Source organism: Theropithecus gelada, chromosome 1 (genome assembly GCF_003255815.1).
Source record: "Theropithecus gelada isolate Dixy chromosome 1, Tgel_1.0, whole genome shotgun sequence".
Taxonomy (NCBI): domain Eukaryota; kingdom Metazoa; phylum Chordata; class Mammalia; order Primates; family Cercopithecidae; genus Theropithecus; species Theropithecus gelada.
Genome location: NC_037668.1, coordinates 128412380 through 128534275, shown reverse-complemented (window position 1 = coordinate 128534275; position 121896 = coordinate 128412380). Strand labels below are relative to the sequence as shown.

At 38.9% G+C, this 121896-nt stretch overlaps 3 protein-coding genes across 8 annotated transcripts in view; 2 read left to right on the top strand and 1 right to left on the bottom strand.

The window, feature by feature from the left end:
• Positions 1-2568: 2568 nt before the first annotated feature.
• RTCA (RNA 3'-terminal phosphate cyclase) lies at positions 2569-27823 on the bottom strand. 3 transcript variants are annotated; one of them, XM_025358278.1, is made up of 12 exons: positions 27560-27823; positions 27356-27456; positions 26431-26469; positions 25666-25809; positions 23203-23326; positions 20401-20459; positions 18892-19033; positions 18143-18267; positions 16547-16605; positions 9696-9790; positions 8135-8239; positions 2569-3920 (listed from the first exon to the last, which is right to left on the bottom strand). In XM_025358278.1, the coding sequence occupies exons 1-12, from the start codon at positions 27602-27604 to the stop codon at positions 3819-3821; spliced, it is 1140 nt and encodes a 379-aa protein (XP_025214063.1). In that variant the 5' UTR covers positions 27605-27823; the 3' UTR covers positions 2569-3818. The 3 variants fall into 3 exon arrangements, with proteins under 3 accessions (XP_025214063.1, XP_025214071.1, XP_025214074.1); XM_025358286.1 differs by lacking the exon at positions 26431-26469; XM_025358289.1 differs by lacking the exon at positions 26431-26469 and having other exon boundaries at positions 3543-3920; positions 25666-25824; positions 27560-27794.
• Positions 27824-44022: 16199 nt separating this feature from the next.
• On the top strand, positions 44023-98917 carry DBT (dihydrolipoamide branched chain transacylase E2). The gene is made up of 11 exons (XM_025369663.1): positions 44023-44099; positions 52698-52821; positions 58459-58534; positions 63086-63267; positions 75314-75435; positions 77876-78092; positions 79101-79267; positions 82054-82131; positions 86184-86375; positions 86525-86596; positions 96438-98917. Exons 1-11 carry the CDS (start codon positions 44049-44051, stop codon positions 96603-96605), a joined length of 1449 nt encoding a protein of 482 aa, XP_025225448.1. The 5' UTR covers positions 44023-44048; the 3' UTR covers positions 96606-98917.
• A 14457-nt stretch (positions 98918-113374) lies between these two features.
• Positions 113375-121896, top strand: part of LRRC39 (leucine rich repeat containing 39) — a 31557-nt gene continuing 23035 nt past the window's right edge. For 2 of the 4 annotated variants that reach the window (XM_025385294.1, XM_025385281.1), the window contains exons 1-2: positions 113375-113549; positions 120311-120354. The gene's annotated coding sequence lies outside the window, so the exon portion shown is untranslated. Of the gene's footprint in view, positions 113550-117681; positions 117687-120310; positions 120355-121896 lie in introns of all 4 variants that reach the window. The other 2 variants (XM_025385287.1, XM_025385303.1) reach the window with 2 other exon arrangements.

Sequence of the window (121896 nt, the reverse complement as noted above, 5' to 3'; positions counted from 1 at the left end):
AGCCTCCTAAGTAGCTGGGATTATAGGCACCAGCCACCATGCCCAGCTATTTTTTGCATTTTTAGTAGAGACAGTAGAGACGGGGTTTCCCCACGTTAGCCAGGCTGGTCTCAAATTCCTGACTTCAGGTTATCCACCCGCCTCAGCCTTCCAAAGTGCTGGGATTACAGGCGTAAACCACCCTGCCTGGACTTTTTTTTTTTTTCCTCCAAGTCTTGCTCTGTCACCCAGGCTGGAGTGCAGTGGCATGATCTCGGCTCACTGCAATCTCTGCATCCCTGATTAAAGCAATTCTCCCTGCTTCAGTCTCCCAAGTAGCTGGGATTACAGGCACGTGTCACCATGCCCGGCTAATTTTTGTATTTTTAGTAGAGATGGGGTTTCACCATGTTGGCCAGGCTGGTCTCGAACTCCTGCCCTCAGGTGATCTGCCTGACTCAACCTCCCAAAGTGCTGGGATTACAGGCTTGAGCCACCATGCCCAGTCGAAGATTCTTAAAAATTAAAGGATTTCTTCTGACAGTTACAATATTATACAATTGAGTATAACAAATACACATCTTGAAATATTAAACACTAAAAATAAAAATTTATTGAAAATATTTTGAGATTAATGCTTTTAAAAATTAATTATATATCATGTACAAATATTGTTAATTGCGGGGATGACACAGAGTTCAATGGAAAAATACAGCAAAAAGTTTATCAAGCCAAGTGTAGGACTTAAAAAGTATGTATTAAGGCCAGGCACGGTGGCTCACACCTGTAATCCCAGCACTTTGGGAGGCAGAGGCAGGCAGATCATGAAGTCAAGAGATAGAGACTATCCTGGCCAACAAGGTGAAACCCTGTCTCTACTAAAAATACAAAAAAATTAGCTGGGCGTGGTTGTGCGCACCTGTAATCCCAGCTACTCGGGAGGCTGAGGCAGGAGAATCGCTTGAACCTGGGAGGCGGAGTTGCAGTGAGCCGAGATTGCACCACTGCACTCCACCCTGGCAACAGAGCAAGACTCTGTGTCAAAAAACAAAACAAAACAAAACAAAAAACACCATCTATGTATGTATTAATAATTGTGTAAACTATACAATAATATAAGATAGATCATAGAAGCTACAGCACATTGCACATGGTAGGGATGAATAGAGAGCAATGAAGTAACAACTTTTACTAAGCAGTAAACTCCCAAAGTTTAGAAGAAAAAGATTTAAACATTCTAATAGCCTTTTGGCAATTAAAAAAAATGGTTCTCCTAGTAATCAGAAAAAATTTTATTTAGAGATGTAATGTTTATCTATTGAAACACTGAATAAATAAATATTCATATCAATGAAGCTTTCTCCTCCTTATTTAAACTCATACAAAATACACAAATAAGATGCAGGTTCATATCTTAGTTTGAGTGGGCTTTTCAGAGACTAATATTTCAAAATGCCCCTTTATGTGGTACCCTGGAGATTTTCTTATAACTCTGGGAAAATGCACTAAGACTGGTAAAAAATAAACTTCTTATGTAAAAAGGAAGAATGGCAATTGTGAAAAAGATGCTAAAAAGAAACTTCAAAGACCTACCTTGACTTTAAGCAACTCAATTTTAGGAGAAAGTACATATTTAAGTAGCAAAATTTGGAAACCAATTCTCTAAAATCTACTGATATCTGCAAAATCTGAATCTCATGGAAAAGCTTTGTAAAACTCAAGTGGTAGGAATACCCCTGTTTGAAGGCCACTGGTTTAAAGAATATTCTTAAAAGACTGTTCTACAGAGTGTCAAATCAACAGAACTACTTGCATTTGGTAGTTTAAAACAAACAAACATACTGAAATGGAATTTTAGATAAAGAACAGACGTAGAATAGAAGTTTTTGGGAAAATAGAAATTCAAGTCACTTGTAGGACTTATTGCTGAGACTCAATAAGGACACATCCAAGCCAAGATTAATCATAAACTCACCATGTACCCTGTTGAACTTAAATCTCTCACTCCCAGAGGCAAAATCTCTGCACTCCACCCTACCTCCTTAACACTGCTGGCACACCTCATTAGAAGCACAGAAATCATTTCAGTCTGAAGACCCCCAAATTTATCACAATCCCTCGAACAAGTGTAGTATTTCTCTAAATAAACCTTTACTCTAACATAGAAAGATATCTCATAGCTCAACTATTACAGAAATGAATAACTTAGAAAACTTACCCACTGTGTGAAAACATAAACAGCAAGTAACACTATCATCATCATGAAAGCAAATTGAACCCAACTGTCCAAGGTCAGAGCTATCACAGACAACGGTAAGAATAATGACTATGTACGTGGAGTAACTTGTTTCATTTTACTGTTCTGTACAGACTAATTCAGGACTTTCTGAATGTATTATAGAGCTTCCTCTGATCTACATCTTGGATTGTGTTTTAATCACCATGAGAAAAGGTCCAAGATAGACCCAAGTTTTAATGAATTATGCACTATATTGTAGTACAACACATTGAGCTGACATACCAAACTGGTTTCGAGTCACAACCTCAACTGCTGCCGGGAACAGGAAAACATCTAAATGTGGAAGCATGTTGAAAGACACTCAGTTATTTGTTAATACCACAAGCCAAACAAAAACATATCTGGGAATGAATCTGTGAAACCTACTAAGGTTAAAATTTTACTTGTTTGGCTTCCAAAACATATTCAACAGATTCGAATTCAATAAATATTTACAGCCAGGCTCTGTGGCTTACGCCTGTAATCCCAGCACTTTGGGAGGCCGAGGTGGGTGGATCACAAGGTCAAGACATCGAGACCATCCTGCCCAACATGGTGAAACCCTGTCTCTACTAAAAATACAAAAATTATCTGGGCATGGTGGTGCGTGCCTGTAGTCCCAGCTACTCAGGAGGCTGAGGCAGGAGAATCGTTCGAACCCAGAAGGCAGAGGTTGCAGTAAGCCGAGATCGCGCCACTGCATTCCAGCCTGGCGACAGAGTGAGACTTTGTCTCAAAATAAATAAATAAATAAATAAAAGATAAATATGTACAAAGTGCCCGCTAGGTAGAAGGTATATATCATTAGAATGAAACAATGCCTATTAAATGTTATTGTTGCTGGGTGCGCCGGCTCATGCCTGTAATCCCACCACTTTGGGAGGCCAAGGCGGGCAGATCACAAGGTCAGGAGTTCAAAACCAGCCTGACCAACATGGTGAAACCCTGTCTCTACTAAAAATACAAAAATTAGCCAGGCATGGTGGTGTGCGCCTGTAATCCTAGCTACACAGGAGGCTGAGGCAGTAGAATCGCTTGAACCTGGGAGGCGGAGGTTGCAGTGAGTGGAGATCGCGCCACAGGACCCCAGCCTGGGCGACAGAGCGAGACTCCGTCTCAAAACAAAAAAAGGAAAAAATGTTATTGTTGTCACAGCAAGTACATTTGCATAAAGTTGCCTCATTATACTTTAGATGTGATTTCAGCGGAGATTAGAATTTATACCCAAATTACAGATCAAATATATATCCCTGATTTAATTTATTACATAAAAAAGAAAAACGTATTTACTTCAGGTGTAAAGAATATTTTATTTCAATACTTCAATATTGAAATCAGCTATCACACATATCCACCACCTGATTGATACTTCATTGTCCATCTCTTAGGAGATATTCAAAGTGAGATTAGTTTGATGAAGCATTCTCAGCAAACCAGAACACTGTACTTCATCTTCAAATTTAAGTCAGATCCTTTAATAAGTTACTTCCTAGTCATTATTTTATAGTATTTATGAAATAGTGCAATACATCAGTGAGGTATCATTTAAGAGGCAAATACTCTATAGATTTGGATTTGTCATCCCAATTCCTTGGCATTCAATAATATAAGTATCTTTAGAGGCATCTTCTTCATCTTCTGATTTCTTCACAATAAATTTAGCCTGAAATCAAAAGAGGAGTATATAAGTAATACAAAGAGAGATGGAGAAAGAGCCCACAACTCCAACTTACGTAGGCAGAGAGTTAATGTCAAGCCCCTTTTATTGAAAAAACCTACAGAGACACAAAGATCAAATGATTCATGAGAAATTCAATAGCCTAAAGATAACACATTTCATTGTACAACCAGGGTTCTTATTCAGAGGTATACATACCCGTGAGTTTTGTCCAAATATATATGCCTGGGCCCCTTCCATACACACTGCATCAGAAAGCTCAGATGTGCAGCTTAGGTAAATATCAACTTTGAAACCTCAACTGGTAATTACAATGCATCTGTATTCCCTACACCCTAAAATTTTTCTAAAACATTTCTACTTTTATCTTGTCAAGTAACAAATTACCCTTTAATTTCTTTACATCTTTTCTTGCTAATTTACTTCCCTAATATATCATTCAAAAGATCCAATTCAGAGAAGGTATGTGGGGAGGAGGGGCGGTGGTGGTGATTAACATCTTCCTTCATCTCTAATGTAAGGGGCTTAACATCACATTTTTCACTTGGTAACTAAAGTTGGCTTTGAAATATTTTATCTGTATCATTGTATTTTTTGTATGTTTGTTTTTTGTTTATGAGACAGAGTCTTGCTTTGTCACCTAGGCTGCAGTGCAGTGGCATGAACACGGCTCACTGCAGCCTCAACTTCCTGGATTCAAAGGATCCTCCTGCCTCAGCCTCCAGTGTAGCTGGCACCACAGGCACATGCCACCATGCCTGGCTAATTTTTAATTTTGTTGTAGAGACAGGGTCTCACTTTGTTGCCAGGCTGGTCTCAAATTCCTAGGCTGAAGTAATCCACCTGCGTCAGCTTCCTCAAGTGCTGGGATTACAGGCATGACCCATTGTGCCTGGCCCATATCACTGCATTTTGAAAACATCATTATTTTTAAAGCAAATATGATTCATTTTAACAAAACTAAATTCAGAACCAAAATAACTAGCCAGGTGCAGTGGTGCACACCTATAATCCCAGCTATTCTGAGGTGGAAGGACACTTGAGCTCAGTTCAGGAGGCCAGCCTGGGCAACACAGTAAGACTCCCCACAACTCCCATCAACGTCTTAAAAAAAAAAAAAATCAAAACAATTAAATAGGTTAAGTTTGTGGCAAAAGGATTTCAAATATGCCTAAAATCTTAGGATTCTTGGAAGTACAATTTGGAAACCATCACTCTGGGGCCTTACTGAATGAACAGTAATGTTCAAAAATTCTTTCACTTTCAGCATTTTGTGGTAATGTACTGACACAGAGTGGACATTTGAAGTTACTGTTGAATGAATAAATGCTGAATTCTGAGCTAGAGAACCAAATTATTTAATTAGTAATATACATGTATGCATTTATATATTTTTCTAATTACAAACATTATGTAAATATGAAACACAAGTAGCAGCTATGAAAATCATTTCTAGCCTATACACAAACCTACTTAAAACTACAAATATGTAGACCTGAAAGGAGCATAGCGGGCCTATCTAGCTTAAGTCTGATTTTACAGATAACTATTTGCATTGAGTCAAAGAAAGATAAGAAACTTGCCCCAAGTCACCCAGTTATACACAAAAAAGCTGAGCAAGATACGAGCTATACACAGGTTCATAGCACTTTCCGTTATGTATACATTTCAAATAACAACTAAGTGTCTACTACATGTAAAGTATTGTAAAAAGTAAAGAATATAATGAATAAAACCTGATCTCTGCTATTAAGGAGATCAATCTATAAGGAGAGACAGACAAGTAACAGTTATAAATACAGCATAAGTAGAATAAAAATAGAGTTCACACTCTTGACATCAAATACAATTTGCCTTTAATTCCCATTAGTCTTTCCTACAATTCAGCAAACACTTACCTATGTAATAACAATTAAAAGTATATATAATTAAGAATCAAACTGGGCGCAGCAGCTCACAGCAGTAATCACGGCACTTTGGGAAGCTGAGGTGGAAGGATCACTTGAGCCCAGGAGTTCAGGACCAGCCTGGGCAACACAGGGAGATCTGTCTCCAAAAAAAAAAAAAAAAAAAGCAGGGTGTGGTGGTGCACATCTGCAGTCCTAGCTACTTGATAGGCTGAGATGAAAGGATCACTTGAGCCCAGGAGTTCAGGGCTGCAGTGAGCTATGATACTGCCACTGCAATCCAGCCTGGGCAACAGAGTAAGACCCTGTCTCTCAAAAGAAAAAAAAAGAGTCCAGGCGCAGTGGCTCACACTTGTAATCCCTGCACTTAGAGAGGCTGAGGCAGGCAGATCGCTTGAGGCCACGAGTTGGAGACCAGCTTAGCCAACATAGTGAAACCCTGTCTCTGCTAAAAAGTACAAAAATTAGCTGGACGTGGTGGCACATGCCTGTAATCCCAGCTAGTCTGGAGGCTGAGGCATGAGAACCACTTGAACCTGGGAGGCAGAGGTTGCCGTGAGCCAAAATCGTGCCACTGCACTCCAACCTGGGCTAACAGAGCAAGACTCTATCTTAAGAAAAAAAAGAAAGAGAAAAGAAAAAGGATCATCATACTAATAGGAGTAGGGCAGCAACAGTGGTTTTGTGTTTGGGACACTTCTGTAATGACTAATTTTTAAAATTAGTATGTTACTTTTGTCATTTTAAAAAATGCTTAAGTCTAGGGCTGGGCATGCTGGCTCACACCTGTAATCCTAGTACTTTGGGAGATCAAGGTTGGAGGATTTCTTGAGCCCAGGAGTTCAAGACCAGCCTGGGCAATGTGGCAAGACCCCATCTCTACAAAACATCGAAAAATTAGCCAGGTATGGTGGCATGCTCCTGTAGCCCCAGCTACATGGGAGGCTGAGGTGGGAGGATCGTTTGAGAGCCCAGGAGGTTTGTGCCACTGCAATCCAGCCTGGGGAACAGTGTGAGACTCTATCTCAAAAATAATAATAAAAATGCTTAAGATTAGCACCTTCCCTCATAAAATTGTTATAAATTTTATATTTCATTATAAAATTACATTATAAAGAATAAGCAAAATGGGAAATATGCTACATGTTACTGAAAGAAGCAAGAAATGAAGCTGTATGCATTAACTGCAAAAAATACAAAGGGAAACAATTTCGGAGAAGAAGAAAACACCCAAATGTCAACAGTGGTTTTACCGGCAAGGGGAAATGATGAGAAGGCTTTTCCCCTCTGTTTCCTATAAAGAAATTACATTAGTTTCATGATGAAATATACCTATTGTTTCTTTCAATTAACAATCCAGGCCAAGTACGGTGGCTCACACCTGTAATCCCAGCACTTTGGGAGGCCAAGGCAGGCGGATCACCTGGAGCTACGAAGTTTGAGACCAGCCTGAGCAACACGGTGAAACCTTGTCTCTACAAAAAATACAAAAATTAGCTGGATATGGTGGCATGTGCCTGTAATCCCAGCTACTTGGAAGGCTGAGACAGGAGAATCACTTGAGCCTGGGAGGCAGAGGTTGCAGTGAGCCGAGATCATGCCATTGCACTCCAGCCTGGGCAACAGAGCGAGACCCTGTCTCAAAAAACAAAAAAAAAAAAAAAAGAAAAAAGAAAAAGAAAAAAAAAGAATCCTCTAAGAAAGGTATGAATATGAGCTCATACAATGATAAATCCTTCTTCATTAAAAACTGTATGTCAACTCTACTAAATTTCAGAGGACAGTGAATATTAGAGTTTCCACAAATATTCTAGTCTACCAATAGAATCAAGAAAATAAAATGTCTAAAATTTTATATAAATTTTTTATAGCCAACTATGAATCCCTTGTGATTTGATATCATAGTTCACAACAAAACATCTTTACTTACCCTGTACGGCAGTACCACACCGTGATTATAACATGGGCTTTGAAGTACGCTTTCCCAGGTTTGCTCAAAGCTCAGCTCTGCCATTAAAAATCCATGTGGCCTTGAACAGTGTAATGAATCTCTCTGCCTCACTTTACTCATATTTATAATGGGAATAATAATAATAAATAGCCACCTAAAATAAATAGGTATGCTGAGGAAGACAGGTGAGATAAACTGCTAAATTAGCTCAGTGCCTGTCAAACAGGAAACAGGGATAGCAATTATGATTACTATTAAGTTTCCTATTTATTAAAATTTAACCCAAAATTGGCTAGAATAAAAATCAAAATATCAATTTCCCTTTGTGATAGAATACTCACCTTTGCTATTTGTTCAGCAAAATGTATAGCGGTTTGTGTATGGAGTGTAACTGGTCCTGTTTTTATTCTGGAAACTCCATTGGCTAATGCCATGAAAACAATCAGCTATTTAAAAAAGAACAAACAAAAATCTCACATATTTATTAATATTTGGAGTTATAATTCCACCGCTGCCCATAATAAAAATACTACTAGAAATAAAAATTGCTAGAAAATAATTTCTATTTCTTTAGGTTTCCAGAAGTACTCAGAAGATGACAGAAAACCTATGTTACCCTAAGTCTGTGAGTGGTACAAAAAGGCTTGGTAGCAGCTCTCAACATTGAATTTTTAAAATTAATATTTACAAGTAAAATATAGAACATTAATATATATACTTAGACCAACTATTTCTGCAAGTTGGTATATATAATACTATGTTTATTCTACTCTCTAAAATTACATTTTAACAGCTGAATAGACAGACTAATACTGGGAGTTTATTGGGAGTTTAAAGTAGACCTGAGCAAGAAGGAAGAGATTAGAAATAACAGAAACTGTCTTAAGAAACAGGTCAAGAAATCTCGAGGAATATATTTCTAAACGTGGACACTACTGATTTGGGATTAAGGAGACAAGAGTATGGTAGAAAGGAAAATCTATAAAGATAAAAGACCATAAAAAAGATATTTGGAAATATTCAATATTTTCTCACTGTGAGTGAACGTGCTACGTTTGAGAGGTCTGCGACACGTCCAAGTGGAGGTGTTGACAGGCATAAGGGATATTATGAGTAAGGAGTTAAGAAGAAAGGCCTGGGCTTCAGATATAAAATTGAGAGTTGTCAGCATAAAGACGGTACTTAAACCATGAGACCGGACAAACTAAGAGAGGGAACAACTACAGAAAAAGAAAACAAGTATAAGCCGAAGTCCAGGGGCTCATCAAAATTTAGAAGTTGGCCGGGCACAGTGGCTCATGGCCCTTAATCTCAAAACTCTGGGAGGCTAAAGTGGGAGGATCACTTGGGCGCCAGAGTTTAAGATTAGCCTGGTCAACATACTGAGACCTCGTTTCTATAAAAATTAAAACAAAAAAAAGTTTTAAATTAGCTAGGCATAACAGCATGTGCCTGTAGACCTAGCTACTCAGGAGGCTGAGGCAGGAGGATCACTTGAGACCAGGAGTTTGAGACCAGCCTGGGCAACATAGCAAGACTCTGTCTTCACCAAAAAAAAAAAAAAAAGTGTTGAGAAGATGAAAACAACAATAAACTAGCAAAGGAAACTAGAATGTATGGCCAGTGAGGGAGGAAGATAACAACATTTCAGAAACCAAGGGAAGAAAATACTTCAAGAAGGAAGGAGTGATCAATTGTGCAAAACACTGTAGATAGGCAAAGGTAAAGTAAAATGAGGGCTGAAATTTGAGGGCTACAAATCCCAGAATATTTTTTAAAATTACTAAAGTAGGACTTGCTAATTAGTGTCTGAAAGTCAATTATTTAAACTGATATTCAATCTAATTACCACATATTCAAATCTAGCAGGTTAGAGGGTTTTTAACCTAAATGTGTCATTACCTGGTCTTGCAGATACTCGTCCACAGTACCACCATGTCTAAGATTTGCTAATAGCATTTCAGCAGCTTCAATTCCAACTTTGTCTGCATTTACACCTAAAGGTAAGCACAACATTAAAAAAAAAAAAAAAAAAAAAAAAAACCCAAAAAATTAACTACTAAGAGACAAAAAGTTTGACATATCCCAGTTAGCACTGGTATACAATTTTTAGGCCTCAAAAACCCACTCAGTGCACCTTTTAGAATAAGATCTTTAGTTATTTAATATTCTCAGTGTTTGGGATACGCAAACACTGAAAATATTTATACCTTTAAATGTACTAGTGGAGGAAAATATTGGCTGCATTGGTCCTATTTAAAATGTACTACTTTATAAAGCCAGTTTACAAATAAGTTATGACCCTATAATGCTATGCCTCAATTTCAAAGTTTAAAACTTGCAGCCAGGCATGGTGGCTCATGCCTGTAATCCCAGGACTTTAGAAGCTAAGGTGGGAGGATCACTTGAGGCCAGGAGTTCAAGGCTGGCCTGGGCAACGTAGCAAGATGCCATCTACCAAACAAACAAACAGACAAACTCTCCTCCCAAATCCCAGAAAAGCGTGCGCGTTACAATTAGTCTACAGGTTAATTCCATCAGAATTAAATAATTTGGCCCAGTGTGGTGGCTCATGCCTGTAATCCCAGTGCTTTGGGAAGCCGAGATGGGTGGACCACTTGAGGTCAGGAGTTTGAGACCAGCCTGGCCAAAATGGCAAAATCCTGTCTCTACTAAAAATGCAAGATTTAGCCAGGTGTGGTGGTGCATGCCTGTAATCCCAGCTGCTTGGGAGGCTAAGGCAAGGGAATCACTTGAACCTGGGAGGTGGAGGTTGCAGTAAGCCGAGATTACGCCACTGCACTTCAGACTGGGTGACACAGCGAGGCTCCATCTCAAACAAAAAAAGAATCAAAGAATTTTTTAAAAGTCAGGAAATTATACTTTATGTAAAAAAGAGCATATAACATTATCAGATCAAATATTTTAGAGTTTTATTTCCTCTAAGATTTGAACAGGTATTAGCTTATTTTAAATATAAGTCAGAATATTTACCCTCTTGCCCTACTTCCTATCTCTCCATACATATCCCAAATCTTTGGTACAACACTGAATACAAAATAAGTCTGTCAGAAGTAGTAGAATTCCACATTATTATTTTAAGGTATTTACTCTAAATGAAAAAATTCTTGGCTGCAAATGAAAACGTCTTATAAAAAATGAAAATGTGGTTAGTTTTGTTTCTATTTTATATTTGCAAATTTACTGGATTATATATAACATTTTCCCCAAAGTGGAAATTGTAGAATTTTAACTTTATTTTTCTTTGTTTTTCTTGTTTTCTTTATCTTTTTTATTGTTTAGAGACTAGGTTCCACGACATTGCCCAGACTGGTCTCGAACTCCTGAACTCAAGTGATCCTCCCGCTTCAGCCTCCCAAAGTGCTAGAATTCCAGGAATGCGCCGCCATGCCCAGCAACTCTATTTTTCTTTATAGTAGTCATATTAATAAATTACCTTCTTTATATTATCAATTGGGCAAGTATTTACATGACTGAATGAAATAGTTTGAAATATGTGCTATGAATCTTGACTTATTAGCCACTGCCATTTCCTCTTCTAGAAGATGGAGATGATAATAACTATGTTGCAAAGTTGTTATAGAAATTAGAGATAATATTTATAAAGCATCTTTTACCCAGATTAGTACATAAAAAGCTATTAATAACAACACAGGTTGAGTAACCCTTTTCCAAAATGCTTGGGACTAGAAGGTTTCAGATTTTGGATTTGGTTTTCTTTTTGTTTTTTTTTTTTTGTTTTTGAGATGGAGTCTCGCTCTGTCGCCCAGGCTGGAGTGCAGTGGCCGACAGCTCATTGCAAGCTCCGCCTCACGCGTTCACGCCATTCTCCTGCCTCAGCCTCCCGAATAGCTGGGACTACAGGCTCCCGCCACTTCACCCAGCTAGTTTTTTGTATTTTTCAGTAGAGACGGGGTTTCACCGTGTTAGCCAGGATGGTCTCGATCTCCTGACCTCGTGATCCGCCCGTCTTGGCCTCCCAAAGTGCTGGGATTACAGGCTTGAGCCACCGCGCCCAATCGCCAGATTTTGGATTTTTAAAAAATTTTAGAATATTTGGGCCAGGCGCGGTGGCTCACGCCTATAATCCCAGCACTTTGGGAGGTCGAGGCGGGCAGATCACTTGAGACCAGGAATTTGAGACCAGCCTGGCCAACAAGCTGAAACCCCATCTCTAGTAAAAATACAAAAATTAGCCAGGCATGGTTGCATGCGATTATAGTTTTAGCTACTTGGGAGTCTGAGGGATGAGAATCACTTGAACCTGGGAGGCGGAGGTTGTGGTGAGCCAAGATCATGCCACTGCACTCCAGCCTGGGCGACAAAGCAAGATTCCATCTCAAAAAAACAAAAAACAAAAAAACAAACAGAGAGATGCCCTGAATTACCACATACAATGAGGGAAGGAAGGAAGGTGCTTGCTGTAAGTGAGGCAATTTCTATACAAAGGAAATAGAGATTGATTAACCAGAGGCACAATTCATTTTAGCAGATTATTTTACTCCCATAGTAAAGAATATAACTGTGTAAGACAAGAGTAATGAAAGATCACACAGATACTCAGCAATGGAAAGACAAAACACATTCTGTCTATAATGCAATCACTTAAAGTTGGAAGGGATCCTTAAACATAGATCATGATCATGGTTCAGTATCATTTTTCAGATAAGGAAAGCCCAGAGTCACTATGCATGATAATGACAGGACATGGGACTAAAATTTAGGTCTTCTCACTCTCAGTTTAGTGCTATCATAACACACTGCCTCAGTCTAAAACAGTGAGATTTTCTCAGACAAAACAAAACCTCATCTTTTTCAAATAAAATTGAACAATGTTATCGTTAGAAGGACTCTGGAGATTCTCCAGGTTAATCTTCTTGCTCAACAAATAAGCAAACTAAGATCAAAATGGTTTTAGTAACTGAGACAATGATAAAGGCATCACTAGTTACAACTTCCTACCTCTAACACCTATGGTGGTATTGACAAGCATCCAATGTTCCTTCTGGTAATAACCCTAAGAAATTAGGATTCAAGGTCTGGTAGTTTTGTTTTGTTTTTTGAGACAGGATCTTGCTCTGTCACCCAGGCTGGAGTGCTGTGGCGTGATCGCGGCTCACTGCAACCTACACCTCCTGGGCTCGAGTGATCCTCCCGCCTCCTGCCTCAGCCTTTGGAGTAGCTGGGACTACAAGCACATGCCACCATGCTCAGGTAATTTTTGTACTCTTTGTAGAGAGAGAGTTTTGCCATGTTGCCCAGATTGGTCTTGAGTGCTCGGGCTCAAGTGATCTGCTCACCTTGGCCTCCCAAAATGCTGGGATTACAGGCATGAGCTACCACGCCCAGCCCCTAAATCCAGTAGTTTTCTAGTTAATTTAAATCAGAAACGAAATGGGATCTGGATAAAGGAGGTCATGATATTCTCTCTGAGATCCTTAATATACAGACAAGCTAGATTGAGAGGACCACAAGTTACTTTTGTATTCGCTAACAACATCTCATTTGACTGATGTCCATGACAGGAAACAAGGAAGGATACCAGGAGGAGTCAGTCAATCTCAGCAGGCATGTTGCTCTCTCCTTTATTCTCTCCTAACACCCTAAGTCTAAAAATAAGTACTGTGAACTCTACAAGTGTTTTATCCAAAGACAACTTCAAAGTACAAGTTGTTTCATGTGACAAAGTAAGAAAAAAATGCTGACAGAATATTAGAAAATTCTTTTCAGGCCTGGTAAAAAATCCCATGTATTACTGATAAAGTAATGATCCCTTCATGATCAATCTCAGTGCAGCACATTTAAAATTATCATCCACCCTGGCAAACTAACTCTACCCCCTATATTCCTATATTCACAAGAGGTAAAGATATCCAGTTACCTCAGCCAGACATCTGGAAGATCATACTTTACACTGCCTTCCTCACTTCCCATATCCAACTGGCCACCAAATACTGTCCATTCATTTTTGCAAATACTCACCTCCCTAGCCCAGCACTCCTTCGCGCAGGCCCTTACCATTCTGACCTGAATTGTAATAAACTCTTATCTTCCCACCTCCAGTATGGCTTTCTTCTACTTCTCTGAATTATCTTTCAAAAACTCTCATATCACATCCCTCCTTAAACGCTTTATATTTCAGGATTAAATGTAAACTCCTAGATATAACGTATAGCCTTTCAGAATCTGGCCTGTCGACCTTTCTGTTGTCATCTCTCTCCATTCCCCTACCCAGGCCTATTATCCACTTGCAGTTGCTCACTCAAACACAGAACACTATTTTTTTTGGTGACAGGGTCTCACTCTGTTACCCAGGCTGGAATGCAGTGGTGCAATCATAGCTCATTGCAACCTTGAACTTCTTAGGATCAAGCAATCCTCCCGCTTCAGCCTCCTGAGCAGCTGGGACTATAGGTGTGAGCCACCATGTGGGGCTAATTTAAAAAAAAAAAAAAGTTTTTAAGAGATGGGATCTTGCCATGTTGGCCAGGCTGTTGTCAAACTCCTGGCTCAAGCAATCATCCTGCTTCAGCCTCCCGAGCAGCCTGGACTACAGCTGCATGCCACCTCACCCAGAATACTTTTGTATGTCAAATTTCTTTGTCCTTCCTCCTTAGCTCTCACTTTTCTATCCAGCCAACTTCTATTTACCCACAGAACCCACTGGAGGACCATTAAATGGCAGAAGCCAGATTTGGGGTCAAGCAGTCCCCAGAAGGATTCACTTTTCTCATCCTGTGTTCCTAGGGTACCCTGGGGATACCACTATCATAGAACTGGTCTGTTTCCTCTGTCAGAATAAGCCAGGAGGCAGGAATCATAGCTATCACTTCTGAATCCCTAGTACACAGTACCTGGCACATTTGGTAACCAGTGATACAAACAAACTCACACTTCTCCCAATGCCTGCTAAGTACTTATTGCTTGTAATATGTCTGCTCCTAGTCTCCGTTTTATATTTGTATTCTCTTTGCTTCTAAAGACTGTTGTAGATAGTGCATGGAGTGGCTCAATATCCACACTGATTCCTCACTGCACCTAATACGTAATTAGTATATGCCAAATACATATTTTAGATCACTATTTCTCAAACTTCAGTACACATTAAAAGTACCTGGAAAGTTCGTTAAAATGGATTCCTTGGCCCCACTCCCACAGATTCCAATTCAATACATCAGGTAGGCCCCAAAATCTGTATTTCTAACAAACTGCCAGTTGATGCTGACAAGTTTGCCTGTCTGCCAACCACAATTTGAATAGTACAGTTTTAGACAGAATTCATTTATGTATGAGTTCAACTGGAAATGGTGATTTGATGTCCAACTAGTTCTAGATTTACCAACTGAGCAAACTGAGGAATTCCTAATTTTTTTTGCATATAGTACTAATAATGTGGCTAAACAGCATAGCTAGGGTAAACATTTTTATTTGTTTATTTATTTTGCAAAGACAAGGTCTCACTATGTTGCCCAGGATCCTCTTGAACTTCTGGTCTCAGTGATCCTCCCACCTCAGTCTCCCAAAGTGCTAGGATTACAGGTGTGTGTAATCCACTGTGCCCAGCTTGGTAAGCATTTTTAAAGATGCTACAAAGTAGGAATAAAGCAATCAATGACCACGCAATCAACTAGAAGTTCACCTAAAAGTTGCCTGGTTGGTAAAAGTTTAAATATTAACAAACACATGCATGTATGTATCTTCTCTCTCTAATATGCCAAACCTTAAACAAATTTCCCTTTCACAAAAATATTTGAAATTTTGAAATCACCAATGTAATAACTGATGCAGAGAAGAATCATCAATAGATGTTAAAACCACTGGATGAAAGCTGTTGTGGAAGCAAGGTAATCAGATGGCCTCAAAGTATTGTCTTGGATCACTAGTTAATTATAAAGGTAAAAGGAACCTTCATAGCAGACAGATCTGCAGGACACACCTCCTTAACCAAGTGATCACACTCAACCTCACCAATAAAGGAGAAACTAACATCATGTGCCCCCTGCCGTGATACAGTGGAATGTACACAAAATCACCTATGTAGTATTCTTAATAAAAATGTTTAATCTGAATATATCGTGAGACAATCAGACAAATTTAAATTGTGGGAAACTCTGTGAGAAAGTGGCCTGGACTCTTAAAAATGTCAGCATCATGAAATGAGAAAAAAAAAAAAGGTAATGGGAGGATTCTATATTAAAAGAGGGACTAAAGAGACTTGAGAAACAAATGCTGTGTTCAAAAAAAAAAAAAAATCCCACATCGCTCTAAATAATATTTTGGAAACAATTCATTATGTATGAAGCTATCAGGTGTGTCAGAATAAAACAGACAAATTCTTCAGGTGTAAAAATGGTATTATAATTGTGTACTTATTGTTCTTTGGACACATATGCTGCAGTATTCAGGGGTGAGACATGGCACCTGCAACTTACATTGAAATGGCTCAGAAATATACACAACAAACTAAATGTTCATAACTAGTGAATCTAAGAGAAGGCTGTATGGATGACTAGTTGAATGAGTCATTCAACTTTTCCATAAGTTTGAAATTTTTCAAAGTATAAAGGTGGGAGAAAGACTGAAAGTCTGAAAGTGTAATTGACTCTAAAAGAGAATCAATTAACTACATCCTTTTAAACTTGTCATTCATCATTCTATAACATTCCAACCCTGAGAGATTAAAGAATTTTCCAGTAGCATTGGGAACTATGGACCCCCTTCATTTATCTTACCTCGTTTACCAAGCGATGATCCAGCAAACAAACAGCCAGTGGAGGTCTCAGCAATAATTCTGTGCAAGAAAAGAAGTTATTACTACCTTTACTATAAATATTCTAAATTTATGCAAATACAACACAGGAGAACAATGGCTATTAAATAGGCAGAACAAAATCTGGGCAGCAAATTGCAAAAGTAAAAATTCTTCATATAGGGTGGCATGATTAGCATTGTCTATCTTAATCAGACCACTAGTATCCTTTACCACTTGACCAGAAGTCACACCAGATTCTAATTCACAGGTTAAGAAATGTCTACCATGCCCCCCAACAGGTTACCATGTCATTAGCGCTAAGCAGTACCATTTCACAGGCACACAGTATTATAAAGTGTTTCAGAATTATCTTAAATAAAAAGGTCATTATGCAGAGACTTTGGTATTGTTCTATGGTTTTTAGATAGTATTATCATAGGTAGAGCAAGCATTTACTTTAAACCTTTTAATGGAAATTCTGAATGAGAGGATTTGAAACTTAAATATCCAAAAATGGTACTTTTATACTTCAAAAAATCAGTTAAAGAATTTGTACTAATACTTAAATCTACAACTCCTAACTGAATTAACATAATAGTTCTAGTCTGTTTTTGTTTTTTCTGAGACAGAGTCTTGCTTTGTCGCCAGGCTGGAGTGCAGGGGCGTGATCTCAGCTCGCTGCAACATCCGCCTCCCAGGTCTAAGCGATTCTCCTGCCTCAGCCTCCCAAGTAGCTAGGACTACAGGTGTGCACCACCACGCCCAGCTAATTTTTGTATTTTTAGTAGAGACAGGGTTTCACCATGTTGGCCAGGTTGGTCTTGATATCTTGACCTTGTGATCTGCCCGCCTCAGCCTCCCAAAGTGCTGGGACTATAGGCATAAGCCATGGTGCCTGGCCTCTAGTCTGTTTTTAAAAAGCTCTTTGCTATATTTATTTGTGAATTGATTTCACATTTAAAGTATTTCATGCAACTGGAAATATTCTCACAGGACTAGCTTTAAAGCCTAACTTCTGATTAAACATTTAAGTTTAATGTAACAACGTAACAAAAGGCAAGTCATCCTCAGAACAAATTCAGAATAATTGTCTTAATTTATGATACTGGTGTTTTAGGTAGGAATGTCCTTAAAAATACAAATTGAGGCCGGGCGCAGTGGCTCATGCCTGTAATCCCAGCACTTTGGGAGGCGGAGACAGGCGGATCATGAGGTTAGGAGATCAAGACCATCCTGACTAACACGGTGAAACCCCGTCTCTACCAAAAATACAAAAACAGCCAGGCGTGTTGGTGGGCGCCTGTAGTCCCAGCTACTTGGGAGGTTGAAGCAGAAGAATGGCGTGAACCCAGAAGGCAGAGCTAGAAGTGAGCCGAGATCGTGCCACTGCACTCCGGCCTGGGCGACAGAGCGAGATTCTGCCTCGAAAATAAATAAATAAATACATACATACATACATACATAAATTGAAACTTCTTAAAACTATAAACTTAAGCAGGAAACCCTACAAATCTTTAATTTAATTAGAATTATTTTGGGGCTCTCAACTAATGTGTAGGAAAAAGTATTGTCTCACATTATTCCATTTCCATTGCCAAATGCTTGGTCTTTAGGTTCTTGAACAGGCTGGATGTTAACATACAAATCCCGGATCTCCTTTCTGATGCATCTAACTGCTGCCGCCGCCATATCTTTTGCTACCTATTTTAGCAAGACAGAAAAATACAATAAAACAATTACTGATTATTTGGAAAATTGTTTTCAAGACTTCAAAGACATATAAAATAATTGGTTGCTTTTACATGCATTATTTAATAACTTGATTTTCAAGAGAGCACTGAATTTTTAAAAACGCTTAAGCAAATTAACTTTATTTTTGTTAATGTATCCATTAATATATATGTTTCATCTTTTAGGTTCAGGAGGTACATGTGCAGGTTTGTTACATGGGTAAATTACATGTCGCTGAGATCTGGTATGTTAATGATCCCATCACCTAGGTAGTGAACACAGTACCTGACAGTGTTTCAACCCTCACTCCCCTTCTACCCTCCTCCCATTAGCAGTCTCCAGTGTTCCCATCTTTACGTCCATGTGTATTCAATGCATAGCTTCCACTTATGAGAACATGTGGTATTTGGTTTTCTGTTCCTACATTAATTTGCTTAGGATAATGGCCTCCAGCTGCAGTCATATTGCCACAAAGGACATGATTTCTTTCTTTAAAAAAATGTTAAGTTCTCTCAATAATTTCAAAATTTAATTGACATAATACTTATCAAGACACACATACATTTTATTTCTGAGAACATCTAGACAACTTACTTTAAATGGCAAAACACCAGCAACGAAAGCTCTTCCATATATCTTAGTCACACAGCCACGGTCAGTTAAATTTATAGGGTTCAACTGTTTAACTGGTGACATTCGAACGATCACTTCACCACCCCCTTTTGGGTAATATCCCCTATGAAAAGTATAACAAATGCCCACATAAACTGATTGTATGACAAAAACAAAACTCAGTATTACAATAAAATGACATGTCAATGATATCCAAACATGTAATCCATGGAAAGGTCTAAATATTTTAGGTCTGTATTTTGTAAAATTTTACACATTAAAAAACAAAATTTTGTCTGTACAATATGGTAGCCTTGAGATATGTGAAACTATTAAAATTAAATAAAATTTAAAAATCAGCTCCCCAGCAGCATTAGCCACATTTTAAGTGCTCAATAGTCACATTTGGCTAGTGACTACCATGTTGGACAGCACAGATATGGGACATTTCCCTCAAAGCAGAAAGTTCTATTTGGCAGTGCTGTTGTAGAATATAAGCTCCTTGAGGGCTAGACTTACCTATATCATTCCCGCTGTTTTCCTGTGCCTTAAACAATGTCTGGCACATGGTAGGTACTCAAATAAATATATGATGAATATTTAGGTAGCAAAACACTTTAAAAGCTTTAATTCAATTAATTGGTGTCATCTGTTCTACAGCAGATGGTGAGAAGACAGTACTCCTCCCGTCAAAGAGCTCAACATCTGGTAGGGAGATGGCTCCATATACTATCTACTAGAATACAAGTCAGGCTATAAGAAAGGTTACAACATAGGTACAAATATGAATTCCGATTGAGGTACAATCAGAGGTCATAAAGAAGTATAAGTTTCACGTTGAAAAAAAACACAGGATTTCTAACTTTTGGGAGAGCAGGGGAAGAATAACATGAACAAAGACACAGAAGTCCAAAGGCACAAAGCATATTTAAGGAATAACAAGCAAACATATTGTTAGAATATATAACACGTTGAAAGGAGGAGAGGGATGAAGAAGTTAGAAAAGTTAGGGCAAGACTTCAAAGCACTTAAATGTCACACCAAGAAATACGGCCTAGTGATTATGTGGCAGAAGGGAAGCCTTAAAGAGAAATAACCTGAATGCCCAATGTGTTTCTTAGGAAAACAATTCGGATCACATTGTGGAAGAGAATTCCTTTTATGACCCCTTAGTGTTTAGTCCAGTTGTCTACACACAGTGAGCACTTCAGCTGTGCTGGGGCATGAAATAACACTAGATATGAGGGTACCTCGGTGTGAAAATTCCCTTGAAAATATTTTCCCTAGAAATAAATAACCATCATGTGTAGCTGTTCTCAAGTCCCCATGCCCCTGCTGTTCATTATTTTTAAGCCTCAAAGTACAATTATTTCTTACAAGAGATGCAATGTATTAAGTGGGTACCAGAAAGACAGTTCTCTAAGGGTCTAACTTTTCCACTATTTTTAGCATAAGTAATAGATCCTAACATTTAAGAAATAAGCAACTTACCTTGTTTTAATGTCACAATTAAATCTGAAACCAAATTTTTCAACAATTGGCTTGAAGACCTGAAAAAAATCAGTTTTTATCATTAGGTTAATCAGCAATATTCACTAATTTAACAAGTGTATTTATTAAACAAAAGTGCTTTGCTGGCTAGTAATTGGATGCTATAGGTAAACGGTGTTATAAGAATATGTAGGCTGGTTCCATTTTTTCAAATGAAAAAAACTGGTATGTAGCTAAATATAAAAGTTTGACATTTATTTAATCAGAGCTGTGCAAGTCTATCTAATGAAAAAAACTAGAACTTAGGATACTTGATATCAGTGGTTATTCTACTCCAAAGGCCAATACTTCCTAACGCGTCTCAAAATAGTACATTTAAGAAATGAGGGGGTATTGGTGAAGAGCATTCCATTCTGCCATCTCAATTTTTTATACAGTTGAAATCTCATTCCACAGACAATGCTTTAACATTATAAACATATGCATTTTCCTGACATCATGAAATTATTCCTAAACAAAATCTGAATGCCTCCATAGCATCCTAGCCTAATTTACTTAACGGTTCTCCAATTTTTCATTATTAGGTAATGATCTATCTTATATAATGATAATTACAGTGTATAATGCTCTGTTCAAATACCTTTAACATTTATCTTTAGCTGCATTTTGCAATATTGAATTAGAGCAGTTTCCTTGAAGTCAAATTACTAGGTGGGGAGAGATTAATTTTTATTATACATCCCATCAAACTGACTTTAAAAAGATTATAGCATCTATTAGAATGGCAAGATTTCAGAGAAAGATGGTGTTTAAGCCTGATGTCTAAGGCAACTCTTTGAGATTTACTCTAGAGATTTACTTATTTCTCTGGGTTGTCTCTTACGTATCCAAGAGGTATGCACGTTATTAACCTTGTTTTGTGGGGTTTTTTTAAAGGCAGAAAAAGCTTAACAAATAAAAACCTGAAAATATCAAGCGCTAGGATGGATACAGAACAGCTGGAACCCTCTATTTGATATCTATTTTTATTTTAGAGATGGGGTCTCGCTATGTTACCCAGGCTAGACTCCAGCTTAAACTCAAGAGACCCTCCCACCTCAGCCTACGAAGTATTAAAGAGCTGTGACTATAGGCACACACCATTGTGCCCACTTCAGCTGGAACTCTCGTATAGTACTGGTAATAATGCAAAAAGTGGCCACTTTGGAAGCTAAAATAACCTGGCTATGTATTATAAAGTTAGACATTTGCTTATTGTAACAACCTTACCCAAGAGAAATGAAAATGTACAATCACACAAAAACTTGCATATGAACGTTAACAGTAACTTAATTTATAATTGCCAAAATCTGGAAACACCCAAATGCCTTTCAACAGATGAATGGATACACAAACTGGTACATCCATATACGAGAACACAACTCAAGTTTTCATTGCAGATATAAGCAACATGGATGAATTTCAAATGTATTATGGATAGCAAAAAACCCAGACTCAAAGCCTACATACAGTATTATTTCTTACATGACATTCTGAACAAAAGGCAAAACGATGACAGAAAACAGATCAGCAGTTGCCAGGGGCTGAGACTCAGGACTGATTACAAAAACGTACAAGGGAATTTTTTAGAGTAATGGAACTATTCTACATTTTGATTGTGGTAGATGGTTCATAACTGTGAATTATATCACTGTCAAAAATCACAGAACTGCATGTTAAAAAGGATGGATTCAACTGAAAATTACACTTTAAAAAATCTGGAAGAAAAAAAAAGATTATACCACTTTTCTCTCCCACTAGTTATATGAGCACACCAGTATTTTTAAAATCATTTTTTAAACGTTTGATCCTAGAATGGAAGGGGCTTAATGGAAAAAAAAGTTTGAGTTTTCCTCCAAATCATAATTCTTGTATTTATAAAATAACACATCACAATTGATATAATTTCTATCACACTCAAGGTGTTTTTTGTTTTGTTTTGTTTTTTTAAAGACAGCATCTTGCTTTATCACCCAGGATGAAGTGCCAACATGGCTCACTGCAAACTCGACCTCCCAGCCTCAAGTGATCCTCCCACCTCAGCCTCCTGAGTAGCTTGGACAGGTGTGCACCACCATGCCTGGCTAATTTTTCTGTGTGTGGTGTTTTTTGTTTTTTATTTATATATTTTTTTTTTGTAGAGATGGGATTTCACCATGTTGCCCAGGCTGGTCTTGAACTCCTGAGCTCAAGGGATCTGCCTACCTCAGCTTCTCAGAGTGCTAGGATAACAGGTGTGAGCCACCACACCTGAGTTTTTTTTTTTAAAATTCACTATAAACACTATTCTAAGATATAACAACAAACTTAAAGTAAACATAATTCCCCACACCCTACTGCAACAGAACTAGACATATTTGGGAGGCTGAGGTGGGAGGATCCTTTGAGCTCAGGAGTTTAAGACCAGCCTGGGCAACACAGTGAGACATCGACTCTACAAAAAAAAATTTTAAAAATTGGCTGGGTATGTGCCTGTAGTCCCAGCTACTTAGGAGGTCACGATAGGAGGACTGTTTAAGCTCAGGAGGTTGAGTCTGCAGTGAGCTGTGATCATGTAACCGTACTCCAGCCTTGGCGACAGCACTGTCTCAAAAACAAAAAGAAAGAAAGAAAAGACGCCATGAAGAGATAAACAAGAAAAAAGACACCATGAAGAGATAAACAAGAAACTCACAAAAAAAACACTCAAGATATATTTAAATAGAGAATGGAGACTCAGAAGCATGTATGAGATCTTAGTTTGTCAACAACAAAAGCCCTTACCATCACTGTATAATCAATCTGTGGTGCCATTTCGGCATTAGTTCCACCTTTCAAATGAAGTTCTGATGGAGAAGCAGCAAAGAGAACACACGGCATTGAGACCTGCATCAAGAGGCACACACTCCTAAGAAGAAGGCAGAAGGGGCTTATTTTCATTTTCTTTTCTGCATTTTCTTTTCAAACTCTTACATAAGCTATATTATTGTTCATCACTACTAACTGAAGCACAGACAACTGTGAAGGCAGGTATATGCCACTGAGTTTCTAGTTAAAAACCATTTTAGTGTCTGAATAGTAAAATCCTGAATTTTAAAGAAAGACCGTATTTCACCATAGAAAAAAACAGCGTTAAATGATAACCAAACTTGGGTCTGAATCTTCAACTAAACACATTAGCTGTGTGACCTTGGGTAAGTTCTGATACTTTTCTTTATATTACAAAAAAGTAAAAAAGAAAAAAAATTTAAAATAAAACCTTCTTCAAAAGTTTTACAAAAGAATTCTTGAAACTAGCAGTTTATGAAAATGCTTTCAAAATAGTCAAGGTCTGAATTGATTATATATGAGTTGTTACTATATAACAAGGTACTGTTCCAGGTGTAAAGTTAAGATATAGTTCCTATCATTGTGGAGTTCATGATATGATAGAATAATATTTTACGCAGCCATAAAAGAGAATGAGTTCATGTCCTATGCAGGGACATGGATGAAGCTGGAAACCATCATTCTCAGTAAGCTAATACAGGAACAGAAAACCAAACGCTGCATATTTTCACTCATAAGTGGGAGCTGAACAATGAGAACACGTGGACGCAGGGAAGGGAAAATCACACACCGGGGCTTGTTGCAGGGTGGGGGGCAAGGGGAGGGAGAGCACTAGGACAAATACCTAATGCATGCAGGGCTTAAAACCTAGATGACCGGTTGATGGGTGCAGCAAACCACTATGGTACATGCGTACATATGTGATAAACCTGCACATTCAGGACATGTATCCAGAACTTAAAGTATAATAAATAAGATAAAAATAAAAGAATAATACTTTATAAAGAGTGACAGCTTGGCTGGGTGTGGTGGCTCATGCCTGTATCCCAGCACTTTGGGAGATGCAGGTGGGATGATCACTTGAGCCCAGGAGTTCAAAACCAGTCTGGGCAACATAGTGAGAATTCGTCTCTACAAAAAATTTAAAAATTAACCAGGCATTGTGGTGCACACCTGTAGTCTCAGCACTTTGGGAGGATCGCCTGAGCCCGAGAGGTCAAGGCTACAGTGAGCCATGATCATGCCATTGCACTCCAGCCTGGGAGACAAAAAAAAAAAAAAAAAAAAAAAAAGACTAACAGCTAAATATTTCACATGGAAAAGTTTTAGTGAAGTAATGCTTGCTTTGCTTGTTTGGTCCTTATAGTCAAATAATGTGAGAAATCACAAGAAATAGTTATGTAACATGATGAATGTTATAAAGTGAAACATTTGGTCATTAGCTTTTCTTTGAGACAGGGTTTCCTTCCATTACTCAGGCTGGAGTGCAGTGGCACAATCTCGGCTTACTGCACCTTCCACCTCCGAGGCTCAAGCCTCAGCTTCCCAAGTAGATGGGACTACTGACATGTACCACCATGCCCAGCTAATTTATATATATATATTTTTATATATATATATGTGTGTGTGTGTATATATGTGTATATACATGTGTATATACGTGTGTGTGTGTGTATATATATATTTTTTGTAGAGAACGGGATTTTGCCATGTTGCCCAGGCTGGTTTCAAATTCATGAGCTCAAGTGATCCACCTACCTCGGCCTCCCAAAGTGCTGGGACTACAGGCATGAGCCACCCCACCTGGCCTGGTTGTTTCTAAATGAGCCATTATCTCCCTTCTCTAAAGTTAAGTGAAAGCAATCATATTCATAAGTAGTTTGAAAGGGAATTCGACATAGGCTCCTACCTACTAAAAGACAGATCTTTATTTAACTTACTTACACAATGATGCTTAAGTATTCAACTGGGACGTCTCTATCAGTAATAATGAATTTCATTAATTCAATAAATATTTATTGGACAGGTGTGGTGGCTCACATTTGTAATCCCCAAACTTTGGGAAGCCAATGTGGGTGGATTGCTTGAGCTCAGGAATTCAAGAGCAGCTGAAAAACATGGCGAAACCTTGTCTCTTCAAACAATACAAAAATTAGCTGGGCGTGGCAGTGTGTGCCTATGGTCCCAGCTACTCAGAGGCTGAGGTGGGATGACCTGTTGGGCCCAGGATTTACAGCTTACAGTGAGCAGTGATTGTACCACTGCACCCCAGCCTGGGCAAGAGGGATACCTTGTCTCAAAAAAATAAAACATAAAAGTAGGGAAACAAGCTCATAGACGTTAAGCAACTTGCCCAGAAAGTGGCAAAACCTGGACTTAAATCCAGGTTACTTAAATGGAATGTTAAGTGATACATACCCTGCTGTCTTGGTATCTGCTGTGTGGATTCCACCTTTGATCTTCTCTGGTGTAAAGGTTATTTCTGTTGAGCCAATTTCTGTCCCCTCCAGTCGCCCATCACACAAATCTCGAATCATTTCCAGTCCAGATAAATGTTGAGGCCTTCAGGTCATAATACTGCATCAAAACGTGTGCATTCAGACTGCCTATATCCCCACATTTTATGACAAATTTATAAAACTGCAATGGCAAGAAAACAGCAAGGTCTAACCACAGTAAGTGCCACATCTTCAGTGTCAGCTTCCTTCTGGGTTTTTACGCACCTAGACTACCTGCTAGTAGGTATCATTTTAACACTTCCTTAAAGATCAGTTATTTCTAACTATAAATACATACCCTGATATATTGTTGCAAATTAGAAGTGTGCAAAAGAAGAAAACTAATAGTTATTTCAGCGCCACCAGTCTCGCTTGCACTTGACTGAATAATCTATGGTGCCTGTATGGGCTGAACTATGTCCCCCCTAAATTCATATGCTGAGACTCTAACCCTCCACATCTCAGAATGTGACTATATTTGGAGACAGAGCCTTTAAAGAGATAATTAAGTTAAAATAAGGCTATCATACAATCTTACTGGTGACCTTATTTAAAAAAAAAAAAAAGAAAAACTAGGACATACAGAGACGCTAGGGGTAAGGTGCACAGAGGAACCACCATGTGAACAGGCAAAAACACAGGCCTGGAGCAGATCCTTTTCTCATGGCTCTCAGAGGAAACCAACCTTGTCAGGACCTTGATCTTGGATTTCCAGCCTCCAGAACTGTGTGGAAATAAATTTCTTTTGTTTAAGCCCCACTCCGTGTGTGGCATTTTGTTATGGCAGCCCTAGCAAACTAATACAACACCTACAGCCTAATGAATTGGATTCCCTTGTTGGTGAACTGGAGGGCTGCAAACAACTATGACAAAGGCAATTAACATTAACATATATCAGTAATTGCCTTTTGGTAATTTCAAAACTGTAGACAAAAGACTGAGCTCGCCGATGTATTAAAATGTAATAAATACAGAATACATACAAAGCAATCAGTGCGGCTTCAAACCTGGGTCCTCTTCTAACAGCTGCATGTACCTGAAACTCAACTAGTGGCATGCCCAGCTACCCAGACAGAAGAAATAAGGTCAAGTGTCAAGGTGTTTCCCTCTCCACAACAGATAATTCTGGTCGTAACAGCTCTCTGGAGGTATGAATGAAAGCTGGAATAACACATCTCAGGATCCATTACTGTTTTATGATTCTAAAACTGGCAGCAGCACAGAATGCACTAGTTAAAAAAACAGGGTTTCCTCTGGCCTCACAAGTATTTCTGCCCTATCTGTCTTGCCTGCTCATACGTGCTATTCAGATATTTGGAATGCCTGGTGAGGTGGGAAAACATTTTAAAAGCTAGCTCTTTAGCAAATGAGACTATTTTAGCCAAACAGAGAAAACTCGAAACCATTTATAAACTCACCCCTCGAGGCTTTCAAGATCTTACAACCCAGGCCACCGCCCAGGCAGAGCGTCCCCGCCCTGGATCGCCCATACCTGCGTCCGGGACCTTCTGGGTTCCACCACTCGGACTCCCGATGCCCCAGCCCGTCAGCCCGACGCCCCCCCGCATCCCCCAACTTCACAGCCCAAGTCTCCCTCCAGCCAGATTTACCTCAGGCCTGGCGTGCTCCGGCCGGCTCGGATCTTCTGCACCCGCAAGGGGAGGCCCAGGAGACAGCTCAAGGCCGTAGAGACTCTCAGGATCTGGCCGCCCTACAAAGGGTGGGGTACAGGGAGAAGAGACGTAAGCACACCGGTGGAGAGAGCTGCCCTCCTTAGTCTGGCGGCAGCTCCGGCCGCTTCGCTCTGCACTCACCCCTTCCATGATGCTGCCATCGACCTCTACCCGCGGCCCCGCCATGGGGGGCACCCTGGGGCCCAGCCCGCGGCGACAAAGCCTCCGCCGGAGCGGGAGAAAGAAGAGACGTTGGCTCCCGCCCAGTAGTTCAGAAATCTCGGTTCACGCCTGGTGCTGCAGGATCCTGGCGAAAAAGCGGAAGAAGCGGCGCCTCTCGGGACACCGGAGTCAGCTGAAACGAACACCCGGGTTCGCCCAGGTCTGCAGTGGGTGCGCATGCGCATAGCTCGGCTTCAAGGCGCCGCGCTGGGAACGCCGCGGTCAGGGCGAGGAAGCTGCCGGAGAGGTGAGGTGACTGTCGCTGAGGTGCGCAGGAGCCCTGAAAGACTTGTGCCTTGGACACAGCAAAATCTGCAGGTTGCAGAAAGTCTCAACTGTAAGATAATTCCGCCAGTTATCCCGCAGGCTTGTGCTTTATCTCTGTTTTGTGGGTAAATATGTGTTTATATCTGTTTTCTCGAGGACCCTGGCATACCCCGAGATGCCGACTTTTAGAGCTGAAGATGCAAGAAAGATCGGGACCCTGCGATGCACCGACCACCTTCTCTCTGGTTGGCTTTCACTGTACCTGTCTCTCGAAGTGTGTGCGCCCTGTTCCGTTGATAGTCTTAACCTTTCGTTCCTCGCTGAGTGCGTGTTTGTGTATGCAGAGTGTGTTATCTTTGTTTCTAGGGTGACACACCATTTATTTGAGGGGCAGGCAAGGCAGAATCACTAGTTCAATACTCTGAAAAGCCAAAGTTATGCCATTTTGCTTGAGAGTGAGTGTGAGCCCTTGACTCCGAGGAACAGTGCAGCTGACAATTCACCTCAGGCGAGGGCAGAAGCAACAGCCAGCTTCTCGGTTCTGCCTGTGGCTCATTTCCTACATAATTGAGTACCAAATAACATGTAAACCTCTAGGGAAGCAAAAAGAGTAAGTCAGCGTCTACCCCCAAAGTTATTGGAGGTATAATGGAGAGACTGAGACGTAATCAATTACAATGTCATCCTCAATAATAATAATTGGCCGGGCGCGGTGGCTCAAGCCTGTAATCCCAGCACTTTGGGAGGCCGAGACGGGTGGATCACGAGGTCAGGAGATCGAGACCATCCTGGCTAACACGGTGAAACCCCGTCTCTACTAAAAATACAAAAAAATAAGCCGGGCGAGGTGGCGGGCGCCTGTAGTCCCAGCTGCTCGGGAGGCTGAGGCAGGAGAATTGCGTGAACCCGGGAGGCGGAGCTTGCAGTGAGCGGAGATCTGGCCACTGCACTCCAGCCTGGGCGACAGAGCGAGACTCCGTCTCAAAAACAAACAAACAAAAAATAATAATAATAATAATTAACATGTACTGTATCTATCTACAGTTTATTATGGGGACAATTACAATATATTAATAATATTCTCTAACAATAACAGGCAACATTTATTGAGCACTTAGGTGTTGTGCACTGCATGCGTTCACACCGTGATAAAGTACTTACTGTTTTTACTGTTTTACAGCTTCCTGTGTTAAACTATTGCTACAAGGTCACACAATTTTAACTAGAAGACTAAGATGTGAACCTGGGTGGTCTGATGTGAACACCAACACTGTGCTGCTTTGCGACAGAGAATGTTTTAGGGAACACACAGACTATGTACTTAACCAAATCTGGAATTTGCCATAAGGTATTAATCAGAGAAGTAATAATATTTGCATTTTAGAATGAAGGCTTTGGCAGTATGAGGAGGGTAAATAAGAGGCTTAAGAGCCTGAAGGGAGAAACACCAATGATGCAATTATCCAGCAAGAGATAATGAGAAGTTGAAGTAAGGGAATGATGGTAGGGATGGAATATAAAAAAGCTGTACCCCATCTGACATCTTCATTGGGGAAACCCACCCCCAATATTTCAACGTAGGTTCTTTCTATTTTCCATAAGTGTCGGCCAACTGAGAAATAAAGAGAGACAGTATAAAGAGATGAATTTTACAGCTGGGCTGCTGAGGGTGACATCACATATTGGTAGGACCGTGATGCCCACCTGAGTCTCAGACCAGCAAGTTTTTATTAAGGGTTTCAAAAGAGGAAGGAGTGTAAGAACAGGGAGTAGGTACAAAGATCACATGCTTCAAAAGGCAAAAAGCAGAACTACTAGTAAGGGCCTAACGAAGATCACATCCTTTTGAGGGAACAGGACAAAAGGCAAAAGCAGAACTACTGTTAAGGGTCCAACAAAGATCACAAGGCAAAGGGCAAAAGCAGAACTGCTGATAAGGGTCTATGTTCAGTGGTGCATGTATTGTCTTGATAAATATCTTAAATAACAGAAAACAGGGTTCAAGAGCAGAGAACTGGTCTGACCACAAATTTACCAGGGCAGAGTTTTTCCCCACCCTAGTAAGCCTGAAGGTACTGCAGGAGACCAGGGCATATCACAGTCCTTATCTCAACTGCATAAGACAGACATTCCTAGAGCGGCCATTTATAGACCTCCCCCCAGGAATGCATTCCTTTCCCAGGGTACTGATATTAATATTCCTTGCTAGGAAAAGAATTTAGCAATATCTCTCCTACTTGCACATCCATTTATGGCTCTCTGCAAGAAGAAAAATATGGTTCTTTTTGCCTGACCCCTCAGGCAGGCAGACCTTATGGATGTCTTCCCTTGTTCCCTAAAAATCGCTGTTATTCTGTTCTTTTTCAAGGTGCACTGATTTCATATTGTTCAAACACATATGTTTTACAATCAATTTGTACAGTTAACACAATTATCACAGTGGTCCTGAGGTGATGTACCTCCTTAGCTTACGAAGATAACAGGATTAAGAGATTAAAGACAGGCATAAGAAATTATAAAAGTACTATTTGGGAACTTATAAAGGTCCATGAAATCTTCACAATTTTTGTTCCTCTGCCGTGGCTCCAGCCGGTCCCTCTTTTCAGGGTCCCTGACTTCCCACAACACATCTTTGATTCCTATTACAGAAACAAACTTCCCAGAAGAAGCCTTGCCTTTTTATTTCTAATTTTGGCTATGAATTCCTTGCTATGACCCATTTGCCCCATTCTAACTACTTCCAGTGGTAGAGGGAAAAGAACAAGACAGTAATATAATGTAGAGATGAGCTCACTGTGGTAATAATAAGCACTTATGTAGTACCTTCATATACATGATCTGTCTTAATGTTCATAACAAAGCTGTGAGTTTGGTGTTCTTATCTCTCTTTGGTCAACGAAAGACTGAGGCCTAGGGAATTGGAAGTGACATGCCAAGATGACAGAACAATAAAGTGGCAGAGTTGGGTTAAATCCTGGGTTATTTTAATGACAAATGACAGACCAATAACTGATTCCTCAATAAAACAATGGAAGTCAGAAAGAGTAGAATTGTATATTCAGAATGCTGACAGAAAATAACCATCAACCTAGAATTGGATACTCAGGAAAATCATCTTTCAAGAATTAAAATATAGAAATAAAATAATTTCCAGATACATGGAAAATGAATTTAACATCTATCTACACTTTCTAAAGGAAGTTCTAAAGGATGTACTTCAGAAAGAAAAATTACTTCAGAAGGAGAGTCTAAGAAGAAGTGATGGGCAAAGAAAATGTAAACACATAGTTGAATCTAAGCAAACATCACATGAAATAACACCAGACAACAAAAGTATGTAAGATGAAAGGTGGATGACAAAGAATTCTAAGGTCTCTCTTTGCAGTTAGGATATCAATTAATAGAGTTGACATAATTCAAGACTTTAATATAAGTACGCAAGGTAAAGTTTCAAGGATAAGTGTATAACTTCTAATCCAGCCGAAGGAAAAAATGGGCTAACGGGAAAATACAGATTAAATGAACAAAAACCTAATACCATAATGAGCATTAAAAAAAAAAAAAAAAAGAAAAGAAAACACTAAAGTAACAAAATATAAATAAATTAATATATATCAATAGTAGCAATGAAAGTAAATATACTTTCTGATGAAAAGCCAGAGATTGTTGGAAGACACATACCCACAAATTTAAAAAATGAAAAAGCCAGAGATTGGTTGGAAAAAAAGTGCCATTTACATGAGATGCACCAAAAACATTAAGGATGGTGAGGGGTTGCAAATAAAAAGATGGAAAAGATACACCATATAAATGCCAACAAAAAGAAAGGTGGTATACCTATATTAGTGGTATACCTACATTTTGTATTAAATTAGACTTTAATACAAAAAGCATTATCATTGACCAAAAACAGTCACTACAAAATAATAAAAATTGTGTTCCCCAGGAAAATAGTTATTCAAACCTTTATGTGTAATAAATAGCTTCAAAGTATGTAAGTCAGAAATTGAAGAAACTGGTAAATCCACTACCATATTGTGAAATTTTAGCTCAATTATTTGTAGATCAAGCAAATGAAAATTTAGGAAAGACAAGGCAACTAATAAACAAAACAACTAATAAACTTGATCTAAGGGCAATTATATACATACATAATTGGTCATTTACACATATATATAAAACCTTCAATTATTTTGTATTACATGTTTTCCTCCAGAACTCATGAAATTTTTATAAAGAATGACAAGGTTAAGTGGGCCTGTAATCCTAGCACTTTGGGAGGCCAAGGCAGGAGAATCACTTGAGCCCAGGAGTTCAAGACCAGCCTGAGCAACGTAGTGGACCCTGTCTCTACAAAAATCACAAAAAAATTAGCCAGGTGTGATGGCATGCACCTGTGGTTGCAGCTGCTTGGGAGGCTGAGGTGGGAGGATCACAAGCCCAGGAGGTTGAGGTTGAGGCTGCAGTGAACCATGACCATGACACTGCAGTACAGCCTGGGTGACAGAGTGACACCCTGTCTCAAAAAAAAAAAAAAAAAGCTATAAAGCAAGTTTAAAAAAAAAAAAATCCAAAGATTTTGTATCATACAGTTTATTCCCTGACCAAAATGGCAATTATGTTAGAAATTAATTCTAAAAAAGACAACTAAAACAACAACTAAAAAAATGTATAACACTTCTATATAATACGTGGATAAAAGAATAAATAATAGAAAATTATAAAAATACTTAAACAAGAGTGAAAGTTCTATGAATCAAAATCTATGAATGTAATGAAACTAGTACATAATTAACAGAAGTTTATGTCACTAAATATTACTATTAGAAAAAGAGAAAGGGCCAAGTACAGTGGCTCATGCCTGTAATCCTAGCACTTTGGGAGGCTGAGGTGGGCAGATCACTTGAGGTCAGGAGTTTGAGACCAGCCTGGCCAATGTGGGAAAACCCCGTGTCTACTAAAAATACAAAAATTAGCTGGGTGTGGTGGTGCACACCTGTAGTCCCAGCTACTCGGGAGGCTGAGGTGGGAGGATTTATTGAATCTGGGCGGTAGAGGTTGCAGTGAGCCAAGGTTGTACCAGTGCACTCCAGCCTGGGCAAAAAAGCAAGACTCCATCACAAAAACAAAACAAAACAAACAAACAAAAAAACAGAAACAAAAACGAAAAAAAGGAAAAGAGAAAGGCTGAAAATTAATGAGTAAAATGACTTTTAAGAAGTTAAAAGAACTGGAGCCGGGTGCAGTGGCTCATGCCTGTAATCCCAGCACTTTGGGAGGCCAAGGCAGGCAGATCACGAGGTCATGAGTTCAAGACCAGCCTGGCCAATATGGGGAAACCCCATCTCTACTAAAAATACAAAAATTAGCCAGGTGTGGTGGCAGGTGCCTGTAATCCCAGCTACTCAGGAGGCTGAGGCAGGAGAATTGCTTGAACCTGGGAGGCAGAGGTTGTGATGAGCCGAGACCACACCACTCTATTCCAGCCTGGGCAACAGAATGAGACTCCGTCTCAAAAAAAATAAATAAATAAATAAATAAATTTGGAATATAAATCCAAAGAAAGAGACATTATATATTAAAGCAGAAATTTTAAAATTACAAAACAAAGTTGACTATTTTAAAAACTGATAAAATGACAAGACTGATCAAGAAAAAAAGGTGCAAATAAACAATATTAGAGAACAGCACATAAGTATAGACGCAACAGAGATTTGTTTTAAAGCAGGGGAATACTCTGTACAACTTTCTGCCAATTAACTTGAAAATTTAGATGACATATACAAATTTATTGAAAAATACCACTTAGCAAAACTGACTCTAGAAGAAATAAACCCATTTTCTTCAACAAATAGATTGCATGAAAAAAAAAAAAAAGATGGTAGTAATCTGGATCTTGGTTGAAACAAACTGTGAAAACTTTAAGACTTTAGGACATAAATGAGACAATTAAAAACGTGATTAAAAGAACTGGAAGGAGGAGTATCATAATATTAATAGAAAGCCCTATTTGTACTATCACTATTAAATTTAACTGAACTAATAGTTAGGAGGAGAGTGAGGCAGGAAGGTGGTCCAGAGGGTGTTACTGGCCGAACGTACCAAGTTTTCTAGGAGCAGACCATTCTGAATTCATATAAACTCTCCCAGGTAATATGAAAAAGACATGTACCTCTCCAGTTCATTTTATAAGGCTAGTATGATCTTGATGCTAAAACCAAAGACAACTTGGGGAAGAAAAATTATAGGTAGACTTTATTTATAATTTAGATGCACCAGTCTCAGTCAAAATATTTACAACCAAATTCAACAATGTTTGTAAAATACAACACATTGTAACCAAGTTGGGATTGAAGATCAATTTAAAATTGGAAAAATATGCTGATGTATCAAAAACCTAAGATCACACCAATAGATGCAGAAAAAGGTTTTTTGGGGAAAAAAAGTCCATTTATGATGAAACAAAATCAAGCAAACCTAGGGATAAAACTGCCTTAGTGTTACTAATGGTATATTAGTCCATTTTCACACTGCTATAAAGAACTACCTGAAACTAGGTAATTTATAAAGAAAAGAGATTTAATTGACTCACAGTTCTGCATGACTGGGGAGGCCTCAGAAAACTTATAATCATAGCAGAAGGCAAAGGAGAAGCAAGGCATGTACTTACATGGTGGTAGGAGAGAGAGAGAGGAGGTGGGGGCAAGGTAGGGGGATTGCCACACACTTTTAAACAATCAGATCTGGTGAGAACACACTACCACAAGAACAGCAAGGGATTTCCCCATGATCCAATCACCTCCTACCTGGTCCCTCCCCTGACACTTGGGAATTACAACTTGACATGAGATTTGGGTAAGGACACAGAGCCAAACCATAACAAATGGCATCTCAAAAATTCAACAGCAAACTTCATTTCTTTTTTCGGCCCTACTGGGAGTCAAGCAAACATCATGTTTAGTAGTAAAATATTAGGCTCCTTCCTTTTAAGATTATTAACCAGATAAGAATGCCCACTATTATGGCTTTTTTAAAAGAGATGGTAGAAGTCCTACCAGAGTCTACAAGAAAGAAAAAAGACATAAGATAGGACAGGCAAAAACAACACCTTAGTTATGATGTCACCTTAATGATGTGACTGCCTACATAGAAAACCCAAAAGGAACCTTTAGACATATTATTGAAAATACCGTTTCAATGAAATTCCAATCAAATGCATACCACGACTTTTTAAAGGATCCTGACATACTGATTCTCAAATTTATATGAAAGACCAAAAGGGCAGGAATAACTTACAAATGAATGAGGTGGAGCCTACTTGTCCTATATAAATCCAGAATTACTATAAAGCTCAAGTAAGATCATGTGAAACTGAGATGGTGACAGACAAATAGACTACTCAGAACCCAGAGACAGATTTTCTATGGCAGATTCGTGGGAAAAGAGGAACTCCCATTTATGGCCCTGGAATGATGGGTTAACTATGAGGAAAAAATGAAATTAAATTTCTATCTTACACCATACACAAAAAAACATTTCAAGATGATTTAAAGACTTAAGTGTTTCACACCATATACAAAAATTAACTCAAAATGGATCAGAGACCTAAATGTAAGACCTGAAAGTGTGTATAAAACTCTTAGAATAAAACTTAGATGTAATTTGTCATGACTTTGGATTAGCCCATTTTTTTTCTGTGTTATGATACCAAAAGCCCAAGCAGCTAAAGAAAAAATTAGATAAATCGAACTTCAATTTAATTAAAATTAAAAACTTTTGTGCTTCAGAGACTATTTTATCTTTATTTTTGTTTATACCAAATTTATTAGCAAGAAGATACCATGAAGAAAGTGGGAGGACAAACCACAGAATGGGAGAAAATATTTTAAAATCATATATGTGGGCCAGGTGTGGTAGCTCATCCCTGTATTCCTGGCATTTTGGGAGGCCAGGGCAGGAGAATCCCTTGGGGCTAGGAGTTTGAGACCAGCCTGAGCACCATAGAGAGACCCCTGTCTCTACAAAAAATTTTAAACAATAAAAAAAAAAATAGATAGATAAATCTTTTATATGGTAAGAGTCTAGGATCCAGAATATACAAAGAACTCTTAAAAGTTAAGCAAAAGCCTGGGCACATGGGTCATTTGGGCCCAGAAGTTCAAGACTAGCCTGGGCAACATAGTAAGACCCTGCCTCTACAAAAAATAATAAATTGGCCAGGCATGTTAGCATGTGCCTATCTTCCCAGCTACTTGGGAGGCTGCGGCAGGAAGACGGCTTGAGCATGAGCCCACAAGCTGGAAGCTGCAGTGAGCTATGATTGCGACACTGCACTCCAGCCTGGACGACAGAGCAAGACCACCCTGTCTCAAAAAAAAAAAAAAAGTTATAAACAAAAAGACACAAGCGAAGGATTTAAATAGACATTTCTGCAAAGAAGATAAATGGCCAATAAGCACATGAAAAGTTGCTCAGTGTCATTAATTATTAAGGGAATGCAAATCAAAATCACCACGAAATACTACTTCTCATCCACCAGGATGGCTGTAATAAAAAAGACAGGCAATAACCACTGTTGGTAAGGATATGAAGAAACCAGAACCTTCATACACTGTGCTAGTGCAAATGTAATGTTGCAGCCCCTTTTGAAAATATTCTGGCAGTTCCTCAAAAAGTTAAGCATAGTATTACCATGTAACCTAAATAGCAGTTCTACTCCTAGATATTCACCGAAGAGAAATGAAAACATGTCCCCACACAAGCTTGTACATGAATGTTCATGGTAGCATTATTCATGATCCAAAAAGTGGAAACAACACAAATGTCAAAATTAGATCAAGTTATAACTTTAAGAGTTCATTGTGCGTACAAGACAGTTTGCAAACTGGAGAGACCTCAAACTGGAAAATGGCATGAAGTCTCAATTTTAAAAAAAATTTAAATTTGTATAAATAGAAACAGGGTCTTGCTATGTTAACAGCCCAGGCTGGTCTTGAACTCCTGGCCTCAAGCAATATTCTTGTTTTGGCCTCCAAAATTGCTGAGATTACAGGCATGAGCCACCTAGCCCAGCCAGGTCTCATTTTATAGCAATTACAGCACAGTTTATAGAGCATACAGGAAGCAACATTGTAACTTTTTTCATGACTGGCTGTCATTTTTTTAAAGACATGTTGAGCTGTTTAAGCTGATTTATCATAGCTGGTTAGTTTAATTTCATAAAATCATACTGATACAGACAAAAAGCTTACCTTTATGTTTTGTTTATCTTTAGGGTTAGGGGAAATCAGGATGGATTAAGTTTTAGTTACATTGGGTGGTTTGGCCTTGAGAGATCTAAACTGTGGCTCTATTTTTATTTGTTTATTGAGACAGGAGACGGGGTCTCACTCTGTTACCCAGGCTGGAGTGCAGTGATGTGATCACGGCTCACGGCAACCTTGACCTCCTGGGGCTCACACAATCCTCCCACCTCTGCCTCCCGAGTAGCTGAGACTATAGGCACATGCCACCATGCCTTGCTGATTTTCATATTTTTGGTAGAGACAGGGTTTCGCCATGTTGCTCAGGCTGGTCTCCAACTCCTGGGCTCAAGTGATTCTCCCGCCTCAGCCTCCCAAACTGCTGAGATTACAGGTGTGAGCCACCATGCCTGGCCTACTTTTATTTTTATTTTTAACAATGTCTATCAACTGATATGTATATAAACAAAAAATAAAGTATATCCATACAATGAAGTATTGTTCAGCCATGAAAAACAATGAAGTACTGATACGATACATGCTGTAATATAGATGAACCTTGAGAACGTAAGTGAAAGAAGCTAACTGAAGAAGCCAGTCACAAGAGACCACATATTGTATCATTCCAGGTATATGAAATGTCTAGAATAGGCAGATTTATGGAGACAGTGTAGATTAGTGGTTGTCAAGGGCTGGGGGGGTACATTCAGAATGGGAAGTGATTGCTAATGGGTGTGAGGTTTATTCTGGCGAGGGGTGATGTAAATGTTCTGGAATTAGATAGTGGTAATAGTTGCAGAACTTTGAATATACCAAAAATCACTAAATTTTACACTTTTAAAGGGTGAATTTAAGGTATGTGATTGCTATCTCAATTTTTAAAATTGCAAAAGAAAAGACATGTGAAGGAAATATAACAGACTACCTTTAGGACCTTTGGATTGTAAAGTATTTCTTTTTCCTTTTTTTATTTTTGGAGACAGGGTCTTGCTCTGTCACATAGGCTGGAGTGCAGTGGCACAATTATGGCTCACTGTAGCTTCAATCACCCAAGCTCAAGCAATCCTCCCACCTCAGCCTCCAGAGTAGCTGAGACTACAGGCATGTGCCACCACGCCTAGCTAATTATTGTACTTTTTGTAGAGATGGCATCTTGCCATGCTGCCCAGGCTGGTCTTGAACTCCTGGACTCAAGCAATCCACTTGCTTCGGCCTCCCAGAGTGTTGGGATTACAGGCATCAGCTACTGCATCAGGTGGGATGTATTTCTCAAGACATAAAAAGCACTAATTATAAATAAAAGATAAATACTTTTGGCCTGTGAACGGTGGCTCAAGCCTGAAATTCCAGCATTTTGGGAGGCCAAGGTGGGAGGATCGCTTGATCCCACAAGTTTGAGACCAGCCTGGGCAGCATCGTGAGACCCCGTCTCTACAAAACAATTTTTAAAAAAACTTAGTTGCATGTGGTGGTGTGCACCTGTAGTCTCAGCTACTAGGAAGGCAGAGGCAAGAGGACTGCTGGAGTCCACGAGTTCAAGGCTGTAGTGAGCTGTAATTATGACTCTGCATTCCAGTCTGGGTGACAGAGTGAAGCCTTGCCTTAAAAAAAGACAAGATGAATATATTTTAACTACATTAAAATTAAGAACTCTGTGCATCAAAGGACGCTTTCAAAAAAGCAGGCAAAGACATGTCACAAACTGGAAGAAAGTATTAGCAACACCTGTAAATTTAAAGGATTAGAAAAATCCAGAATATATAAGGAACTCCTAAACTAATCGACAAGAAAAAGATACATTATAGAGGGAAAATGGGCAAAAGCATGGACAAGCATTTTATTTTATTTTAAATTTTTTTCTTTTTTACATAAACCACACTTCCTTTGTTGATGCATTCATCAATAGACACTTAGGTTGTTCGCATATCCTAGCTATTGTGAATAATGCTACAGATACCTTTACAAGTTATTGATTTCATTTCCCTTGGGTTTATGCTCACAGAGGAATTGCTGAATCATATGGTAGTTCTATTTTTAATTTCTTGAGGAACTTCTATTTTCACAAGCAAAAAATAAAGAATACACACAATGAAGTATTGTTCAGCCATGAAACTGTACCAGTTTACAAGTATTGCCACCAACAGTGTACATACAAGGGTTTCATTTTCCCTATACCCTTGCCAACATTTGTTATTTGTCTTCTTGATGAGTCATCCAATATATTAATACTATATTTATATAGACTCTTTCATCATGCAAAGTAGTATCAAGATATTTGAATTCCTTTGATCCTCAAAATATCCCTGAAAGTATATTGAAGATGGTAGGGAAGGTATTATCAATGTCAGTCTCATCTTGTACATAAGAAAACTGAAACTTGCCCATGATAGGCAAAAAAGAGGCAGATCTATATATAATTCAAACTCTTAATGAATCACTACAAATACAAACTATCCATATTAAACAAAATATATATCGATATTATATACAATACATACAAGTCTATATTAACATTGTTGACTAAGCATATATTGAAACAGTTTCTAAATAAGTAATGACATTTAAATACTTAAGCTATGAAAAGTCCTCAAAATTCATAAATAGTTGAACTACAGTAGCTCAGGCAAGCACATGTTGGTACATTTTGGGGTAATGGTCAATGCAGGGGCTGACTCTAGGCTACATTTATCTCCTGACCACTTAGAATTCAGAAGGTCATCCTCAGATTTTTCTACACCAGTCAAGTCACACTCAGGAGCCAAACAAGTACTTTAAGACCTTCATTAATTAGCATGTTGTGTTTTGGTAAACTTCACTCTTTCTGGAGAATTCCATTGAATAGAGCAGGGTGTCAATTTAATGAAGCCACAGTCATGTTCTTTTTTTTTTTTTTTTTTGAGACAGGGTCTTGCCCTGTTGTCTAGGCTGGAGTGCAGTGATGCAATCATAACTCACTGCAGCCTCGAGCTCCAGAGCTCAAGTGATCCTCTTGCCTCAGTCTCTTAGGACTACAGGCACGCGCCACCACCCCCAGCTAATTTTTTGTAGAGATGGGGTTTTGCCATGTTGCCTAAACTGGTCACAAACTCCTGAGCTCACGCGATCCTCCCACCTTGGCCTTCCAAAGTGCTGGGATTACAGAGCCACCGTACCAGTCCCACAGTCATTTTCTTAAGGATAAATTGTTTTATCTTATTCCGTCCCACATTTATAGAAAGTAACATAGACAACCCATCTTTGAAATATCAACAATTGAGCAAGCACTCTAAGAATGGCTAATAAACATGTAGAAACATGCTCAACTTTATTAATAATCAGAGAAATTCAAATTAAGATGACAACACCATTTTATAATTACTAAATTGGGGGAAGATTTTAAATCTGACAATATCACATGAGGAACAATAAACATACAGCAGCTAGGCATGTAGTTTGTACAATCACACTGGAAAGCAATTTCATATTATCTAGAGTAAACTTGAAGATAAACATAATCCCCGTTTCAACAATTCAATTTTTAGGTATTTATCCTGAGCTTACTAATCAAAGTGTAGTTGGCTAACCAATAGCATTTGTATCACCTGGAGCTTGTTAGAAATGCAGAATGTCAGGTCTACCCACATTTACTGAATTAGAATCTGCATGTTAACAAGATACCCAGTTGCTATGAATGCTCATTTATGTCTGAGAAGCACTGTGCTAAAGAAACTCTAGAACATGCACCAGGAGAAATGATCAAGAATGTTCATAACAGCACTGATGGTAATAGCAAAGAACTAGAAACAGCACAAATATCCACTCAGCAGAGAATGGATAAATAAATCATGTCGGAAACACTAGTTACAGAAAGATATATATAGTTTGATACCATTTTTATGAGACTCAAAAACAAGCAAAAGTAAATAATATGTTGCTAGGCATCCATCCATATATGTATATGTGATCAATTCTAGAAGAAACGAGGGAATGATAAACACAATTCAAGGTAACGCTTATGGAGGGGAGAGGTAAAGGAAGGAGCAGACAGTGATCTTCACTAACAGGAAAGATTCTATTTCTTTTTTTGTAGTTTAGAATGTATTTTATTTTTAGACAACCTACATGATGTGTTTTTCCGTAGGTTCTATTTCTTAAAGTTGAGTGGTAGGTTCAAGAGTTTTTGTTATATTATTATGTGATGTATGTATTTGTTTTGTTTTGTTTTGAGATGGAGTCTTGCTCTGTTGCCCAGGCTGGAGTGCAGTGGCACAATCTCAGCTCACCGCAACCTCCTCTGCCTCCCACATTCAAGAAATTCTCCTGCGTCAGCCTCCCAATTAGCTAGGACGACAGGCATGTGCCACCATTCCTGGCTAATTTTTGTATTTTTAGTAGAGACGGGGTTTCACTATGTTGGCCAGGCTGGCCTTGAACGCCTGACCTCGTCACCCACCTCCGCCTCCCAACGTGCTGGGATTACAGGCATGAGCCACCGTGCCCAGCCTTATGTATTTTTTTTTATTCATATGTTCATTATTCTTCCATGTAACACAGTTTTAACAGCTTTATTATGGTATACTTTACATACCATAAAATTCACTAGTCTTAAGTGTATACTTCAAAGATTTTTGAATTATGCAATCATTGCCACAAACTGGCAAGAGGAAACTTTCATCACCACACACACAAAAAATCTCTCTTGCCTCTGCAATCACTACCCCTTCCACCTCTAGCCCCAGGCTAATTTGTTTTCTAATTCTAACCTTATTAATTAATAATACTAATATAATCTTATGTAATTAATATAAACTAAAACTATCTGTTTTTCATCTCTATAAATCAACATTTTCTGGACATTTAATTGAAATGGAATCATGTAATACGTGACTTTTTGTGCTTGCATTCTTTTACTTAGCATAATATTTTTTTCACATTCATCCATGTCATAGCAATTATTGCTAATTCAGTCATTTTTAAGGATGAATAATATTTCAGTATATGGATGTACCACATTTTGTTTATTCACCTGTTACTGGACATCTGGGCTATTTCTAGAATAGCTATTATGCTGTTATGATTATTCCTATACAAGTCTTTGTGTGAACACTGTTGTCATTTCTCTTACATAGCTATCCAGGAGTGGAATTGGTGGGTCATAACTGGTCATTTTTAAATTTAAAAAAAGAGAAGAAATGGGGTCTTTGTTGCTTTCAAACTCGAATAAAAGAATTAACTAGGGAATAGATGGTGTATTTCTTTCCAGATGCTGGAATGAAAGATAAGGACACATACTGAATATAGAAGCAAGAATCCATTGAGATAAAAAGACGGTAAAGGAAAATAAACTAGTTATCTTCTGAGGAGCAGGTATAGTTAAAAAGGAAATCAGGAGGAAGAAAGTTGTACAGCAGCACCTTGGAAGGGAGATGATTCACTTCAAAGGTACAACTGCCACTGCTTTTTATACAAACACATGCTTGTGGGATTATCAAATACATTGATAATATCTATAAACATTTTCAAGGAAATGTAAAAACTTGAAATTCTTTTGACTAGTCTAGATTTTCTGATAAAGATAACTATTTAGGCCGGGCCCAGTGACTCATGCCTGTAATCCTAGGACTTTGGGAGGCTGAGATGGGAAGATCGCTGCTTGAGACCAGGACTTTGAGACCAGCCTGGCAACATCTTGAACTTCTGAGATCCCATCTTGAACTTCTGAGCTGAAGCCATTTGCCTGCCTCAGCCTCCCAAAGTGCTGGAATTATGGGCATGAGCCACTACGCCTGGCCCAAGAGACCCTATCTCTGCCAAACAAACAAACAGAAAAGATAATAAGATTTATTGTTTGTAGTGATTTTGTGTGTGTATGTGTGTAGGTGTGTAATACATAAAATGGCAAATGAGAAGAAAAAGTGTTTGGGTCATATTAAACAATGAAGTTGTGAAATACCTGAGATTTTGTTTCATAACCACTAATCTTCAATGTTGAGGATTTAAAATGTATTTGTTCTAGTTTTTTTCTCTGTAATTCCTTAGACATCTGTGCAGATTTTCATTCCCATGTAAGAAGCAGTAACAGTCTAATGTCATCCTGGACATTTCCAGAAATTGGTTTCCTAGTTGCTCTGAGGAAGATTGCCTTTTAAAAGAAAGTTCTGATCTTTTCTTTACCAGTTCTACTTGACCCGAATTTGACATTTCTTCAAGAGACAAGTAAATCAAGATCATATATCTGTGACATGTATTGCGTATGTTAGTTAGCTGCATCTGACAGCATCTGTAAAAAGAAAGATGGTAACATGTTTATTTTAGACATTAGGTAATGTTCATCTTTCATGAAAAAAATTGATTAGCCAATTTTGGTAATCAAAAACACTAAATGGGAGTAAAAAAAAAAAAAGGCAGTCATTGGAAAGTACTGCTGTATGGACTTGTGAAACAACTAGTTGTCCAGAGCCTTGCTACAACATATAGATATATTCTATTTTCTGTACTTCAGGCGGTTGCATTACAAATGAAGAAGAGGAATGTTTTCTACCTCATCCCTCAGGTCCTACTGCAACATAACTTTCTTGAGGTAAGTACCTTTCCTTTGTGTTTCCTTAACACTCTCTATTTCCCCCATCACATACACTAAAAAGATTATCTTTGGTGCATCCGTATTTACACAGCAGTGTTAAATTTGGGCTGCCCTCTGCCCCGCCTCCATCCCCCAGGCTCTTTTCCCTCCTCGCGGGGTCCCCAACTTTAGGCTTTAGCTCAGGCCCCGCCCTACTCCCTGGTTGGCTGTTGGGTGGGAGGCTCGTTTCTGCCCTCCCTATTGGTCGCCCAGGGGGAGGCGCGTCTCCCATCTTCTGATAGGTCGCGCCGCGGAGAGTCTCTCGGGTTTGCGGCGCAGCTGTCATTTCCGGGGTAAGATGGCTGCAGTCCGTATGCTGAGAACTTGGAGCAGGAATGCGGGGAAGCTGGTAAGCGGGTTTGGGCAGATCTGAGGCCGGGAAGGAGTGATTTGTCCGGAGTCATCCAGGAGTGGTGTGTTTCTTTCTCCTCCGGTGCCAGGCGTCCAGGGCACGCGTGATGGAGAGGTGAAGGGATGCATGCACAATAAAGGGCAGAGAACGGAGCGAGTCGACTAGTCTGGAGTGGAGACCCACTCCCTCCCCTTACCTGGAAGCGCTTCTGCAGCGACTCACCCGTCCTCCTGCTTCATCTGTACACCGAGGCCCAGCTGGCGTTTCATTGAGCCCCTTCCAGATGCCAGGCATTGGTGATAGGCGCTGTGGATCCAGAGATATATTCGTTTAGCATTTATTGCGTACCCACAGTATGCCAAACACTGGTAACACGACCCCTGCCCTCAAGGAATTTACAATGTGTAGAGGAAGAGGCCGTTCAAGTTATAGAATATCACCAGGGGGCCCTGCTTCCGAATAACTGAGCGGCTTGTGTTTCACTCTTTTGGCTTGTACTTCTACGTCCGCACCACATACCATTCCTACCCTTTTGTCACCAAGGCTGTGACCCACCACCGTCTCCCCTGCACTTCCCTCTCTTTCTCCCAGTCTTAGCACCAAGCACCGACACATCCCGGTAATGATATTATTTCACCCTATTTGCTTAGTGTTTCTTCTTCCTGCCCCCTCTCCCTTTCCCTAGATGTTCCTGCCTTGGTGACCCCGATCTTACAAAAACTTTCAAGAGCCTGCTATGTACCAGGTACTGTGTTAGGCACTGGAGATACAAATATGAAATAGACATCATATCTTCCTTCTCAAGAGATTACAACCTTGTGGTGGAGGACAAAGGAGAGGGAGACAGATATTAAGAAATTACAAGCCAGCATGAGAAGTACTGTGATGGAACAAGTGCCTAGAACTACAGGAACACACAGGAGTAGACACCTATGGCAGACTTGGGGGTCAGAGGAGTTCCCAGAGGATACTGTATGACTTGAGATTTAAGAAGGATAAGTAAGAGATAACCAGGAGAAGAGAGCTCTTCTCAGCAACACTTACATATATTGGTCTCTCTTCTTTCTAGAGCTTTCCATTCTTGTTTTCTGTGACACCAGTCTCCCAATATTATTCTTTCTTCATATTTGGCCACTTCATCCTAATATCCTCTTTCCCTACCCACCTTTTAAATATTGCTCTTTCTAAAGGGCTCTGACTTTGGCCCTCTGCACTTTTCCCACTTTCTGGGTTATCCCATCCACTCTTTGGATATAGTTACCATCTATGCTGATGAGTTCAAAAGTTCCCCAGTCTTCCAACCAGGTCTACTCCAAACCCATATATCCTACTGTCCTGGAAATCTCCAGTTTCATATGTATGTGATGTTTTCCAGCTGCAATTAAAAACCCAACCAATAAACAGGAAATTATCCGTGCATACAGAGCATCCCCAATTAGATGTCAGCTCGCGTTCAGTGGCTTACGATTATCAATGTCGTCATTTCCCTAGTAGTTCATTTGTCCTTTTCCTACTGTTTACAAGAGGGCTGCTACAACTTCTTATTTTATGTTCAAGGCAGGAAGGAGGAAGAGGATGAGGTTCCAGTCTCATTGACCAGAACAGTGTTACATGGCCACTGCTAGCACAAGGGAGCTTAGAAACACTTGTGTGTTTTGTTTGTTTGTTTTGTTCTTTTTTTTTTTTTTTTGAGATGGAGTCTCTCTCTGTCACCCAGGCTGGAGTGTAGTGGTGCGATCTTGGCTCACTGCAACCTCCGCCTCCCAGGTTCAAGTGATTCTTCTGCCTCAGCCTCGCAAATAGCTGAGACTACAGGCACATGCCATCATGCCCAGCTAATTTTTGTATTTTTGGTAGAGATGGGGTTTCACTATGTTGGCCAGGCTGGTCTCGAACTCCTGACCTCAAGTGATCCGCCTGCCTTGGCCTCCCAAAGTGCTGGGATTACAGCGTAAGCCATCATGCCCAGCAGAAAAGCTTGTCTTTAGTCTTCTCACAGTGTCTGCCATAAAGCTTCAAAGCAGGTCATACTCCCCAGGCTCTAGAACTGAACCCTCAAACCAGTGTCTCTTAATTTTTGTTTTTGTTTTTGTTTTTTGGGGGAGGAGTCTTGATCTGTTGCCCAGGCTGGAGTGCAGTGGTACAATCTCGGCTTAATGCAACCTCCACCTCCTGGGTTCAAGCGATTCTCCTGCCTCAGCCACCCAAGTAGCTGGGATTACAGGCACGCACCGCCATGCCTGGTTAATTTTTGTAATTTTAGTAGAGACAGGGTTTTGCCATGTTGGCCAGGCTGGTCTTGAATTCCTGACCTCAGGTCATCCTCCCACCTTGGCCTCCCAAAGTGCTGGGATTACAGGCATGAGCCACTGCCCTGGCCCAGTTTCTCTTGATTTGAGCCTGTAATTCTCTCTGAAGAAATGTAGTCATGATTTTTTCACCCTGCCCTCAACTGGAGGTGTCTTGGCCCTTCTTAACTGGATTATATGCCTCCAGTGGTCTTGTCATTTTTCCAACCTATTCTCCATAGTGTAGCCAGAGTGATCTTATAAAGTAAGAGACATTTGATAATGTCATTTTCTTGCTTAAAACTGCCTTCAGCAAAATGTCCAAAATTCAAATGACTATGAGGCAATTTATGATCTGGACTTTTCTAGTCTCTTAGACCTCCTTCCTTACCAAAACCTACCCATCCCACCCCCAACTCTGACACTTCTCCACCCTTATTACACACTAAACTACACTAGAACTCTGTTGAACAACTTGAGTTAATTGCACACACACTGTGCTTTCTCTCTCAACTCCAGACCTTTACTCCAGACCTTTGCACTTATATTTCCTCTGCTTTAAAGACTCTTGCCTTACTCCCCTGTGGCCGCATCGCAACATCCCTCATCCCCTGGGTTACTCCTACTCATCCCTCAGGTCTTACTTCAACATAACTTTCTCCAGCTAGGTTCCCTTAACACACTCTATTTCCTTCATTATAGCACGTGTTATAATCACCTGTTTACCTTTACCTTTCACTGGACTGTGCATTCTATAAGGGAAGAAATTGCATCTGTTTTGTTGTCTGTATAATCCCAAGTGCCTGGCACATTGTAGGTGCTCATAAATATTTTTTAAATGACTCAGTAGAAAAAAGTCAGGCTTTTAAACTTTTGTAAAAAGTTGTAAGCAAAAACAGCTCTTACCCCTGTAGTAAATTATTAAAATAGCTTTATAATGTTGTGTTTTACATTTCCGTAGGACATCATGCATTTGACTCTTGATTACATCATGCCATTTGGAATTTTTCTGTTGTGTCTGTCTTCCTGTAGTAAAGTGTAAGCAATTTGAATTCAGGAACTATATATTGCATCTTATTTAGCTTTGCATTTCCAAGTCCAGTACAATGTCTGACTTTAGGAGTGCTCAACAGCTGCCTATTGAATTATTATTAAATATTTCCTTAATATGCTACTTTGGTGAATGGTTTTATTTCCCTTTATGTTTTTCTGTCCTGATTGTGATATTGAATTATTGATTTTTTATTTTTATGTTTTTTGAGACGGAGTCTCACTCTGTTGCCAGGCTGGAATGCAGTGGCGCAGTATCAGCTCACTGCAACCTCCGCCTCCCGGGTTCAAGCGATTCTCCTGCCTCAGCCTCCTGAGTAGCTGGGTCTACAGGCACATGCCACCACACCCAGCTAATTTTTGTATTTTTAATAGAGATGGGGTTTCACCATGTTGGCCAGGATGGTCTTGATCTCTTGATCTCGTGATCTGCCTGCCTCAGTCTCCCAAAGTGTTGGGATTATGGGTGTGAGCCACTGTGCCTGGCCTAATTTTTTATTTTATTCATTATTATTTTTGAGACAGGTTCTTGCTCTGTTGCCCAGGCTGGAGTGTGGTGGCATGATCTTGGCTCACTGTAGCCTTTACCACCTGGGCTTAAGTGGTCCTCCTTCCTCAGCCTCCCACGTAGCTGGGACTACAGGCATTCACCACCACACCCGGCTAATTATTTTGATTTTTAGTAAACAAGGTCTCACTACGTTGCCCAGAATGGTCTTGAACTCCTGGGCTCAAGTGATCCTTCCACTTTGACCTCCCAAAATGTTGGGATTACGGGCATGAGCCACTACACCTGGCTGAATTATTTTTTAAAATCAAGGAAAGACCTATTTTAGTCAAACAATTGCATTAAGAGTTAGACTACATGTGTAGTTGTTCAACCAGGATATATTTGAGAATGAAAATGGTGTTATTAATAATTGCCTTGAATTACTAGGGGTGAATTGGGTGTCACCTCAGGCAAATTGGTACAGATGGTCCCCATAGAATTAGGTGTCTTTAGTATAGTTTGTACATGAATTTAGAATTGCTTCAAATATAAAATATATAAAACTGGTAATTCTATAAGCATGCCTTTTTAAAATTGGAGGTTTAAATCCTTATGCTTAATTTACTAGTCTAGCTGGGTGTGGTGGCTCACACCTGTAATCCTAGCATTCTGGGAGACTGAGACAGGAGGATTGCTTGAGCCCAGGAGTTTAAGACCATCCTGGGCAAAAAAGTGAGACGCTGTCTTTATTTTATTATTATTTTTTGAGATGGTATTACAGGTGTGAGCCACTGCGCCCAGCCAACCCTGTCTCTGAAGAAAATTTAAAAATATAATTTACTAGTCTAATAGTCTGCTTCTAGAAAAAAAATTTAGAATTCTAGCTTGAAAAATTGTTTTTTCTCCTCTTTCCTGTTGTCTGTTAATCCATCTATTCAGCAACTTCACAGTGCTTTTAGCCTTCTCCTCATAGCCATTCAATTACTATTATATTAATCATATACTGCCTATGGTACTTTTGTTGCTTTTTTTCTTTTTCTACTGTTAATTACCTCAGTCAGGAGCCTGTTGCTTTGCGTCTCAGATACTACACAGTACTCTCCCCTTCAGATGCTATACAGTACTCTCTTCTTCTTACCTGCGGTCTCAGTTACCCATAGTCGACTGCAGTCTGAAAATAGGTGAGCACAGTACAGTAAGATATTTTGAGAGAGAGACCACATTCATAAAACCTTTATTAAAGTATATTATCATAATTTTTCTATTTTATGATGTTAGTTATTACTCTCTTACTGTGTCTGATTTATAAATTAAACTTTATCATAGGTATGTATGTATAGGAAAAACATGGTATATGTAGAATATGTAGGATTCAGTATTCGGGGGGGTCTTGAACGTGTCCACTGCCCATAAGGAGATAAGAGAGGAATATGGTAATAGTTTCTTTTTTAAAAAAAGATCCTTTTTTGATAATTTTGGTATGTAATAGTTTCTTGACTTCTCCCTTTCTCTCCAGATTTTATCTGTTGTAATCTATTCAGTAAACCACTACTAATATCCTAATCCTTTTTCTTCAATAACCCATAATGTATGAGTTCAAACTCCTTATACTGACATTATAGTCATCAACCATTTCCTCCTTGAGCTATTTCCACTGCTCTCTTTTATACCTTTGGTCAAACCAAATCAAGCTGCTCAGTGTCCCAGCAGATATGCTAAGTAAATTTCTGCTGTAGTTTATTTATGCTGTCTCCTCTGCCTTAAAAGTACCCTTCTGCTCTTTTATTATGGAGGCTTATTATGCACAGTGCAGCTTAAATCTTCCCCCAAGAAGCCTTCCCAGGTCACACTAATGTGGAAAAAAACCCACCAGACCCCTTTACTTAAACTCTTTTTTTTTTTTTTGAGACAGAGTTTTGCTCTTGTTGCCTAGGCTGGAGTGCAATGAGATTACAGGTGTGAGCCACCATGCCCGGCCTACTTAAACTCCTTTATCACTTACTGCCTGTGCCTCTTTTTTGTGTGTGTGAACCTATGGATTATATTGAAGAAGGCTATGTCTCTTATTACAAAAAGTTAGAGCATGCATGTCCATGCTTGAGTATGTTTTTGTGTGTGTGTGTGTGTGTGTTTATTTTCTCACATAGGTTGTAAACTCTTTGAAATTAGGGATTATTTCCCCTACTTCTAGGTTCTTTGACATCAAATTTACTTAGCTTCAGAGCTTGATTGTTCCACTTATTTGCTGTGTGACCTTGGACAAATTACTTCACCTTTCCCATCAGTTTCCTGTGTGTTGAAGAGGGCTAACGTGTATGTTCCACAGGGAAATTGTAAGATATAAAAATGATGTCTAGGTCGGGCATCATGACTCATGCCTGTAATCCTAGTACTTTGAGAGGCCAAGGTGGGCAGATTGCCTGAGCTGAGGAGTTCGAGATCACCCTGGGAAACATAATGAAACCCCGTCTCTACTAAAATACAAAAAAAAAGTTTAGCTGGACATGGTGGCACATGCCTGTAGTCCCAGCTACTTGGGAGGCTGAGGCACAAGAATCGCTTGAACCTGGGAGGCAGAGGTTGCAGTAAGCTGAGATTGTGCCACTGCACTCCAGCCTGGGTGACAGAGCAAAACTCCATCTCAAAATAAAAAACAACAACAAAAAAGATGATGTCTGAAAAGACTATTTTTCTTTTGGAGACAAGGTCTCTCTCTGTCACCTAGGCTGAAGTGCAGTGGTGTGATCTTGGCTCATTGCAACCTCCACCTCCCAGGTTCAAGCGATTCTTGTGCCTCAGCCTCACGAGTAGCTGGGACTACAGGTGTGTGCCACCATGTCCAGCTAATTTTTGTATTTTTAGTAAAGAGGGGGTCTCGTCATGTTGGCCAGGCTGGTCTTGAACTCTTGACCTCAAGCGATCCACTCACCTCAGCCTCCCAAAGTGCTGGGATTACAGGCAAGAGCCACCGTTCCTGGTCTGTCTGAAAAGGCTTTGAAACTACTCAGCACTTGGGAGGCACTCGATAAATGTTAAGCTTGGTGGTTTGTGCTGCCCCTGACCCATGAATAGCTCAACAGGAGTTGTGTTGTTGTTGAAGGTAAGACCTTCTAATAGTTTAATTTTCTTTCAAACGTTTTAAAAATATCAACAATTTTATTTAAATTAAGGTGGATCTATATACTTCAAAACTTTCCTTTATTGTCCCTAAGTTTTATGTCTGATGAAACAGGTTGATTCACTCCTTTGATTTGATTATTGACCAAGAGTCAGGATTATGGGAGCTGAAGGAGAAAGCAAGGACAAACAAAATGGAAATGTTTGGGAAAGAGAATTCTTTCATTGTCTTCTAGTTTTAAGCTATCAATTTTAATTATTTTAGTTAGGCTTTGTATTTCCTGAATATTAATGTTAATAAGAATAAAATGTAGATATTATAAGGATTAGTTGATTTAGGGTGATCTCTAAAGTTAAGATGAATGATTTAAGATTATTTATGTTTTAGGAAAGGGATCTTCAGTTTTTCTTTGCCTTCAGAAATCAGTAATAGCTTGAAATTTAAAGTAAAACATATGAATTTAAATGTATTGTTCTTGTCAGGAAACCAAACTTTTAATTTTATGTTATTTACTATCAGAATAAAACAAAAATTCTAGTTTATAAATACGTATTAAAACATAACTGTACTATATAATGTTTATTATAACATAGCCTTTAAGAGCGAATCACCACTAATGTACATGATTTTTTTTTAAAGTAAAAGTGACTCTGTTACATACATGAATAAGTTTCACTTATCAGTATTCTTATGCTAAGAAGGTTAGAAATTTCTGCAGAGAAGTAAGCTCAGGGTTTTAACATTAAATAAGTAAATACATTTCTGTAGTTTATGTTTACAGTGTGATGTAGCTAAGTATTAATAGCATTAAAATATTAACTTTCAAAATAAGATATTATGGCCTGGCGTGGTGGCTTGCACCTGTAATTCTAGCACTTTGGGAGGCTGAGATGGGAAGATTGCTTGAGCTCAGAACTTCAAGTCCAGCCTGGGCAACATAGTGAGACCTTATCTCTACAAATAATAAACAAAATTAATTGGGTGGGGTGGCATGCACCTGTGGTCCCAGATACTTGGAAGACTGAGGCGGGAGGAGCCCTTGAGCCTAGAAGGTCGAGGCTTCAGTGAGCTGTGATCGCACCACTGCACTCCAGACCAGGCAACAGAGTGAGACCCTGTCTCAAATACAAACACACACGTACACACACACACACACACACACACACAATACCTTTCAGACACTTAGGTTTTAATATGTAGAGTTGAATACTTTTGGGCCTACTGATTTCTATAAGAGGTTTTTAAATAATAGTATACTAAGGTACTATGTAAAATAGTGAATGCTAAACAGTCATCTGTAAGTTACTATAAGTAAACTTGAGGGTATCATACTATACAAGTGTTTCATTGTTTTTAGATGCTAACTGTTACTTTAGAATTCTTTAGTAGTTTTAGTTCAGGAAGTCCAATGATTAAAGCATACCTATAAGCTGATGTATTTATACAGAATACACTGTTAAAATGTCTTTACTTTCAGAAGGAATTTTGAGCAAGGATCATAAATGTAACAAATCTAAATCTAAGGATATCATATTTCTATTGTGATAATGGTTCTACTTTTAGAATAGAATTGAAATTCAGTTTATACTTAGAGATAAGCCAGTGTAATCGTTTATAAATGGTTTTACTTTTTGTTTTCTCATCTGTAGATTTGTGTTCGCTATTTTCAAACATGTGGTAATGTTCATGTTTTGAAGCCAAATTATGTGTGTTTCTTTGGTTATCCTTCATTCAAGTATAGTCATCCACATCACTTCCTGAAAACAACTGCTGGTAAGTATGATTTCAAAATAACACGTATAAAATAATGTTTTGTACCTCATTCAGTAATATTTTTTAGTAGTTGATTGAGACTTTTTAAACTAAAAAAAAGTTGACTCTGTATTTCTAGCCGGGCCCTTCCCATCTCCCCACATTTTCCCAATTCTCACTTTCTTTTTTCTCATCCCTCTTTTTTACATACTTTCCTTAACACCGGTACCCCTTTTTAAAAGAAAAATTTTTTTAGAGACAGGATCTCACTCTGTTGCCCAGGTTGGAGTGCAGTGGTGCAATCACAGCTCACTATAACCTGAAATCCTGGGCTCAAGTGATCCTCCTGCCTCAGCTTCTTAAAGAGCTGGGATTGCAGGCATTAACTTATCTCACCCAGCACTTGTGTCTTTATAATGTTGGGAATGGGTTGTGTTGGGCCATCTATTTATCATCTGGCTCATCTAAGTGCAATAGTCAGCATTGATATGACTTTCTCAGTCAAGGTATATTGTTGACAATAGAAGTATCTTTGTGTTGTTGTACATATTGTGGTATTGTTTGTTGAAGGAAGCACTTAATCTATCATGTGAACATGGTGTGATGAAACCAGCCTGATTTAGTCCTAAACAGAAAGTTCCCTGACTTTTACCATTTATTTACCTTTTCCCCAGCTTTTTCTACCCTCTGTAAAGAACTTGAAGGATTAAGTATTAGATTTGGCAAGGGCATAAGAGCTGTTTTTTTCCTGATGTTCTATTTAGAACCCTGGTAAAGAACCCTAGACTTTTGTTACACCATTAAGTTTTTGACAGATACATGGGAGCTTAGTTCGTGCTGGCAATGAAAAATGGGGGAATTCCAGGCAGACTCCAAGTCAGGCTTTCCATGCTGGTTTTTTTTTGTTGTTTTTTTGTTTGTTTGTTTTGAGGCAGGATCTCACTCTGTCTGCACTCAGGCTGGAGTGCAGTGGCACAATCATAGCTCACTGTAACCTCAAACTCATGGGCTCAAATGATCCTCCTGCCTCAACCTCCTGAGTAGCTGGGACTACAGGAGTGCATCACTACACCTGGCTACTTTGTTTATTTATCAGGGTGTTGTCACAGTGTCCAGGCTGGTCTAAAACTCCTGGATTCAAGAGATCCTCCCGCCTCTGCCTCTCGAAGTGCCATGATTACAGGCATGAGCCCTGTACCCAGCCTTCCATGCCTTTTCTTTCTTTCTTTTCTTTTTTTTTTTTTTGAGACAGGGTCTCGCCTCTCAAAGTGATGGGATTACAGGTGTGAGCCACTGTTCCCAGTCATCTTCCATGCTTTTTCTATGTCATCCTGCACTGTAGCCTAAGATATGTAAACTTTACCTTCACTACTTTTACAAACATTTCCATTTTTTAAAGTTGATCTTTTTTTGTTACTTCCCGGAGAAAATAGAGGTCATTCAAGTAAATACTTCAACTTCCTGGTCCAGTCTGTAAACACTTACGAGCTTTGGGTTCCTGGATACACCAGTTCCAGGCTACTTGGATTCCAGGTCTACAAATTACTAGCGGTGCAACTTCGAGCAAGTTTCACCATCTGGGAAATGGGAGTAATCATGGTATTTAGCTAATTGTATTCTTGTGAGAATTCATTCGTTCAACAATTAATATTTATTGATCACCTGTGTTCCAAGGCACTGCTCTAGGTGCTTGGTATATATCAGTACACAAAACAAAGATCCTTATACTTGGGTGGATTAAATAAATTAGAATATGTAAAATATTTACATATTCTAATACTGCTTAGGTATACTAATACTGCTTACGTATGCTAATACTGCTTACATATACTAATACTGCTTTCTCTGGACACTTACTAAGGTTCCTCTTCTTCTGCTTCTGTTTTAAACTTCAGTTTCTCATAGAATCCCATCCTTTGCCCTCTCTTCTTGTACTACATCTACACACATGCCTTCAACTCTTACCTCATTGAACACTTCCGAATCTGTAGCTGTAACTCAGATCTCTCACCAACTGCTAACAAAACATCTCCATTCCAATGTCCCCAAAACTCAGTCTTCTACAAATCTCTTTTCCTTCTGATATTTCCTAACTCAGTAAATCATTAAGCTAGACTAGCCTAGCTTAACCATTGATGTGAGACCCTGTCTATACAAAAAAATTTAGAAAGTCAGCTGAGCATGTTGGTCCACACCTGTAGTCCCAGCTACTCAGGAGTCTGAGGTAGGAGGATCACCTGAGCCCCAGAGGTTGAGGCCGCAGTGAGCTGTGATCATGCCACTGCCGTCCAGCCTGGGCAACAGAGTTAGACCATGTCAAAGAGAAGAGAAGGGAAGGGAAGAGAAGAGAAGAGGAGGGGAGAGGAGGGGAGGGGAGGGAAAGGGAGGGGAGGGGAGAGGGAGGGAGGCAGGGAGGGAGGGAGGAAGGAAGGAAGGAAGGAGAGGGGAGGGGAGGGGAAACAAAAGAAAAAAGAAGAGAAGGAGGAGGAGGAAGGGAAGGGAAGGGATGGGATCAGGAGGGAAGGGGAGGGGAGGGAAGCTAGAAACCTAGAGTCATCAGGAGGGAGGGACGAAGGGAGGAAAGGAAGGAAGGAAGGAAAAGGGAGGGAGGGAGGGAAGGAAGGAAAAGGGAGGGAGGGAGGGAAGGGAGGAAGGAAGGAAGGAAGGGAAGAAGCAAGGAAGGAAGGAAAGAAGGAAACCTAGAGTCATCCTGAGGGAGGGAGGGAGGGAAGAAGGAAGGAAGGAAGGAAGGAAAAAGGAGGGAGGGAGGGAAGGAAGGAAGGAAAAGGGAGGGAGGGAGGGAAGGAAGGAAGGAAGGAAAAGGGAGGGAGGGAAGGAAGGAAGGAAGGAAAGAAGGAAACCTAGAGTCATCCTGAGGGAGGGAGGGAGGGAGGAAGGAAGGAAGGGAGGAAGGGAGGAAAGAAGGAAAGAAAGAAGGAACGTAGAGTCATCCTGAGGGAGGGAGGGAGGGAGGGAGGAAGGAAGGAAGGAAAGAAAGAAAGAAAGAAACCTAGAGTCATCCTGAGGGAGGGAGGGAGGGAGGGAGGGAGGAAGGAAGGAAGGAAGGGAGGAAGGAAAGCTAGAAACCTAGAGTCATCCTGACTCTAGTCTCACATCAGATTGATTATCAAAACCTATTAATTTTACATCTTACATATTTCTTAAATCTGCCTTCGTTTCAAACAGCTTTGAAAAGTATATAAATATATAAATCACATACTTCTGTGCTGGGCAGAGTGGCTCACACCTGTAATCCCAGCACTTTGGGAAGCTGAGGCAGGAGGCTTGCTTGAGGCCAGGAGTTCGAGACCAGCCTGGGCCACAAAAAAGTGAGATCTCATCTCTACAAAAAATTTTTAAAAATTACTTGGGTGTGGTGGTATGCACTTGTAGTCAACTGCTAGTCCTAGCTGAGGTGGGAGGATCACTTGAGCCCAGGAACTTGAAGTTATCATGGGCTGATTGTGCCACTGCACTCCAGCCTGGGCAACAGAGTGAGACCCTGTCTCTAAAAAAATAATAAATTAATAAATTCTATACTTCTGCTTCTTACCTGAAGTAGCCTCCTGCTTCCCCTGCCTTGTTTTGCCTCTGCCACCCACTCCCTGACCCCTTCTACCACACTCCTGCCAGAGATTTTTTTTTCTAAAATTATAGACCTCCTAAAGTTGCCGATCTGATATTATAAATAGGATTCCATATCAGTTAATTATTGCTGAATAACAAACAATCCCACAACTTAGTGGCTTAAAGCAACAAGGACTGATCATTTCTCAGGATTCCATGGGTTGGCTGGGTGATTTCCTTGCTGGTTATGCCCGGGCTCCCTCATATGGCTGTATTTGACTAGAGGATCATTTGGGCTGGAAGATCCAAGATGGTCTCTGTCATGTGTCTGACAATTCATGCTGGGTTTCAGAAGGGGCACCTCATGTCTCCTTTTCCTGATGTCTCATCCTCCAGTAGACTAGATCAACTTCCTTCCATGAGGATTTTAGGGCAGCATTCCAAAAGGGAGAAGGGAGAAGCTGTGTGGACTTTTGAGGCCTAGCCTCACGAACCTGCACACTTCACTTCTGTTATATTCTATTTGTCAAAGCAAGTCACAGCCCAGCACAGATTTAAGAACTGGTAAAATAGACTCCACCTCCTGATGGGAACAGCTGTAAAGAATTTATGACCACGTTAACTTACCACTGGGTCCTGATCACCTTTAGGATGAAGTTCAAATATTTTAGCATGGTGCACAAAGTCTTTCAAATCTGGGCTGATTTCTTGCCAAATACTGTATCTTTGGCTATAGAGAACTGTTTGTTCTTTAACCTTGCCATAAACCATCACATTTTCATGCTCTTGCTGTTCCTTGCATATTGCTTTGTATAGAGGTGCCATAGTGTATTTTCTTGTTTTTGTGTTACTTAGATTGATTTCCAGTTCGTCATTATGACCCTATAGTAACCATTTTTTAGCAAGTGGAATTACTTATGGAATCAAGAATGTTGATTAAAAAAATTTTTTTTTAAATGCTTTTGATTCTTAATGCTAAACCATTCAGAAAGTTGCCAGGTTATACTCCAATTAGCAAGCTGTGAGAGGACCCAACTTGCTAGAGAGGAAGTAAGAGGTACCTAATACCTCCATAACCAAAATGTATTTTTTAGTTTTTATTACCAATTTAACTCCCCATATTTAAGAAAATTTTACAACCCTAATTAATTTGTTATATGTTTTATAAGCAAATATGGTTAACAGCAGTCTAAAGATACAGGAGCATTCCTGAATAGGTTCAGAGCCATTTGTTAACCTGGAAAAGTGGGAGGGTCCATACATGCTTTCAAATGACCAGAAATACTTTTCTCTTTTGAGAATAATTACTATACAGTATCACTGGCATCTAAGTATTACAAAGAGGGTATAGAAGCTGGGTGTGGTGGGTGGTCCCAGCTTCCTCAGGAGATGGAGGGAGGAGGATTGCTTGAGCCCAGGAGTTTGAGGCTGTAGTATGCATTTATGCACCTGTGAATGTCCTCTGTACTCCAGCCTGGGGAACATAGTGAGACTCTGTCTCTAAAAAAGGAGGGATGGGTAGAAATTTGAAAAGGGGTAAAAAATGGGAAGAGGAAAGAGACGACTTAGGGATAAGTTGGCAGAACATAAGTTTGGACAAACAAGTTTCCATCAAGTTTGCTAGATATAGAACTGCCTGATTTTTAGCCATTAAGAATGAGAAAGAATAGTTATATAAATTCAAAAGAAATCTGTTCATGTTACTATAGTTTTATAACTTAAAACAAGGATATCTAGCTGGGTTTCTCTTTGTATATCTTTGTTCTATTTTCTATTCATTATATTGTTTCAAAATTTAATTAATTTGTTAGTGGGGCCTTTTATAGCCCTATAACAGACCATTTTGGAAGTTGGAAAATGTAAGTTCTGTGGCAGTGCCAGGAGGTCTGTGTTGTAAAATAATTTATTTAAATCTCTGATGGTTATGAATAATAGTTATGCTCTTAAAAATTATAAAATGCTGTTTTTTCTGTCTGTAAGATGGAAGAATTTCTGCCTCTGCCTGAGAACATTCTCTGATTTTAGATGTGAAAGTATATATTAGTAATATGTTACATACTTAATGAGATCGTTTCTCATTTGTCTTTGAAGCTCTCCGTGGACAGGTTGTTCAGTTCAAGCTCTCAGACATTGGAGAAGGGATTAGAGAAGTAACTGTTAAAGAATGGTAAGTGAATCTGAAAAAATCTCTTAAGTAAATTTAAAAATAAGTTGAGTAAAAATAACTATTTTTATTTTTATTTATTTAATGGATAGTTGGAATCTAAATTGAGAAACGTCTTTATAAACACATAATGCATTTTTAAAAGCAATAAGGTAGAATTACCTTGTGTTGATGATATAGTGGTGAAGGAATTTGTCATGCATCAAGGTACTTCATTCAATGTGATTTAAAACTGTCAGGTAGTCTGAGCTCTCTTCACTGTACTGAAAATGACTTTAGTAAGAATGTATGTTTGACTTACCATTACCTGATACAGTTTACTTGCATGTTTAGAAGAGATGAAAATATTTTACCAAAAATCACGAATTGAAAAATAAATTTTGAAACATTGAAAAATTATCCAAAAAAGGGCCTGAAAGAAACAAAACCCTTTCATCCTCTACCCCATTTCTTTATTTCACCTTCTGGAAAAATAGAAACACCTCTGGGTACCGAACTCAGTTTTAGAGGTTGTTAGAAGTGGCAGTTAAGATGAGAAATAGATTACTTCCCACCTTAGATTTACACCATTAAAGATCCTTTTAAGAATCTGGTTCAACCACCTGAACATTCTTTTCTTGTTATTTACTTATTTTTTACTTCTTTACTTTAAACATTCTTTACTTTAAACATTCTTTACTTATTGTTATTGCTTTGTAAGTTAGAAGAGAACTGTAATAACATAAACATACCTTACGGTTATGTCTCTGTTGGCATTGTGGGATTATGGAAATAGCAATGGACTTCAAATCATAAGAGTCTGATCTTGAAACTTATTAGCTGTCCTACCTGTGACTCACTTGGTCTCTTAATGTGTCATATGTGGATAACAGTACTTGCTCTGCCAACCTCTGGAGCATTGAAAGGATCAAAATAATGTCATGTATAAGAAATGCATTTGATAATACCTTCTTTTCAAGACCAAGACAGTAGTAAAAAATCTTTATAGAATTTTTTTTTTTTGGTAGAGATGGGGTCTTACTATGTTGACCATGCTGGTCTTGAACTCTTGGCCTCAAGTGATCTTCCCACCTGGGCCTTCCAAAGTGTTGGGATTACAGGCATGAGCCACTGCACCCAGCTTTTTTTGATTGTTTTAAAAAACCATTTCTTAATTTCTACCTCTTATTCTGTACACCCATATGCTTAGTATAGGGCTTACGGCTCTTAGAAGGGGAAATTATTTTATTCCTAATAAAATTCTTAAAACTCTTTTAATGAGAAACTAATCATTTGATTAGTTTTTCAGAAGTTCTTTAAGAAATATTAATAGCTTTCTTGAATTCTGTTTTTTTTTTTCCCTAACTTAATATTGTAAAAAGTAAAGTAGAGGTTCCTCTTCAAAGACGTTCTTCCTCATTTAATTAGGAATAAATAGTAACTTCTCTAAGAAGCAAAATTTATTCAAAGACCTGTGCTAACATTCTTAAATATCTGCTAGCCGTGATAAGGAAATCGATGTACTTTCTGTTCTTAGCTCCTACAATTTAGCCTAAATATTTGCCCTGGCATGCTTATACTGGGCCAAGCAAGCATTAGGTCATAGCCTGTTCCTCTTCCTTATTTGAAGGTGTTTTTACCTTTCTCAGCATTCCACAAGTTACTTCCTCCTTCCTTTGTTCTCCTCTACCTTTGCCTCTTTTAAAAAGTTCTAAGTTGCTAGCCAATCAGGACAAATACAGAATGTGAGGTCCCGTTCCAGCCAGTGGAAACCCCGGACACAGCAGTAGGTTGGATGTATCAGGTTATAAATGACCCTGTCTTCTTTGTTCGGTGTACTCTTGTAGCAAAACTGCTGTTGAATGTACTCTTTCTGCCGGAAGTAAAAATGGCCTTGCTGAGTAAATTAAATTTATGTTCAAGTGCTATTTCTTTACAGCACTGAGGAACAAGCATTTCAAACAATATCCATAAATAATTTAAGGAAAAAATACATATTGTGTTGCACTTGAAATGCTAAAGGGCAGAATTCTAGTCTATAAAATGGAGCCTGAGAATAGAAATTTGAATATGTAAGGAAGCATAATTTAGCAGGAAGAGTGTGGTTTTGGGTAAGGTAAAATAAAACCTCATTTATTCTTAGAATTTGTGAGAGCAAATGTATGGAAAAAGAAAAAACTACTTAAATTTCACAAATCCTTTGATAAACTTCTAAAACAAGTTTAGATGTTATATGTTCTTTTGTCTTAAAGTCTATTTGATAGTATAGCCACTCTAGCTTGCTTGCTTTCTCTTTTTTTTTTTTTTTTTGAGAGACAGGGTCTTGCTTTGTAGCCCAGGCTGGTCTCAAACTCCTGAGATTACAGGCTAGCCATCACACCTGGCCTTGTGTGACATACCTTTTTCGATCCTTTTACTTTTTACCATTTGTGTTCTTGAATTTAAATTATATTTCTTAGCATATAGTTGGAGCATTTTTGAAGAATCTATTCTGCCAATCTTTGCCTTTTTATTGGAGTATGTAAACATTTTAGTGTATATTTTAAAGTTATTTTCTTTGTGGTTGCCCTGAGGATTACAATTAACATGTTAATTTAAAACACTATAATTTGGATTAGTAGAAACTTAATGGAATACAAAGACTTTGCTCCAATATAGCTCTATCGCCTCTTCCTTCCTTTTGCTATTTGTCATATGTATTCCTGTTTTCCTTTTTTAGAATTATTATTCCATTAGCCCAGCATGGTGGCACAGGCCTGTAGTGCCAGCTACTTGGGAGGCTGAGGTGAGAGGATGGCTTGAGCCCAGGATGCAGAGGTTGCAGTGAGCCGAGATCGCATCACTGCACTCCAGTCTGGGCAACAGAGCAAGATCCTGTCTCAAAAAACAAAACAAAACAAATAATTATCACTCCATATTGAAAGTATTCCATTTTTAAACATCATAAAGCACATCAACACAGTTTTATAAGTATTGCTTTAATGTGGTTGTCTTGTAAATCAGATAGGATGTTTTTTAAAATTACAAACAAAAAGTTACAAATAAAACAAAATACAGATGTGGCCAGGTGTGGTGGCTCATGCCTGTTATCCCAACACTTTGGGGGTCCAAGATGGGAGTACTGCTTGAGGCCAGGAGTTCCAGACTAGCCGGGGCAACATAGCAAGACCCTGTCTCTACCAACAACAACCACCCAGATGCTCCTTGACTTATGATGGGGATAAGTCATAAACCCATCAAAACTAAAATGTCTTAAGTTGAAAATGTTTAGCCTAGCCTACCTTAAACATGCTTAGAACACGTACCTTAGCCCACATTTGGGCAAAGTCATCTAATACAAAGTCTATTTTATAAAGAACCATTGAATATCTTTTGCAGTTTATTGAATACTGAAAATGAAAAACAGAAGGGTTGTATGGGTGCTCAAATTACTGTTTCTACTGAAGGCATATTGTTTTTACACCATCATAAAGTTGAAAAATTATAAAAGTCAGAGACCATCTGTAGTGCCAGTTTTCCAGGGATTTTGCTTTTTGTGGTGATCCAAACCTAGTATTCCCCTTACAGTGGCTGCGAGGCTGCTGATTTGGCTCCTGCTGTGCTAGGGAAAGGAGGATGGAAATTGGGCAAGTTAAAATACTACAAAACTCAGCCATTTTTCCTGAATACATCCTTCTTAGTTGTTGCAAGCCTTTTTTCTAATTTCCAAAATTCTGAAAAAATAGATTTTTAACAACTTTTGTCACTGTGCTTGTTGTTCATATGGAAGAGCAGATTTCCAGAAGTCTTTAATCCATCATTCTGGAAGTGAAAGTATGTGCTTTTAAACCTGGTTTCTATGTCATGGGTGCTGTTTTATCATAGGCTGAGGACTGGTTAGGATAGGAAGACAAGAAGCAAGAATGACAACAATTATCTGTTGCTGGCAATAAGTCAGAAATAAGTGCTAGAGACATTAAGAATGCCATTAGAATCAAAATTAGATGTATTATTTCAGGTTTGGTCCCATTCCTCCTGTTTTGTTTGCTAAGACTCTCTAGAAAAGCCTGTAAAGTATACCTAAAATGATTATGGGGTTAGAAGGACTTTATATAAGAACAGGCTAAAATAATTTTAGAAAGAAAGACTGGGAGAACTCCTATCTAAAATTCACGAAATTACAAAGGATATGTATTAAGGACATCAATTTTTAAACTTGCTTCTGGAAGTATTGGGCATCCCGTAAAGTTTGGAAAAGGGTAATATAAGACAATAGAAGGAAATACCACTTTAAAAATGTATTTTTAGAACTTATTTTTCTAATAAATGGGTCAGACAGAAAACTTGAGAGTTTAATTAAATTTTTGGATTATAGACTATGGATTGCTTGAAATTTTTTTGAGTATTTCTTGCAGATACATTGAAGAGACTCTGGAAGTCATTATAGTCTTCTCTGAAACATTTCTTAGTACACCATCTGAAAGTAAATGCTAGGCTAGATGAATACTGATCTAACTCAGCATGGCATTTACATCCTTAATATGATCTGTACTTATGATTGTTTATGTAAAAGTGTCTCCTTTCTTTTTCTTTTAGGTATGTAAAAGAAGGAGATACAGTGTCTCAGTTTGATAGCATCTGTGAAGTTCAAAGTGATAAAGCTTCTGTTACCATCACTAGTCGTTATGATGGAGTCATTAAAAAACTCTATTATAATCTAGACGATATTGCCTATGTGGGGAAGCCATTAGTAGACATAGAAACGGAAGCTTTAAAAGGTATTGTAAGTCTGTTCATCTATTTTACCAAATTGATTATTGGTCTTTTTTTGTCATTGGGTCCCAATTAAAAGTGATCTTTGTTTTTTATTTTTTTGTTTTTTTCTATTCCTATTTATTTTTGGCTCTTGGGGAAATGTAATCTTTTCAGTGTGAAAAAAGGCAACAAGTTCAGCACAAAATAGAAATCTGGATTATAGGATAAGACAAAACCAAAGGTGGGGGGAAAAAAGGCAATAGCAAAAGGAAGAGATGAGATGTTGCAAAAAAGGTGGAGGATGTCCCATCCTTTCTCCTCTGGGGAATGACTCAAACATTCAGGTGGCGTTATGCACTGTTCCACATAAGTCAGTGATGTTACTCCTTTTGGAGGGGTAAGAAGGTTGGGGATGGACTTTTAATAACTTACAGGATTTGAGTTGGAGTTTTAGAAGCCCAAATCAGGAAAATTGAAAAGGTTCTCTGTGAGTCATTATTATCTTTTGGCCAGTTGCCATGTTAAAAATGTGTACAGTAACACTTCATTTACCTGAAGACCTGCCTTCTGGAGACCTTAGTGTTCAAAGAGGCAACAAGCTCTCTCAGTAATTAAAGATTCAGGCTATAAATACTGGCCACTAAGAACAAAAATTGGAGTATCTAAAGATGAAATCTAACATAATGGATTGCTCTGTTTGCCACTGATACAAAAAAAAAAAAAAGCACTTATGTTGGGGATGGTTATAAACTTTTTCAAGAGAAGTTGAAAAAAAAAAAGCACTCTTGTTGGGGATGGTTATAAACTTTTTCAAGAGAAGTTGAAGAGAAAAGAAGGAAAATTAAAATGAAAGCAAAGATACCAACATTTAGAAGAAGCAACAACCATGGGACTTAAGTGGTAGATGTCCTGTCAGAAGGTAATTCATCATGAGAATGTTACAGAGGAAAGCTAAAACAGTTGGCAGTCCCAGTGGTAGTAGGCAGCTGGCTGGCTAACTCAGAAGTTCCTTACAGCACTATTGTGGTATACCGAAGTTTTATCATCTAGGAATCAGTTTTGATACTAGGGGCTGCAAGAACAATAGGTTCTGTGACAGAACTCCTAGGCCAGCATTCCCACCGTGGAAGTGCTGAGATAAGATACCTCAGTGTAATTCAGAAGTCTAGAAGGAGTAATTGAATTACAGTGACCGGCTGACACTTAGTTCTGCAGTCTGCAGAACAATAACTAATATTACAATCTTTTTTTTTCCAGAATCACATCGTATAATTTATAAAATTTTTTTACATTTATTATTCTGTGAAGTATTCCAGTTTGGCAGATGAAGAAACTAAACCCAACTGGAAAGGTTGGACAGGCTGGGCTCGGTGGCTCACACCTGTAATCCCAGCACTTTGGGAGGCTGAGGCGGGTGGATCACAAGGTCAAGAAATCAAGATCGTCCTGGCCAGCGTGGTGAAACCCTGTCTCTACTAAAAATACAAAAATTAGCCTGGCACGGTGTTGTGTGCCTGTAGTCCCAGCTACTCGGGAGGCTGAGGCAGGAGAATCGCTTGAACTGGGAGGCGCAGGTTGCAGTAAGCCGAGATCATGCCACTGCACTCCAGCCTGGCGACAGAGCAAGACTCCATCTCTTTAAAAAAAAAAGAAAAAAAAAAAAGAAAGGTTGGACAATTTGCAAAATGGTTGGTGACAGGACCAAAGTTAGAACTTAGATGTCCTGAGTCCTTGTCCAGAATATTTTCTACTATGACATGTTGCCTCTAAAAGCTAGAATATGATTTATTGAAGGCTTCCTACTACTTTTTATTATTATAAAAGCTGGAGGGGTGCATTGCAGAAAGTTATAAAATACAGAAAACCAAAACAACAAGAAAAATCATAATGTTCACAAATCACACTCAATACATTCGTGTATATCATTCCAGACATTTTTCTAGGTCATATGTGTACATGTAGGTATTTTTTTAACCAAAATAATATATTGTATATGCTATAGTCCAATCTGTTTGCTTTGTTCATCTATGTTTTCATGACAGTACATTTCAATTTTATTTTTTTGTTTGTTTGAGACGGAGTCTTGCCGTGTCGCCCAGGCTGGAGTACAGTGGTGTGATCTCGGCTCACTGCAACCTCCACCTCCCAGGTTCAAGCGACTCTCCCATCTCAGCCTCCTGAGTAACTGGGACTACAAGTGTACGCCACTGTGCCTGGCTAATATTTGTATTTTTTTATAGAGATGGGGTTTCACCATATTGGCCAGGCTGGTCTTGAACTCCTGACTGCAAGTGATCTGCTGGCCGCAGCCTCCTAAAGTGCTGGAATTACAGGCATGAGCCACCACGATTGGCCTATTTCCATTTTATATGATCGACAGACCATATGTAGATTTCCTGAATTATCCCCCAAATGTCCTTGATATTTCAATTGATTTTTTTAAAACTAGGATCCAATATAGGCCCATACATTGTACCTAGTTGTTATATCTCTTAAGTTTCTTTTAGTCTAGTTTATCCTCTTCTACTTTTGTTTCATGACACTTATTTGAAGAGATTGCCTTTGTTTTGCAGAATGTCAGACTTTTTGGATTTGTCTTGTTGCATTGTAGTGTTATTTAACTTGTTCCTCTAGTCCTTATATTTCCTATAAGCTGGAAGTAAGTTTTAAAGGCTGAATTCAGGCTGGGCTCAGTGACTCACACCTGTAATTCCAGCACTTTGGGAGACCAGGGTGGGTGAATCACTTGAGGTCAGGAGATTGAGACCAATGTCTACTAAAAATACAAAAATTAGCTGGATGTGGTGGCACATGCCTGTAATCTCACTTACTCGGGAGGCTGAGACAGGAGATTTGCTTGAACCCTGGAGGCAGAGGTTGTGGTGAGCCAAGATTGTGCCACTGCACCAGCCTGGGCAACAGAGCGAGACTCTTATCTCAAAAACAAACAAACAAACAAAAGAAAAAACAAAAACAAAACAAAACAAAAAATAAATAAAATTAAAAAATAAAGGCTGAATTCAAGTTAAATATTTTGGGTGGAACACATCATAGATCATGTTGTGTACTTCATGTTGCTTCACATCAGGATATACTTAACATCTGATGACTGCCATAGTGATGCTAAGTTTAAACACTGAACTAGGATAATGATACCCCCTACCCCTCTATTGTAGAGTTGTGTTTTCCCCTTTTATAACCAGAAAATTAGGTATGTAGTGTTAGCTTTGACACTAAATAAGTAGGTTCGAATATCATTTGAGATCCTTCCTAAGTCAATAATTGCTTTAGTGGTTGTAGAATGATGATTTTGGGATTCTGTCATTCCTTTAACATTATTAGCTGGCATTCTTCTGTCAAGTGGACCTTTCTCCTGTATCGGGGGGCTATCTGTGTTGGGGCTACCTGTATGCTAACTGTATGAAATACAGTTCCTATGAAATACAGTTCTTACTAGAAAGAAAATAAATGCTTAATTCTTTCCCTTTACTGGTTCTCGAAGTAAGGAGTTCCTTTAGTAGTCACTTCAAATGGTGATACTAATTTTTCCAACATTCTCAGTGTGTGTTTGAGTGTATGGTCACATGTCACATAACGATGTTATGGTCAACAGACTGCATACACAATGGTGGTCCCATAAGATGATAACACATCTTTACTATACTTCTTTTGTGTTTACATATGTTTAAATACACAAATATTTACCATTGTGTTACAGTCACCTACAATATCCAGGACAATAACATGCTCCACAGGTTTGTGACCTGGGAGCAATGGGCTATTTCATATAGCCTACGTGTGTAGTAGGCTACACCATCTAGATTTGTGTAAGTGCACACTCAAGTTTGGATAATTGTGAAATCACCTAGCAATGCATTTCTCAGAACATACTCCCATCATTAAGCAATGCATGACTGTATTTCAACTGATTTCATGTGTTTAATCGATTACAGTCATTATTCTTCTGGATGCTGAAACCCGTTACAGTAGTGACCCCTTCAAGCTGGCTCCTATGTGTTCTATTAACACGGTCCTGTTAACTTTTAAAAGCTTCCTTGCTTTTGGCACAAAAGATGTTCTGGGATTCACCTCATACTTTTCCCACCCACACCTGGAATCATTCATTTCTTCAGGGGCTCTTGTTCCTTTAAGTATTAGTATAGAATGAGTAAGAGGCTATAATGTGGGCATTAGGGGTGCTTCGTATTACTTTGATTCTAAATTTCTTTTGAAAGACATTATTGGCTAGGCACAGTGGCTCATGCCAGTAATCTTAACATTTTGGGAGGCTAAGGTGGGAGGATCACTTAAGCCCAGGAGTTTGAGACCAGCCTGGGTAACATAACAAGACCTCATCTCTACAAAAAATAAAAAATTAGCCAGGTGTGGTGGTATGCACCTGTGGTCCCAGCTACTTGGGAGGCTGAGGTGAGAGGATCACTTGAGCCCAGGAGGTAGAGGCTGCAGTGAGCTAGTGAGCTCTGTTAATGCCACTGCACTCTAGCCTGGGTGACAGCAGGGCCCTGTCTCAAAAAAAAAAAAAAAAAAAAAAGGCATGCTTTTGTGATTTAGAGAAGTTTAAAGAAAAATAAAACAAAACAAAAAATTCACCTTTAGAATTACCTGAAATAAACACAGATTTTTTTTTTTTTTTTGGATTCAGATTTAGAAAGGAAAGAGTGTTTCATTCTTGGCGTAAACTGAGACGAGTAAGGATGCCGAACAGTACTATGGATGTCATGAAATTAGAATGCCCAAGCTGGAAACCAGATTAGATACCAATTTAAGCCATCTAAAAAAACTAGTTATTTATATGAACAAGTAAACAGTCGGAGTTTGTTATTTGTTTTGTTTTGTTTTTTGATACGGAGTCTTGCTCTGTTGTACAAGCTAGAGTGTAGTAGCATGATCATAGCTCATTACAGCCTTGAATTCCTGGGCACAAGCAGTTCTCGCACCTTAACTTCCTGAGTAGTTAGGACTCCATCATGCCCAGCTAATTGGCCTTTTGATTTTTTTTTTCTTTTTTTTGAGATGAAGTCTCACTCTGTCTCCCAGGCTGGAGTGCAGTGGCATGATCTCAGCTCACTGCAACCTCTGCCTCCTGGGTTCAAGCGATTCACTTGCCTCAGCTACCCGAGAAGCTGGGATTACAGGCATGTGCCACCACACCTGGCTAATTTTTGTATTTTTAGTAGAGATGAGGTTTCACCATGTTGGCCAGGCTGGTCGTGAACTGGGCTCAAGTGATCTGCCTGCCTCCGCCTCCCAAATTGCTGGGATTATAGGCATGAGCCACTACACCTGGTGCTGGTTTTGTTTTTAGTTTGTTTTGACATCTCAAGTAAGATCCAACTTAATAAGTCTGGGTATAGCAAATTACAAAATCACAGTACATTTTGTGGGGGGCCTGTTTTTTTCTGGAGAATTTTTTTCACAAAAATTAATATTCTCTATAACATGATAAATCTTAAAGAAATTATGCTGAGTGAAAGAAGCCAGACCCCACCCCTCAAAAGAAAACATGCTATATGATTCCATGTACATAAAATTTTACAAAATCCAAACTAATCTGTAATGACAGAAAACCAATGAGTGGTTGCCTGGTGATGGAGTATGCAGGGTAGGAAGGGTTGGGAAGGAGGGATTACCAAGGGGTACAAGGAAACTTCTGGAAGTGATAGACGTGTTCATTATCTTGATTATGGTGATGTTTTATGAGTATATACATATTTCAAAGCTTATCAGATTTTATATATATATATATTTTTTTGTTTGTTTTGTTTTTTGTTGTTTTTTTCCGAGACAGAGTCTCACTCTGTCGCCAGGCTGGAGTGCAGTGGCATGATATTGGCTCACTGCAACCTCCGACTCCCTGGTTTAAGTGAATCTCCTGCCTCAGCCTCCCGAGTAGCTGGGATTACAGGCAGGCGCACACCACCACGCCCAGCTAATTTTTGTGTTTTTAGTAGAGACAGGGTTTCACCATGTTGGCCAGGATAGTCTCGATCTCCTGACCTTGTGATCCACCTGCCTTGGCCTCCCAAAGTCCTGGGATTACAGGCGTGAGCCACTGCGCTGAGCCTCAGGCTTTATATTTTATGTATGTGCAGTTTATTGTGTGTCAGCTGTATCTCAATAAAGCTTAGAACAAAATTAATGACATCGGATAGGTTATGTTTACAGTAGAAATTATCTGACAATATTCTACATAAACAACTGATAACTTGCTAGCCATTCTATTTCATTTGCCATTCATAATATGTTCTAAACAATTATCTTGCATGCTAGTTTTATTTCACATCTGTACCTTTTTGCTTTTACATTTGGACTTGTTTTTTATATTTTTATTGTAATAATAAACTATGAAGCATAAGCCCATGTATCAAATAAGCAGGCCTATAGAATATTACCTTCAGTTTAATGAGAGAAATTTATATATGCTTCATTTTAATTGTGGAAATGAGAAAGATTTCTAAATATTTTATGTATATATTTTCTTAAGCAAGAATTTGTAGTAATATTGAATTTACGTTTTTTCTGTCTTAATGCTAGTAAAACCAATTATATAAAAAACTAACAAAAGTCTTCTAGAAGTATAAATTATATTATTAACATTTTACAGGTGGAAAGTTATTACAGCATAGAGCCATGAAGGGTAGAAGAGATCAGGACTAGACATCTTAATAGTAGTATTGGAAATTAAGTCCTATCTTGTAATGCCAATTATATTCTATAGTACTGTCTTTTGTAACATAGTCATAGTCTGCTTTTCAAAGCTGGAGGGTCATGGTAATTTTGGTGAGGGAAACTGTATTTGTGACCTCCAAGTTCTATCTATGAGTGCTTTGACTATAGACAGACCTCTACTTAAAAACAGTTTATTGGACTCACTTATGCCAACTTGTATCTGTGACATATAAGAAGGTATATATTATTTTAAAAATTGCAAGTTGAAATCCAGTTACTTAATTTTTTTTTTTTTTTTTTTAGTTACTTAACATTATCACCATTATATCAAAGCTATTCCATGTTTCAGTGCCTTGTCGACTGTAAACTTGGTTTAGACCATGTGCAGTCACTCATGCCTGTAGTTCGAGCACTTTGGGAGGCCCAAGTAGGAGGATGATTTGAAGCCAGGAGTTTGAGACTAGCCTGGGCAACACAGCAAAACCTTATCTCTACAAAAATTTTTAAAAATTAGCCAAATGTGGTGGAGCACACCTGTAGTCCCAGCTATACAGGAGGCTGAGGTGGGAGGATCACTTGAGCCCAGGAGTTTGAGGCTGCATTGAGCTATAATTGTGCCACTGCATTCCAGCCAAGGGACAGAGCAAGACCCAGTTTCTTAAAAAAAATACACACACAAAACAAACAAAAAAATTAGATAGGTGTGGTAGTACACCCCTGTAGTCCTGTCTACTCAAACAGAGGAAACCGTGTCTCAAAACCAAAAGAAAACTAAAACCAACTCAGTTTAAATTGTGTTACCTCGAGTTGTCTTTACGGCTGATGTGGTAACAGATGCTTTCTGTACCCTCTATTTATTTAATACAGTAAAATGATTCCTCACTTTTCTAAACAACTAGAGCTCTTTGTACGAAAACTTTTCAAAAACTTTTTTTCAGAGAAATCATTAATTTTGTTTTTAAAACTTCATATATGTTACTTCTTAAAGTGAGGATATTGAGTAAGCTTTTTTGATTATGCAAAGACATGTTATGAACATTCACCATTGTACTATAAACAATACAATTCTGCATTTGATTTTTAGTTTTTCAGCCTGTTTAGATTGTCATTGTGCCAGGTCATCACTCACCTTCCTTTCTGAGAAGACATATAACCAAGTTTGTTAAGAAGTATTTGCTAACAGTGGCAAATAGGAGCTGATGAACAGTCTAAATACCTTTCCTCTGGGTCAAGTGCACGGTTTTAACGCTGAGGCTGTGTGGCACCTATTTTAGGTACTCTGGGCCATGAAGCTTTGTTAAGATGAAGTTGCCAGGATGCTCTACCACCAGATAAGTGGAGAGTTACTATACCTAATTGAGAGGTACCATGGGGCAGTGAAAGGAGGAGAAAGAGGGACGTGAGCTTTAGAGGAATACTTTATAAAACTAACATTATTCTGCCATTATATTGCATTTACCCCTTAACATCAACATATATTGTTGATTGGTTTCTCTGTGCTAATACTATATATACATCTCATTTAACAAATGTAATATCTGCTTTTGACACATGGACCATTGAGACTCAGAGGTTAAATTACCTGCCTATGATTACATAGCTACTAAGTGGTGGAGCTAGGATTTGACCTCAGCTCTGTTTAATGTGAAAGCCCATGCTCCTAACCACTTTGTTACACTGATAATTTAGTTCAGAGAGGATGGATATCTGCTTCATTTTGCATCTAAACCAATGGGACTTACTTTCTAATACTGTACATATGCATATTTACAAAATTCTGCTGCAGCAACACAGTTTAGTTTATAAATACATAGATTTTATAATATTGAAATGTTTACCAGGATTAGTATAAAATGTTTTAAAAAAAAGCTCTTTGACATAAAACCATTCCAAGAATGTAGTATATCATCTAACTAAATTACATTCAGTAACATAAATTGCATGGTTCAATGCTAGGCATAGTAGGTGCTCTTGGTAGCTATAACTGTTCATTTTGTACAGCCTATTGTAGATTAAATTGATTGAATTCACTGTTTTAATAATTTGAAGTGAAAAAGACAATGCAATGAAATGTCCAGTTTGGATGTCCTTAATTTTCAATTTATAAACATTTGGTTGAAATATAAATTGAATGAAGAAAGGTCTTCCAAACACACTTGAATACTTTAGTATTTCAAAGCATTTTCCTTAAAAGAATTTCTCCTAGCTGAGTGAATTAATTGGATCACTTAATGTTGTTCTTAGAAATACATAAGAATATTGCAGTTTCACAGTTTTATCAATTCATATTATTCTTTTATTTAGTTAACCTGAAATAATGTGGTTTTATTATAAATTTGCTTTCTACGAGGAATTACCTTAACACTAAATTGACAGGCTTCATAAGAAAAAGTGCTTACTTACCAGAGTTCATTTGCTGTTTCTTAAAATTAGTTAAAGCTTTAACTGTACTCTAATTCCCTAACCGAAGATCAATCATCAAAGGCTAAAATCTCACATATTAGATTGTAATGCTAGAAACATGAAAGTCATATCAACTGGGGAGACTTGTGAAATTCAAGTTTGGTCAACTTCATCCCCCTTAGAGTCCGTTTCTACATTGGTAACTTTAAGAAATCTGTCCTGCATACTCATAACCTTTTTGTAATCAGAGGAAAAATATGTGTAAAAACACTGAAGGAGGACAAGGCAGGAGGATCACTTGAAGCCAGAAGTTCAAGACGAGCCTGGGCAATGAAGTGAGACACTGTCTGTATTTTAAAAAAAAATAATAAAAAAGCAAAAAATAAAACACTTTGAAAATTATTTAAAGTGCTGTGTAGTAAGGTGGTATTTTATTACTTGGTTAAGAGACAGCGTTCTTCCAACAACTACATGACTATTAGAAGTAATACATGAGTGACTTCTCACAAGTAAGTTTGTCACTCATATTTACACCCAACTTACTCTAAAAGGGTAGTACTTTATAGTTAATGTATCACAAAATGTTTTCCAGAAAGGTGAGTAGCAATAAATTACTTGGTCTTTTGGAAATAATGTAATAATTTTTGTATATGATATATTTGGATATTTATACCTTGTCTTCAGCAAATATGCATTATCCAAGTTAGCACTGGAGTTCCTACCATATTGGGGTTCCTATCATTGAATCCCCTGATTTTCCTTTGGATCTTGGTTCCTCATGCTAATCTTTCTTACTCATTTCTCCAATGACTTTAACAGATGTAGGGAATATACAGGGATTCTGAAAATCCAACAAAATTATGCCTTGAACTATAGGAGTTGTATTCTAGCTACTTTGACCAGAAAGAAAATTTACTAGGTCCATGAACTAATGGAAACAGCACAGACTGAGTCAGCCCCAGGACTGAATTCAGCAATTAGATTTATTAGGTGTCTGACCTTGAGCCAATCCGTTCAGTCAAACCTCACTTTTTAAAATGTCTGTAAAATGGGGTTAATAACACCTATCTTAAACAGTTGGAATGAAAAGTAAATTAAGATACTGCATATGCAGCACAGTATTTGACACATAATAGGTGCTCAATACAAGTTTTGGGGTTTTTTCTCTTCCCTTCCTCACCTTTAGGAGAATTTCTTTGTAGCTCCACTGGGCCAATTCATAGACTAGTAAAGAGGAATGAATAGACTGTCTTATTACAGTTGTAGCAGTAGAAGATTTTTATTTACCTAGAAATGAATGTCAAAACTGTCAAAGCAAATTCAGTTGTCTGTTCATTTTCAGAAGTTCTGTCAGTCTTTAATCTACCAATTCAGACTGATTCTGCTATACATATACATCACTGATTTCCTAACAGCAGAATTTGACAATTAAATGTTCTCAATAACATTTTTCTTTTGCGTGCAGAAATATATGCTAGTAGCCTGAGATGCTTTTTCTAATTACAAGAACCCAGAACTAGAGAATAAAACAACCAAATTAGCATTAGCCATAGCAGTTCTTTTTTCTTTTCCTTTTTTCTTTTTCTTTTTCTTTTTGAGGCAGCCTTGCTCTGTCACCCCGGCTGGAGTGCAGTTGTGCGATCATGACTCATTGCAGCCTTGACCTCTTGGGCCCAAGTGATCCTCCCACTTCAGCCTCCTGAGTAGCTGACGCTACAGGCACACCCCACCACACCTGGCTAATTTTTAAATTTTTTGTAGAGAGAGGGTCTCCCTGTGTTGCCCTGGCTGATCTTTAACTCCTGGCCTCAAGCAGTTCTCCCACCTTTACCTCCCAAAGTGTTCGCATTACAAGTGTGAGCAACCATGCCCAGCCACCACGCATTTCTTAAACTATTCAAAGCAGAGCAAACTTTTAAATACTATGTCATCTCAGGAAAGTGTTTAAGATTGTCAAAGATTTTATGATTCTTGTCTGGTGCGGATTTTTTTGAGACTGGGTCTCACTTTTTCACCCAACCTAGAGTGCAGAGGTGCCAACATGGCTCATTGCAGGCTCGACTTCCTGGGCTTAAGTGATTCTCCTTCCTCAGCTTCCTGTGTAGCTGGGACCACACATGTGTGCTCTCATACCCGGCTAATTTTTAAAATTCACTTGTAGAGACAGGGAGTCTCACTTTATTGCCCAGGCTGGTCTTAAACTCCTAGGCTCAAGTAAGTGATCCACCCACCTTGGCCTGCTAGAGTATTGGGATTACATTCATGAGCCACTGTGCCAAGCCCATTCTTTCATGTAATTTATCTTACATTTGATCCTTATTCCACACTGCTTATAAATATAAATGAGAATTTTATTAGAAAAATGTTCAAAATACAGTTTTTTTTTGTTTGTTTGTTTTTGTTTTTTTTTGAGACAGGGTCTCACTGTCATCCAGGCTGGAGTGCAGTGATGCAAGCTCATTGCACCCTTGACCTCCTGGGCTCAAGCAATCCTTCCATCTTGGTCTCCCAAGTAGCTGGGACCACAGGCGTGTGCCACCAAGCTTAGCTGATTTTTAAATTTTTTGTACAGATGGGGTCTCCTTATGTTGCCACAGCTAGTCTTGAATGCCTGGGCTCAGGTGATCCGCCTGCCTTGACCTCCCAAATTGCTGGGATTGCAGGCATGAGCCACTGCACCTAGCCACAACACATTTTAAAATTTCTTGAGGAAAACTCTCTTTTTTTAACTTGTAGCTGCTATATTATTTCAACAGGAGTGACATATCCACCAGATACTAATAATTAAAAAGTACCAGGTACTAGCACACATACGCCCCCACTCAACCCATACCATTAGGATAGTTGTGTTTTCCTGTTCTGAAGTAGTTCAACTTTTATATATTTAGACGATAACTTGAATTTATTTAGATATTATAGGCCACTAAGATTTAAAAAAAAAAATTCAACTGAAGTTAAGTTTTACGTTGTTACCAGATTCAGAAGAAGATGTTGTTGAAACTCCTGCAGTGTCCCATGATGAACATACACACCAAGAGATAAAGGGCCGAAAAACACTGGCAACTCCTGCAGTTCGCCGTCTGGCAATGGAAAACAATGTAAGTTCTCTTAATATTTAAGTCTGAGATTGTATAGAAAGTGTACATTTGTATCTCTGAAAAATTAGCCAACTATCCCATGATGAAATGGCTCAGTGAAATTAAGGAAACATGAAAATATTTGCTACTGAAAAGTGATAGTTGCATAAAAATACATGGGAGAAAAGAGAAGTTGTAAACTTATTACTTACTGTCAATTGAGCACTGTGATTTTATTACTCTTTCTTGGAGCCTAATAACAGTAAGAGTTACCATTTATTGAGCACTTGTAAATACCAAGTCTTAGGTCAGGTATTCTAGAGGCACAGCACGAGATAGGAATTTGAAGGAGGGAAAACCTGTAAAGGGAACGAAGGAGGCAGGATAAGAAAGGGAAGAGAAGGGAAACTGGCCAGACATGGTTATGGTATCAAGCATCTGGCCTGTCCCAAAGCTTGCCATGGTCCTAAGGAAAAAAAGAAAGACTCCGGCCTGATCTGAGGGTGAAGGGGAGAACCACAGAATTACTGCTTTGAGGCGAGGAGGCCCGCCTTTTGTATTTCCTCTGCCAGTCATTGACTGAATGGAAGGTGGAATGCCAGGCAGGGTGGCTCCCTGGCACTAGGATAGGTATTTACATATTCTCATTTAACCCCGTAAGATAAGGAGCTGTTTTAAGACTTGGAGGGTTTAAGTAACTAGACTAAGGTCACACAGCTAACACAGCAACAGAGCTAGGATTCGAAAGTGAGTCTATATCACTCCAAAACCTGTGCTCTTAGACGTTACATACAGTCTCAACAATCATTGCCTCCATTATTTGAGCGCATATGTGCCAGACACTATAGACACATTATCTGTAATCCTCACAAGGACCCTGCAGGAAGGTTGATTAACTTATCTAAAACCAAGTAAACTGAACTAGGAATTTGAACACAAATCTTTCTGGTTCTGAAGCCTGAATACTTTCCACTGTGCCCCACAATGAGACTTTTTTTTTGGTCTCTTTTTGAGAAAAGTAAGGTTGCTGTGGGAAAAAAATAAAAGTTTATATTTTGTGAAATATGCAATAGAGTCATTAAAATGTTCATATTCTTTCAGCCAGTTATCCTGCCACAGGGGAACAATTCCCAGAAAATAATCTAGGATACATTCTTCCTTGTATTTTATATAGCCAAAAATTAGAAGATGCATACGTGTTCAAAGTCAAATTATGTTATGTATCCTTGATGAAATTTTATGTAACCCTTAAATGTGTTTAAGTATGAAGACCATTTGGCATAGCAGAAAATAGATATAGTAACATGGAACACTAGGTTATTAAGGGCATCCGATGAAATAATGATTTAACATATTGCTTTGAAATCTATAAAGCATTTTAATAATTTTTTTCTTAATAATATAGAAAGGAATATATAGAAGAAATGTATGATTTCGCTTTCCTAAAACACTCCCTCAAGATGTGGATAGGATACTTGGGTAGAATGCTTGTGTGATTACTAAAAATTAAATATTGGATTTAGTTATCAGAAATCATCTTTTTTCTTTCAGTTTGCATATTTATGAATTGAGGTTGTTTAAAATTAAGAACCAGTGGCATTTACAGTTGTTTGTAACTGCCTAAAAATTATTTGTTTAAATTTTCATAGTCCATTTGTTACACACTTAGTGTTTGCCTTAGTAAAGTCCTTTATTATTTTAGACATCCTTAGAGATGCACTAATACAAATGAAATGGGGCCTATTCCTAAGAAATTAATACATACTATATGTGAGGAGATCATTCCAAGCTCTTATGTTTGTTTGTATTTAAATAGAATTAAATGTTTTGTACTGATCTTTCCAAAGCAACTACTAGAAAAATAACATTTGAGAGAGCTTTTGTATTATGATCATCTAAGCTGTTACGTTTTTAACTGATAGCCAACGTCAGAAACATTGGTCTAAATTTGGTAGAGCATTTAGTTTCTCTTAAATTCTCAGCTCTCCCTCTTCCTATGTAGTCCCCAAGAATAGAAAAGGTCGAGTAAGAATTATGCAAGAGATTTTAAAATACTTGAGTATAAAAATGTAAGTTTTCAGCTGGGCAAAGTGGCTCACGCCTGTAATTCCAGCACATTTGGGAGACTGAGTTGAGAGGATGGCTTGAGGCTAGGAGTTCAAGACCAGCCAGGGCAACAGAGTGAGACCCTGTCTCTACAAAATTTTGTTTTAAAAAGTAAATTTTCATAAATAGCTCTAGATTATATATAATATAGATACCCATTGGTTATCACATGCACATGTGAACCGTGTATACAAAGTAATAAATGATTACTTAAGTAGAAAATGAAAAGGTTATTTCCTTTTACTAATTTATTGGACAGATATATTTTACCGTCAACTGATCAAATTCAATTTTGAAACTTTAATGATATTTTTAAGTACTTGTATTTTTGGCATTAAAATATATCATTTTTTAGATTAAGCTGAGTGAAGTTGTTGGCTCAGGAAAAGATGGCAGAATACTTAAAGAAGATATCCTCAACTATTTGGAAAAGCAGACAGGAGCTATATTACCTCCTTCACCAAAAGCTGAAATTATGCCACCTCCACCAAAGCCAAAAGACATGACTATTCCTATACCAGTATCAAAACCTCCAGTATTCACAGGCAAAGACAAAACAGAACCCATAAAAGGTAATGATAATAATAACAATAATATAAGGCAATAGTTCATTTATTTTGGGGGAAGCTACCTCAGTAAACTATACGTTACTAATATGGTGTTTTTAAGTCTTACTGAAGGGAAAGTTCAACCTCAGTCAGCATATAATTTATTTTTTTATTTTTTTTGTTTTTGATATGGATTTTTGCTCTTGTTGCCCAGACTGGAGTGCAGTGGCACGATCTCAGCTCGCTGCAGCCTCCGCCTCTCAGGTTCAAGCGATTCTCCTGCCTCAGCCTCCTGAGTATCTGGGATTACAGGTGCATGCCACCATGCCCAGCTAATTTTTTGTATTTTTAGTACAAACAGGGTTTCATCATGTTGGCCGGGCTGGTCTCAAACTCCTGACCTCAGGTGATCCACCCTCCTCGGACTCCCAAAGTGCAGAGATTACAGGCATGAGCCACTCACCATGCCTGGCCATAATTTTTAAATGATGAAATAACAGCTTTTCCGGGAAACACTTCCAATTTATGTATACCATTAACTTCTGAAGAGGAATACATTAGCAGGTTTCTTGAAGTATAAACTTGTATACTGATAATTGCTCTGTTTGAAGACACACAGGATATTTTAAACATTCACTGTTTGTAGTTAGCTTTCAAAATAACTAGTTCTGATTTGTTATTTATAAACTCCTGGAATGATTAACTTCCAGAAGAGTGGCTTTGCAGGAAAGCTGTTAGGGAAATACATGGCTTGCATTCTTTTGAATTTTTTATATAACACAGCATTTAATGCAGTTACCTGCTATGTTATTGCATTTGCCACTGAGTGTCATGATGCAGTCAATGTTCCAGCTTTGAAATTAGTGACTTTCAATGTAAGGTAACGTAATGAAGAGAGTACTAAGAAGAAGGGTTTAACTGAGAGAGTAAAGGACATTAGAGAACCTTCCATTTTAGTTTCTTTAAAAAAAAAAAAAAGGATGAAGAGATTTAAGAATTTAAATAAATGAATAACAATTGAATGCTTTTCAGGCTTTCAGAAAGCAATGGTCAAGACTATGTCTGCAGCCCTGAAGATACCTCATTTTGGTTATTGTGATGAGGTTGACCTTACTGAACTGGTTAAGCTCCGAGAAGAATTAAAACCCATTGCTTTTGCTCGTGGAATTAAACTCTCCTTTATGCCTTTCTTCTTAAAGGTGAGATTTCATTCATTTCAAACAAAGCTTGAGTAGGACATTTATTTGTTTGTTTGTTTTTTTGAGACAGAGTTTTGCTCTTGTCAACCAGGCTGGAGTGCAATGGCGCGAACTCGGCTCACTGCAACCTCTGCCTCCCGGGTTCAAATAATTCTCTTGCCTCAGCCTCCCAAGTAGCTGGGAATACAGGCACCTGCCACCATGCCTGGCTAATTTTGTATTTTTAGTAGAGACGTGGTTTCACCATGTAGGTCAGGCTGGTCTCGAACTCCTGACCTCAGGTGATCCACACCCACCTCGGACTCCCAAAGTGCTGGAATTCCAGGCATGAGCCACCGCATCCGGCCCCCCAAGTAGGACATTTAAATTTTGCTTTGCCAACATGCAATGTGTTGACTGTGGCCTTGAATAAAAATATTACTTTTCACAACATCAAATAGTTAGAAAATGTGCCATTTCTTTGTTCAATAGGAAATTATAAAATTGAAATGTCCATATCATATGTTTAGCCACTTATCTTTGAGCTAGGTAGAGACAATTCTGCCAGTTAAGTAAAGCCTTTAATCCTAAAAGGATCACTCCAGCCAAGTCCTGGTTTGAACTAAAATGAGACTTGATATTAATTTTGCAATATCACTGATATATATTTAATATTTATTTTCATTTATTCAACAAACTTATATTGAGGCTCCTGGGAATCATTTCTAGTGCTAAGCCTTGGGACCAGTATAAAATGGAGTAAGATCATCAGCTGACCTTGAGCAGCTTACAGTCTAGCTTACATTAGTGACTGTGCAGCAGCTACCATGTGCCCGGCTCCATACTAAGCATGCTGTATACATTTTCTCTTAATTCTCAGGTAACCCTGACATGTAAATATTACTGTCCCCACTTTCCATTTAAGGAAATTGGGGCTCAGAGAGGTTGAGAAACTTGTTAAGGACTTATAGCTAACAGGTGGAGAAGCTCTTTCAGATTCTGGTCTGTTCTACTCTGAAGGACATACTGATGTCTCTAATGCGAGCATGTTCAGTCCTTTCTCTACACTGCACCAAGACTGGTCTTCTGTAAATCAAATTATTGTAATATTCTCTGATTCTTTTCAGTGGTTCCCTTTCATTGCCTTTAGGATAATTTCCATACTCCTTAGTGTGGCATACAAATGTGTTTTAAGTCTCTGCTGCCTGCCTCTCCGTTCTTATCTCACTCCCTCATATGAAGCTACCCATAATTGCTAGAATACACAATTCCACTCGAAGTGCCCCTTCTTCTCCATCAAACACCTCCAAATAAATCCCAAATTGTGGTCAGGTACAGACTCCTTCTGTGGCTGTCACTATTTGAATTAAATACTCTTGTTTCCCACTGTTACTTATATCAGTGCATTGTGAGTGCTTACTCAGTTTTCTCTTCACTTACTCACTTACTGGGCACTGAGCCTCATGAGACAGAATCTGTTCTCCTTTATCTCCCTTTTTTTTTTTTTCTAAGAAAGGGTTCTCTCAAGGCAGGCAGATTGCTTGAGCTCAGGAGTTCAAGAACAGCTTGGGCAGAATGGTGAAACCCCATTTCTACAAAACATACAAAAGTTACCTGGGCATGGTGGCACACACCTGTAGTCCCAGCTACTCAGGAGGCTGAGGCAGGAGGATCACTCAAACCAAGGAGGTTGAGGCTACAGTGAGCTGAGATCATGCCACTCCACTCCAGCCTGGGTGACAAAGCAAGACCCTGTCTCAAAAACAAACAAGAAAAAAACTTCCAAGTCATAAAAATTAAGGAACTCGTAGCAATTCTTTTCGTTGTATTTTTCTTCAGTTGATCTATTCTCTTAACCTGTCCTAATTAAACTAATGACTATGAAGTGTCTCTATATGTTTAAACTTTTTTCTTAACTCTCTAGTTCAAGAATTTGATTTTTTTCCATCAAGACCCCTGATGCACTGAGAAAAATAACACAATGCATGTAAAGAACTTTAACAGGGACCAGAAAAGGGCAGTGGGGAAGGGAATTCTTTTTAAGAATGATCTTAAGCATTTTTATTTTGCTATCTTTTAAATTTAATACAATGCATGACCACCACATGTAAGATATGAAACTTGATTATTAGATCCTGAATGGGCAGGGGAACAGATATCAAGAACATTTGGATACAGTTAGGGAAATCTGAATATGGACAGGAGAGAAATGGTAGTAAGTGACAAAAGGAAAAAGAAAGGGAGAAGGCGGCAGAGAGGGAAAATGTAAATGCTATTCAGTGAGACTTGAGCTGTAAAGTAAATGTTCAGGCCATCTCTGCCCTTCAGCTGGCCAAGGACACCAAGTAGCAAATTGGCATCTAATGGTCAGTGCGCTTTGAAATCCTTATTATGTGTTCTTTCCACACAGGGAAATAGCTTACCTGCTTTTTTGTGTTTTGATTCCTAGTTTTGAACCACAGGTTTACTTCTCATGGAAATCTTAAGATTCAACATGTCAGTGAGGAAATCACCTAGAATTTAGGCATTTTCTTTGGAACTTTGGCTGGTCTGCATCATTATTTTGAAAATCTCCTTGATGTTTACAAGCTACCTATCTTTCATTCTTTAATGATTAGGGTGACCTAGTTCTACATTGCTTGAAGGTAACATTGGCAATAATGCGACTAGGTACATGTAGACTTGAAATTAAACTCAGCATAAATAAGAGTTCTCTCTCTCCCTCCTTTTATACCTCTTATTGTTTCAAATTCCCTATCTTTTCTGAGTTAAAAGTGCTAAAATTGCATTCTTTTTCTGTTAAACAGGCTGTTTCCTTGGGATTACTACAGTTTCCTATCCTTAATGCTTCTGTGGATGAAAACTGCCAGAATATAACATATAAGGTTGGCTACGCAGAAAATGTTCTTATTATTAATAGAAGATGGGGCAAATGTGCTTGTAGGTTAGAGAGACCTCTATTGTACTTTAAATAGTGATCTTTTTTAGACTAGAATTAAAGGTATGGGGTAAAACATTAAACTTAAGTCTAATTCTTTGTTGTTGTTTTTGTGTTTAATAATACTGTTTAGCTATGGAGATTCTTAAAACCATTTTTAAGCTTTTTTTTTTGTTTTCTGCTTAAAATAATGGAAATATAGCTGTATGGCAGATTATGTTACCCGCTGTACTTACCCTCTCAAAAAGAAGCAAGTCTTTCAAAATTGAATTCCTGGAATTTTAATTTTCTAATTATTATTATTATTTTATTATTTTTATTATTATTATTATTGGCAGAGTCTCACTCTGTCACCAGTTTGGAGTGCAGTGCTATGATCGTGGCTCACTGCGACCTCGACCTCTCAGACCCAAGCAATCCTTCTGCCCCAGCCTCCTGTGTAGCTGGTACTATAGGCATGCGCCACTATGCCCAACTAATTTTTAAGTTTTTTTGTAGAGATGTGGTCTCATTATGTTGCCCAGGCTGGTGTTGAACTTCTGGTCTCAAGCAATCCTCCTGCCTCAGCCTCCCAAAGTGCTGGGATTACAGGCATGAACCACCACACCTGGCAAATTCCTTGAATTTTAAGATTAAGAATAATTTAAGTGAGAAAAGTAATAAAAGTTTGAATTCAATTTGAGTAAACTCTTCTGTGAGGAGTGAAAGTTTCTTAAGACCGAGAACTCTTTTGGAGATGCTTTTCCTTAAGTTTACTTATCATTAGACGTGTACAGCCAGAGGCTGGGCACAGTGGCTCACGCCTATAATCCCAGTACTTTGGGAGACCAAGGCGGGTGGATTATGTAAGGTCAGGAGTTTGAGACCAGCCTGGCCAACATGGTGAAACCCTGTCTCTGCTAAAAATACAAAAATTAGCCAGGTGTGGTGGCCAGCACCTATAGTCCCAACTACTCAGGAGGCTGAGGTGGGAGAATTGTTTGAACTCAGGAGGCAGAGGTTGCAGTGAGCCAAGATTGTGCCACTGCACTCCAGCGTGGGCGACAAGAGCAAAACTCTATTTCAAAAAGAGAATTTAAAAAAAAAAAAAAAAAAGAAAAGAAAGGTATAACCAGAAAGTGAGCTTAGATATTCTGGGAGGTCAGCTCCCATATGGTTAATACAGTAAGCTGTATTAATTTTAATTTTAATTTTAATATCTCCTGATTAAGTATATACTTATCACAAAAATTTTGGTCAAGAAAATAATGATGTTGGCTGGGTGTGGTGGCTCCTGCCTATAATCCCAGCACTTTGGGGGACAGAGGTAGGAGGATGGCTTGAGCCCAGGAATTCGAGACCAGCATGGGCAACAAAGTGAAGAGGCCCCCATCTCTACAGGAAAAAAAAAATTAGCGAGGCATGGTAGTGCATACTTACAGTTTTAGCTACTTGGGAGGCTGAGGCAGGAGAATCATATGATACCTGGGAGATGGAGGTTGCAGTGAGTTGTGATCATGCCACTGCACTCCAGCCTAGGTGACAAAGTGAAACCCTGCCTTTGTCAAAAAAAAAAAAAAAAAAAAAAAGAAAAGAAAAAAGAAAACAAAGATGTTTACCCTCGATTCCATGACCCTAAGATAACTCACTGTTTATGTTGAGATATACATCTTTCTAGGGTTTCATTTTCACATACTTTTTACAAGATATAGAATTGTTAATATTTTCTTTAACTTGCTTTTTTTCTGTTTCTTTTTCTTTTTTTTTTGTTTTTGAGACAGGGTCTCACTCTGTTGCCTGTCTAAAGTATTCCCATAGAGAATATCTATGCTGTGGTGCAATCATCACCTCACGGCAGCCTCCACCTCCCACCTCAGCCTTCCGAGTAGCTGGGACTACAGGCACCTGCCACCACGCCCAGCTAATTTTTGGGTTTTTTTTTTTGTAGAAATGGGGTCTTGCCATGTTGCCCAGGCTGGTCTCTGACTCCTGGGCTCAAGTGATTCACCCACCTCAGCCTCCCAAAGTGCTGGGTTACAGGCATGAGCCACTGTGCCCAGCCTCTTCTTTTTCGTTTACTATATTGTAAACATCATTATGTGTCAACACATATAGCTTTGTTATTTATTTAGCCAGTGACCTGTTTATAAACATTATGATTATTCCCAGTTTCTCAAACTAATAAACAGTGTGTACTCAACATCCCTGCGTATCCCTACATACTTCTGCATTTAGTTCCTTAACACAAATTTTTATAAATGTTGGTACATATTGTCATATGTTCTCCAAAAAGTCTATACAGGTTAAGTATCCGTTACCTGAAATGCTTGGGACCAGAAGTGTTTTGGATTTAAGATTTTTTTTGGATTATGGGATATTTGCATATACAAAGGAGACATCTTGAGGATAGGACCCAAGTCCAAACATGAAATTCACTTATGTTTCATTTACCCCTCATACACATAGCCTAAGGGTAATTTTATACAATATTTTTAACATTTTTGTACATGAAACAATTTTTTTTTCTTTTTTTGAGAAGGAGTCTTGCTCTGTAGCCCAGGCTGGAGTGCAGTGGCGTGATCTCGGCTCACTGCAAGCTCCGCCTCCTGGGTTCACACCATTCTCCTGCCTCAGCCTCTCGGGTAGCTGGGACTACAGGCGCCCGCCACCACACCCGGCTAATTTCTTTTTGCATTTTTAGTAGAGACAGGGTTTCACTGTGTTAGCCAGGCTGGTCTTGATCTCCTAACCTCGTGATCCACCCGCCTCAGCCTCCCAAAGTGCTGGGATTACAGGCGTGAGCCACTGTGCCCGACCACACAGTTTTCTTTTTTTCTTTTTTTGACACAGGGTTTTGCTCTGTCACCCATGCATAATCATAGCTTATTGTAACCTAAAACTCTTGGGGTCAAATGATCCTCCCACCTCAGCCTCCCAGGTAGTTGAGACTACAGGCATGTGCCATAATACTCAGCTAATTAAAAAAATTTTTTTTGTAGCGATGGAGTCTTGCTACGTTGCCCAGGCTGGTCTTGAACTCCTGGCCTCAAGCAATCCTTCTGCATCAGTCTCCCAAAGTGTTGGGATTATAGGCAGGAGCCACTATGCCCTGCCAGAACAATGGCTGCATTTTTCTGTTTTTTTTTTTTTTTAATTGATGGGCTCTGATATGGTTAAATATTACAAAATGAGAACTGTTTCAACAACTATGCAGTATAATGTTTAAGGACAAAATATTGAATATACTTTTTATTATATATATGTATTTTATCACATAGTAAGGAATGCTGAGATGCTTAATCCATCCAATAAATCGAAAATAAAAACTTTACATTTCTGTATTTGTCAGTATAGAGAATTCTGAAGATGGATCTTGACTCAGGGTGATAAATCAGTTTTCAAGGAAATTGGCTACATGACATGACATTTCAGCCCTCAAAAGTTTCAGATGTTGGAGCATTTCAGATTTCAGATATTTGAACTAGGGATGCTCAACCTGTACCAGTTACATTTGCACTGACAGTGTTGGGAAATAGCTTATTGCCTACATTCTTATCAACAAAAACATTATCTTTTTTTAGACAGAGTCTTACTCTGTCTCCCAGGCTAGAGTACAGTGGTACAATCTCGGCCCACTGCAACCTCCACCTCCCGGGTTTGAGTGATTCTCATGCCTCAGCCTCCTGAGTAGCTGGGATCACAGGCCTGTGCCACCTTGCTAATTTTTGTATTTTTAGTAGAGATGGGGTTTCACCATGTTGGCCAGGCTGGTCTTGAACTCATTACCTCAGGTAATCCAGCCACCTTGGCCTCTCAGAGTGCTGGGATTACAGGCGTGAGCCACTGCACCTGGCCCAAAAAATCTTTTAAAAATTATTTTTAAATTATTTCTTTTAAATCGCTACCAATTTGGTAAAAATGAGTTTTGGTAGTGGTTTCTAGATGACAGTGAAGGTTGATCCTTTCTTTGCTGTTAGCTTATTCATTAAAAGCCCTACTGTATAATTTTTTATTTTTTAGGCTTCTCATAACATTGGGATAGCAATGGATACTGAGCAGGGTTTGATTGTCCCTAATGTGAAAAATGTTCAGATCTGCTCTATATTTGACATCGCCACTGAACTGAACCGCCTCCAGAAATTGGGCTCTGTGGGTCAGCTCAGCACCACTGATCTTACAGGAGGAACATTTACTCTTTCCAACATTGGATCAGTGAGTAATAATGTTGAAATACATAAACCATTGCTTAAGATTTCTGATCATATGCTTAATTAAAAAATAGAAAATGTCACTTGGCATTTGTTCCCTGAAAAATCCTAACTTGTAATACTCTCCTTTTTTTTTTTTTTTTTTTTAAATAGATTGGTGGTACCTATACCAAACCAGTGATATTGCCACCTGAAGTAGCCATTGGGGCCCTTGGATCAATTAAGGTACATGTATTAGATAACTGAAAAATGGAGTTTAAGCAAATTCAGGGACTCAACACAATGAAGAGTAACCATTTCTAAGGTTTCCCCCTCATTTTGTAGGTTTAAGTTTCTGAGTTTACCTTAGAAAGTCCATTATTTCTTTTTTCTTTCTTTTTTTTTTTTTTTTTTACTTCAAGTTCTGGGATACATGTGCAGAATGTGCAGGTTTGTTACATAGGTATACACATGCCAAGGTGGTTTGCTGCACCCATCAACCCGTCATCTACATTAAGTATTTCTCCTAATGCTATCCCTTCCCTAGCCCCCCACCATGTGACAGGTCCCCAGTGTGTGATGTTCCCCACCCTCTGTCCATGTGTTCTCATTGTTCAACTCCCACTTATGAGTGAGAACATGAAGTGTTTGGTTTTCTGTTCCCATGTTAGTTTGCTGAGAATGATGGTTTCCAGCTTCATCCATGTCCCTGCAAAGGACATGAGCTCACTGTTTTTTGTGGCTGCACAGTATTCCATGGTGTATATGTGCCACATTTTCTTTATCCAGTCTAACATTGATGGGCATTTGGGTTGGTTCCAAGTCTTTGCTATTGTGAATAGTGCTGCGGTAAACATACGTGTTCATGTGTCTTTATAGTAGCATGATTTATAATCCTTTGGGTATATACTCAGTAATGGGATTGCTGGGTCAAATGGTATTTCTGGGTCAAATGGTATTTCTGGTTCTAGATCCTTCAGGAATCGCCACACTGTCTTCCACAATGGTTGAACTCATTTACACTCCCACCAACAATGTAAAAGCATTTCTGTTTATCCACCTTCTCTCCAGCATCTGTTATTTCCTGCCTTTTTAATGATCACCATTGTAACTGGCGTGGTATTTCATTGTAGTTTTGATTTGCATTTCTCTAATGGCCAGTGATGATGAGCTTTTTTTCACATGTTTGTTGGCTACATAAATGTCTTCTTTTGAAAAGTGCCTGTTCATATCCTTTGCCCACTTTAAGATGGGTTGTTTGTTTTTTTTCGTGTAAATTTGTTTAAGTTCCTTGTAGATTCTGGATATTAGCCGTTTGTCAGATGGATAGATTACAAAAGTGTTCTCCCATTCTATAGGTTGCCTGTTCTCTCTGATGATAGTTTCTTTTGCTGTGCAGAAGCTCTTTAGTTTAATTAGATCTGATTTGTCAATTTTGGCTTTTGTTGCAATTGCTTTTGGTGTTTTAGTCATGAAGTCTTTGCCCATGCCTATGTCCTGAATAGGTTTTCCTCTAGGGTTTTTATGGTTTTAGGTCTTACATTTCAGTCTTTAATCCATCTTGAGTTAATTTTTGTATAAGGTGTAAGGAAGGGGTCCAGTTTCAGTTTTCTGCATATGGCTAGCCAGTTGTCCCAACACCATTTATTAAATAGGGAATCCTTTCCCCATTTCTTGTTTTCATCAGGTTTGTCAAAGATCAGACGGGTTGTAGATGTGTGGTGTTATTTCTGAGGCCTCTGTTCGGTTCCATTGGTTTATCTCTCTATTTTGGTACCAGTACCATGCTGTTTTGGTTACTGTAGCCTCGTAGTATAGTTTGAGGTCAGGTAGCATGATGCCTCCAGCTTCGTTCTTTTTGTTTAGGATTATCTTGGCTACGTGGACTCTTTTTTGGTTCCATGTGAAGTTTAAAGTAGTTTTTTCTAATTCTGTGAAGAAAGTTAGTGGTCACTTGATGGAATAGCATTGAATCTATAAATGACTTTGGGCAGTTTGGCCATTTTCACAATATTGATTCTTCCTATCCATGAGCATGGAATGTTTTTCCATTTGTTTATGTCCCCTTGTATTTCTTTGAGCAGTGGTTTGTAGTTCTCCTTGTAGAGAGGTTCCTCACATCCCTTGTAAGTTGTATTCCTAGGTATTTTATTCTCTTTGTAGCAATTGTGAATGGGAGTTTCCTCATGATTTGGCTCACTGTTTGTCTGTTATTGATGTATAGGAATGCTGTGATTTTTGCACATTGATTTTGTATCCTGAGACTTTGCTGAAGTTGCTTATCAGCTTAAGGAGATTTTGGACTGAACTGATGGGGTTTTCTAAATATACAATCATGTCATCTGCAGACAGAGTTAATTTGACTTCCTCTCTTCCTATAGAATACGCTTTATTTCTTTCTCTTGCCTGATTGCCCTGGCCAGAACTTCCAATACTATGTTGAGTAAGAGTGATAAGAGAGAGGGCATCCTTGTCTTGTGCCGATTTTCAAAGGGAGTGCTTCCAGCTTTTGCCCATTCAGTATGATATTGGCTGTGGGTTTATCATAAATAGCTCTTATTATTTTGAGATATGTTCCATCAATACCTAGTTTATTGAGTGTTTTTAGCATGAAGCGGTGTTGAATTTTATCAAAGGCCTTTTCTGCATCAATTGAGATAATCATGTGGTTTTTGTCATTGGTTCTGTTTATGTAATGGATTATGTTTATTGATTTGCATATGTTGAACCAGCCTTGCATCCCAGGGATGAAGCTTACTTGATTGTGATGGATAAGCTTTGTAATGTGCTGCTGGATTTGGTTTGCCAGTATTTTGTTGAGGATTTTTGCATCAGTGTTCATCAGAGATATTGGCCTGAAATTTTCTTTGTGTGTGTGTCTCTTCCAGCTTTTGGTATCAGGATGATGCTGGCCTCATAAAATGAGTGAGGGAGGATTCCCTCTTTTTCTATTGTTTGTAATAGTTTCAGAAGAAATGGTACCAGCTCCTCTTTGTACCTCTGGTAGAATTTGGCTGTTAATCTGTCTGGTCCTGGGCTTTTTTTGGTTGGTAGGCTGTTAATTACTACCTCAATTTCAGAACTTGTTATTGGTCTATTCAGGGAGTCAACGTTTTCCTGATTTAGTCTTGGGAGAGTGTATGCATCCAGCAATTTATCCATTTCTTCTAGATTTTCTAGTTTATGTGTGAAGAGATGTTTATAGTATTCTCTGATGGTAGTTTGTATTTCTGTGGGATCAGTGGTGATATCCTCTTTATCATTTTTTATTGTGTCTATTTGATTCTTCTCTCTTTTGTTCTTTATTAATCCAGCTAGCAGTCTATCTATTTTGTTAATCTTTTCAAAAAAAAAAAAAAACAGCTCCTGGATTCATTGATTTTTTTGAAGGGTTTTTTGTGTCTCTATCTCCTTCAGTTCTTCTCTGATCTTGGTTATTTCTTGTCTTCTGCTAGCTTTTGAATGTGTTTGCTCTTGCTTCTCTAATTCTTTTAAATTTGATTTTAGGGTGTTGATTTTAGATTTTTCCCGCTTTCTTCTGTGGACATTTAGTGCTATAAATTTCCCTCTACACATGCTTTAGCTGTGTCTCAGAGATTCTGGTACATTGTGTCTTTGTTCTCATTGGTTTCAAAGAACATCTTTATTTCTGCCTTCATTTCGTTATTTACCCAGCAGTCATTCAGGAGCAGGTTGTTTGGTTTCCATGTAGTTGTGTGGTTTTGAGTGAGTTTCTTAATCCTGAGTTCTAGTTTGATTGCACTGTGGTTTGAGAGACTGCTTGTTATTGTTTCCATTCTTTTGCATTTGCTGAGGAGAGTTTTACTTCCAATTGTGTGTTCGATTTTAGAATAAGTGCGATGTGGTGCTGAGAAGAATATATATTCTGTTGATTTGGGGTGGAGAGTTCTGTAGATGTCTATTAGGTCCACTTGGTCCAGAGCTGAGTTCAAGTCCTGAAGGTCCATGTTAATTTTCTGTCTGGTTGATCTGTCTAATATTGACAGTGAGGTGTTAAAGTGTCCCACTATTATTGTGTGGGAGTCTCAGTCTCTTTGCAGGTCTCTAAGAACTTGCTTTATGAATCTGGATGCTCCTGTATTGGGTCCATATATATTTAGGATAGTTAGCTCTTCTTGTTGCATTGATCCCTTTAACATTATGTAATGCCCTTCTTTGTCTTTTTTATCTGTGTTGGTTTAAGGTCTGTTTTATCAGAGACTAGGATTGCAACCCCTGCTTTTTTTTTTTTTTTTTTTTGCTTTCCATTTGCTTGGTAAATCTTCCTCCATCCCTTTATTTTGAGCCTATGTGTATCTTTGCACATGAGATGGATCTCCTGAATACAGAACGTCGATGGGTCTTGACTCTTTATCCAATTTGCCAGTCTGTGTCTTTTAATTGGGGCATTTAGGCCATTTACATTTGAAGTTAATATTGTTATGTGCAAATTTGATCCTGTCATTATGATGATAGCTGGTTATTTTGCCCGTTAGTTGATGCAGTTTCTTCATAGTGTCGATGGTCTTTACATTTTGGGTTGCTTTTGCAGTGGCCGGTACTGGTTTTTCCTTTCCCTATTTAGTGCTTCCTTCAGGAGCTCTTATAAGGCAGGCCTGGTGGTGACAAAATTCCTCAACATTTGCTTGTCTGTAAAAGATTTTATTATTCATTTATGAAGCTTAGTTTGGCTGGATATGAAATTCTGGGTTGAAAATTCTTTTCTTTAAGAATGTTGAATATTGGCCCCCACTCTCTTCTGGCTTGTAGGGTTTCTGCAGAGAGATCCACTGTTAGTCTGATGGGCTTCCCTTTGTGGGTAACCCGACCTTTCTCTCTGGTTGCCCTCAACAATTTTTTCCTTCATTCCAACCTTGGTGAATCTGACGATTATGGGTCTTGGGGTTGCTCTTCTCGAGGAATATCTTTGTAGTGTTTTCTGTATTTCCTGAATTTGAATGTTGGCCTGTCTTGCTAAGTTGGGGAAGTTTTCCTGAATAGTATACTGAAGTGTGTTTTCCAACTTGGTTCCATTCTCCCTATCACTTTCAGGTACACCAATCAAATGCAGTTTTGGTCTTTTTCACATAGTCTCATATTTCTTGGAGGTTTTGTTTGTTCCTTCTCATTCTTTTTTCTCTAATCTTGTCTTCACGCTTTATTTCATTAAGTTGATCTTCAATCTCTGATATCCTTTCTTCCGCTTGATCGATTCGGCTATTGATACTTGTGTATGCTTCACAAAGTTCTTGTGCTGTGTTTTTCAGCTCCATCAGGTCATTTATGTTCTTCTCTAAACTGGTTATTCTAGTTAGCAGTTCCTCTAACCTTTTATCAAGGATCTTAGCTTCCTTGCACGGGTTAGAACATGCTCCCCTAGCTCGGAGGAGTTTGTTATTACCCATCTTCTGAAACCTACTTGTGTCAATTCATCAAACTCATTCTCCGTCCAGTTTTGTTCTCTTGCTGGCAAGGAGTTATGATCCTTTGGAGGAGAAGAGGCGTTCTGGTTTTTGGTATTTTCAGCCATTTTGCACTGGTTTTTCCTCATCTTTGTGGATTTATCTACTTTTGGTCTTTGCTGTTGGTGACCTTCGGATGGAGTTTTTGCATGGTCGTCCGTTTCGTTGATGTTGATGCTATTGCTTTCTGTTTGTTAGTTTTCCTTCTAACAGTCAGGCCCCTCTTCTGCAGATCTGCTGGAGTTTGCTGGGGGTCCACTCCAGACCCTATTTGCCTGGGTATCACCAGTGGAGGCTGTAGAACAGCAAAGATTGCTGCCTGCTCTTTCCTCTGGAAGCTTCATCCCAGAGGGGCACCTGCCAGATGCCAGCGAGAGCTCTCCTGTATGAGGTGTCTGTCAACCCCTGCTGGGAGGTGTCTCCCCGTCAGGAGGAATGGGGTCAGGGACCCACTTGAGGAGGCAGTCTGTCCCTTAGCAGAACTCAAGTGCTGCGCTGGGAGATCCACTGCTCTTTTTACAGCCGGCACGCAGGAAGGTTTAATTCTGCTGAAGCTGTGCCCATAGCCGCCTCTTCCCCCCAGGTGCTCTGTCCCAGGGAGATGGGAGTTTTATCTATAAGCACCTGACTGAGGCTGCTGCCTTTCTTTCAGAGATGCCTGCCCAGAGAGGAGGAATCTAGAGAGGCAGTCTGGTTAACAGTGGCTTTGCGAGCTTCTGTGGGCTCTGCCCAGTTCAAACTTCCCTGTGGCTTTGTTTACACTGTGAGGGGAAAACCACCTACTCAAGCCTCAGTAATGGTGGATGCCCCTCTGCCCACCAAGCTCGAGCGTCCCAGGTCGACTTCAGACTGCTGTGCTGGCAGCGAGAATTTCAAGCCAGCAGATCTTAGCCTGCTGGGCTCTGTGGGGGTGGAATCCACTGAGCAAGACCACTTGGCTCCTTGGCTTCAGCCACCTTTCCAGGGTAGTGTACAGTTCTGTCGCACTGGTGTTCCAGGCACCACTGGGGTATGAAAAAAAAAAAAAAAAAAAAAAAGGCAACTAGCCTGGTGTCTGCCCAAACAGCCTCCCAGTTTTGTGCTTGAAACTCAGGGCCCCTGTGGTGTAGGCATCCGAGGGAATATCCTGGTCTGTGGGATGCAAAGACCATGGGAAAAGCACAGTATCTGGACTGGATAGCATCATCTCTTACAGCAGGGTCCCTCATGGCTTCCCTTGGCTAGGGGAGGTAGTTCCCTGACCCCTTGCACTTCCCAGGTGAGGTGACGCCCCATCCTGCTTCCGCTGGCCCTCCATGGGCTGCACCCACTGTCTAACCAGTCCCAATGAGTCAAACTGGGTACCTCAGTTGGAAATGCAGAAATCACCCATCTTCTGCCTTGGTCTCACTGGGAGCTGCAGACCGGAGCTGTTCCTGTTCGGCCATCGTGCCCAGGAATCCAAAAACCTATTATTTCTTCCTAAGAGCTAGGCCTGCACTTCTGGTGGCTACCTCTATGTGTAATAAATGGTGGCAATCTGGGTTGTTTCTGTATGGATCAACCATTGCGGATTATGCCAGGCACAGATATTGAGTCTTTATGAATAATCACAAATATACCCAGTCTACTTCTATCAAAATATCTTTATTTCATTATACCAAAGAATAATAGAAAACTAATTCAAAATGTTATTTTAAACAAAGTGAGACTCATTTAGAGCATTCTTTGCTCAGGAATCATTGGGAGTGTTAGTTAAAAGTGCAGATTTCTTTACCTTAGGGGCGGAACCCTCAGAACTTAAATTTTGAACAGGAACCCAAATGAGTACGAAAAGGTGATAGGTGACAGTGGTTTAGAAGACACGGACTTAGAATAAGGGTTGCAATGATTCTTAACCCTGGCTACATGTTAAAATCATATGGGAGCTTGAAAAAAAATTATGGCCAAGCTTCCCCTCTACCAACTGAATTGGAATTTTGGGGGATGGGACTTGGGTACCCCTATTAATTCAGGGTTGAGGACCACTGAGGCAAATATGCTCCTGGATACCACTTCAATACCATGTTTATTAAATGTCATTGTCACTACATTAGGGAGAGTGTATTTTAGGAAGAGCCTTTCTTTTCTGTACTTACAATGCTTCCATGTTGAACGTCTGTGGGACTTGTCCTCATGAGTTTATTCCATGCGTGTTGGAACCCTTACAAATGCTTCCCTTCAGCCTTTGATTTGCTTTCTAGCAGATAGTAAAGTAGCATCTAAGTCATTTCCCCTTTCTGGCATCCACTTACCCTCTGGCAAGCAGAGGAGATAGGGAGAAAAAACCAAAAACACACAGTATGTCACTATTCTTTCCAAATCAGGAGTTCTCTGAGTGATAACTTCTATCACTCATTCTCTTTTCCAACAAGAATTCAACATTTGATTCTCAAAAAATTCTGGCTTCCTGAAGTTTCCAAACCATTATACCTGTTTGACAAAATTTTGTGTTCTCTTTCCTTAAAGAGATTTATCCTCTGAATTATATGTGTATATGTATATAATTGTAAAATATATAAACATAACTTGACCATTTAAACCATTTTTAAGTATATTGTTCAGTGGCATTAAGTACATTTACATTGTTTGCCACCATCACCACATCTGTCTCCAGAACTTTTTCATTATCCCAAACTGAAACTCTGCACTTACTGAATAATCTCTCCATTTTCCAAGCCTTTGGTAACCACCATTCTATTTTCTGTCTCTATGGATTAATTGGACTATTCTAGGTACCTCATGTAAGTGGAATCAATACAGTATTTGTCCTTTTGTATCTGGCTCAGGGTTCATTCATGTTGTAGCATGTATCAGAATTTCATTAATTTTTAAGGGTAAATAATATACTATTTTATATAAATATATGCCGTGTTTTGTTTATCCATTCATCCGTCAATGAATATTTGGATTATTTCCATTTTTTGGCTCTCATGAATAATGCTGCTATGAACAAAAGAATATTTGATTTATAAATATCTGTTCAATAGATATATTTTTACAAAATCATTTTATCCTGGTTTTTTCAAGCCATGAAGCATAGTTCTGAGAGAAGAAATCTTATTCATCACTTAAAATAATATTTGTTGGATAGGGACAAATAGTATTTAATTCCTTTCTCCCTTTGTATCATCTTTCCTTTGCTATTTTGTTTTCATTATAGAATTTAATTCCTTCTTGCTCAATTATTTAAGTCATTAAGCCTTCCATGTTACTCAATTCTCAGTATTTGTTTTCCTTGACCTACTAGTTGACCTTGAGATGATTGATCAATCCAACCTCTTTGGAAAATATTCTTAATGTTGACTTGCAGCATACCTGGCCATTTTGGTTTTCCTCCTATGTCACTGCCTATTCTCTCTAAGTCTCCTTTACCCATACTTCCTAATGTTCCCAATCTCTACACATTGAAGCACCCCAGGATTCAGTTCTCACCCCTTTTCTTTATCTGATCTTTCAATACCATTTATACACTGATGACTCCCAGGTTTATATCTCTAGACCGGACCTCACTTTTGAGCTTTAAACTCTTATATCTTGCTTGGATGTGTAAAGGCATCTTGAATTTTAGCATGTCTAAAACTGAGCTCCTGCTCGTTTCCCCACTGCCCCCCCACCATCAGACCTGCTCCTCCTAAAGTCGTCCTCTTTCAGTGAATGGCCAATCTGCTCAGACACTTCTAAGGGCTTCTCATCTCATTCAGAATCAAAGACAAGTAGTTGCAGTGGCCTACATGGCTTTACACAGATGCTACTTAGTGTCATCAGGGATCCACATCTGGCTGTGACTGTTGTATCCCAGCCATGAGGAGATCAGTATAGAAAAACAGAGTAGGGCTTAGAAACTTTTATAGCAGTTTGACAGCATGATTTTATGTCTATTGAATCTAATAATCAGTTGGGGCTTATATTTTGTCTATCCTTTTTTTTTTTTTAACAGTGAAAAGATACATATTTAGAATTAGCCAGCTGGGCTCATTTTAGGTGATCCCAATTTTGTTGGCAACATCCAAAGCATTGTAATCAGGAGCCAACAGAATATATGCCTTCCTCTCTCCATCAGGCCTGACCACAGTGTTGACCTTGGCCCCATCAGTGTCATAGAGCTTCTTCACAGCCTGTTTGATCTGGTGCTTACTGGCTTTAACATCCACGAAGAACACAAGCATGTTGTTGTCCTCTGTCTTCTTCCTGGCCAACTCAGTGGTCAGGGGAGCTTGAGAATGGCTTGTTTCCTCACTGCCTTCAGTGAGGAAGCCTTATTTAATTGTCTGTCTCTCCCCAGAGCCCAGAAGAGTACTTGGCACATAGTGGGTATACAGTAAAAAATTATTAAATATTTGAAATCTGAGATGAAAGTTAATGAATGTAGGTACAGGAATTGTACAAGGGATAGGAAGTACCTTGGAGAACTTCTGAAAGCTCCAGGCACATACTTGAAGATGGGAAGAATAGGAGTCAGCATTTTCAAAAGTCATTGGGGATGCCCATTTTTTTCTCTACTGTAGGAAGAAGGGTTTGCTTGATCTTACACCATTGTTAGAGCTTGAGCTTTGAGCAAGTGAGGGTTTACTCTTTGTTTTTTTTTTTCTTTTTTTCATTTCTAGGCCATTCCCCGATTTAACCAGAAAGGAGAAGTATATAAGGCACAGATAGTGAATGTGAGCTGGTCAGCTGATCACAGAGTTATTGATGGTGCTACAATGTCACGCTTCTCTAATCTGTGGAAATCCTACTTAGAAAACCCGGCTTTTATGCTACTAGATCTGAAATGAAGACCGATAAGACATTCTTGAATTTTTTGAGCTTCCAAAGAGTATGTAAACCCTAGCTGTGCCAGCACATGTTCATCTTTACAATTTGTATTGTAAATGATTTGTATCGTATGATTAAGGATCTAAGGTACAATATTTGTCACTGTTCTATTAGACTTTTTACTGAAAATGAATAATGGGGTAATAGTTCTCCTGGGGCTGTCACATTTTATAGGTCAGAGTGTGACTTCTTAATACGGTGCTGACATTTTTGTGTCAATGACTTGAAACTGGCAAGATTAACAAAATTAGGCAGGGCGTGGTGGCTCACGCCTGTAATCCCGGCACTTTGGGAGGCTGAGGTGGGCAGATCACCTGAGGTTAGGAGTTCGAAACCAGCCTGGCCAACATGGTGAAACCCCGCCTCTACTAAAAATATAAAAATTAGCCAGGTGTGGTGGTGGGTGCCTATAATCCCAGCTACTCGGGAGGCTGAGGCAGGAGAATCGCTTGAACCTGGGAGGTGGAGGTTGCAGTGAGCTGAGATCGTGCCATTACACTTCAGCCTAGGCAACAGAGCAAGACTCTGTCTCAAAAACAAAAAAACAAAATTAATGTTACTAAAAGACAGGTAGCCATATACAGACAGTATATGCCCTATTTTTTTTAACTGACTCTTAATGACACTTTTTAATTATACTTAAGAAATGGAATTTATATGCAAAAATATTTCCCATTTCCCTGTTATGCTAATTGTTGTATAAAATAAGTGCAATTATACTTCTCTTTGGAGATATCCAAGAGTATATTCTTGCTCTGTATAGAGAACATTATCTGTAAATGTCTTATTTATATTAATTAATGTCTTTGAAAAGGGAAAAGTATAAACTGGCCTTAAAAATGTCCAATTATAGTTTTATAACCAGTCTATTAAAGGTGTTCGTTTAAAATGGATATACTTTTAGATTTTTGGTAATGGTTTGGTATTCTCTTGGGAAAGACCTTCACCTTTGCAAACTTCCCTCATGTAAGGAAGGTACTTTAAAGGTAGCAGCCACTGACATTTCTTTTTTTTTTTTTTTTTAAATTTCAGAAATCTACTTCCTTTTAACTTTTAGCTAAAAAGTAGGATAAGAAATTAAGGTCTATTCCATTCTTCATATCCTGGGTAAGAATGTAAATAAGAGGAGAAGGAAGAATCTAATAGTAATTATGGATATAAAAAATAAGAAATTTTATATAGAAATGAAGGTTTGATAATGATCATTTTGCTAAAGGTCTACTTTAATCAGAAATAGCATCAAGATTAATGTATCCAACATTTCAATTTGCATTCGGAAATCCATGTTGTTTCTAATATTGTCCAGTTGAAAACTGTATGCCAAAATTAGTTGTTCAAGTGAAGTTTTGTGACAGAAAAAAGGTTGTTTTAGTATCTACTTGGTTTTTCTCAAAATGGAAATAATTTTAAAATCAGGAAAGAATACATCAGCCAGGTGTGATGACTTGTAATTGTAATCCCAGTTATAGGAGAGGCCAAAGCAGGAGGATCACTTGAGGCCAGGAATTTGAGACCAGCCTGGGCAACATAGTGAGATCCCATCTCAAAAATTTTTTTTAAAAAAATTAGCCTGGTGGCTCACGCCTGTAATTCCAGCTCTCCACTTTGGGAGACCAAGGCGGGCAGATCACCTGAGGTCAGGAGTTCAAGACCACCCTGGCCAACATGGTGAAATCCGTCTCTACGGTTTTGTAAAAATACAAAAAATTAGCTGGGCCTTGCGGCGCACGCCTGTAGTCCCAGCTACTTGGGAGGCTGAGGCAGGAGAATTGCTTGAGCCCGAGAGGTGGAGGTTACAGTGAGCAGAGATCACACCACTGCACTCCAGACTGGGCAACAGAGCAACACTTTGTCTCCAAAAAAAAAAACTTAGCCATGTGTGGTGGTGTGCATCTGTAGTCTCAGCTACTCAGGAAGCTGAGACAGGAGGATCAATTGAGCCCAGGAGTTCAAAGCTGTAGTGAGCTGTCATTGTGCCACTATCCTCCGGTGTGGGTGACAGAGTAAGACCTGGTCTCTTAAAAAAAAAAAAAAAAAATAGGTCAAATAAATGCTGTTATTGTAAAATTTCAGATAATACAAAGAGTTCACCAATAAAATAAAAAATCATTCCACTATTAACATTTTGATGTATGTATCTGTATATATGGCTATTCTTTTTTATTAAAACAGGATCATAGTATAGCTACTATTTTATTATTTGATTTTTAAAATATAACATTATATTATGGGTAACCTTACATGTCAATAAACAATTCCACATTATCATGCTTTAAATGGCTGCATAGGCTGGGTGTGGTGGCTCACGCCTATAATCCTACCACTTTGGGAGGCCAAGGCAGGTGGATCACAAGGTCAGGAGTTCGAGACCAGCCTGGCCAATATGGTGAAATCTCATCTCTATTGAAAATACAAAAATCAGCCAGGCATGGTGGCAGGCACCTGTAGTCCCAGCTACTCAGGAGGCTGAGGCAGGAGAATTGCTTGAACCAGAGGCGGAGGTTGCAGTGAGCCGAGATCGCGCCACTGCACTCCAGCCTGGGTGATAGAGCGAGACTCTGTCTCAAAATAAATAAATAAATAAATGCCTGCATAGTATTCCATTGTATGCATTTATTATACATTCAAACATTAAACATCTACCATACCATGAGCTGAGATTGTGCCATTGCACTCCAGCCTGGGCAACGGAGCAAGACTCTCTCTCTCTCTATATATATATATATGTATATATATATACACACACACACACACAGGCACGCACACACACACACACATATCCAGGACAGCTTTTGATTTGTCTTTCTTGGTTCATGTGCCTGTCATTGTGGGCAGGAGAATAGAATACTCTGTCCACACTTGAGTCTTATGGTCACCTTTGGAGCCTAGGAGTCAGCCATCCTCATTCAACTACATGAATCGAGAATGGGAATCTGGGAGAAATTTTTTCTGGGCACATTAAAAAGGAAATGAACTATGTAAAGTGAGGCATTGCCTTCCCACCCCATCCCACCTCAGTTCATGTTAAATTATGAATTTTTCTAAGAGAGTTCTTTAATGACATGGATAGAGAGGAAGCTGAGGTAGCAGTAGAGTAAGGAGTGGAAGGCAAATACACAAGATACTACTAAACTGTGAGGCTGTTGCAATTGCAAGATTTTATAATTTCGCCAACAAAGAACATTTGTATTTTCTTCCCGGTTTAAGTTCAATGTTAATTTGAGAAATAATTCTACTCTCAAACTTTCTGCTGTGCTGACAGTTCAACTGATGCTGTCAAAATACGAATTACTAGTTTCAGTATTCTCTATTCATCTGATTTTTCTTAAAATGGTTGCATGTTAATATACTTACTAACTTTAATGCTCTACTCTTATACCGGCACCTTAATTGTGGTAAAAGGAAAAAGGTTAAGTTAAAATTTCCAAGCCTAGTTATTTGGTCAAACAGAAGATTAACAGAACTCCATGGCTTACCATAGGGATATTTATCAAGAGAAAAAGAAGATACATATTTGAATTTATATGACACTTTCTGTGAAATATCTGGATTACCAGATTAGTCTGAAACAAATACCTTCCAGATTCTACAATGCATGCCCAAGGCATTCTTTACAGTACCTGTTTGGGTCTTTTCTTCTAATTTTAAGCACCTATCCAAACATCTTCCAAAGGCTTGTCATAATAAGCAAATAACCTCAGTGCAGACAAAGTGATTTAACCTAAGAACCTTGAATTTCTCTCCTTTTCACCTCAAAATTTCTATTCTCACACTTTGTTTCTTTTTGTTTCTCTTTCCGAGAAGTGGTTCTCCATCAGCAAATACCAACTTTTTTCTGCCCTCTATTATTTATTCCATCTCTTCCTCCTGATCCCTGCCCCGTGTTGAACCCCATTGCCCCACTTTGATCCTTCAGTCTCTTCCTCACATCCAGAACTGAACCAGATTTACTCCCTTAGCACACTGATTAAAATTTATTTCCATTTCCTTATGGAGGAGGTATTAGAGACTGATCCCAGAACTCTGCAAATTTCAGTGTGGCAGGGTAATGTTATGTGTCCATAAACCTGGTTCCTCTTCTTTCAGCCTGCAGTTAGGTAGGGCCATGTCATTTATTTGTAACTATTAGCATATGGGTATATGGGTTGAAGTAATGTAGGCCATTTCCAGACATGGCCCATAACACTTCTCAAGAGATTCTTCACATTCTGTCTCTTCCCCTCCAACATGCACCCTTCAAGGTTGAAGATGGCACCACACAAGATAGAAGAGCCAGTGTTCCAAATGACTAGACAGAGCAGAATGCTGTCCTTCCTACACCCGAGCCCTGATCAGTTTGGATGTGATACAGTTGAATAATACACTTTTATTGTTTTAAGACATTAATATTTTGACATTAATCTGCTAGTCTCATTAGTAAAACTTGAACTCTGAGGTGTCTAATGCGGTAGACTCCAGCCACATGTAGCTATTTAAATTTAAATTTTAATTAATCAAAATTCAACTCAGATATACTAGCCACATTTCAATTGCTCAGTAGTCACACTAATTAATTTAAATTTAAATTTAAATAGCTACATGTGGCTTATAGCGCCATACTTGGGTAGCACAGATGTAGACTATTTCCATCAACACAGAAAATTCTATTGGATAGTGCTGCCTTAACTCATAAGACGGAAATGTTCTTATTTTTTAAATAGTCCCTAAAACAAACAAAAAACAAAGAACTCCCTTCTTCTCTAATGGCAAATTTCAGTTTGCCTAAAAGAAGACTCAGAATGCTTTTCTTATATTGTTACCTCTGACTGCCACTAAATGAATACATTTCCTGGGTTGCTCCTTCTGCCAGACTTCTTGAATGGGTGATCATTAACTCCTTGCAATCCTGGCTTTTTTCCTCACTGCTCACCTGTCATCATTGTTGGCCACAACTCCTCCCCAGATGTCTCCTAAATAGTTCTCTGAACCCACCTCTGTCTGATCTATAGACATTCATTCCAATGCTTTAGCATGTCAAGGTCATCAGATGACTCACCTCAGACAGTCACACAGACCAGGTCAACTATGAACTATTTATGCCAAACCTAACATGATTCATGTTATCCTTGCTATCCCATCAAAATAACCACAGGCTTTTAAAAATTTTTTTTGAGGCAAAGTCTCACTCTGTCACCCCGACTAGAGTGCAGTGGCGTGATCTCGGCTCCGCGCTCTGCAACCTCCATCTCCTGGGTTCAAACAATGCTCATTCCTCAGACTCCCGAGTAGCTGGGATTACAGGCATGTATCATCATGCCTGGCTAATTTTTCTATTTTTAGCAGAGACGGGGTTTCGCCGTGTTGGCCAGGCTGGTCTTGAACTCCTGGCCTCAAGTGATCTGCGTGCCTCCGCCTCACAAAGCGCTGGGATTACAGGCATGCACCACCGTGCCTGGCCTGCAGCGTCCTTTATTTTACAAAAGGCATTACCATTTAAACACTGAAGATAGCATGAATCTCTGAAGTTTGCAAGTTCAGAATAAAATGGAAATGAAAATTCATTATGTGACCATCTCAGTACTGAGCACAAAGGCTTTTAACCACAAGCAAATTAATATGCTAGCCAGACCCTGTGAGAGAACTCCAGGCCAGCTTGCTAAAACTGAGCAGGAGAATTTGGAGACACTCCAGAGGAGAGCCACAGAAAGAACTGAAGCATGACAAGAATAATTGCAGTTCTGTTATAGAGAGGTCATCTATATCAGGCTTTTATGGAGTACCATGTGGAATGTTACAACGCAAAGCATGGGGAACAGCTGTTGTGAGTCTTAACAAGAGATAGGACAGAAGAAATGAGAACAGGTGGAAGATCAAGAATTTAGGTTTGGTATGGAGAAAGATGGAACAGTCAAAGAAAGGGATTCACACTGATTTTTGGCTGAGCAGAAGGCAGAGTCTCCTCCAACGGGCAATGCAAGTGCCCCCACCCATCTACACCCCAAGAAGAGCCATCAAACTGTATTAAACTTGGAAAAAGCTATTTAACTTCAAGTGTGCTGCAAGAAAACTTCATAACAGTTCCCAACATGTGCTAAAAAGCAAAGTCCAAAAAGACCATAAAGTTTGTAGAGAAGTTGGAAGAGTGCAGTCAGCTATAAAAACCTAGCAATTTAATTTCTTAGAAAAATGTAGCTGGAGTTCAAACTGTAGTAACAAAGGCAAGTAAATTAAGTTGTGGGCAGGTGTAATTAAGTTAATAGGAATGGCAGGGATGAATATAAATCAGAACAGGACTAACAGTTTGAAACATTAGATACTCAAATGCTCAGAACTGATGAGCCAAGCCACTACGCTAACCACTCTGCAAACCAAAGGTTTCACAAATTGCACAAGAACCTGGCCTCGATCCCATTGTGCTGCTGGCGTAAGATTAGAAGGGCCTGTTGGTTCAAATGTTGCTTTGGTCAGAGCAGGACAAACTTGCCACAGCAAAGATATCATTTTTAAAAACCACCACTGTCCTTTAGTGCACTAATTTCTCTAATAATTAGGTGTATATTAGAAATAATGATATATAAGTGCAGTATACTCCAGTTTCAACAGAATGGTGTCATTTCTGTAAAATGTTGATTTTCAGATTGTCATACTTTCTAAGTACAAAAATTTGTCACAGCTTCCATATTTACAAGATATTAAACATTCTGTACAATATTTGTAGAAATATGAAAAACCAATTTTTGTAGTTGCCTTTTGAAATGTATACAAAATATCCAATGTGGGCAACATGGTAAAATGTCATCTCTACAAACAAACAAACAAACAAACAAAAATTTATATATATATACACATACACACACAAAAAGTTAGCCAGGCATGGTGCTGCACGCCTGTGGTCCCAGCTACCTGGGAAGCTGAGGTGAGATCACCTGTGCCCAGGAGGTGGAAGCTGCAGTGAACTGTGATTGCATCACTGCACTCCAGCCTGAGTGATAGAGTGAGACTTTGTCTCAAACAAACAAAATGAAACATATACAAAATATATTAGAAAGTTGGGTTAATATCCTTCAAACAAAGGATTACATAATTTGCACAGGATTATGTGTGTAAAAAGTTTTAAATTCAGTATAGCTTTCATTTCCGCAGAACTAAAAGTAGTGCATAAAAATAAAAGTGGGGAGAGCATATCTTTTTAATTTGCTCTGCAGTAAAAAGTATCTCAGTCAACATATAGGAAGCCAGTGCCATTTCTGTATCATTTGACATAGAACGGGTCTTGTTTTTTGTTTTGTTTTTCTTTTGAAGAAAGACTTTTATGTCTTCTATTCTTCTGACTTGGAATTTAAATTACCCCCAATAAGTTTGCATAATATTCTGATCACTACTGCTTAGGTGGTATATTTCTTATGAGAACTATCTTTACATATTGGGAAAAACTATGGCAACCACTTCATTCATCAGAGAAATTGTGTTTTGTTCACTTGTATTTTGTTTGCTAAATGACATTGGTTATTTAGACTCATGGCATGCTTTTTCTCAAATGAAGATTTAAAAGTCATTTCCAATGTCCGTCTAACTTCTAGCCAATTCCCAGTAGGCTATAGAATAAACGGTTTTCACATAATAGTCTCTAGTGTCTCCACTGTTGATTGGTTTACAGAAATGATGGTGGTGGTGGTGGTGGTGATGGTGGGGTGTGTGCATGTGTGTGTGTGAAAAATGACAACTGGCACAAAACAAGCCTAAAAATCAGAAGTACATTTTAATTCCTAGTTAAAAACATTAACTTTTTATTCATAAAATACATATTTAATAATAGAAAAAAGAAAAGGGAATAATTTGCACTTAAAATGAACAATTTTTCTTAGCAATTTTACTAACTTAAATATTTAAGGTATTAAAAGATTGAAACTGGGCCGGGCTTATGTAATCCCAGCACTTTGGGAGGCTGAGGTGGGCAGATCACTTGAGGTCAGGAGTTTGAGACCAGCCTGGCCAACATGGTGAAACACTATCTCTGCTAAAAAATACAAAAATTAGCTGGGCATGGTGGGTGCCTGTAATCCCAGCTACTTGGGAGGCTGAGGCAGGAAAATCGCTTGAACCCAGGAGTTGAAGGTTGCAGTGAGCCCAGATGGCATCACTGCACTCCAGCCTGGGTAACAGAGAGAGACTCCGTCTCAGAAAAAAAAAAAAAAAAAAAAGATTGAAACTGGGCAAATGCAGCAGAAGTCATATGTGACTGACTGGAATCAGAGTTTAAGGTCCAGGGGAAAGACATTGGGTGTCCACCAGCATTTCCGACCTCTCCTTAGAAATAGTCTCTGTTTTGTGAGACCAAGTGGTGCAAGTTAGGATGTAGCCATAACTTTCCAATATAAATCTCCAAATATGGAGAAGAATGACCCATTAACATTCGGCAAGTGTACAGTCTGTTATTTAAGAGTTTTCCTTGCATAGACACACAGACACACATACCTCCATCCACCCAACCTTACCTGGAAGATTTCCACATAAAAGAATATTGGTGTTCACAACAGTGTAGTACTGGCATAAAGACAGACATAAAGACCAATGGAATAGAATAGAAGCCCAGAAATAAACCCTCACATATATGGCCAAATGTCTTTCTGACAAGGGTGCTGAGACAATTCATACTCTTGTGAAAGGGGAAAGGACAGTCTTTTCAGCAAGTGGTGCTGGGAACACTAGAATGAAGAATACAAAAGAATGAAGTAGGACCCTGCTATGGTCTGAATGTTGTGTCCCCCCGATTAATTCATATGTTGAAACCTAATCCCCAAGGTGATGTATTAAGAAGTGGGGCTTTGGGGAGATAATTAGATCATAAGGACATTGCCTTCATAAATGGGATTAGTGCCCTTATAAAAGAGGCCCTGAAGGAGCTTGTTTCACCTATGAGGATACAGGGAGAAAGTACTACGTGTGAGGAATACACCCTCACCAAACACCAAATCTGCTGGTGCCTTGATCTGGGACTTCCCAGCCTCCAGAACTATGAGGAATAAATTCTATCATTTAGAAATTGTCCAGTCTTGGCTGGGTGCAGTGGCTTATGCCTATAATCCCAGCATTCTGGAGGCTGAGGCTGATGGATTGCTTAAGCTCAGGAGTTTGAGACCAGCCTGGGCAACACAGTGAAACCCCAACTCTATCAAAAATACAAAAAAAGAAATTAGTTGGGCATGGTGGTGCATGCCTGTAGTCCCAGCTACTCAGGAGGCTGAGGTCAGAGGACCACTTGGCCCAGGAGGTGGAGGTTGCAGTGCGTGATCACACCACTGCACTCCAGCCTGGGTGAGACTCTGTCTCAAAAAAAAAAAAGGAAAAGAAAAAGAAACTACCCATTGTATCTCAGATGTAAGGATGGATCAATGTACACGAATCTATAAATGTGATACACCACGTTAACACACTAAAAGAACTATTTGATCATTTCAATAGATGTAAAAAAATATTGGACACAATTCAGCATCCTTTCATTTTAAAAACTCAGCAAATTAGGTATAGAAGGAATGTACCTCAACACAAGAAAGATCAGATGTGACAAACCCACAGCCAACATTATACTCAATGGTGAAAACTGGAAAGTTTTTTCTATAAGATCAGGAACAAGACAAGTATGCTGTATTAATCTGTTCTCTCACTGCTATAAAGATACTACCAAAAGAGGCTCAATTGATGCACAGTTCTTCATGGCTGGAGAGGCCTCAGGAAACTTACAATCATAGCAGAAGACAAAGGGGAAGCAAAGCTTGTCTTACATGGCAGCAGGCAAGAGAGAGAGCAAGAAGGGGGAAGCACCAGACACTTATCAAACAACCAGATCTTGTGAGAACTCACTCATTATCACAAGAACAGCATGGGGGAAACCTCCCCCATGATCCAATCGCCTCCCACCAAGTCCCTCCCTTGACATGTGGGGATTACAATTCTAATTACAATTTGATATGAGATTTGGGTGGGGACACAGCCAAACCATATCAGATGCCCACACCTGTCACTTCTACTCAATATACTGTAAGTTTTAGCCAAAGCAATTAGGCCAGATAAAGAAATAAAAGGCATACAAATTGGAAAGGAAAATGTTAAATTGTCCCTGTTTACAGATGACATGACCTTATATATTAAAAAACTCTAAAGACTCCACCAAAAAAACAAAACAAAACTGTTAGAACTAATAAACAAAGTCAGTAAACTTGCAGGATATAAAATTAACATACAAAAATCAGTTGTGTTTCTATACACTAACAAACTATTGAGAGACAGGACTAGCTGGATTTCCTAGGCTGACTAAGAATCCCTAAGCCTGGCTAGGAAGGTGACCACATCTACCTTTAAAAACAGGGCTTGCAACTTAGCACACACCTGACCAATCAGAGAGCTCACTAAAATGCTAATTAGGTAAAAACAGGAGGTAAAGAAATAGCCAATCATCTATTGCCTGAGAGCACAGCGGGAGGGACAAGGATTAGGATATAAATCCAGGCATTTGAGCTGGCAAAGGCAACCCCCTTTGGGTCCCCTCCCCTTATATGGGAGCTCTGTTTTCACTCTATTAAATCTTGCAACTGCACTCTTCTGGTACCTGTCTGTTATGGCTCCAGCTGAGCTTTCGCTGGCCGTCCACCACTGCTGTCTGCCGCCGTCCCAGACCCGCTGCTGACTTCCATCCCTCAGGATCCAGCAGGGTGTCCGATGTGCTCCTGATCTAGCGAGGCGCCCATTGCTGCTCCCTATTGGGCTAAAGGCTTGCTATTTTTCCTGCAGGGCTAAATGCCTGGGTTCATCCTAATTGAGCTGAACACTAGTCACTGGGTGCCACGGTTCTCATCCGTGACCCACGGCTTCTAATAGAGCCTATAACACCACATGGCCCAAGATTCCATTCCTTGGAATCCCTGAGACCAAGAACCCCAGGTCAGAGAACATGAGGTTTGCCACCATCTTAGAAGTGGCCCGCCACCATCTTGGGAGCTCTGGGAGCAAGGACCTCCGGTAACACTATCCAAAAAGGAAATTAAAAAATCTTTTACAATAGCTAGAAAGAAAAAAAAACTTAGAAATAAATTCAACTACAGAGGCGAAAGATCTGTCCACTGCAAACTATAAAACATTGATGAAAAAAATTGAAGACATAAATGAAAAGATATCCCATGTTCATAGATTGGAAGAATTAATATTGTTCAAGTGTCCATCCTACCCAAAGTGATCTACAGATTCAATGCAATCTCTATCAAAATCCTAATGACAGTTTTCACAGAAATAGAATAAACAATCCTAAAGTTTATGTGGAACCGCAAAAGACTTCAAATAGCCAAAGCAATCTTGAACAAAAAGAACAAAGCTGGGGTGTTGACACTACCTGACTTCAAAATATACCACACCACTAGAGTAATCAAAACAGCATGATAAGGCTGGACACAGTGACCCATGCCTATAATCACAACACTTTGGGAGGCTGAGGCAGGAGGATTGCTTGAGCCCAGGAGTTCAAGACCAGCCTGGGCAACACAGGCAGAACCTGTCTCTGCAAAAAAGTTTTAAAATGCTGGGTATGGTGGCATGTGCCTGTGGCCCCAGCTACTCAGGAGACTGAGGTGGGAGGATTGCTTGGGCCTGGGAGGTCTAGATTGCAAAGAGTTCTGATTGTACCACTGCACTCTATCCTGGGCAACACAGTGAGATCCTGCCTCAAGAAAGGCTGCAAGAAAACAGCATGATAGCCAGGTGCAGAGGCACATGCCTGTAGTCCCAGCTACTAGGGAGGCTAAGACAGGAGGACTGCTGGAGCCCAGGAGTTCAACGCCAACCTGGGCAACACAGTGAGACCCTGTCTCTCAAAATACAAATAGGTAAAACAGTATGGTACTGGCATAAAAACAGACACAGACCAATAGAACAGAATAGAAGGCCCAGAAATAAATTCATACATTTATGGTCAATTGATGTTTTGTTTATTTGTTTTGAGATAGGGTCTCCCTTTGTCACCCAGGCTGAAATGCAGTGATGCTATCATAGCCTACTGCAGCCTTGAGCTCTTGGGCTCAAAGGATCCTCCTGCCTCACCTTCCTGAATAGCTAAGATTACAGGTGTGCCCCATCATGCCCCGCTAATTAAAACTTTTTTTATTTTTATTTTTTGTAGAGGCAGGGGCTTGCTATGTTGCCCAAGTTGGTTTCAAACTCCTGACCTCAAGCAGTCCACACATCTCAGTCTCGCAATGTGCTTGGATTACAGGAATGAGCCAATATGCCCAGCCAGTATTCAACTGATTTTTGACAAAGGTGCCAAGAACACACAATTTAGCAAAGAACACTCTCTTCACTCAATGGTTTTGGGACAACTGGATATCCATATGCAGGGGAATAAAACTAATATTTCATGCTACATTAAAAAATAAGCTATAAATGAATTAAAGACTTAAATATAAGACCTAAAACTGTAAAACCACTAGAAGAAACCGTAGAAGAAAAGCTCCATGACATTCATCTGGGCAATTATTTTTTTTTTTGACACAAATCCAGAAGCACAGGCAACAAAAACAAACATTGACAAATGGGATTACATCAAACTAAAAATCTCTTGCATGGTTGAGGACACAATCAAGAGAGTGAAGAGACAACCTATCTGCAAATAATACATCCAATAAGGGGTGAATATAATAATAATAAAAAAAAGACACTCAAACAACTCAGCAATGAGAAAACAAAGAACCCAATTTAAAAATTGGTCAAGGATCTGAGTAGACATTTCTCCAAAGAAGACATAAAAATATCCAACAGGTAGATGAAAAAGTACCTCAAATCAACGATCCTCAGAGAAATGCTAATTAAAATCACAGTGAGCTATCACCTCACACCTGTTAGAATGACTGTTATCAAAAAGACAAAAGATAACACGTGTTGGAGAGGATGTGGAGAAAAGGAGACCCTTGCACATTGTTGGTGGGAATGTAAATTAGTACAGCCTGTGTGAAAAACAGTATGGAGGTTACTAAAAAAATTAAAAATGGAAAAACTACTATAGGATTCATTAATCCCGTACTAAGTACATATCCAAAGTAAAGGAAATCAGTATGTCAAACAGATACCTGCACCCTGATGCTTATTGCAGCATTATTCACACTAGCCAAGATGAAATGAACCTAAGTGTTCATCAGTAGATGAATGGATAAAGAAAATGCATATATACACAATGGAGTGTTATTCGGCCTTGAAAAAGGAAAAAATCCTGTCACTAGCAACAACATGAATAAATGTGGAAGACATTATATTAAGTGAAATAAGCCAGGAACAGAAACACAAATATACCACTTAATTTCACTTATATGTGGGATCTAAAAAAGTTGAACTCATAGAAGTAGAGAATATGATGGTTACCAGGGACTTGGGGGAGGCTTTGGGGAAACAGACAAACTACCTATTTCTTTTTTTTTTTTTTTTTTTTTGAGACGAGTCTCGTCCTGTCACCCAGGCTGGAGTGCAGTGGCGTGATCTCAGCTCACTGCAAGCTCCGCCTCCCGGGTTCACATCATTCTCCTGCCTCAGCCTCCTAAGTAGCTGGGACTACAGGCACCCGCCGCCATGCCTGGCTAATTTTTTTGTATTTTAGTACAGATGGGGTTTCACTGTGTTATCAAAGACAGTCTCGATCTCCTGACTTCGTGATCCACCCGCCTCGGCCTCCCAAAGTGCTGGGATTACAGGCGTGAGCCACCACGCCCAGTCCAAACTACCTATTTCAAAAAAATTTTTTATAGCAGCCTGAGCAGACTAAGACAGACCCTTACCCAATATCATGTATAAAAATTAACTCAAAACAGATCAAAGACCTAAATGTAAGATCCAAAACTATAAAACTCTAAGAAGTAAACATAGGTGAAAAGCTGCACAACATTAGATTTGGCAATGATTTATTAGATAAGACACCAAAAGCATAGGCCACAAAAGAAAAAAAAAATAGACTGGGTGAAGTGGATCAGGCCTGTAATCTCAGTACTTTGGGAGGCAGAAGTGGGAGGATTGCTTGAGGCCGGGGTTCGAGGTTACAGTGAGCTACGATTACGCCACTGCATTTCAGCCTGGGAAACAGAGTGAGACCCTATCTCTTAAAAAAAGATAGACTGGATATCATAAAATTTTTTAAATTTGTGCATCAAAAGACACTATTAAGAGAGTAAAAAGGCAACCCACAGAATGGGATAAAATATTTGCAAGTACTGTATCTAATAAGAGATTAATATCCAGAATATTGTCATTCACCACTTAATGATGGGGATACCTTCTGAGAAAAGCCTCATTTGGTGATTTTGCCATGGTAAGAACAACATAGAGTGTATTCTATGTGGTAAAATACACATAACATTAAATTTACCATCTTGACCATTTTTAAGTGTACAGTTCAGTGGTATTAAACACATTCATAATATTGTGCAACCATCACCACCATCTATCTCCATAATTTTTTTTATTTGTCCTTTTGTAACTGGCTTACTTACCATAATGTCCTCAAGAATCATCCATGTCGTAGACTTTGTCAGAATTCCAGAACTACGTTACAGTACTTGCCTAGTAAGGGGGTTGCTGCTGCTGACCCCAGAACCAGCTACATCTGCTGAGGTTAGGCAACTCTTGCTGCCAAAACAAACCCCAGAATATACTGTCTTTGCTGCTACCCATGCCAGCAAAAATGGACACTAGCGACACGAGTCACCCAACAGAGCCCTTTGTTGGTGTATATAATTAGTGGAAACTTAGTAGTGTGTAAAATTAGTCACATACCCCATTCCAGTAGCAAGGGAGGCTGGGATTTTTTTTTTCCCCCTTCAAATTCTAACTTGGAAAGGTAGGATTCATGATGTGGGGGATTATAAAAATGTGGAGGATATTCAAAAGATTTTGGACAGTTATAAATGACAGATATTCATTATGTAGTGCCTGTCTCTTCCTTCACATTCACTCTCTATATCCCTCTAAAGTCACCAAAATTCTGGCTAATTTGTCTCATAAATAGCTCAGGCATCTATTCACTTTCTCTATCCTCCCTGACATGTCTTTAGTGTAAGTCACTCCATGGGGATGGGAAATAAGAAGTAGATAAGGGAAGGAGAAGAGAGATGCCTTGAAATTTGTGAGTTCTCTAGAAATACTGTCAAATTAAAATTTAATTGTAGGTAGTGCCAAGGCAGAAAGAAATCTAAATTTTCTCCAAGGTAACAATATATTGTTCTTTTTAACTGAATCAAAACTCCCTGGATCTCTCTCTCTCTTTTTTTTTTTTCTTCAGACAAGGAAGGCTCTGTTGCCTAGGCTGGAGTGCAGTGGCACCATCACAGCTTGACCTCCCTGGCTCAAAATATCCTCCCACCTCAGTCTCCCAAGTAGCTGAGACTACAGGAACACACCACTACACCTGGCTAGTTTTCTTTTTCTTTTTTTTTTCTTTTTATGGAGACAGGACCACCATGCCTGGCTACTTTAACTTTTTTTTTTTTTTTTTTGGTAGAGACAACGTCTCGCTCTGTTGCTCAGGCTGGTCTCCAGCTCCTGGGCTCAAGTGATCCTACCATCTTGGCCTCTCAAAGTGCTGGGACTACAGGTGTGAGATCTTGATTTTTACTTATGAACATATCCAAGCACTCTGTATGTGTTGGGTGGTGTACACTCTTGGGACAGGGAAGTTAGAGTTTCAATTGTGGCCATGGCTTCTTTACTCTTTCTGTGATCTTGAGCAGTCCCACAACTCTTAGAACTTAATTCGTTATAGAAGTGTTAGAGAATTTCTGTGAGATAATCAGGCATAAATTTTTAAAGCACCAATATTGCTGAGATGTCCAAATGACTACATAAATTATGACCCACCTACATGCTAAACTACTATGTGGCCATTAAAAAGAATGACGCTGCTCTAAATATACTAATATGAAACAGTTTCCAAGATATCCTAAGTGAAGAAAAGACAGTATAGAACAATGTATATAGTATGCTACCATTTTTGTAGGTGTTCATGCCTTCACATCTGTGTTACTTTTAAGGGATATAGGTATATTTAAGCTTGTAAATTCACAGACCATCTTTGTAAGGGTACACAAGGAACTGGCAATAGTGGTTGCCTTCAGAGAAGAGAACTTGAAGAGAACCTCCCTACTGGAGGCAGGGATGGTGGAAGGGGTGGGGGATGGAGACGGTGAAGATTGAGCTTTTGAATTTTGTTCCATGTGTATATATTATAAATTCAAAATAAAGATATAGTTTATTTTTTAAGAACCTGGAATTAAGTCCTATCTATGAAAACTGAAGAGATCAAAGTGAGAGGTAATTTAATTTGAAGCCCAGGTACAGCAGAAGTTTGGGGCTCCTCTGTTATTTGTGCTTATCCACACCTTTATTTTTTCTTTTTCTAAAGCATCTGGGTCTTTAGCTCAAACTTATGCAGATCTATGGTTTACTGGGTATAATTTTTGTTATGGCATACATCAACATATTCCAAGTTTCTCTGCTTGGATGGAATAGATGCATTAAATTCTGTGAAATGATTAAGTTGTGAAAAGTAGAAGGAGTTTGAATAGGCATTATTTTTCAGGATTTTAGAAATAGTTATGCCTGATAGTTTTATAATGTCTGTAGTATGGTTTTGCAGTCCACAGAATGCACTCACATACATTATCAGCTGATCCTTCGCAAAGAAGCCTCATGTGATTCTTTCTATTCTCAGCTTTGTCCATGAACTAAAATTAGAACTAGGCTGACATTACATTTCACTTGGTTACAGCTGACTGGGGATTTTAATCATTTGGAGCCACATTGAAAAAAATTTCCCCCTGCAATCTACTCTTAACTGATAGTCACTAACTTTGGTTATGTGAGCTTCAGCATCTACCGATATTGGTAAGTATTTGACAATGGTGAGTATTTTTCAAAAATATTTTTCCTTTATTCTTCACATATAAATAGCTTGCTGCTGATACCTCTACTGTGTCTGTATTGGTCGGAATGTCCAAATGAACTGGAATAGAATTTAAAAGTTTTCTGCGGGGTGTTCATGGTCACTCGTATAACTGTGCTCCTCTGGAAGATAGATTTCCACAGAAGTAAGAAACAATTCTTCTGCGATTCTTTTGCTATGCTTACCTCACTTGCCACACTATGTGCTTTTTTCTGTTATGGTAATAATCAAAGTAGAGAGCATAATCCTGTGCTGGAGGAAGAAATACATCATTATTGACTTGTGTTTCCCTAGGGGAAATTGATCGTTATAGGAAAACTGATGGATTAGCAACATTTAATGGCAAATGAGGAATTGAATTAGCAAATGGATGAATCATTTTGCATGTCTAGTAAAATACATGTATAAGTGTAGATACTTGGGATTTTAAAAATATTTTTATTATTTGAGTATTTAGCAAAAGCTTCAAACTTTCTTAAATCAGAGACAATAAATTGTAAATTGATTGCGATATGCTCAGGAAGTTGGATTACCAGTGTATGTATCCCAAGGTTTCTTCACAGCAAAGAGATCTCGCATTCTGTTCCTGAGTAAATTCAGCATGCCTTGCTTAGAGATTTTCTCAACAATTTCCTGCATATGCCAATTATTTTTTAATCTTGAAATTTTAAACTTTTTTCTGTAATATAGTTCTTTGTCTGTCTCACACACATATATACTACATAATTTTAGTTTAAAAAATCAATAATTTAGAAGAGGTTAATAATGAAAAGCAATATTATCTATCCAATTCCTCTCTATCACCAGCCCTCTCTAGAAGTAATCATTTTAACCATTTTGGAATTCAGTTTTCAGTGCTTATCTCCATATTTCTTTTTCAAAGACAATTGCATGCTATTTTTAAATCAACTTTAAAAAGTATTTTCCCAAATATTAGAATATTTACTTCATTATTGGTTGGCTGCCAATGACCCCATATGTTCTGTGAGAATACGAGCTTTATCTTTGATATACTGCATAGTCTCCAAATAGGTAATATTTCTCAATTGATTAGATTTTCAGAGTAAATTTAGAGTTATCTGTTTGTCTGGTGAGGGTCATATATTTTGTTGAAATAATTAAGCTCACAAATTTGATAAACGAAGAATTATCTTCATTTGTCTCAATAATGTGTAATAAAATCTATAGAAAATCAAAAAAAAAAAAAAACATTGTCTGTGGAGCTTCATTATAAGAGGTGGGGATTAAGTTCCCTTACACTGCCATAGGGTTATATCCCTATTTTTAGCTTCTCTCTTGATTACCTTAATAACTTTAAGCAAATACTTTAATCTTTATTTCTTGTTCCATAAGGTACGGACAGTATCTGTTGATTCCCCACTTTGAAGATGTGGATATCGGTGTTCCTATCATTTACTTCTTTTCCTCATTTCCTTCTTCCACATTCTGTTAAAAGTACTGTCACTTTTATGTTTTCAAGATATAAGGCATTAATATTCTGCTCTGTAACCCTCAATAAGTCTTCCTTACTTTTTTATAGATTAATTTATTTCAAAAGTTTAAGACCAATACATAGGCTTTACTATGTAATTTCTGTTTTCTGTAGAGCCAACATTTCCTTCTCAGTATCAATGTCATATTCATTGTACCAAAGAAGAATGTTAAAATAGATTCTCCTTTCCTCCACTTCAATAGTTGCTAAAAAATCATGCCACATTTTGTTGACTTTATATATAGACTGTGGTTTTCTTGTACAGTGTCTTCCTCAACACAATTTCTGACTGCCTTTCTTTTTGCTTACTGGGAGAAGAAATTTCATCTTTTCACCATATCTCCAATGTCACACAGTTTTTCCCCCTTAATTCTAGCTATTTTTATAATTCAATGGATGACTACTGCCATTGCTTTTTTTTTTTTTTTTTTTTTTTAAGACAATTTCATTCTTGTTGCCCGGTCTGGAGTGCAATGGTGTGATCTCAGCTCACTACAACTTCTGCCTCCCGGGTTCAAGTGATTCTCCTGCCTCAAGCCTCCCAAGTAGCTGGGATTACAGGCATGTGCCACCACACCCAGCTAATTTTATATTTTTTTAGTAGAGATGGGGTTTCACCATGTTGGTCAGGCTGGTCTCGAACTCCTGACCTCAAGCAGTCCACCCACCTCAGCCTCCCAAACTGCTGGGATTACAGGCATGAGCCACCATGCCCAGCTATTGCTTTTAAAACACTGTTTTACTTTATTTTTAATTTTTTTAACTATCTTGAAAAACATTGCCGGGAACAGCCTTATTCATGTTTCCTGGTGGAGACACCCTTCCTCTAGGTATATACCTTTGAATGGAATTGCTGGATCATAAGCTGTGCTTATCTTCAATATTAGTACATAAGTATTTCAAAATAGTTAATACTAATTTACAATTTCACCAATATACCAGGAATGCGTGAGCATTTCTGTAAGTCAAATTCTCGTCAACACTTGGTATAGTCAGCCTTTTGAATTTTAGCCACTCTGACAGATGTTCATTGGTGTCTTATTATGTTTTTATTAAGGTGGAGCACAACTTCATATGTTTTTGGTCAGCTGGACTTTTTTTTATCCACAGGGCAAGTTCTACCATTTGGATTTTATTGTTTGAAAATTTCCTGTTCAATTGTATTTTTTGTCACCTTTTTGAGTTGATTTTTAGGGGTTTGTTATATAATCTAGATGTAGTCCATTGGTGGTTACAAATATTGCCAATATCTTCCCCCACTAATGTACATGGTATTCCTTTTATTTTCTAAGTGATGTCTTTCAATAAGTTCTTAATTGTAATGTAGCCCACTTTATCAATCTGTGTTAGGCTGTTCTTGCATTGCTATAAAGAAATACCCGGCCAGGGCCAGGCACGGTGGCTCTCACCTGTAATCCCAGCACTTTGGAAGGCCGAGGCAGGCAGATCACGAGGTCAGGAGATCGAGACCATGGTGAAACCCGGTTTCTACTAAAAATACAAAAAATTAGCCAGGCGCAGTGGCAGGAGCCTATAGTCCCAGCTACACAGGAGGCTGAGGCAGGAGAATGGTGTGAACCCAGGTGGCGGAGCTTGCAGTGAGCCGAGATCACACCACTGCACTCCAGCCCAGGTGACAGAGCGAGACTTCGTCTCAAAAAAAAAAAAAAGAAAAAAGAAATACCTGGCCAGGCATAGCAGCTCATGTCTGTGATCCTAGCACTAGCACTTCTGGAGGCCAATGCAGGTGGTTCACTTGAGCCCAGGAGTTCAAGACCAGCCCGGAGAATGTGGAGAGATCCTGTCACTACAAAAAAAAAAAAAAAAAAAAAAAAAAAAAAAGCTGGCACACTGTTTCTCTCCTGTAGTCCCAACTATTCTGAAGGCTGAGGCAGAGGGTCCCCAGGAAATCAAGGCTACCATAAGCCATGATTGTGCCACAACACTCCAGCCTTGGTAGCAGAGTAAGGGCCTGTCTCAAGAAAAAAAAAAAAACCCACAAAACAAACAAAAAAATACCTGAAACTGGGTAAATTATAAAGAAAAGAGGTTTAATTGGCTCATGGTCCTGCAGGCTTTACAGGAAGCATGGTGCTGGCATCTGGTTGGCTTCTAGTGAAGCCTCAGGGAGCTTTCAATCCTGGTGGAAGGCGAAGGGGGAAGCCTGCATCCCACAAGACCAGAGCAGGAGCAAAAGAGGGAGCCGGTGGAGGTGCCACACACTTAAAGAACCAGATCTTGCAAGAACTCACTGTTTCAAGGACAGCACCATGCCATGAGGGATCCTCCTCCATGATCCAATCACCTCCTACCTGGCCCCACCTCCAACGCTGGGGATTACAGTTCAACATGAGATTTGGTGGAAACATATATTCAAACTATATAACAATCTTTTCCTTTATGGATATGCTTTGTATTCTGTTTTAAAAAGTGTTCTCTACTTTAAGGACATCAAGATAAGTCCTATATTGTCACCTAAATGTTTTATTTTTCTACTTTCACTTTTAGATCTATAATTCACATGGAATTAATTTTGGTAATATACAGATATTCAACAGTCCCAATATAATTTATCTTAAAAAATTGTTTCCATGGCCAGGTGTGGTGGCTTACACCTGTAATCCCAGCACTTTGGGAGGCCAAGGAAGGCAGATTACTTGAGCCCAGGAGTTCAAGACCAGCCTGGGCAACATGGTAATACCTCATCTCTACAAAAAATACATAAATTAGCCGGGTGTCATGGTGTGCGCCTGTAGTCCCAGCTATGTGGGAGCCTGAGGTGGGAGAATGGCTTGATCCCAGGAGGTGGAGGTTGCAGTGAGCCAAGATCATGCCACTGCTCTCCAGCTTGGGCAACAGAACCAGACCCTGTCTGAAAAAAAAAATTTCTACAATTGTTGCAGGAAGTCAGGGACCCCAAATGGAGTGACCAGCTAGAACCGTGGCAGAGGAACATAAATTGTGAAGATTTCATGGACATTTATCACTTCCCTAATAATACTCTTATAATTTCTTATGCCTGTCTTTACTTCAATCTCTGAACATAAATTGTGAAGCTTTCCTGGACATTTATCAGTTCCCAAATAATACTCTTATAATTTCTTACGCCTGTCTTACTTTAATCTCTTAATCCTGTTATCTTCATAAGCTGAGAATGTACGTCACCTCAGGACCACTGTTGTACAACTTGATTGTAAAATGTGTGTTTGAACAATATGAAATCAGTGCACCTTGAAAAGGGACAGAATAACAGCGATTTCTCAGGGAACGAGGGAAGACAACCATATGGTCTGACTGCCTGCGGGACAGGAAGAATAGAGCCATATTTTTCTTCTTGCAGAGAGCCTATAAATGGACGTGCAAGTAGTAGAGATATCACTAAATTCTGTTCCTAGTAAGGAATATAATATTAAGACCCTAAAAAAGAATGCATTCCTGTGGGGAGGTCTATAAACGGCCACTCTGGGAGTGTCTGTCTTATGCAGTTGAGATAAGGACTGAAATACACCCTCGTCTCCCGCAGTACCCTCAGGCTCATTAGGGTGGGGAAAAACCCCACCCTGGTGAATTTGAGGTCAGATCAGTTATCTGCTCTCGAACCCTGTTTTCTGTTGTTTAAGATGTTTATCAAGACAATACATGCATAGCTGAATATAGACCCTTATCAGGAGTTTTTGATTTCGCCCTTTGCCTTGGGATCTTTGCTTTGCCCTTTGCCTTGTGATCTTTATTGGCCTCAGAAGCATGTGATCTTTGTGACCTACTCACTGTTTGTACATCCCCTCCCCTTTTGAAGTCCTTAATAAAAACCTGCTGGTTTTGCAGCTCAGGTGGGTATCACAGACCTACCGATATGTGATGTCACCCCCGGCAGCCCAGCTGTAAAATTCCTCTCTTTGTACTCTTTCTCTTTATTTCTCAGACCAGCCGACACTTAGAGAAAATAGAAAAAACCTACATTGAAATATTGGGGGCAGGTTCTTCCAATACACAATGTTCTGCAGTGCCTATATGTATATGAGTCTGTTTCTGGGGTTCCTTATTCAGGTACACTGATATGTTTGTCTGTTGCACCAATAACATTATCTAGTACTATAGCTTTAAAAGAGATTTTGATGAATGTAGAGTAAATCCTCCCACTCCAGTTTTCTTTGGCAAGCCTGTCTGGGTTATTTTGTATTTTAAGAACTGTCATTAAAAATTAGAAACTGATTGTCAAATTGCTCCTCTCCTTCTCCAAATGAAATTTGTATTGAGACTGATTATAGTTCAATGTGGGGAAAATTGACATTTTTACAGATTGAGTCTTTCAATCAATGAATATGATGTATATCTCTTCATTTGTTTAGGTCTTCTTTAATTTCACTCCGATTTTTAGTTTTCTGTATAGAGGTTTTACACATCCTGTTTATTGTTAAGAATTTGATTTTTGTGCTATTGAAAATAGTATATTTTTGGCCAGGTGCAGTGGCTCATGCCTGTAATCTCAGCATTTTGGGAGGCTGAAGAGGGTGGATCATGAGGTCAGGAGATTGAGACCAGCCTGGCTAACATGGTGAAATCCCGTCTCTACTAAAAAAATACAAAAAAATTAGCCAGGCATGGTGGCAGGCACCTGTAGTCCCAGCTACTCAGGAGGCTGAGGTAGGAGAATGGCATGAAACCAGGAGGCAGAGCTTGCAGTAAGCTGAGATTGTGCCACTGCACTCCAGCCTGGGTGACAGAGCGAGACTCCATCTCAAAAAAAAAAAAAAAACAGTATATTTTAAGAATTTAATATCAATGTTCTGCTGGAATATAGGACACATACTTGATTTTTCAAAATATTGACTTGCCAGAAATCTTGCTAAATTCTATATATTTAGTTGTAGATTCTCTTGGATTTTCTAGTTCATAATTGTACTCATGAAAAATGTCCTTTTGTTTTTTATTCCTTTTCAAACTTTAAGCCTTTTATTTCTTTTTCTTGCTTTTATGCAAAGGGTAGAGCCATCATACAGTATTGAATGGAAGTAGTGACAGCAGACATCTTTTTCTAATTTTAAATGAAGGGCTTTCAATGTTACACTATCAAGTATGATTGCTGCAGATTTTTGTTAGATATACTTGGTTAGGTTAAAGAAATTATCTTCTACTTATAGTATGTTAAAACTTGTTTTTAATCACATGATATTAAATTTTAATAATTTTCTACATCTATTGGAATGATCATTTTTTTTCTCTTCTAGTCTATTACTTCAGAATATTACATTAATTGATTTCTCAAACAAAGGTAAGCAAACAAACCTTAATCTCTGGAATAAACCCAACATGGCTATAATGTGTCTTCTTTTTTTGTTTGTTTGTTTTGAGACAGAGTCTGGCTCTGTTGCCCGGGTGGGAGCGCAGTGCTGCCATCTCAGCTCACTGCAACCTCTGCCTCTTGAGTTCAAGCGATTCTCCCACTTCAGCCTCCCAAGTAGCTGGGATTACAGGTGCATGCCACCACACCTGGCTAATTTTTGTATTTTTTCTTTTCTTTTTTGTTTTGGAGACAGATTCTCACTGCATCACCCAGGCTGGAGTGCAGTGGCATGATCTTGGCTGGCTGCAACCTCCTAATTTTTTTGTATTTTAGTAGAGACGGGGTTTCACTGTGTTGCCTATGCTGGTCTTGAACTCCTGAGTTCATGCAATCTGCCTGCCTTGGCCTCTCAAAGTGCTAGGATTATAGGCATGAGCCACTACGCCTGGCCTTGTTGTATTTTTTTTTTAGTAGAGACAGGGTTTCACCATGTTGTCCAGGCTGGTCTTGAATGCCTGACCTCAAGTGATCTGCCCACCTTGGCCTCCCAAAGTGCTGGAATTACATGCGTGAGCCACTGCGCCTGGCCAGTATTTTCTTTTTCCTACATTGCCAGATATGGTTTGCCAGTATATGGTTTAGGACTTTTCTCCATAATATATTTGCTAGTGAGATTAGCCTGTATTTTTCTTTCTAGAATTACCATTCTTAGGGTTTGGTATCAAGGGTATGCTAATCTCATAATCTGAATTGGGGAGTATTTCTTTTCTGTTCTCAGGAAGAGTTCATGCTATGATTAGTGTTATTTTTACCCCTCAAATGCTTGGTAGAATTTGCCTCCTTGAAGGCATCTCTAGGACCAGCATTTTGTTTGTGGAGAGATTTTAGATTATTATTATTATATTCTATTGTGTCATTTTAAAATTTTATACATGTATGTGCTTATCTATAATATACCCTTTCTTCTGTTTTCTTTGTGTTTGTTTTGCATTATCTAGCTTCTTGAGATGGATGTAAATTTTTTAGCCTAATTTCTTCTAAAATGTATACTTAAGGCTAGAAATTTCCCTCTACTACATTACCTGTTTTGCATACATTTTGATTTGTGGTATTTTTGTTAATTCAGTTCAAAATGCCTTCTAATTTCATGATGATAGCTTCTTTGACTATAGGTTATTTAGAAATGTGTTTCGTGTATGGATGCAGTAGCTCACGCCTGTAATCCCAGCACTTTGGGAGGCTGAGGTGGGAGGATCATTTGAGCCCAGGAGTTTGAGACCAGCCCGGGCAACATAGCAAGACCTCTGTCTTTACAAAAAAATAAAATTAAAAAAAAAAAAAACAGCCAGGGCATGGTTGCACACATCTGTAATCCCAGCTACTTGGAAGGCTGACGCAGGAGGACTACTTAAGTCCTGGAGTTTGAAGCTGCAGTGAGCTGAGATTGCACCTCTGCACTCCAGCCTATGCAACAGAACAAGACCATGTCTCAAAAAAAAAAAAAGGAAAGAAATTTTAAAAAGCATGTTT

Coding starts and splice junctions, on each gene's coding strand:
- RTCA (XM_025358278.1), bottom strand. CDS start 27,604: ATGGCGGGGCCGCGGGTAGAGGTCGATGGCAGCATCATGGAAGGG. Junction 16,606..18,142: donor GGCAATGGAAATGGAATAAT/GTGAGACAATAC, acceptor TTTCTTGCACAG/AATTATTGCTGAGACCTCCA. Junction 9,791..16,546: donor ATCATCGCTTGGTAAACGAG/GTAAGATAAATG, acceptor GCTTACCTTTAG/GTGTAAATGCAGACAAAGTT.
- DBT (XM_025369663.1), top strand. CDS start 44,049: ATGGCTGCAGTCCGTATGCTGAGAACTTGGAGCAGGAATGCGGGGAAG. Junction 44,100..52,697: donor GCAGGAATGCGGGGAAGCTG/GTAAGCGGGTTT, acceptor TCTCATCTGTAG/ATTTGTGTTCGCTATTTTCA. Junction 86,376..86,524: donor CTCTTTCCAACATTGGATCA/GTGAGTAATAAT, acceptor TTTTTTAAATAG/ATTGGTGGTACCTATACCAA.